The sequence below is a fragment of the Schistocerca gregaria genome, chromosome 2 (assembly GCF_023897955.1).
Source record: "Schistocerca gregaria isolate iqSchGreg1 chromosome 2, iqSchGreg1.2, whole genome shotgun sequence".
Taxonomy (NCBI): Eukaryota; Metazoa; Arthropoda; class Insecta; order Orthoptera; family Acrididae; genus Schistocerca; species Schistocerca gregaria.
The window spans coordinates 906,206,001-906,350,179 of NC_064921.1; the positions used below are offsets into that span (position 1 = coordinate 906,206,001).

At 42.2% G+C, this 144,179-nt stretch overlaps 1 protein-coding gene across 1 annotated transcript; it reads left to right on the forward strand.

Moving 5' to 3' along the window:
- Positions 1 to 1,326: 1,326 nt before the first annotated feature.
- Positions 1,327 to 121,180, forward strand: LOC126336045 (neuroligin-2-like). Its single transcript, XM_049999525.1, has 6 exons — positions 1,327 to 1,519; positions 20,497 to 20,694; positions 42,032 to 42,864; positions 73,563 to 73,714; positions 111,121 to 111,239; positions 118,822 to 121,180. The coding sequence occupies exons 1-6, from the start codon at positions 1,327 to 1,329 to the stop codon at positions 119,826 to 119,828; spliced, it is 2,502 nt and encodes an 833-aa protein (XP_049855482.1). The 3' UTR covers positions 119,829 to 121,180.
- Positions 121,181 to 144,179: the final 22,999 nt, after the last annotated feature.

Here is a 144,179-nt window from a genome sequence, read left to right on the forward strand (position 1 = left end):
CAGCAAACCGTTGCTCTCCTGCAAATGTTTCAGTGGAACATAATCACCCATCCACCCTTAGGCCTGACTTGACGCCCAGTGACTATAATCTGTTTCCTAGGTTAAATGAAAATTTGGCCGGAAAGCGATTCAGCTCTGACGACGAGGTGAATGAAGAGGTTCATAACTTTCTGAACAGCATGGCTGGCCGGTGTGGCCGTGCGGTTCTAGGCGCTTCAGTCTGGAACCGCGTGACCGCTACGGTCGCAGGTTCGAATCCTGCCTCGGGCATGGATGTGTGTGATGTCCTTAGGTTAGTTAGGTTTAAGTAGTTCTAAGTTCTAGGGGACTGATGACCACAGATGTTAAGTCTCATAGTGCTCCGAGCCATTTAAACCATTTGAACAGCATGGCGGCGAGCTGGTATGACATGGACATACAAAAACTGCCACAGCGTCTACAAAAATGCATCGACAGAAATGGTGATTTTGTCGAAAAATAGCTAAATGTTCAATCTGTAAATGGATGTAAACCATTGTAGAAATAAACAGGTTCAAATGGCTCTGAGCACTATGGGGCTTAACATCTGAGGTCATCAGTCCCCTAGAAGTTAGAACTACTTAAACCTAACTAACCTAGGGACATCACATACATCCATGCCCGAGGCAGGATTCGAACCTGCGACCGTATTTTTTCAATAATAATGCTTTATTACCTGAACCGGTTTTCGAGCCCTTTCAGGTTCATCTTCAGATGATTTCGGGAGGATCCGGGAAGTTACATCATTACTGGTAGTAGCAGTAAGTAAGAACTGAACTGACATCCATATCGACAGATAAGCTAGGCCTGGCGATACATTAAAGTTTGACCCATCCATCTGCCATAGAACTAGCACCCAGCATTGTGCTACTACCAGTAATGATGTAACTTCCCGGATCCTCCCGAAATCATCTGAAGATGAACCTGAAAGGGTTCAAAAACCGGTTCATGTAATAAAGCATTAATATTGAAAAAAAAATTGACTGGTGGCAGTTGTGTATAACTTATTTACATTTAATATACAGTCACGGTTCTAAAATATCCGTAATGGATAAGCATAAATAGGAGACCTTACTTTTGGGACTACCCTCGTATTTAACGTTTCTCCTGAAACACTTCGTATGTACCACCAAAAAAGCTGCTTTAAATATTTTGCCGGAAGTATTTTCGAACAATATTATCTGCACCTGACATACGCAAAAGTGGTGATGAAATCGTCAACATTAGATCCATCAAAACCAAGCTTTGCAGTAGCTTTTTGGTGGTGCATGTAGAGACGACATAATTTGTTTGGAAATGCAGCCTGGGATGTCACTCACCTCTCGCCGTCTGTTCGCAGTGGGCGCACGGGAGAGCGGCGGCGCGTCGCGCTACCCCGTCATGGTGTACGTCCACGGCGACTCCTACGAGTGGAGTTCCGGAAACCCTTACGACGGCAGCGTCCTCGCCAGCTACGGCGGCGTCGTCGTCGTCACAATCAACTACCGCCTCGGCGTTCTAGGTCAGTGGCGTACGCAAAGTGGCTCCTTCCCCTCCCGTCAGCGGCACAGATGTCCCATCAGTACTCGAGCGGCCTTCCCCAATGTTGACTCTCACAAGTAGACCACTTATCCGCCCGCCTGCTCGACTAGAGTACTGGCCGGGCTGCCTCGGAAAACGAGGTCGCGAGCCGAACTCGTGCTCTCAGAAGTTTTGACAGCTTGATGTCTTACCACGCTTTTCACCTCAAGTGGTAAAAACTTTCTCGTTCCTCCTAAATTGTTTCGGAACCACGGACGTGGCTGCACCTGTGCCTTTAAAAATAAGACTATTAAAGTAGAAGTTTACGTAAATGGCCTTTCATAGCACTTATATTTAGGGTAACACTATGAGAGATGATTCTGAGTGTATAACACGTTACTCTGAGCTTTTCCATTATCTAATGCTATTTTGTCTAAAACTGACATGGTGAGACCGTGGCTGTGTACAATTAATTTAGGTTAATTCTTACAAAGAAGAAAACAGCAACCAGCCAGTGTTCATACTGCTATTTATTTACGTAAATAGCGCCGTTACCGGTTTCGAACTGGAAAGTTCATCATCAGACGGCTGTTCACATGATTTTCAAGATACACTTTACATTATCGAATAATGAAAGTCGAAAACGGACGATAATGTAAAGCGTATCTTGAAAATCAAGTGAACAGCCGTCTGATGATGAACTTGCCAGTTCGAAACCGGTAACGGCGCTACTTGCCTAAATAAATAGCGGTATTAATAGTGGCTAGTTGCTGTTTCTTCTTTGGAACAATTAACCTACAATAATTCTTCGTTATCTATGAGCTGCCTGGATTTTAATATTATCCAGCTAAACCCCAAGGTCTTGTACACGGTATATTCTAGTGTTCGACCATTATTTTCTATTTTTGTTCTAACGAGTCAATATTGTTTGTTGGAAATCGAGTAAAATGAATATTTGTATTCAAGATAACGGATTCTAACATTGTCTCGAAACACAAATTTAAGCAGCCTCATAATGATGAACTTGCCAGTTCGAAACCGGTAACGGCGCTACTTTCCTAAATAAATAGCGATATTAATGGTGGCTAGTTGCTGTTTCTTCTTTGGAACAATTAACCTACATTAATTCTTCGTTATCTATGAGCTGCCTGGATTTTAATATTATCCGGCTAAATCCCAAAGTCTTGTACATGGTATACTATAGTGTTCGACCATTATTTTCTATTTTTGTTCTAACAAGTCATTATTGTTCGTTGGAAATCGAGTAAATGAATATTTGTGTTCAAGATAACGGATTCTAACATTTTCTTGAAACACAAATTTAAGCAGCCTCATACCATCGTTTTAGGTTTACGATTTCCATGTAAACTGATTTCATCCTCACAGTTAATTTTCACTTTACGTGCGTCTAGACACTCACAGTTTTTGTTTCATCTTCGCACGGCCTCAAAATTTCACAAGCGATTGTTCAGCGCACTTTCGTTTTGTACTTACACATTGCAATTCCCGAAAATTTACTCTGTGTGCGCAGCAACAACTAAGACATTTACAGAAGGTATTTGTAAAACCTTATTCATTGCAGATACATCATTTTTAGTTTTTCGAGATATTATATATCTTTTACGAAAGTCATCTGTTTTACTTGCATTTGATGCTCATTTCTATGATTGTTTCATGTGTGTGTGTGTGTGTGTGTGTGTGTGTGTGTGTGTGTGTGTGTGTTTTTATTTAGGTTTCCATACGACTCGCCAGTTAAAACGTGGATGGTTGATGAGTAAATGCTGTATCGTGACTGCATGGAGTGAAGTGAGTTGGGAAAGGGTTTTTTAAGCCGGCGACAGGTCCAGTGACGAAACTGTCTGAGCCCTGTAAGGGAGCTGACAAGCTGAAAAAAGAAATTTCTGTTAATGGATGTTAGGTCGATGGCGGTAGAGGGCTAGGTGACGAAATGGATCATAGTTGTGTGGAGGAAAGGATTTCGGTATTTATTGCATAGAGAGACGAAATTATATCAAAATGTTTATAAAGATTATTAAATACAGGATGTATTTCTCCGGTGCAGTTTTCAGGCAGTTATTCAATACTTCTGCAATTAATTGTACATCTTCTAGGTATTTTCAACTTTCGAGATGTGTGTGTGTGTGTTTGTGTGTGTGTGTGCGTATGTGTGTGTGTGTGTGTGTGGCACGTGTGCGTGTTTGGGCTGTATTAGGGGAGGCTGGAGAAAAGGGAGTAGTGTCGTACATTGCAATGGGACAAGGGAGGAGTTTGCGTAATGAGAGAGGCAACATGTGGCGTTCGCTGGGTTATTCGGTGGTTTTAATTTAACTAATTTGTAAATGAAAATGATAATCTTATTTTATTACTTTGAGTAATTACTAAATAAATTTTCTGCCGGCTAAAGATTTGATCAAGTTGCTAACGAACTCCAAGTTAACGTCGTGTTAAAGTGTTGTCTGTAAAAGTTGTGTAAGTGTCACTAAATCACAGTTCATATACAATTATGAATTATGATGGAAACAGTTACCTTCAGCAAAATGATCATTAAAACCACCGAATATCAGCCGCGCACAGCACTGACGTATGTTACCTGAAACAATATTCTTCGCAACTCGTGCGTAATTAATTTCGGCTCCATACATCAAAAAAAGGTTCAAATGGCTCTGAGCACTATGGGACTCAACATCTGAGGTCATAAGTCCCCTAGAACTTAGAACTACTTAAACCTAACTAACCTAAGGACAGCACACACACCCATGCCCGAGGCAGGATTCGAACCTGCGACCGTAGCAGCCCCGCGGTTCCGGACTGCAGCGCCAGAACCGCACGGCCACCGCGGCCGGCTTCCATACATCAGCTAGATAAGTTTGTTATAACGATCGTGCTATGAGCACTGTTTTTAAAGGACCAATATGATTCGAATTATTTTCATTAAAATGAGTTCGGAACCACCGATGCATATTTATTTTTACACATTTGTTTTACGTTCGGCATTCATGTCTGCAGAGTTCCGTAATTTGAATTTGCCGCTGAGACAATTGTTAAGATGGCGGCAGACAATTGATAGAGACTTTCTATTGTTAGAGCAAATAAGTATTTTTAATGCTTGTTAAAATTTACAGAAACAATACTTTCGTATTGTGGACTATTTAGACTTCATAAAGCAGACATTTGATTTGTTTCTAAGTAAAACACAGACAAATAGCGGAAAGAAATAATTGACACAGATAATGCTTACTGAGAGAGGAATTAAAGATACAATTAATTATTGACTCATATTTATAATAATAATGAACTCTATTATCAAGTAATAATTAACAAATTATTACAATTTCTTAACAGACCTCAGTCTGATATGCGTCCGCAACTTACAAAAGCCAACCAACAAAAGGTAAAAACAAAGGAAGACAAACGCAGATCATAAAAGGAAATTACAATTATCATTGTCTTTGTATGATACACATCGATATGTCTAATTACATCATAGAATATTATATAAATAATTAATATTTATAAGTTTTCACTGTTTTTTCATACGTCGAATACATAATGTTTGTAACTGTTAGAGGCATAATTTCCTCTCGTCGCACTGTAGCAAAAAATTTATAACCTGAATGTTACAAACAGCATAGTAAGATGGTTACGGTTTGACAGTAAATCGAACTACAATAAAATGAAATTCAAAATGTAAAAAGAGGATATTCCACAAATGATCGAGACTGACGATAATTGGGCTTATAAAAAGTTTAACGCAAGATAGAACTATGAATGATTACTACATCTGTGATTCAGGAAACGAAATATTCTTTACCCCAGGCAAGTACAAAGGAGACCCCTCCAGAAGAATGGCCAAAGTCAAGTCAGTAAAAGTATGGAGAACAGAAGCGGAAGATCTGACTAATATGTAGCTAGGAGCTTATGATTAGAATAACGAATTGCCTCGCACAGACTGTTTTATTTGATATTGAGTTGCTTTTGGAAACTGAAGCACCTAAATCTGCTTCTCAAAAATACGCAGTTGTGGTTTAAAAAAAGAAAAAGAAAAAGTATCTGTGTCAGAAGGTATAGTATAAGTGTTATTAGGAATAGTTGTAAATAGTGAACAGATTTCTGGAACATTAAGTTTACTTCCGCACGCCTGCGTTCATCAACCAGTCGTACTTTTTTAAAAAATAAGTAAAGAAAATATATTAAATAGGAACAGCTACAAATTTTCGTTAAAATTTGGGTACCCAAAGCACCAAATAACATGAAAGACTAACTGTAGAAGAATGGGCGACAGTATACTAATGCGTTAAAATATATAAAAGAAACTTTGGTGTTATGATGATTTCATGTATCAGGAATAGGATCAGTTTATACTAGAAAGCAATGACGAATAAAGTGTCCTGATAACGACGTAAGCTGATAAAACTGATGCGAAGACGTTCTGCTTGTAAAGAATCGCTATTGGTAAACAGTAGGTTTCATTCAGACTCCTTAAAGGCAAGCGATATTACTCTGATACAATGTTTGTATTCGTACATCCCTGCATCCACTCTGTCTCACGGTGATGACGCTGTAAATACATCACCAAACAATAGGTAGGTCACTGTCCAGTGGAAAAGTTATGTATCACAAGTTACAACTGTCCCAGGCAGTTCTTATGTTTCTTACTTTAACCTTAATGAATAAACGTATCATTACAATTCAAAATACTGTGACACAGTGTCTGTTTCGTTGCTATTACAAACATAACATGACAGTATAACCACTGACTTTACTGTTTACTCACTTTAATATTAGCGTAAAAATTTATCTCAGTGGAGAAACTGAATTTTATTTGTTAAGATGCTTCAAATGAAACGCTAACCCACACTTTCGAGTATTTTTTCTATATCTAACTACAAAAAGGAAACATTGAAACAGTACCAGTCTGTAAACTAGCTATTGACGTTACCAAGAAGGTAAAAATACGAACATTATCCATGTGATTATTCCACTCGTTACTGGAATTTAAAAGCTTTTGTCCACCATTTTCAGCACAAAACCTCTATACTTACGCTTAGGGTATTTATTTTGGAATATGGTTTTGTTTACGGTACTCAGTTACAAGGGAACGTAAACATTACTCTAACACTGACGTATGTGGAGCATAGGTTTAACTGCTGTAGCTTTTACATCTTATTTTTTGGTTGTGTCAGTCTACATCGCATGGATAATTTGTTGCTGGAGGAAATAATGAAAAGATTGTTCCATTTTGCAACTTTTCGTATTACTGTCGCAAGCCTGGGCAGGTGGGATAACGGTGGCGTACATGTTGAGACCGTGCGTCTCCCGTAATGTGTAGTCACCTAAATTTTTAAACATTTTCGCAGGAATATGAAATCGCTTGGGATATCCACCGACATTAATACATCCGCTGTATGAATCAACGTATTTCCGTGACGACAGCGGCTCCCTTGCGCTACAAATTACAGAGGGGACGGCCATATTAATTCTCGGCAGCTGATTTATGCGAGGTTCTTTTTGCCTTATTTCCCGTTTCTGTGCCATTGAAACTTGCTACTATCAGTGAATCTCAATTTCCTTCAGCTAAATTAAACGTATACAGGCCAACAGCGGTAGGAGAAAAATGAGTTACCTGAGAGTAAAGTAGGTTATGAGAGCCGCACATAGAGGAACAGCTGGTCAAAAGGTGATATTAATTTCCGGTTTCGTAATGTGATTAGTTTGATGCTACGTACCTGTGTCTTGGTCACTTTATCACATTTTGTCTACTACTAATGTGACATTGCAGTATTGTATAATTACTACTGTGATACGCAAGTTCCCTCCACAACAATGAAATTAAATAATAAACAATCCGGTAGTTTCTCTTGTACGTCGGTTTATTTTCCTTAATATCTTTTAATATCAAGTACTCGCAAAATTTGATATCTGCAATATTTTTGTATCTCTAAAATAAATTTTCCTTGCGAATAATATGTCGTAAACGTGCTGCAGCTACTGCATCTACATCTACCTTCTGCAAGCAGCCTTCATTAGTATGGTGAACGGTACTAATATCATTTCTCCCTTTAATCAAATGAGGCTATATGACAGCAAAAAAGCCTTTTCAAATCAAAAAAACATGTATGATGTATAGACTGATGAGCCAAAGCATTGTGACCACTTTCTTAATAGCGTGTTTGTTCGCCTTTGGAACAAAATACTACGCTGAATCTGCACATCAGGAATCCGACAGTTAGCTGGTAGGTTTGTGGAAGTAAATAGCATTAGCTGTCTACGCACAGCTCGTTAATTGGCGTAAATAACGGGCCGCCGATTTGCGTACGCTATAATGGCACACTATAGCAACCCAGGTGGGTTCCCTAGGATTAACCTAAGGCGACTCTGCTTGTCAAGACATCAACATAGTTTCACCATAATGCTACTCAAGCCATTATAGCGCGGTTCTGTCTCCGAGACAGATAAAACTATACTGCTGAACGACGGCATCGTCGTGTGGGGAAGACACCATGTATGAAGGGATGCAGGTCATTCGCAGCTGTCAGCGTGTCTTCGATTACTACCACAGGTACCATGTAAGCGAGGGAGAACATATCCCTTACTATAATACTGCTCCCAACATCCTGCATCCGTAGCGCAATGCGCGTTCGAGTGTTTGAGGGGACGATCAGCGACCTGGTGTAGCAAGGATGTGATTTATCCAAGAACCGACAAGTTTCCACTGATCGACGATCGAATCCCGATGGTACCGTGCCCACTGCGATCATACCTGACGATGTAACTGGTTCAACAAGTGCGCACGTAGGGGTGGTCTGCAGCAGAGCTCCATATTCAAAAATTTGCGCTGAACGGTGTACTCCGATGACCTGGGCGTGCACCAGCAATGTGCTCTTTCCTTAGAAATGCCACAGATCACCATCTATTCTACTTTACGGAGCAGACAAGCCTTTGAACAACATGTTCTGTCAAGAATCGTGGACGTCCAAACATTCAGCGTCTACTGGTATTTTGTCCTCTTACCGTAGAAGCTCACGACAGTAGCACGTGATCATTCGATGAGCGTCTCCGTTTTCGAGATACTCGTTCACAGGATCCTCGTAATAATAGTCGCTTATCTCAATGGATATCCCCGTTTGTAGCCCATATCTTCGCTAGAGCGATCCCCGGTCCGTGTCTGCTCCGCTTACATATTTCTGTTACCGCGTCACGTTCCTGCAACGCAACCAGAAGGCATCCAATGTCGCAGTAGGTAGAAGTCATAATGGTTTGGCTGATCAGTGTATACCGGGGCTGAAATGACGAAAATTCGTACGAAGGCCGGGATGCGAACCTGGGTCCCCCTGCTCGGTAGCTAGATGCGGCAACCACTAAACCACCCTTACACAGTTGCTTTGCTCAACTGCAAGCACTATCCTAGCTCGCCTCCGCTGTCAATCTAAATTCTCACTCACGCCTCAGCACACTTAGCCTCCCCCTAAATTCGAAGAGTGTTGCAGAGTCTCATCCGCTGAATTGTAATTTTGCCTGAGTATCAAACGAAACGAGGGATCTTCTCTGAAACCCAGGCATAGGTACTTAAATCAAATAAAACTCTATGGTTCCAGAGACATTTGTAAGTTCCAGACGTGAGTGATATGTATTTAAGCAGAATGAAGTGACAAATAAAAACTTGTACCAAGGCCCCGGGAATCATATGCAAGGCTATTGTGCCAGTGTGTCGCAGTGGTTAGTGCATCTGCCTAGTGAACAGGAGATGGTTCAAATGGTTCAAATCGCTCTGAGCACTATGCGACGTAGGTTCTCAGGTCATCAGTCGCCTAGAACGTAGAACTAATTAAACGTAACTACCCTAAGGACATCACACACATCCATGCCCGAGGCAGGATTCGAACCTGCGACCGTAGCGGTCGCTACGCTCCAGACTGTAGCACCTAGAACAGCACGGCCACTCCGGCTGGCAGTGAACAGGAGACATGGATTCAAATCGCGGCCTTGGAACAAATTTTCATTCGTCGCTTCATTCTGCAAGCATACAACCCCCCCCCCCCACCTCCCACACACACACACATACACGCACACGCTTCCCTATTTCATAAATAATCTACAAACTATAACAGTTACTACGTTGTTTCACTTAAATGCACAGTTGTTATTATGTTCTTTCACTAAAACATACAGAAAAAAACCAACTAGTTGCAAGGTTAGGAAACGACTGAAGCAACTCACTAGCGATTGTCAACAATAACATAAATGTTTCTTCTACAATCTTAAAGAAATGTAAATAAATATACTTGAGTAACAATTTATGATTTCCGGATGTTCTGGAAAACTACTACAGATACAAGTCTAGACATGTTTTATTATATTCACCAGATCAATAACAACAAAATAAATGGAAATCGTGCTTTAACGTCTTACAGTTTTGCGATGACTTCATATTAGGGAATTGGCTGAATTTCGGACAAAATCTTTTATTAGCCGCAGCTATGTACCTAAACATTTGTGCACCTATGTTTGTATGAAACTTTTTCTTCAGTTTTTCTTGCAGAATAACATATTAGATTACTTGCGTGTATTGATGACTTATAGATATACTTGTGAGCTGTAGACCCAGGTTCGAATCCTGGTATTATATTAGTAAGCATTCTCCCTTGTCCTGTTCCATTCTCGAATGGTGCCTGAAAAGTGTAACTGAAGGCAATGCTCCGTACCAGTTAGCGCTTTCGTGATTTTGTTGCCACGGTTGCTATGCGACACAGAAATTAAAATTCTGATTTATTTTTTAGGGACGTGCGTTCTGGGATTTTAACAGCAAACGTATTCGTGTCGAGTAACGCCATACTTGTAATGTAGGCTGTTGTCTGACACTGTCCCGCCTGCTCGACACTGTCCCGCCTGCTAATTGAATCTGTGACGAAATACGGCGCTCTTCATAGGAACGTGTTATGTCCTATATTATGCGGAGAACAACTTCATTCCTTTTCAGCTCAGTTGGGAGCTCCAATGTTAGGCGCGTAATGGGGCCCCTTAGGGATATGGCGGCTAAGGAGGGGAAGAAATCCAGTGTGCACTCCGTGTGCATTCCGGGAGGAGTCATTCCTGATGTGGAAAGGGTCCTTCCGGATGCCATGAAGAGCACAGGGTGCAGCGAGCTGCAGGTGGTGGCACATGTCGGCACTAATGACGTGTGTCGCTTTGGATCTGAGGAAATTCTCTCTGGATTCCAGCGGCTATCTGATTTGGTGAAGGCTGCCGGTCTTGCTTACGAGATGAAGGCAGAGCTCACCATCTGCAGCATCGTTGACAGAACCGACTGCGGACCTTTGGTGCAGAGCCGGGTGGAGGGTCTGAATCAGAGGCTCAGACGGTTTTGCGACCGTATTAGCTGCAGATTCCTTGACTTGCGCCATAGGGTGGTGGGGTTTCGGGTTCCGCTGAATAGGTCAGGAGTTCACTACACTCAGCTGGCGGCTACACGGGTAGCGGAGGCTGTGTGGCATGGACTGGGCGGTTTTTTAGGTTAGAAGGCCTCGGGAAAGTGCGGGATGGGCTGCAATGTCAAAGGGTGCTTGGCAATTACAGGACGTGCTTGGTTCAAGGAACAGTCGGAATTATAGTTGTAAACTGTTGTAGTTGCGCTGGAAAAGTCCCTGAGCTTCAAGCGCTAATAGAAAGCACAGAAGCTGATATCGTTATAGGTACAGAAAGCTGGCTAAAGCCTGAAATAAGTTCTGCAGAAATTTTTACGAAGTCTCAGACGGTGTTCAGGAAAGATAGATTAGGCAGAATTGGTGGTGGAGTGTTGGTGTCTGTCAGTAGTGGTTTATCTTGTAGTGAAGTCGAAGTAGATACTCCGTGCGAATTGGTGTGGGTGGAGGCTATACTTAACAGCCGAATTAAGTTAATAATTGGCTCCTTCTACCGACCCCCAGACTCCGATGATATAGTTGCGGAACAGTTCAGAGAAAGTTTGAGTCTCGTAACAAATAAATACCCCACTCATACGGTTATAGTTGGTGGGGACTTCAACCTACCCTCGGTATGTTGGCAAAAATACTTATTCAAAACCGGTGGTAGGCAGAAAACGTCTTCCGAGATTGTCCTAAATGCATTCTCCGAAAATTATTTAGAGCAGTTAGTCCACGAACCCACGCGAATTGTAAATGGTTGCGAAAACACACTTGACCTCTTGGCCACAAACAATCCAGAGCTGATAGAGAGCATCATGACTGATACAGGGATTAGTGATCACAAGGTCATTGTAGCTAGGCTCAATACCATTTCTTCCAAATCCATCAGAAACAAACGCAAAATAATTTTATTTAAAAAAGCGGATAAAGTGCCACTAGAAGCCTTCCTAAAAGACAATTTCCATTCCTTCCGAACTGACTATGCGAATGTAGACGAGATGTGGCTCAAATTCAAAGATATAGTAGCAACAGCAATTGAGATATTCATACCTCATAAATTGGTAAGAGATGGAACGGATCCCCCGTGGTACACAAAAAAGGTCCGAACGCTGTTGCAGAGGCAACGGAAAAAGCATGCGAAGTTCAGAAGAACGCGAAATCCTGAAGATGGGCTAAAATTTACAGACGCGCGAAATTTGGCAAGTACTTCGATGCGAGATGCCTTTAATAGGTTCCACAACGAAACATTGTCTCGAAATTTGGTAGAAAATCCGAAGAAATTCTGGTCGTATGTAAAGTACACAAGCGGCAAGACGCAGTCAATACCTTCGCTGCGCAGTGCCGATGGTACTGTTATCGACGACTGTGCCGCTAAAGCGGAGTTATTGAACGCAGTTTTCCGAAATTCCTTCACCAGGGAAGACGAATGGAATATTCCAGAATTTGAAACACGAACATCTGCTAGCATGAGTTTCTTAGAAGTAGATACCTTAGGGGTTGCGAAGCAACTCAAATCGCTTGATACTGGCAAGTCTTCAGGTCCAGATTGTATACCGATTAGGTTCCTTTCAGATTACGCTGATACTATAGCTCCCTACTTAGCACTCATATACAACCGCTCGCTCACCGATAGATCTGTACCTACAGATTGGAAAATTGCGCAGATCGCACCAGTGTTCAAGAAGGGTAGTAGGAGTAATCCATTTAACTACAGACCTATATCATTGACGTCGGTTTGCAGTAGGGTTTTGGAGCATATACTGTATTCAAACATTATGAATCACCTCGAAGGGAACGATCTATTGACACGTAATCAGCATGGCTTCAGAAAACATCGCTCTTGTGCAACGCAGCTAGCTCTTTATTCGCACGAAGTAATGGCCGCTATCGACAGGGGATCTCAAGTTGATTCCGTATTTCTAGATTTCCGGAAAGCTTTTGACACCGTTCCTCACAAGCGACTTCTAATCAAGCTGCGGAGCTATGGGGTATCGTCTCAGTTGTGCGACTGGATTCGTGATTTCCTGTCAGGAAGGTCGCAGTTCGTAGTAATAGACGGAAAATCATCGAGTAAAACTGAAGTGATATCAGGTGTTCCCCAGGGAAGCGTCCTGGGACCTCTACTGTTCCTGATCTATATAAATGACCTGGGTGACAATCTGAGCAGTTCTCTTAGGTTGTTCGCAGATGATGCTGTAATTTACCGTCTAGTAAGGTCATCCGAAGACCAGTATCAGCTGCAAAGCGATTTAGAAAAGATTGCTGTATGGTGTGTCAGGTGGCAGTTGACGCTAAATAACGAAAAGTGTGAGATGATCCACATGAGTTCCAAAAGAAATCCGTTGGAATTCGATTACTCGATAAATAGTACAATTCTCAAGGCTGTCAATTCAACTAAGTACCTGGGTGTTAAAATTACGAACAACTTCAGTTGGAAGGACCACATAGATAATATTGTCGGGAAGGCGAGCCAAAGGTTGCGTTTCATTGGCAGGACACTTAGAAGATGCAACAAGTCCACTAAAGAGACAGCTTACACTACACTCGTTCGTCCTCTGTTAGAATATTGCTGCGCGGTGTGGGATCCTTACCAGGTGGGATTCACGGAGGACATCGAGAGGGTGCAAAGAAGGGCAGCTCGTTTTGTATTATCGCGTTATAGGGGAGAGAGTGTGGCAGATATGATACACGAGTTGGGATGGAAGTCATTACAGCATAGACGTTTTTCGTCGCGGCGAGAGATTTTTACGAAATTTCAGTCACCAACTTTCTCTTCCGAATGCGAAAATATTTTGTTGAGCCCAACCTACATAGGTAGGAATGATCATCAAAATAAAATAAGAGAAATCAGAGCTCGAACAGAAAGGTTTAGGTGTTCGTTTTTCCCGCTCGCTGTTCGGGAGTGGAATAGTAGAGAGATAATATGATTGTGGTTCGAAGAACCCTCTGCCAAGCACTTAAATGTGAATTGCAGAGTAGTCATGTAGATGTAGATGTAGATTTAATTTTGAACATCGTTTTATAGCACCACGGATTAAACGCTTCAGTTCTCTTCTTCGCCATTTCTCCAACAGCCATACAATGAAGAGCTTGAAACGTACGAGTACTCTCTGAGAGATGTTTGACACAAGTAGAATTCTTCTGGCCAGGAATGCCCTCTTTGCCACTGGTCAGTGTTTCATTTTCTCGTTGCTTCGTCTGTGATGTGTTAATTTGGGTATGAGGTAGACTTACTTACATATCCTCGCCTACTTCCCGATCACCAATTTCGATTTTATGTTTAAGACTAATTTCATTTCTGTTAAAAAAGGTTCAAATGGCTCTGAGCACTATGGGACTTAACATCTGAGGTCATCAGTCCCCTAGAACTTAGAACTACTTAAAGCTAACTAACCTAAGGACATCACACACATCCATGCCCAAGGCAGGATTCGAACCTGCGACCGTACTGGTCACGCGGTTCCAAACTGAAGCGCTTAGAACGACCACAAAGGCTGGCTCATTTCTGTTACTCCTCATTACTTCCGTCATTGTAAGGTTTTCTCTCAGGACAAATTTTCATTAGATTATTAATTCCATACGAGCAGTCTTGCAGTTTTTCCTCATTTTTACAGAGGAGCGCACTGTCATCAGAGAATCTAATTAATTATATTATATCACCCTGAATGTTAAATTCCCCTCTTGAATCCTTCTCTTATATCCGGTTTTGCATCTTCGATGTGTAGATTGAACAGCAGAGTGAAAGACTGCGCCCCTGTCCTACGCCGTCTTTCTTTCGGGCCCTTCGTTCTTCGGTTTATATTCCTTTCCTTCCCTCTTCGCTTCGCACATTGCCACAATTTCTTTATCACTCACTCTTATTTTTCTCTAAAGTTGGAGCATCGAATGCTTTTCCCATGTCGACAAACCTAATGGACTTTTTCTCCTATCTGACGCCGTTACTTATCCTGAAGTGAAATTGATCCTCTGTTTCCTTTCGCATCCTTATTTACATATTTCTTGTTACAATTATGATGAATGAGTTAATAACCAGACTGTGCAATACTCTTCCAACTTACCTGCCCTTGATGTCTACTGGATTTTGTGGATGTTCTGTTTGTGCAAGTCTGATAGTGTTTCTCTAGTTTCAGAGATTTTACACCCAATGAGAATAGTCGCTTGGTTGCCGCTTTTCTCATAGATTTTAGATATTCGGAAGAATATTATCTAACCCTTCAGCTTTGTTTGATCTCAAAGATCAGGTGCATTATAATACAGGGTCCCCTATTTCTCCCACACTCGCTCCTTCTGTCCCATCATCAGACAATTCTCGCGCTGGTAGTGCCCTTCCGTGTACTCTTTCTGCTTATCCACTCTCTCCTCTGCGTATAATAGTGGTACTATCATTGCAACCTTAATGTTGTTGCTTACAGTTTTAATTTCATCGAAGTTGGTTTTGAATATTCTGCATGCTCATCAGTCCTTCCGACGACCAAGTCTCTTTCGATTTCTTTACTCATTTCTTGCAGCCATTTCGCCTTGGCTTTGTTACAGTTCCTGTTTATTTCAATGCTAATAGAATTACTTTGTTGCTTTCTTGGCTTTCCTTAAATATTTCTGTACTTTCATATTTAACTGATAACTTGCGTATTTCTTCTTTTGCCTGTGTTTTATTTGCAGTTACGTTCTTAAGTTTCCACGTTTCAGTTCTGCGACTCCCAAATGGTCAGTCGCCTTCACGTGCATACCGTGGTATTCATTATCGCGGTATCTACCGCCTTAGACAACTTTAAAAGCTTCTCATCATTCCAGAGTACTTCAGTATCCTCCTTCTTTCCCCATTTATTCTTCCGGACGATTCTCTTCAATTTCGGTCTACTACTCTTCGTTAATAAATCGTGATCTAAGATTATATCAGCCCTTAAGTGTGACTTACAGTGAAATGTTGGATTTAGGAACCTCTGTCTGACCATAATGAAATCCGGCTGGCCTCTTCCCCTATCTCCGATCACTGTGAAGGCACCGAGATGTAAAGTTCTCTTCTGGTACAGCGTTATTAGCATTATGCAGATTTTTGGAGCCCTCGAATTTGAGGGCGACATTATGTTGGACTGCGCGGGATCTTAGTAGCACTTTAGTCGTGGTCGAAGTTCCGGCCGTCCACATCTCACCAACACAAATGAGAATCACCGTATCGTGTAATAAGCACGTCGTCATCTGCTCCTACCATCCGAAAACAAGTAATAGGCTCTCAGAAGCATTCTGTTGAGCAATGAACCACGGTTCTGAACTACCCAGGTGACCATGTCGGCACGTGTATATACAGTGTGTCCCTGGGTGAGTGGTCAGGATTCAAGAATGGAACAGGAATAGACATTCGAAACAAAGAAAGAGTAGTAAACATGGATTCTAAAACGTATACCTTAAGAGATATGAGCACTTCTTCATCTACGGTACTGTGAAACAAATCTCTTGTACTGGAAGGTCTTTGCCTTCGATATTATTGAAGAAGCAGTATAGACTAACAGAAGAAAAAAATATCTATTAGACATGGACTCTAAAATGCATACCTTAATAGCTACAATCATTTGTTCAGCAGAGGTGTTGTAGGGTGATTTTTTCCATCGGGTGCAAACTCTGTGGATTCATCAACTAGAGATACGGAACAAAAAAGGTCTAATGAACTGATGTCCGGCAATGCATGCTTCCCATGCTAGAGACAATTTACCCAATCATATTTTGTTGCAGAGACTGCGATCTAATACGCACTGCACCATGAAGTCACAGTTACAGAACGCATGGTTTCCTCCTAGAGCGTGGTACAGTTTCTCATACGTCCTGCCCTAGCGCCCTCTCATGCCATTAGTAACTGGTAATGTTGTGTCCTATTCACTTCTCTTGCTGACTCACGTTGTAGTGGATGTGATATAGCGTTGTGCATAATGGTTCCATATTCAACTCATGAGCCTGCCGAGATGGTGTTTACTTTGGAAAGCCAAATGGCGAGCACTAAGGTTGTATCAGGATACCTATCCCCGCCGACAACAACCACAGCGTTAAACGTTTGTATCAGTGTTTCGCCGTTTGTATGAATAAGGTCGTTTCAGGAAGCAGGAAATCATGAAGGACATACCCAAAATATTTGTACACCAGACTTGGGGGAAAATGTGATTAACGCTGTCGAAGGAAACTGCCATGTCAGTACCATGTAGCTGGTACGTCACAACAACCAGACAACTGTGTGGAACATTCTCCATGACAATTGTTATTACCCTTATCACTTACAGCTTGTTCATGGCTTACTAGTGGCAAAGTGACCACACCAGGAGAAATTTTGAACTGGTTTCTTCACCAGGAAACCACGATTCCGAGATTTGTGTCATACAAAAAATATTTGTGTAATCATATGGGACTTAACTGCTAAGGTCATCAGTCCCTAAGCTTACACACTACTTAACCTAAATTATCCTAAGGACAAACACACACACCCATGCTCGTTGGAGGACTCGAACCCCCGCTTGGACCATGTGTCATACACCCTAGTCACAGATGCGGCCACCTTTACGCGGAGTGGTAACTCACACCTTCATAACAGTCATCTGTGGGATGGTATGTAGAAGTCCTTGTGACAGCGAATAGTTAGCAGCAGTACAGCCGGAATGTGAGGGCCGGGAATATTGGAGACAGTATTTTTTGACCAGTCTTCCTTCCACATCTACTAACAATCCGGAACAATCGGCGTTTCTTCCGGGTGATTGGCCTTCCCTGCTAGGGGAAGTGCCACTGGTAATTCGAAGGGATATGTGGTGGCTACAAGGTGGTGATCTAGTCCACTTCACTGTTAAGGCCCGAACGCATCTCAGTCGTGTCTTTCCGTTCCATTGATCGGATGAGGGGGTCCAATTCACGGCCTTCTATTTCACCGGATCTCATCCCGTGCGATTTCTGATTGTGGGGCAATCTAAAAAATATCGTGTATGCAGAACCTATTCCAGATATGGAGACAATGGATCAGCGCATCCATGCTGCCTTTGACACTGTTCGGATGCGCCCTGGTTGATGTGAACGTGTAAGACAGAACATGCCACGGCGCCTTCACGCATGCGTTGATCACATAGGCACATGGAAACCATTTTCAACACTTGCTGTAAGTATGGCTGCATGGTACAGTGCGTATCAGACAGCAGTCTCAGTAATTATGTATGATTGACTAAGTGGTCTCTAGCATCGAAGCCAAGCATTTCCGGACACAAGTTCATTAGATCTTTTTTGTTCCGTATCCTCTCATCGATCAGAACCTGTCAGGGATTTTCTCTGCCTCGTGATGACTGGGTATTGTGTGATGTCCTTAGGTTAGTTAGGTTTAAGTAGTGTTACGTTCTAGGGGACTGAAGACCATAGATGTTAAGTCCCATAGTGCTCAGAGGCATTTGCACGATTTTTGATCAGAACCTACAGTTTGTATACTGTGGAATATAAATGTGTGTGCGTGTGATAGTGGTGTGTGTGTGTGTGTGTGTGTGTGTGTGTGTGTGTGTGTGTGTGTGTGTGTGTGCATGTATGTAAGGAATATTCACAACATAAATATAAATAAATAAATAAGCAATATTCACTATACACGTAAATGTTTAAATGTAGCAATATGCTTGGCAGTTGCAGAGATTAACAGAGTCGTAACATATTCCACAAGCCGGCCGGAGTGGCTGTGCGGTTCTAGGCGCTACAGTCTGGAACCGCGAGACCGCTACGGTCGCAGGTTCGAATCCTGCCTCGGGCATGGATGTGTGTCATGTCCTTAGGTTAGTTGGGTTTAAGTAGTTCTAAGTTCTAGGTGACTGATGACCTCAGAAGTTGAGTGCCATAGTGCTGAGAGCCATATGAACCATTTTTTATTCCAGAAGTACGATTAATACAGTGAAACATGAACCCAGAAACTATATGTCAAATCTCTGATGTTTACTGCTGAGTAACACGACATGATATCGAAGAATATTCTGTTGATTTATTATAATGCCCGTGCTGTACGTGAGAATAATGAGTTCTCGCTCAGGGCTACGCACCCACATTTCTTGTAAGCCTTCTTTGCTACCACTTATTTCAATCTGTTTTTCTAATTAATATCATTAATGAGCTATTAACAGTTAATTATGTAAAACTTTCATTTCACGCTACGAAGCTAGAATACCTCTCATAGCTGTTTCTCTGACTGGTTCGATGGGGCTCACCATGAATTGCTTCATCTCAGAGTAGGGTTTGCACCCCACATCCTCAGTTATTTGCTGGCTGTGTTCCAAACTCTGTCATCGTCCACAATATTTACGCTTTACAAATCCCTCCGGTAGCATGGAGGTTATTCCTTGATGCCCTAAAACATGTCCTATCATACTCTTCCTTCATCTTGTCAGTGTTTTCCTAATCATTCGCTCTCCTTAGATTCCTAAGAGAATCTTCTCATCCATTATTTTAATAGTTCAGCCCGAGGCGGTATTCGAACTTGCGACGGCAGCAGTTGCGCGGTTCAGGACTGAAGCGCCTGGAACCGCTCGGCCACAACGGCGGGCTCAGGAAGTTTCTCTGCCTATTCTGTCCCAAATATTTCCAGTTGCGACATCATTTGCCTCACAGAAAATGTTTCATCTACCAAGAGCCCTTGGGATGAGAGCCAAATTAATTAATAACCAAATCAATATAAGCAATAACTCGCTGATTATGTTACCACTAAAACAACAACAAATAGAAGTGTAGAATATAACCAGCCTAAATAATTAATTAATTTCCCCCTCCCTCCACCCTCCTGTCTCTGTTTCTGTCTCTGTCTCTCTCTCTCTCTCTCTCACTCTCTCTCTCTCTCTCTCTCTCTCTCTCTCTCTCTCTCACACACACACACACACACACACACACAGACGCACGCGTGCGCCCAAAGCAAAAAATTCACTCATTCGAAGAATAACGTACTCACATACAACAACACACACAAGACACATACGCACACATAACGAATGAACAAATATCAAACCACACATACGCAACACAAACAAAAATATAAAACGCACAGTGACAGTTGGTAACACTACACAGAGCAGAGAAACACAAATTCAATACACGGTCACAAGTACACTTGAAGTGTTGAAAGAAATTTCATCAAAAAAACGCCAAAAATGAGTCATCTGGGGTATGAAGATAGAATAAATACACACCCAGAAGTCAAACATGAATTAACATCATTAGAAATCTCATGTTACACCAAACGAAAGTTCAAACTCACGATAATTGTGCAGCCAAAGTTGTTTCGAACCTGTATAACAAGAGAACAACAGTAGAAAACGTGAAATTTTAATGTACTTTTAACTACTTGTAATATATTTATTATATACATAAAAACAAACGTTTGTTACAGGCCACTGAAGATGCTTCATATACAAAAGAAGTGAAACACTTTCATTTAGTTGTAGTTGCAGAGACGAGATAACTGCATGAATAATAATCCATTTGGTTACGGAGGAAGAGTCTTATCAGCTTTGGTGAATGTCTCTTTTACAATCGTTTCCTTTGGATCATGTAGTACTTTACACGTGCCTGTTTGGTTGTTACACTACAGGCTTCCTGAACGCCAATACGGACGTGTACCTGCGGTCGCCGGCCAACTACGGGCTGATGGACCAGATCGCGGCGCTGCATTGGATCCAGGAGAACATCGCCGTCTTCGGCGGTGACCCCACCAACGTGACGCTGGTGGGGCACGGCACGGGCGCAGCCTGCGTCCACCTGCTCATGACGTCCAGCGCCGTGCCCGACGGTGAGCTGGTGCTGATGATGGTAGTGCTGATGATGGTAGTGATGATGATGATTGTTATAATAAGTTTTGTTGGGATTCGCGATTCGCAATTTTTCACAAACACAACATTTATTGATGTAAGTTCGCAAGGTTGATTACAGGACAACAAATGGTAGGTAACAGTAATTATGCCAGTAAAAGTCTCCTAATTGACGCAAACGGAAGTTCACTTCTAATTTTCCATAAAGGTTCGTGGTAAAACACACAGACACACAAACACTAGAAACAGTCCAATTCAGAGACGAAGACGTTATCTTCAATGGTCGCAGTACACGAGGTAGCCATCCGGAGTGAACTGAACTTCGGGGCTGGTTCTAGCCCCTAAATAGCTGTCTCCAGCCAATAGGGTTTTGGCATAGTGATACTTCCTGCAGGTCGTGTCTCGAGCTCCCCCTGCGGGAGGTAGTGCTCCGAATGTCTGTTTCCTTTATCTTGTATGTAAATAGGCGGTGTTTACCATTGTACTTTTGATACGCCTTGGGAATAGACAACCTCGTCGTCTTCGGTGTATAATGGGTTGCCGACCCTCAGGGGCTAGCTTGGCTCCGCTATAACAAGTACAGTTTTGCGTTTACTGGTCATTGAGAGCCAACGCGGCCATCCCCAAATAATATATATACTAAAATGGGATCTGTTTCTTCGTAACAGGTACCATCGGTGGCGATGCAGCTCTTTAGAATGAAATTACAATGAAAAGAACACTCTTAGCTGGTTACAGGCGTTGACATACGTTGGCGTATGTCAACGCCTGTAACCAGCTAAGAGTGTTCTTTTCATTGTAATTTCATTCTAAAGAGCTGCATGGTCACCGATGGTAATGTGTGCCCCGACCGGGACTCGAACCCGGGATCTCCCGCTTACATGCCAGACGCTCTATTCATCTGAGCCACCGAGGACACAGAGGACAGTGCGACTACAGGGATTTATCTCTGTCACGCCTCCCGCGAAACCCACATACTCAACGTATTCTCACGCACTACATTCCCAGTGCCCCCGCCCATTATACTCATTACTCGCGGTGCGTTGCCGATTCCCGTAAGAGTTCGGGCTCTGTTTGTGCATTCGCACTGAAGAAGAAGATGGTCAAGTGGCCGGTGAGCCTTAACTATATATATATACTGTAAACAGCTAAGGGTGTTCATTTCATTGTAATTTCATTCTAACGAGCTGCATGGTCACCGATGGTATCTGTTCTTTCGGACATGTCCGAAAGAACAGATACCATCTTAGTAAAATATATAGCTAAGGCTCACCGGCCACTTGACCATCTTCTTCATCTGTTCGAATACACAAACAGTGCCTGAACTCTTACGGGAATCGGCAACGCGCCGCGAGTAATGAGTATAATGGGCGGGGGCACTATGAATGTGGTGCGGGAGAATAAGTTGAGAATGTGGGTTTTGCGGGAGGCGTGACAGAGATAAATCCCTGAAGTCGCACTATCCTCTGCGTCGTCAGAGGCTCAGATGGATAGAGTGTCTGCCATGTAAGCAGAAAATCCCAGGTTCGATTCCCGGTCAAGGCACACATCTCCATCTGTCCCCATTGACGTAAGTCAACGCCTCTAATCAACTAAGGGTGTTCATTTCATTGTACTTTCATCATCAAATAAGTTACTTCCAGAAGCTTCATTTTGTTTGTAACGTCAACGTCGAGATGTTCTGCCCATCTTCAGATGGTTAGAGGCGTTGTAATACAGTATAACAATTGTCAGCAGCTTATCATTTGCTTCCACACTGTACGCACGTAAAACGGCGCAAACAGCTTAAAAAATCTTATGCAGTACAGGAGCGGATGACATGCTGGTGACAATTGTGATACTGTATTGAAATAATGCAGTTCTAAATCAGTTGTGACGGTAAAATTAAGCTTGTTCAAAGTATTTGTGGCTCGTGACGTTAGCTTTCAACGACGCCTTTTGGCGCGCTTCATCACGTTCATTAGAAATTCTTCAGTGTCCGTATTTTCTGGAATGTGTGCGGATAAAAGTGGTAATAAAGTAAAAACTTATCAACGATGAATGCACAAAAATAATTTAGACAGCATGGATATGCAAATACTCACACAAATACTAAAATATTATTAAGGTTCAATTATAGCAATTACTACATGCAGAGAAATTCAATAACGTGAACTGCTCTGTCCTGCCATATAAGTCTGACCACCGTCGAAAACGTATATAGGTACATTTTGAAACGCGAACCGCTGCGAGATGTTGAGGAAGAGAGTGAGTGGCAGCTACCGACAGGGATGTGGAGCCATGCCGAGACTAGTGCTGTGGCCAGGTGTTCTAGGTTTCTCGTTTTGAGGACCCACAGCGCGAACAACCCGATCGAGATGGTCGAACATATTTTCGACTAAGTCTAAGACCGGGGACTCTGGTGGCCAGGAGAGAGCCGCAATATCATCCTGGTGCTGAAACTTCCTGCAGATTAAAACAGAGTGCCGGACCGAGACTCGCACTGGGGACCTTTGCCTTTCACGGGCAAGTGCTCTACCATCTGAGCTACCCAAGCACGACTCACGCCCCGTTGTCACAGCTTTACTTCCGCCTCTACCTCATCTCCTGGTGCTGTTCAACCCACGGAATGTGAAACAGTTTGCGTTAAACAAATGAGCAAACTAAAATATGAACAATATTTGATGAGACAACCACAAGGTGTGTTAAAAATGGACAGTAATACAAGTACCAATTAAAAGAAAGACTTAAGTATTGAAACTACAGTATATACGGAATACAAAGACAATTTTAACAAAACAAAAGAACTTTATGAATACAAGAAAATGGGAATATGTAGGAAGAGACAGTGTGGCAAGTAATGATCAAAAGAGATGATTATATTAAGTTTAGGAGAATGGAAGTGTTGAGCTGTGTCTGGTCATTTAGGATTAGATCATTACTGTGAGCAAGATGTTTGTTAATTTCGAGGGCTTCTAGCAGGTTGCGTTTAAGGCCCTTGTTTACTATGTGAAGTACGCAGGACACTGTCTGGTAATTGTGACATTCACTCAGTACATGCTTAGAAAATGCAGAGTCTGAATTCTGGAACCTCCAGCTGCGTTCATGTTCAGCCAGCCTAGTTGCGATGTCTCTGCCTGACTGACCACTGTAAAATTTGTCAGAATCAGAACAGGTGATTTTTTATATCCCACTGTTGGCTAATAACTGGATCTTATATGTGCTATTTAAAATACACGGGCTGTCGTTTTCCTGAGATAATAGGAAAGCCTACACTTGCAGGATTTCAGTGCTTTGGCAACAATCTGTGATACCTCACCTAGAAACGGTATTGTACACTATTTTTTGCAGACAGTGTATGTGGAAGCAGGTGGGGCATAGAGGAGGGGTATAATTTTCCGTTTTCGTTTCCTGTGGAAGAGATTGTAGCCATTGGCTGTAACAATAAATTTTATTGTATCAAACTCTGCTTTAAAATCATCTCGGGACATGTAGAACAAAAGCAAACTGGTAGTTTCCCTATTTTCGGGCAGTTCTGGGTCACGCTGACCAGTCGTAGCGATCGGTCCGAGATGGCCACAGTCGGATAGTTGGACTCACTGATCGCAACTCATGATTCATCACTGCTATCCATTGTTCCTCCCACTTATGCATATCTCCCGGCCTCAATAGAAAGCCGACACTCTGCAGGGGAACGGCACATTGTGTTCTCCGTAAGCTTCTCCAGAAGTTTGAATTGTTTACTCGTTTCCACATAATTCCACATGTCCTGGTGCCCAGCAGAAAGGTTTATGTTTTTCCTCTAAGCGTAGATGTAGAAGGTTTCCCTGCATTTTCTTCTGCTGGAGACATTTGCTGCTATGCCTGTATCGTACTATTGGACCAGAGCCGAGCAGTATCTTCTTCCTATGAAGACACGTCATCTGTTCCCACACCTTCAAGATGTACGCTGGCCAACACTAAGGGAAGTGTATTCATTTTTCAGACGAACACTAATGATAGGTTGCCGAACAAGTGTGAACAGCCACAGAAGCACCTTAGTATTATGCTCTGGTGATACCACATATATAGAAGTATTTAAAAAATCGTATTAAAAACCAAAGAGAGCTATTAATGAACAAACCATTATTCATCTCACTTTTAATCATCGGTGCATACTCTGGTGTAAATGTTATGTCTATATTAATGCGTTAAATCTTGTAGATGGGGCAACCACAGCTGTGACTAGCCATCTTCGAGATTAAGTAGCCGCTTCAGCTGTATTTAATCTGTTTATTTTCAGATTCTCAAGAGGTTTCGAGGCACTAGAAACATCTTCCTCATGTTACACGTAATTTACACATAAGAAATACGTTGTTGGGAACATTGAACCCAACTTCTGCCATCAAGCTTAACTAATAAACTGGTAAATGATGGTACGTCAATGAATCAAAATAAGCCAGACTTAGGGATCCAAATTAAAAAACGTCGGTGGATCCACGGCTCAAGTCTATGTCTATTCCCAGAGCACGGGAAGCGACCACGTGCTGTGGAACAATAATTTAATACCAAAATGAGATTTTCAGTCTGAAGCGGACTGTGCGCTGATATGAAACTTCCTGGCAGAATAAAACTGTGAGCCGCTCAAGATTAGCCGAGCGGTCTGGGAGGCTGCACTCATGGACTGTGCGGCTGGTTCCGGCGGAGGTTCGAGTCCTCCCTCGGGCATGGGTCTGTGTGTTTGTCCTTAGGATAATTTAGGTTAAGTAGTGTGTAAGATTAGGGACTGATGACCTTATCGCCGGCCGCGGTGGTCTAGCGCTTCATTCTCGCTTCGCGCGTCGGTCGACTAGGTCGTGCTCTTAGTTCCGCCTCTACCGTAGCGCAGCGTGTTTTCCTCCTGTCAGTTTAGTGCCGTGTTGGTCTCCGTGCGCGTCGCATCGCTGGTTGTCGGCTGGTGTTTGGTGTTCGTGCGGCCCTTCCTGTCGCGGCGTCGTCTCTCGCCGTGATGTCCACCATGGTTCCCACGAAAGTTCCGCGTACAGGTACAGTCAGTTTTACCTTTGACAAATCCACGCGTCACGTCCAGCCCGGTTCTTTGGAGATACATGACTGGTTAGTCGATACAGTTAAGGTCACTACTGATCAGGTGCATACCGCATATTTCGACAGCGAATTATATGTGTTTTTTGTTAAGTTTCTTGACCCGCTCCAGGTTGATAGGCTACTTTCTCGTCATGGTTCTCAGGTACCCTTTACGCACCGTGATGGTTCCCTAGTATGGTTCTCTTGGCAAATGCAGAAGTGGTATATACGAATGTTCGGGTATTTAACCTTCCACCCGAGGTTGACGACTCTTTTCTGAAGTCCGTTTTGCTTCCTTATGGGGACGTACGCCATATTCGAAAGGAACGCTGGTCTGCTCAGCACCGCTTACAGGTATATAGTGGTATTCGGTCGGTGGAAATGGTGGTCAAAAAACCTATTCCTTCTCACCTACAGGTATGTGGTTATAGGGTCCATATCACGTACAGTGGCCAGGAAGGAACATGTTATTATTGTAATGAAACTGGTCATTTCCGTACTAATTGTCCGCGGCGTGTGGTGGTATTAAAACCTACATACGAACAGCGTAAAAAATTGACTTTAGCTGATCTTCTCCCGCAAGGATCTCGGACTGAATCGCTCACTGTTACTGAGGGACGCAGTGATCCGTTACCCGACAACGGCCGTGATTTTCCCCCTTGTCCTTGAGTAGGGATGTTGCTGCCCATAATTCCGATGTTCCCGCGCTGATTTCTCACAACAAGCGTCGGCGAACACAAGATGATGCGGCTGATGAATCTTCCTTATTGGCTCGCCCTTCCGATGGGCCTCCGGTAAAGGACTCTCTTTCTCAGTCGGAAATCGTGGATGAGGAAGCCACAGGTGCTATCACGCCTTTGCAGAAGCTTCCTGACACCTTATCTGACGTTGTTCCTGCTACCGCGGCAGCCTCTTCGGAGACGCCCGTGACGGAACCTGCTTCTGGTTGCCACGTGTCTTCTCCGGTGCTCTCTGACACTTCTCCTATTGACTCTGTTTCGCATCCCCCTTCTGGAATTTCTGTCGCCCCCTCTGGGTCACAGCCTCCTCCCATCAAACAACTGATTGATTCTCCAGAGCCAGTGGATCCCGTTGTTATTCACCAACTGTCCCACCGTGAACCCATGTCTGCGGACGAGTGGGATGTAGAGGCCTCTCTCTCGCAATCTGACACGGAATGTCTACACGATGCTCCTACGCAGCCGAACGCTGCAGCGTCGGCACCGCGGAGCCGCAGTCGAATCCGTAAACAGCCACGGAGAGCCGCGTCACGGCCGAAGAAAAAGCAGTGGGAAGATGAGGGTTCTGTTTCGTAGTTTTTCTCTCTGTGGTTCAGCGCTTGTTTCTGGTATGATTACTTGTATGCTGCTCCGTCAGCTGACGGCTCTCTACCGATCTTTGTTTTTCTTTGTAGGTTGAAGTTCCATGCAAGCATATACATTTCTTACTCTGAATATTAACAGAATATGTTCTGAGCTTCGGCTCGCCGCTTTGCGACAGTTTATCTATCAGTCTGGGGCAGATGTTGTTTTTTTACAGGAAGTCCTATTCGACCAGTTTTCCATTCCTGGGTTCTCGACGTTTTTTAATGTCGCTTCCGAACTTTCTACGGGCACTGCCTTGTTTTATAGAGAAGGCATTCCGTTGATGAATTTCGAAGTACTTGACAGTGGAAGGGGGATCGGGTGCACGTTTTATGATCTCAGTTTACTCCTTCTTTATGCCCCTTCTGGTTCGGGTTGTACTACCGCACGCTCGAGTTTCTATAAAGAAGAAGTCATTTACCTGCTTCGTAAATCCCCGACAAAGATAATTTTAGGTGGGGACTTCAATTGTGTTCTACGGCCGGTAAATCAGTCTCCTAATTTTAATTTCAGTAAAGAACTCGACGACCTTGTGCGCTCCTTGCACCTGCGTGACGTGTGGGTTTCTCGCTATCCTACACTTGTGCGACATACCTACTTTACTCCCACGTCTAGCAGTCGCCTCGATCGCTTTTACCTTTCCGATTCCTTGTGTGGGCAACTTCTGGCTGTTGGTGTGATACCAGCCTGTTTTACTGATCATTGCGCTGTAGCCGTTACGTTTAATTACGAGCGACAACCGGTAAAATTGTTTCGTCCTCCTTGGATGCTCAATATCGCGTATTTGCAAGATACCTCCCTTGGTATCGTCCTGGAGGACATTTGGACACGTTGTTCTCGTACTATGGACCGGTACCCGTCTATCGTGGCATGGTGGACACTGTATGCAAAACCTCACATCCGTAGGGCTCTCATGCGTTTTGGGGCTGCGAAGGTGGCAGAAGATCGACGAACGCAAGAATTTTACTATTCTGTCTTACGTCAACTGTACGATAGTGCTACGCATGCTCCCCTCCGGGTTACTGATATACAGCGCATCAAAGCCAAATTGCTGCAGCTCAAACGCATTCAAATGGAGGGCCTGCGGACGAGGTCTCAACCACGTTCCCTTCTACAAGAAGAACTGACGTCACTCTACCATCTAGTCCGTTTACGGTCGCGCCGGAAACGTGGGTGCCTTGCCTCCCTCACAACCGCTGACGGCCGCGTGTTCACCTCTCACCGTGACATTTCTGACTTCGTTTACACCTATTTTACTGATCTGTACGATACTCATGTCCCGGCGGAAACCTCTCTTGACGACTTTACCTCCTTGCTGCCTCGCGTCGTCACTCCTCAATTAAACGACGCCTTTCTGCGTCCCTTTCAGAAGGATGACATATATGATGTTGTTGCAGGATCGCAGTCCCGCAAGTCGCCTGGATTAGATGGTATTCCTAAGGAGTTCTATGTTCAATTTTGGCCGCTCATTGGTGACACCTTAACGTCAATGGTAAATGAAGTGATGCGGGGAGTCTCACTTCCTGCTCCTTTTCAGGAAGGCAGAATGGTCCTCCTCCCGAAATCCACAGGTCGACCTGCAATTGATTCCCTCCGTCCTATTACTCTCCTTAACTTTGATTATAAACTTGTCGCTCGAGCAATTAATATCCGTCTCTCTAAGCTGCTCGATACCATTATTGCCGCCCACCAAAGCTGTGTGCCTGGACGCACGATACTGACTTCCGTTCTCGAATGTCGCGATGTAATCTCGGTGGCGGCTGCCGCTAATATCCCAGGGGCTTTGCTTTTTCTTGATTTCCAAAAAGCGTTCGATCGCGTCAGCCATGATTTTTTATCGAGAGTGCTCACCGCTGTCGGCTTTAATAATGATGCTCGACAAGTCTTAACTAATCTTTTTACCGGTATCAGTGTCTCGGTGATTGTGAACGGTCACCCTACCCCCCGGATATCGATCAGACGGGGGTTACCCCAGGGAAGCCCCTTATCCATGTCACTTTTTGTTCTATCCTTAGAGCCCTTACTTCGCCATCTCACCATGCACTTACGTGGCTGGAATATATTGGGGGAAATTTTTGCAGTCCGTGCATACGCCGATGACGTCATGGTTTTAGTACGACATGCCGAGGATATACCGCGGCTTAAGGATACCTTGGATTCATTTTGTGGTCTTGCTGGTGCTCGCATTAATGATCGCAAATGCACGTTCCTGCCGTTGAGAGGCTTTGATCATGTCGTCATTCCTTGGGCGACGGTTGTCGATCGCCATAAGACCTTGGGGATCATAGTGGATCGTAATCCGATCAAAATGGCGGCACTAAATTGGCGTGAGGTTACGAGTCGTGTTCACGGGGCGATCCTTGAACATGACCGCCGTTCCCTTAGCCTCCTTCACAAGGCACGGGTTTTAGAGACCTATGTCTTCAGTAAAATATACTACGTTGCGCAGGTCTTCCCGCTTCCCGCGATGATGGCCCGCAGGCTGAAACAGCTGTCTAGTCGATTTCTGTGGCGCCGCCATGTCTTCCGTGTCCGGTATGAAGTTGTGGCCAGGCCTCGGAAGCTTGGAGGATTGGGTCTTCCAGATATCAAAGTGAAGACGTCCATCTTATTTGCCCGCCGCAATGTTTTAACCTGTACGCGGGCTCCGCATTCAGTCACCTCTCGTTTACTTTCCCGCCTCCGGCCGGCCAGTCTGACCCCTCCTGTTGATGTTGGACGGATTAATCCTAAATTGCGGCACATTCGTGAATACTTTGTACTTGTCGGTATTCTGGGTGCTGATATACTTTCTATGACGCATATAACTACCAACATGCTACAAATCCGTTGGGGTACAGCATGTTTCCCTTCTTCTGTTGAACTTGCTTCCCCGTCAACGTCATGGAAAACGGTCTGGTCTCATCTTAGTCTTCCCATTTTGCCGATGGAGATTGTTTCAACGTGGTATAAGGTCATTTACCGTCTGATACCTACTGGTGATCGTCTTTTTCGTATTGGCCTTCGTCCGACTGATCAGTGTGAGGAATGTCATCAAACTGACACCTTACTTCACAGGCTAGTTGCTTGCGGACGGGATCATTGGCTCTGGGTCCGCCGTCAATTAACTTTTCTTACTAGAGGGCCTGAAACCGCATTCCCAGACGACATCTTCTTACATCCGGACATCTCTTATTTTCCTCAGACGAAAACGAACACGATTGTTTGGCTCTTGGGTTACTATGTCCATTACGTCATTGAAGGCGGTAATGACCCAGATCCCCGCGTTTTTCACCATTATTTGTCAACTGCGCATTGGAAATGGCAGCGGTTACCACAATACCGAACGCTTTTTGCGAATATGCTTTTTCTTGTGTTTAACCGTCAAGGGGTTGGTTAAGTTCCCCTGTGATTCCTGTTTCTTCCCTGAGCTCGAGTCCCCTCCCTTGTTGTATTTTTTCGTATTTTTTTTTCTCTCTCTCTTTTGCATGTATATATATACACCCAAAATTCATACGGGTGGGGTAACGGGTTGGTCTTCCCCTTCAGAAGAAATGTTTTATTTGTGTTTCACCTAATTTGTTGATTTTCTTTTTGCAGCTAATATTAAATGATGATTTGACTATGGTTGTCTGAATTCTCGTGAAATATACCAAGTCAATCTGATAATAAAAAAAAAAAAAAAAGGCGGTTCTAGGCGCGCAGTTCGGAACCGCGCCACTGCTACGGTCGCAGGTTCGAATCCTGCCTCGGGCATGGAAAAGGTCAAGCACTGTCCACATACATGAACATAGTCTGAAGAAAAGAATTTCACTTATAGTGGTGCATTTTCGATCTAAGTTCTAAAATGTAGAATTATATGTGAAATTCTTTTACATATAAAAGAAGCAAGTCATTTTAACATTAGTTTTACCTTACAAACACATTAAATACAATTGTTTCTATTCACATATAGTAGCTAATTACACAAGATGATCCAATGATCGTGCCCGGGCCAAATATCTCACGAAATAAGCGTCAAACGAATAAACTGCAAAGAACGAAACTTGTCTAGCTTGAAGGGGAAAACCAGATGGCGCTATCGTTGGCCCGCTAGATGGCGCTGCCATAGGTGAAACGGATAACAGGTGTGTGTTTTAAAAATAGGAACTCCCATTTTTTATTACATATTCGTGTAGTACGTAAAGACATATAAATATTGTAGTTGGACCGCATTTTTCGCCTTATGAAAGATGGCGCTGTAATAGTCACAATCATATGGCTCACAATTTTAGACAAACAGTTGGTAACAGCTAGGTTTTTTAAAAAAAATACAGAACGTAGGTACGTTCGAACATTTTATTTCGGTTGTTCCAATGTGATACATGTACCTTTGTGAACTTATCATTTCTGAGAACGCATGCTGTTACAGCGTGATTACCTGTAAATACCACATTAATGCAATAAATGCTCAAAATGATGTCCGACAACCTCAATACATTTGGCATACGTGTAACGCCATTCCTCTCAACAGCGAGTAGTTCGCCTTCCGTACTGTTCGCGCATGCATTGACAATGCGCTGACGCATGCTGTCAGCCATTGTCGGTGGATCACGACAGCAAATATCCTTCAACTTTTCGCACACAAAGAAATCCGGGGCCGTCGGATCCGGTGAACGTGCGGGCCATGGTATGGTGCTTGGACGACCAGTCCACCTTTCATGAAATGTCCTATTCAAAACCGCTTCAACCGCACGCGAGCTATGTGCCGAACATCCGTCATGTTGGAAGTACATCGCCATTCTGTCATGCAGTGAAACATCTTGTAGGGACAGCAGCTAAAACACTTGCTTGGGCATCATCATTCTTAGCAGGTCGTGGTTGACGTTTGAAATGTGGCTGAACACTTCCTGCTTTCTTAAATAACGTAACTACCTGGCGAACGGTCCGGACACTTGAATGATGTCGTCCACGATACCGAGCAGCATACATTTCCGTTGGGCATTTCGATCACAATAGCCATGCACCAACACGACTTCGACCTGTTCCACAATTTGTAAACGGTCCATTTTAAAACGAGTAATGTATCACGAGGCAAATACCATCCGCACTGGCGGAATGTTACTTGATACCACGTAGTTACACTTTTGTAACTATTACAGCGCCATCTGTCACAAAGCAAAAAAAGTGGTCCCACTAAAACATTCATATTTATATCCGCTTGACCTATGGCAGCGCCATCTAGCGGGCCAACCATAGCGCCATCAGGTTTCCCCCTTCAAGTTAGACGAGTTTCGTTCTTTGTATTTTTTTTCGTTTGATGCTTATTTCTTGATCTATTTGGCCCGGTCACTATCAATGGACAACGATGTATACTCTAATTTTTGACTCAGTTCTATAATTTTATGTCTCAAATTTCCTTATGCTATTGTAATAAAATTGGAACTATTGAATGAAGTAAAACAATTAAAAGATCAGGATACAAATCAACACGCAAAATAAAATATCTGCATAAATTCCTACAAATAATTAAAATTCACTTCTTGATCGTTGTAAAGAAATGAATTTCGTAACAGACAGGAAAAAAAATTAAGGTAACAATACGAATATCAGAACGTTTCTTGTAATACTGGCTAACGAAGATACGAGTATTTTTCCAACAAGTCATGGTGCAGCAGGACGTGTGTAAACTTCTGTCATCGAGAGAAACTTACTTTTGTTTACAATATTTATAGTAGCCAATGTTTATTGAACGATTGTTTCCACCTAAGTAAGAACTCGTACAAAGTTTTATCACCAAGAAGACGTAAAAAGTATTTTATTTAATTTTGACAAATTTAGTTTCGAAATCATAAAAAATAACTATGATGGGATACTGCGTGAGCAGGATCCGTAGTAGCAATAATAAAAAATATCAAATACAGTAACGATCAGTAACTATTCGTTGTAGGCCTCTAAGTATTTTAGGCTACACATGGTTATGGCTGAATCTGGTTTCCCCTGCGGTACACAATACGTGAAGTACTGCACAATTTTCGTTGAGAAGTAAAAATAAAACTACGTATTCAATTTTTTATAAGGCAGATAACGATTCTCTTTTAGATACATCAGATTCGTGTTCCAAAACACAAACGAAAAGTAGTGGGAACCTTTGCGTGATGCCCGGAACGCGTGCCAGTGAAGTCATATTTCGCTGCCGGCTTATCTGCATCATTTTCTCCCTGAAGCTATTGTTCCATGAGGTTTCCCCATCACTGATGGGGTTCCATTGGGCTCACTGCCACATGGCACGGCATATCTCGGTCGGAAGCAAGTGTTTTCAGTCCTCCATCCACTATCGTCCGCTGGAGTGAAATTTGATGCCTAATTTAGTCTAACAATCACGTTCACCAGTTTACATACAAATGAGCCGCATTATTCTCTTTCTAACAAATGGTATTAAATTTTCTTACGTTGTGGAACACCAAAAGAAACATATGACCCAAATTATCCTCTTTATAACAAATATTATCAAGTTTCTTACGTTACAGAATACAAAAAGTAATCATATTCGTGCCGTTATTGTATTAATATAAGACCTTCTATAAATATGGATAGCAATACGTGTGTATTGCGATACTTAAAATGCTATATAACTTTTAATTACGTTAGTCTACTTTCGTTTGCTTACTTACTGTAAGCGTATTGATTTTCTATAACTACTACCCATCCTCCTTGTTACTGAAGATGTAAAAAGTGACTGAAACTGCTAAGAACATAATTCCGAAAGCATCTTCGTGGCGAACAGGAGAAAACCCTTAGAGTACACAATAATTATTAAGGTGGAAATGAGGCGGAAGTTTTTTGTTTAAATTCATACTGCCAGGACTGCTAATTTAATCATTTGATTTCCGTAACAGGCACCAGGTGGCTGATTCTTTTTTTTTAGCAGACAATGATTGTTAGGGATCTGGAAATGACTCTCTAGAGAGTGAAATGGCACTGTGGTTACGCCATTCGATTAGCATTCGGACGTACCATGATTCAGTTCCCCTTTCGCTGTTCCTAATTAGTCAAAAGTAAATAAATCTCTGAAAACATTTAAAAACCGAATTTTGTCTGTGCATTGTTTCTAAATGTGTAAACCCGAAAAGTGATAAAGTGATATTTCATTATTCTACATTCAGAATAACTCGTTGTTCCACCAAAGTCGGTATAATGGTCACTTTAGAATTTGGTAAAGCAAATCCCAATAGAAATTTAAAATATCTGATGAATACTTTTGAGGATAATGGTGGGACAGCTTGGAATATCGTTGGATGGGATCTACAAAAGCATGAAAGATCATTCAGGCATGTGATGATGCTTTGAGAATGTCCTAGAACGTAAGTAATTTGTTCCCAATAGTCGTGTAACTGTCACGTGCGAAGTTCTAAGAGTGTTTATGTCATGAACCAATAACAAATTAGTTGCTTTATACATACTAGTTGGAGTCCGGAAACTATTGATGGATGGCACAGATCACAGCATAGGAGTACGAAAAACATAATGCGTAAAACTGCACACACATGTACACTGAAATACATCCTCTAAAAGACACACAATGATACATGCAATATCTACCAAAATAAAAGGGTGGAAACACATTTGGCGAATTGTAATGGCAGAGAGATAACACTACAGAAAACATGAGAGCAGGAAATTTTGAATCCACTTTGTATTGTATTACGTTTATTCAGAGTAAACAAAAAGTAATTAAATTACATTCACGTTGAACTCTAGTCTTCACTGAGAGCTTTTTTAGAATTAAATGTGCTTAGGATACGATGCATTTCGATGTTGGTGAAAGCTCGGCGGTAGCGGTGTCCAAATTTCGTAGATACGTCGTAGGTGAATACCGCCTGGTACAGCTTACCGTCTACTGCATGATCCACTGGTTTGTTTATCTGTGAGTAAAGCCTGGTTGCTGGTCGTAAGCTGCTGATACTATTTGAATCAAAGTTCGTATCTGTGGAACGACAACATTTCTGACACACACGATGCAGATGTTAACATCAAGTGTACACTTTTGAACAACTACAAATTCCTTTCAGCTCGCCGATTGTGAAGTTACAGTCTGTCCGTTTTGTTACCCGAGTTTTGAATTCAGTGTCTTGAATACATTTCAAATGTAATAAACTCTTCAGTAGGTTTTATAACGACTGTTGTTGTTTTAACGCGTGTGAAACGTCATTATGTTTCAAATGAAAAATCTTAGAACACATCTGATTTTGCAGCTCATTCCACCACCATCAATTTAGTATAACAGACAACAATGATTGTCATCTCACGTGCGTTTAGTCATTTCAATTTGTAGCACTCCACGAAGCTAGCACCACTCGAGAAAGTCAGACACATTCTTGTCAGAACGTTTACGTCAACATGAACTCCATGATGCAATTGAAACGTAAGAGTTCGAAAATATTTTGCCTAAGTTTTCATCCAGCACGATACCGACCTACTATTATATATGATTATATCCACAGCATACACAGACAATATCGCCATTGAGCTCTGACTCTGTTTCTTTCTCTTATAGTTCGAATAACAGTTATCCTTCACACAATCACATCCATAGGAGTTATGAGTAAGAGTATCGTGGAATTAAAACTGTTACATACTCAGAACCTGAAAATAATCACGATAATAATAGATTCATATCAAAAAATTATAAAAATAAAAACGCAGTTAACATTTTGCTCTGTAGAATAAAATGTCTGAATAACATAGCTACGTATAAAGTGAAATTTGTTTTTGAGAAGTATCATTGACAATAGAAATGTCGTACCACTAAACGAGTCTCTCTAAACTGATGAAAAATTATTGTAACGTCTTTTTTGAAACGGGCACGTGCTATTTCCTTCCGCATCTTCACCAAATCCAAGTTTTGGGCCAACTCTAATCACTTATTCGCCGATTGGATGTTAAACTCTTATCTGGCTTTCCTTTCTTTGATGCAACGATTCCGCAGACATTTTACGAATAACAGAAAACGTCGTAACAACATACATTCCGCTCTCATAAGAAAGATTCAGCCTACTTACCATTTTTGTTAACGCGTCAGTCTCACAATATTAAATGTTTTCACCTATCTCTTCTTCCTTTGGTTAATGTTGAAAGTGATTACCGTTCGTGTAATTTTTGTGGCGCCATGTCTTCGCTCAACGTTGCTCGTTGTGCGACCATTTCCACAAATTAGTGTTTGTTTGCTCAGTCCGGCGGTTTCCCCCCACACTATCAAAAATCATCGTTACTCTTCTATGTGGACGTCTAAACTTTCTCTTACGAATGTGCTGTTGTTGTGCCGTTTGTAACATCTTAACGTAAACGTTTTGTTTTTAATCTTAAATTAATCGACCAGATCTGGAAAAGGAAATTCAACAACAATGCACATTAAAATATTAGTGTTAATACTACAAAATGATGGCTAAAATCAAAGCTTTCAAATAAAATCGATGCGAAATGCCGGAAACCATGGTTTGTAGGCTACAGAAAGCTTAGAATAACATATTTCTTTTAGATAAGTCCATCACTGCACCAAAATAGCCACAAGACATTTAATTTGTATTCCAGTTGGTTGGACTTATTACAGAGTCTTCAGGATATAAAGGATGCTGTCAGAAGTGTATAACCAAGACTGGCTCGAATGAGATGTTGATCGTCCTTGCTTTGAGCTGTTATCGTACGATGAAATAATTGCCAGTGGAATCGACGAAGAGCGAGGACGAGGAAGAGGCTAGTAAAAAAGATATAGGGAGAACGTTCTAATGTGTTACCAGAGTGGCAGACCCAAACGCTTCTTTCCCTAAGGGATCAGCGAGCCACCGACTCCAGAGTTCCTTTCTTTATCCTGTGATATATTTAGAATTTTTATGAGACGTTTAAGCATTGAAAGATTTACAGATTTTACTAACTTCATAAGTATATCGAAATGGAGAACTGGAAGTTCATGAAAACTACAGAGAATTATTGTGTTTAGAAGTGCAAATATTTTTAGGCACGTTATTTAACGAGATTCGTTTCCCACATTTTTATATTAAGGGCACATGTAACCTCGCTGTGTAAAGCCCTAAATCAACAAGAACATACCTGCAACACACACACACACACAGACACACACACACACACACACACACACACACACACACACACACACACACACACACGGCCGAAAAAAGCGATATTTAAAAAAGTCCATCCGCTGAAGATACTTCTCACTTCCTTGAGGTGGCTATGAAGAGGTTAAGGCAAGCATAAGATCTAGTTGTTGCCCAACTGCTATAGTTAGGATGTTTGCGAGTCACAAATCTGAAGCAAAAACAATTCTTGGTTACATTACCTGAGAAAAAAGTGAAGCAGAAACCGCGGTCGGATGATAACGTAACTTTCTGCATGTAGACACCATCGGCGGGTATGTAAACGATTAAAGATTGTAAACTCTGTGACAGGTACAAACCCCTACATGCCTAGTAGGGTATGTTATAGGCATGGACTGCTTCAGATGTTGCTTTACTATAGTGACTGACACAGAGATACCACGTATTCGAGTGGGACAACGTTGACAGTATCTGACAAAACTGGTAAGGTGACCCATTGTATTTCTGCATTCGTCGGGCTGTTCTAATCGTCCAATATCCAAATTTGGGGGACTTTTCGATGTTCTTCGTCAAGGTCTCAGTCGTGCACCAATCACATCGTGACCAGTTCACTTCAGAGAGTAGGTAATGAACTCCCTGCTGCATCGTGCACCATCCCGCACCATTGGTGAGCACTAGCAGGTGCTGGAATAGTGAATTACCGCCCCATGCGTAGGCGTTTTCAGTGGTGCCGTGATTAGGAAGCGTGGACAACTGATGAATGGAGTCACATTGCATTCAGTGGTGATCGCGGTTTTGCACGACCTCGGATGACTTTCGTCAGCAAGTATGGCCACTTGGAGACAGATTTCATTTTTTCAGTGTTTTGGAGAGACACAGCGGTGTAACACCTCGTGTCATGTTGTGGGGTGCCATCGGGTATTATGTCAGCTCTGGGTCAGTAGATATTGAGGGAGATCTGACGGCATAATGGTACCTCATGTGCATCCTGCTTCTACTTCATGGGCATCCTGCTTCCACATGTGTATCTCTCATGTGATAGTATTGTGGTACCAATTTTCAACAGGATGATGCTCGTCATCTCATGGTACTCGTTTCATTAAACTGTTCCCACCATGCTGAAGTACTGTCAGGTCAGAAAGACCCCACATCTCTCCCAGATAAAACATGTGTGAGACTAGCTTGGACGTCAAACCCGTTACAGTGTTCCATTCTGTCATACTCTTTGTAAATCTGTCTCTATTTTGCAAGTATTGCAATAACATCAGCTATCATCTCAATTTGTGAAGTTATAATCCGTTTCCTCCTCTCCTTCTGGGTGCTTCACTTGAATATCAGGCAGGGTATTTTTCCAAACCTTAGGTCTGCTTTAATGATAACTTTGAACTTAAAAGACCAGTACTCTACACAGTCTGACCGCTGTGAGAAAGAAAACAGCAGCTGGCCACTATTGATAAAGTTGTTTGTATACACAAATAGCGAAGTTACGGTTTCAAACTTACACGTTCATCTTCAGGTGGCTGTTCACATTTAGATTCACTGTGGTTGATTGGTACATTAGTTTTCTGTTCTTTATACCCCGTTGTGGCGAAAGCTTCTTGGGGTGGAGGTGCCATACAGCAGAAAACTATATTACCCTTAGTACCGTTTGGAAACCATATAAACAAATCTTTAAAGTTGTCCAAACAGGCTGCATTCTCCATCGCGTGGCCATGTTCACCGTAGCTGCTTTCCAATTCTTGAGGGTATTTTAGTTCTGTCGTTGCCGCTTCAAGAATATGGTAGATGTTTCACCAGGCGCGTTTCGCTTTGTCAAGATAAAGCGTCATCAATTGTGATGATTTGTGCTTGGTATCTCACCTACATCGGGAAATACCATCTGCCAGCACATCTTTGGATGTTTTCTTGGTTTGAGACTCATACTTATAGTCTAATTCTTAGTTGCTCTGCAGAACTATGAATTTCTCACGATTTACACAGCACAAATTTTCGCACACCACTTTTTTCTGTTTATTTTTATATTTCTAAGTTGTATTGTGGTTTGTGTTTCAGAATAAAGGGAATACACAGGTATCAAAATTAACAGAAAGCAGTGATGGGCGGAAAAGTGTGCTATGTGAAATGTGAGAAATGCATAGATTCGCACAGCAATTAAAAATTACACTACAATTATCAGTGTCTAAAGAAGAAAACCTCGAAAGATGTTGTAGCAGACTACATTTCCAGATGGAGACGAGGAAGCAAGCAGAAATCACCATCATGGTGACGCTTTACCTCAACAAAGAGAATCGCGTCTATTGAAAAACGAAACATTTTCTTGTGGTTGCAACGACAGAACGGAAATTCTCTTATGCCATGTCTCCACCGGCTTAGTTCCTCCCTGCCATGTCTCCACACGAAAATGGTAGTTTGGGCCACTCAGTATACCGCAAACCCACGCACAGGGACCGTTATATGCACCGGGATTCGAACCACCACCCACAACACAAGCGGGGTGTTATCAAGACGTTAGCGGAGAGAGCTAGAAATATTTGTGAACCTGAGTTGCTCGACTCTGAGATGGAACATCTCCACAATGTACTAATGAAGAACGGATATTCGTCCGCGAAATAAAACGTGCGTTGTGGCAGCCACCCAGAAACCATAGTAACTTAAAGGCTACTGCTAAATCTAAGGTTTTCCTGCCCTTTGTTAAAAATGTAACGGAAAGAATAGGGAGGATCTTGACGAAGCGGAATATTACCGTAATTTACAAGCCCCCCAGGAAGATAAAGGAATACCTTAAGCCTACCAAGGTCGCTCGCAAATCACTGGATAAAGCTGGAGTGTATAGGATCCCATGCAGCTGTGGAGATGTTTATGTGGGCACCACTTAAAGAACTGTTTCAAAACGTTTGGAAGAGCACAAGGGCAATTGCAGAGGAGGAGAAACGGAACGATCAATTGTTGCGAAGCACGCGTTCCAGCCAGGTAACCACCATATTCGTTTCGAGAAGACGCAAGTACTAGCTACCACAAGCGGATATTACGAAAGGCTCTACAGGGAGGCAATCTAAATCGCCAAACACAGTAATAATATCAGTCGAAAGGAGGAGGTTGTGAAATTAAGCGGCATATGGGTGCCGGTGTTGAAGAAGGTGTGTACCACCCGTCCACCACTGGGTGATGTCAACGGCGATCGACGGCAGCGGACAGCGGCCAATTGCACTGACGTTTTCAAAACACGTGACGTCACACCACGGCGCGGGAGCTCGCGGAGACGGAATTTAGCGGCAGTCAGTAGCGAGCCAGTGGGTGTGTTGGACCTTCCATCGAGCTGCAGACACCCTTGAACATGTCCTCCACAGACGGGGACGAAATGTTGGGAATTGACACAGAATTCATTAACCGACCATGGCATAACAGGCCGGATAATTATAATGGAAATGACATTTCCGGCCATGAAAGTCTACATATTAGTATATGAAAAATCATTTTTCCAAGCACCCCCCCCCCCCCCCCCCATCGACCCAACTGAACAGTTAACCTATAGTTTGTTGTTTTAGGTCTATAACTTTGCTTTTGCTATTTTTTTTTTATTATGAAGAACTTTCAAAAATTTATCAAATATTAACCAGCGTTGGCCACTACTTTTTCCTATCGTTGGGGCGGTTTAGGAATCTCGTGGCGGAAGAACTGCGCGTCTGTTACGGAGAGCCATGATTCATTCCGATTTTGCTCTTGTTCATGGGACCAGAAATGCCCGTCAGCTGGGACGTGTGCCTTTGATCGATAAATGTGGCGGAGGGATCAATCTCTGGAGAATACGGCTGGAGGGGTAGGACTTCCAATTTCAGCGTTTACAGGTAGGTTTAGACGGGTTTTGAGACTTGGAGTTGAGAAATGACAAGCAAAAATTGTCACCTTTTCACGTCTATCGCTATATTATGCCCGTTTTCCCGTCAGAACTCGGATCACAGGTATCAACTGTTTTCGATAAGGATCTCCAATGACAGGGGGTCATCGGTTGATGTAGCTTCGGGAAACTTCTCTCTTCGGCCGCCATGCCGATTTTCGACGTCAAAATCACCCTTCTTATTGCGTTGACCCCATCCTCTGCATTATCTTTCAGGAATAGGTGCCTCATCTTAGGTCTTAGCCAGGATGTTATGAGCCTCAGCCGCAGACTTATTCAAGTTACAGCCGAAAGTTAAAACTTCCCGCAAATGATGAGAATTGGTCTCAGAAGTTGACATATTCAGCAGAGAATAAGTATATGATTTTAGTATTTCAAACATAGCTACACAACAGCAACGGTTCCACGTAATAAAATTATAAACAGCCGACCAGTTGCAATGGATAAAGAATTCCTTACCTAGGTTTCGACAAATAGAAATTTTTCTTCATCAGTAAGTGGCATTTTACATTAGTAAGGACTAATGTACCATCACCGTTTTTACAAATGTCGGCATATAACCATTTGTCGAAAACGACATATAGCCCTAGAATTAGGGTTTTTCACGTAAATATAAATCAGTACATGGATCTTGCAGAGCTCACAACCGACTAATGTAAAATTGCCACCTTCTGAAGAAGACAACTTTATATTTGTCGAAACCAAGGTAAAGAATTCTTTATCCATAGCAACTGGTCGGCTGTTTATAATTTTATTATATGATTTAATCACAAATCGATAAATATTCTAGTGGGGTTCTTTTCTACAAATGTCTTAGCTTGTTGTATGACATTTTAAGCCTACTTACTTACTACCTGCTCAGCGGCCTTCCGCTGCTGCTGTCTGTTGCAAAATAGCAGAAGCAAAGCTGCAGGCCTAACACTTTTACTGCACCTTCCCGCAGGCATGCTGTTCCACCGCGCGGTGCTGATGAGCGGCTCGGCGCTGAGCCCCTGGGCGCTGGTGGAGAGCCCGGCGCGCTACGCGCAGCAGGTGGCGCGCCACGCCAACTGCTCGCCCGAGCTGCCGCACCCCAGCCTGCTCAAGTGCCTGCGCGACCGCCCGCTCGACGTGCTCATGTCGGCGCCCGTCGAGGCGCCGCAGTTCTCCGTCGCCTTCGGCCCCAGCGTCGACGGCGTCGTCGTCGACAGCGGCGACCCTCCCGGGGGCGGCGGGGGTGGCGGCGGCGGCGGCGGCAGTGGCGGCTCCGGCGGCGACGGATCCTCCGGGTCCGGTACCGGAGCCAACGGCGGCGGCGGCGGCTCTTCCGGAGGCGGAGGGCCGTCGGCTAGCGGCGGAGGCGGCCCAGGGGGCTGGAACGGCGCCGGGGGCTCCTTCGTCAACAGCGTGCTGCTGCGCAAGTCGGTAGTCTCCAAGCTGTCGCGTTACGACCTTTTGCTTGGAGTCGTGAAGGCGGAGGCCTACTTCGCCTTCTCCGGCGAGGACGTCCAGTACGGGATAGAGGCGGACCGCCGCGCCAAGATACTGAGGACGTTCGTGCGTAACACGTACCGGTTCCACTTGTCCGAAATCCTAGCGACGATAGTGAACGAGTACACGGACTGGGAGAGGCCGGTGCAGCATCCCATCAACATCCGCGACGAGACTCTGGAAGCGCTCAGTGATGCGCAAGTGGTCGCGCCCGTCGTGCAGACCGCCGATCTGCACTCTGCTGCTCGCAGGAACTCCTACCTCTATGTCTTCGACTACCAGACCAAGTACGGAGACTACCCGCAGGTACTGTAACTGTGGTGTAAGAAATTTAAACGATAATAATGATTAATAAAAACAACTTTAGCCCCATCACAGATTCTATTCAAATAAAGTAACCACCAGTCAAGATCGAAAAAGTTCACCACTGCCAGCGCGGACGTGGAGGTAATGACTCAGTGAGTTTCAAGAGGGCACCGTCCGCAGATCGTGGTCGTGCGGTAGCGTTCTCGCTTCCCACGCCCGGGTTCCCGGGTTCGATTCCCGGAGGGGTCAGAGAGTTTCTCAGCCTCGTGATGACTGGGTGTTGTGTGATGTCCTTAGGCTAGTTAGGTTTAAGTAGTTCTAAGTTCTAGGAGACTGATGACCATAGATGTTAAGTCCTATACTGCTGAGAGCCTCAGAGCCTCAAGGAGGCACCGATGACTCCAGTGCCGTTACCAGCTGCCTTAGTCTCTCGGTTAACAATACACGAATAGCCACGTAGAGGTGATCCCATAGATTCTCATTTTGGTTCAAATCCTGGGGATCTGGTGACAAGGGAAGTATGCTAAATTCACACGAATGATCTTCGAATCACGAACGTACACTGCGAGCTGTGTGACACGTTGCCCTACAATTACATCTACATCCATACTCCTCAAGCAAACTGACGGTGTGTGGCGGAGGGTAACTTGAGTACCTCTATCGGTTCTCCCTTCTATTCCAGTCTCCTGTTGTTCGTGGAAAGACGGATTGTCGGTATCCCTTTGTGTGGGCTCTAACACCTCTGATTTTATCCTCATGGTCTCTTCGCGAGATATACGTAGGAGGGAGCAATATACTGCTTGGCTCCTCGGTGAAGGTATGTTCTCGAAACTTCCACAAAAACCTGTACCGACCTACTGAGCGTCTCTTCTATACAATCTTCCACTGGAGTTTATCTATAATCTCCGTAACGTTTCCGCGGTTACAAAATGATCCTGTAACGAAGCGCGGTGCTCTCCGTTGGATCTTCTCTATCTCTTCCAAAAACTAACCCTATTTGGTACGGATCCCACACTGCTGAGCAGTATTCAAGCAGTGGGCGAACAAGCGTACTGTAACCTACATCCTTTGTTTTCCGATTGCATTTCCTTAACATTCTTCCAATGAATCTCAGTCTGGCATGTGCTTTACCGACGATAATCTTTATATCATCATTTCATTTTAAGTCACTTCCATTGCGTACTCCCAGGTAATTTATGGAATTAACTGCTTCCAGTTGCTGACCTGCTATATAGTAGCTAAATGATAAAGGATATTTCCTTCTGTGTATTCGCAGCACATTACACTTGTCTACATAGACATTCAATTGCCATTCCCAGCACCATGCGTCAATTCGCTGCAGATCCTTCTGCATTTCGGTACAATTTTCCATTGTTACAACCACTCGATATACCACACCATCAACCGCAAAAAGCCTCAGTGAACTTCCGATGTCATCCACGAGGTCATGTATGTATATTGTGTATAGCAACGGTCCTACGATCCTTCCCTGCCGCATACCTGAAATACTCTTACTTCGGGAGACTTCTCTCCATTGAGAATGACATGCTGTGTTCTGTTATCTAGGCTCTCCTGGTTGATGCCATTCTGGAGAGTAAAATCAAACTGCGTCTTGAGGTGCAAATGTTCCCCAAGGATGGGTCCACAAATGCGTCGATCCTGTGCCCTCAACAATCATGAGAAGTCACCAATACATTATTCATACCGTAGCACTCCCTTCGCATTCCGACGGTTGTTGCAGGGCCGCATACGTAACAGTTCAACTGTCCGATGGAGCGTAAAACGTAACTGATCTGAAAAGGCCACCTGTAACCACTCAGTGGACGTTCAGTGGCGTCCAATTTCCAGTCTTCGTCGCTGATGCGCAGCAGTCATCATGGACCCACGAACCACGCTCCTGCCTTTGAGACCCATACAGAGCAACGTTCGCTGAATAGTCGCTGGGGAGACACTGTTGCTAGCCCCTTGGTTCATCTGGGCGGTAAGTTGCTCAACGGATGTCCGTCTATTCTCCCGTTGACATCTCCGCAGCCACTGTTCTCCCCTGTCATATGTGGCCCGTGGCACACCACACTAGCCTTGGCGTTGGTTTTTATTAGAGCCCTTCACGGCACACTTTAACCATGACGGCACGCGAACCGTTTTAAAAAGTTTGCTGTTTCGGAAATGCTTCCACCCGTGGCGCGAAAGCTAATGATAATCCCCATTTCTGCTTTGTGGCAATGACTATAGTATTTTCGCCCCCCCCCCCCCCCCCTCAAGTCAAACTTTATATAAACACCACTGATAGTGCAACCACATGTCGTATGTGGCTGGTTGTTGCACGTTGACTTCGAACGTAGGCGATGCTCACATTAGTGTGACTTGACACTTATTATACAATTATTGTGTTTCATTGTTTCAGCATCATCGTATTGCAGGGGATTGTGCTGCAGTCATGACATAAATGACTAGTTGTAGTAGGTAATGTTAAGGAGCAAATCCAAAACTCTGCTTATATACATCCTGACAACCACTTGTCGGAAATATGGCGAGCTGACAAGGCACGCCAATGGCCTTGTGTCAGTGGTAACACCGGTTCCCGTCAGACCATCGAAGTTAAGCGACGGCGGACTGGGCTAGCACTTGGATGGGTGACCATCCGGTCTGCCGAGCGCTGTTGGCAATAGAGGTGCACTCAGCCCTTGTGAGGCAAACTGAGGAGCTACTTGATTGAGAAGTAGTGGCTCCGGTCTTCGAAACTCGGGAGAGCGGTGTGCTGACCACATGCCCCTTCATATCCGCAACCAGTGAAACCTGTGCGTTGCGGATGACACGGCGGCCGGTCGGTGCCTTTGGGCCTTCATGGTCTGTGCAGGAGGAGTGACAAGGCATGCTGCATACAGTAAACATGATCAAGGTTTCAACTTGTACAAAAATGCTTACTTGTACACTGCATGCCATGTCTGCACGCCATACTTCCGCCTGGCGGTCGTCAGAATGTTTATGTGCAGCGTTTTGGATTTATTCATTAAAATTACCTATGACTACCTGACCCTTCACATCATAACTTAAGAACATCTCATCGGCCTGAAGATGTTCAAAGGATGAAACCGGTCGCAGCACAATAAATGTGTAATAATACAGCTGAGGTGGTTTTTATGAATCGAAAACCTCAGTGTCGGCAGTGGGCTCAACATGATGAAGATAAAATAAAAAAGGTTCATTGTTTTACATCTGACGAGGAAACGTCACCAACCTGATCTCGTGTTTTGAAGAGAAAAAAGACACTATCAAGACATCTGCCGTAGCAATCGATATCACGCGAAACTTTGGACAGTTCTGATAGTGGCAGTAATGACCTTCTGAATGTACAGCTTTTAAACTTCGCGTGAGCTGACTGCTTGTCATTCAATCCACCCAAGTGCAGTCGCTTAATGCCTGCCTCTGAAGTACTGTTTAATGGAGTGAGTAATGGGTTCGTGTTCACGATGTCGTTAAATGAACGAGCGATAGTGCTTTGCTGAATGTGTCAAAGAGTGCGGTTTCCAACCGGTAACCCGTACCAGAGATCTCTTTGCACTGAACACATTTATGCTACGATTCACAAATGCACTGTAGATTAATGAAATGAATGACCATGTCGTGTAAGAAATAGTTCAGCACTATTTAATTATTAATACATTTGATGTGCGTAACTTTCTTTGGATTGGAAAGCTGACATTGTTAAACTATTGTGATTCTCAAGGAGACTGGCATCATTAAATTATAAACCGGAAATTATTTACCATTTTATTATAACTGTTCAGTTACTTTGGTTTCTTCGCTTCGATTTGAGGGGTTAGTAATGAACATACACGTGCGTGACATTCGTATTGCGTATTACTTTCTCCCAAAAGAACGTAACATCGTGTTCTCTAACAAAGTTTTGAAACACGTGCGCCAGACGTCTTCCGCTCCTCCTGAACCCTCTCTCCCCTTAACGTCCCGCGGATAGGAGGATGGAGGTTGTGATTCAGCCGTACATTACATTGTGCTCGGACTTAAGGCTGCTGCCGTGGCGCAGACCAAGTGACAGACAAACTGTACTCGCGAAGTTTAAAAGCTGTACGTTCAGGTCATAATTGCCTACTATCAGAGCTGCGTGGGGTAGCCACTCGGTCTTGGACGCATTGCCACGGTTCGCGTTGTTCCTCCCGTCGGAGGTTCGATCCATCCTCAGGCATGGGTGTGTGTGTTGTCTTTAGCGTAAGTTAATTTAAGTTAGACCAAGTAGTGTGCAAGCATAGGGACTGATGACCGCAGCAGTTTATTCCCAGAGGAACTTACCACAAATTTCCAAAAATTTCCCTCCATCATAATTATGTCGCACATTTCCGCGTAGGATCGAATGTTGGAGCTGATATCTAGCTATTGAAGCTTCTTCTCATCAAAATACGGGGTCAAGTTGGTGAAGTTTCCTTGTCAGTTGCAAATTTCATTGTATAAATAGCGAAGAAACCAGTTGTCAGTTTCTGTGTTATTTATTGTGACATCTCATGACATTTTGTTTTACAGGGACCAAGTAAATAGTATCTACAAGCTTACAATTCACACTGAAGAGTTTGTGAGAGGGTAAGATAACTGCTCTATTTTCCACTCCGGAAATGATTAATATCTAAATCTTCCAGTGCGAACTCTGATTTCTCATATCTTATCACGACTGGCGTTTCGTCCTATCTAGGAGGGAGCCAAAAGATACTCAGGCGTTCGGAGAAGAAATTTAGTGTTTAAAATTTAGTGAGATGATATGTCCGCAACGGTAAACGCCTTTGTTTGAACGTTTACAATAACAGTGATACTTCTACCCCTATCTCGCAATAATACCAAATACTTATATTCCTGACATTGTCAGTTTGGGGGTAAAGCTATGCTTTAAAATTTTTATAACATATTGTCCATTCGAAGAAGTCAGCCAAGCTCCGTGGAAACCGGTCATACAATAAGACGCCTTTTATCGATCTATGCATGTGTAGTGTTCTTCAGGAATAAGACAGGACGGCAATTATTGAATTATACGAAATAAAATCGTCATAACGTCTGAAAGGTTTGCGTTATGGCGTTCAAACTGGACGGTTGGCCGCAGGGCAGGATAGGTATCATGCGAATGCGTTTGCGACGAAGCCCACTTTCATTTGGATGGGTTCGTCAATAAGTAAAACTGACGCATTTGGCGGACTGAGAATCCACATTACGAGATCGAGAAGTTCCTTCAACCTCAACGGGTAACTGTGTGGTGTGCAATGTCTAGTCACGGAATATTCGGTGCGATCCTCCTTGATGGTACGTTAAGTACCGAAGGGGCGTAAAGGTTTTGGAAGAGGATTTTACCCTCATGATCCAAAATGACCCTAATTTCGACAAGATTTGCCTCACGCAGGGCGGAGCTCGACCCCATCGAAGTAGGAGAGTGTTTTAATTTCCTCGAGGACCTCTCTGAGGAGAGCATCCGGGCTCTGGGGTACCCAGAGGTAACTGGCTTGGGTCTCGATCGGCTGCATATTTTCCAGATCTGATCACATGCGTCTCCTTATTATGGGACTACACTAAAGACAAGGTGCTCAGCAATATCTCCCAACCGTTTCTCAGCAGAAAGCAGCCATTCAGGACGTCATTAACTGCGTCGATATTCCGACACACCAGCGGATCATGCAGAAATTCGCTATTCGTCTGTGGCACATCATGGCCAAAGATGACAGACAAGTCGAAAATATCATAACCTAATTCCCAATATCTGTAGTGACGTTTACATGTCGGATACAATATGTGCAAGCCGTAGTTTGTAACTAATTTACGTTTTTTTCATATAGTTCTATAGTTATGCCCCTATAACAAATGAGCTCCGTTTGTCTGCGCGGATAGATGCTCGCGTTAGACAGTGTTTCTGGGATCCGGACGTGTCCGCCGACCCAAGATCGGGTCCGCTCCGGTGAATGACGACGGGGGCCGGTGTGCCGGCTATCCTAGATGTGGATTTTAGTGGTCCAGCTACGTTAATATGAGGCTACTAACCACGTCTCACCTCAGTTACACGACTGACAGACATTTAGAGAACATTCACACATTTCTACACGCAGACTGCAGGGATACACAAATAACATCCGGGATGGTGGGAGGGGCAGTAGAGGGATGGCGACAGGGAAGGCATCCGGCCACACTCGAACACCAAATCCGTTAATAACCTGGCCGACACCGTGTAGGAATGAGAACACAGAATGAATTGATCCCCTTCGAAATTTTTGGTGTCTTCGTCCAGACCTAGATGGCAAGCATCTTATAGCTCTCAGCAATACTTCAGAAGAGAGCGGAAAATGTTAACGAAAGCGTACTGTTATCTGTAAACTTTTTACCTTTTCTCTTGCCAATAAAGCGTTGTCTAAGGGTCGCCTTCTCCACAACACTTACGTGGCATGTTTCCAATTTTAGTTGATCGTCATTGTAACCTTTGTATATTTAGATGAACCGACTTTTATGATGCACCGTCTAACCAAAATTTAACAAACATTTTTTCACTTATTAGGGGGTACTCACACTTTTTATTGTTCGTGGTCAGTTGCCATTTTTCGAATCATGCAGACATCATTTCTAAATCATTTTTCAATTCGTTTTTATCTAATGATGACCTTAGTAGACACTGAATAACGGCATCATCTGCTGACAGTCTAAGAGCACTGTTCAGCCTGTAATATAATTCTTTTCAAAAGATTAATAACAGGTGAGGATCTGTACTAGTTCCCTAGAGAACCCAAGATACAGCTTCGAATACACTAGATGACTTCACATTCGTTAGTGTGAACTGTAACTACTCTGACAGAAGTCACGAATTGAGTCGCACAACTGAGACATCCTCCGTGCACTGGGAACTAAGTACTATTGTAAATTTGAAACACAATTTTACCGTGCAAGACTGCGACAATTTATCAAAGAGGTTGTAAGTAGGCTTTTTATGTTTTCTTATTGGTAACGCCACATAGTGCTCTGTATAAAAATCGCTGGCTGTATGTGTGCAGTCTGTGGCTAGTTTGCATTGTTGTCTGCCATTGTAGTGTTGGGCAGCTGGATGATAACAGCGCGTAGCGTTGCGCAGTTGGAGGTGAGCCGCCAGCAGTGGTGGATGTGGGGAGAGAGATGGCGGAGTTGTGAGAGCGGATGATCTGGACAGAGACAGTAACTTTGTAAGACTGGATGTCATGAACTTATATATATATATATATATATATATATATATATATATATATATATATATATATATGACTTTTGAGCACTATTAAGGTAAATACATAGTTTTTTCTCTATCAAAATCTTTCATTTGCTAACCACGCCTATCAGTAGTTAGTACTTTCAGTAGTTTGAATCCTCCATTCAGCTGGCAGTAGTGGCGCTCGCCGTATTGCAGTAGCTTGAGGAACGAAGATTTTTGTGACGTGATTTGTGAAACGTATAGGTTAATGTTAGTCAGGGCCATTCTTTAGTAGTCAGATTGCGTTGCGCTAAAAATATTGTGTGTCGGTTTAAGCACATTCACGTACAATTTTTGTAAGGGGATGTTTCATATGTCGACCCTTAGCCGAGGGTACCTCACTGGAATCTTCTGATTTTTTCTTGTAGTTTGTGTAGTTAGTGTAGCTTTTCTTTATTACTAGCGCGTGATTATAGAGAGAATCTCCTTTGTAGTTGCAGTCTTTCATTGTTGTACAGTAAAACAGTTGTGGCATGTATGTAGATTTGCACCAAGTGTTTTGCAGCTGCGCTTGCAATTAACTAGATATTATTTTCAGCGCTATGTTAATGTATTCTCTTATTTTTGCTCTTCAAATGGTGCTTTTCTGTGTTATCGTGTGAAATATTGTGACAGTAATGGCGTGTGAAAAACGTAACACTAGGCTCGAAAGTAAACTGAGAAATAATAGTGACGACGAGCGTCGCTTACCAGCACCACTGTGTAATGAATTAACAGACATTCAAAGTAGTAATTTGGTAACTGTGCATAAGGAAATGGAGTGGGCGGCAAATAATGGTGTAGACAGGTAGTTAACACGGAAGCATTATCGATCGATCGGTCGGCCACAGCTCGCCTCAGGAATCGGAAATGACAGAACACAATATTGCAAATACTGTAGACTCAGGTTTTGGGTTCTCACCGTTTTCTCAAACGAGTCAAGACACATTTTCCGCTTGTCAAAATGTGAATGTTGCCGGTGCAAATTCACTGCCGAAAAGCACTTAGGAACATGTTTCAGACACAAGTGCATTGTTATTACAATTATGGAACAAATGGGACGAAAGCTTCAAAAGTTAGACACCTTGGAACAAAATCAGAGACAAACACAGCAAAAGCTTCAAAAGTTAGACACAATGGAACAAAATCTTCGGACGTTAGACACCACGCTTGTACAAACACGTGAAGATTTAACTACCTAGTTACATAACATTGAATAGAAATGTCGAAAAGTCTGTAACGACGTAAAAACACAAATTTGTAAGCGTTTTCAACCTATTTTTTCGCGTCATGAAAATGCATTACAGAATCACTATTGTTCATGAAAATCATGAGACCTTGCAACCTAAAAATGACTCAGTTGCATCAAAGGATTCGGTTACGCAACTTGCAAAAACTCAGGAAAACTTAAAGGACACAGTAGATACTCTAAAAATTGATTCAGAAAGACACATGGAGGAAATTAGTTCATTATCAGAGAAAGTAGTCGAACTTCCGGATCAGCTAAATAATTTATCTACAAAGGTAGATGATGATCTGAATGACACTAGACCTGTAGCCTTCACTGACACTGAAGAGTATGAACAAAGTAGAAAATTCAAACAAAAACAAAATCAAATCAATTCTCAGTACAAAAGAGAAATTCGGGAAGTACAAGATCAGTTGGCACAAGTAATACAAGAATTACATATTTCAGAGGACACACGCGCTCTAGTACAGGAAGAGGGACATAGAAATACGGAACAAACACAAAATAATAACACAGGACACTTCGGAAATTGTGAAAGAAATTGGCAAGGCGCGTTGCATTTTGAGATGGAACCGTCGAAACTAAGTAACAATGAGCGATGTGTGACTCGCAGACACGATGATTTAGACTATCAGCTGTTCATTGCTACACGTAAATTCAAAACATTTAAGAATTCTGGCTACGACGTAACGTCCCCTTAGAAAAAGTTGTACATGACTGTGCTTTAACTGACGCACAATATTTTTAGCGCAACGCAATCTGACTTTCTAAAATCCTTACAAAAGAATGGCCCCGATTAACATTAACCTATACGTTTCACTAATCACCTCACAAAAATCTTCATTCCTCAAGCTACTGCAATACGGCGAGCGCCACTAAGCTAATTGAAAGATTCAAACTACTGAAGGCACTAACTACTAATAGGCATAGTTAGCAAATGAAAGATTTTTATAGAGAAAAAACTATGTATTTACCTTAATATTGTTCAAAAGTCATATTATATTTTTATATATATATATATATATATATATATATATATATATATATATATATATATATATATATATATATATATCAGTTCATGACATCCAATCTTACAAAGTTACTGTCTCTGTCCAGATCATCCGCTCTCAAAACTCCGCCATCTCTCTCCCCACATCCACCACTGCTGGCGGCTCACCTCCAACTACGCGACGCTACGCGCTGTTATCATCCAGCTGACCAACACTACAATGGCAGACAACATTGCAAACTAGCCACAGACTGCACACATACAGCCAGTGATTTTTATACAGAGCGCTACGTGGCGTTACCAATAAGGAAACCTAAACAGCCTACTTACAAGGTCAAAGACTATTCGTGGCCTCACAGCTGTCTGAGTGTGTCTGTTGCCGTAAATCTCTGCAATGTGTCTGTTGGAACGTCAGCATTTCATGGTGCTGTAAGAATTAGAACAATTTAATACATGTAATAAATACATACTTAAGACTGTAACAGTATGACAATTGGTTATATCTTCATGCATTTCATCGATCCCTATGACAGACTTCTCTTTGGGGCATTTACTCTCCATCGTCTGCTTTTCTTTGTTTAATACTAAGCCCTAAACTACGTATTTCGATAAAGATCTTGAGCCTGTTAAAGGTGAATACTTGAAGACTAAGCCCGTTACTTTTGGATGACGCTAAGTTTCGATGTACACAAAAAAAACGATACAAGATCTTCCACTTTCTATAATGGTCTTTTGCGAAAATATGTTTGACCGTGTTCCCGTGTGCCTAACAGAAGTAAAATCTGGCAAAGGTATCGTTTCGAAAGGAAGATGTAACACCTATTTCTGAGGGAAAGGTTATATCTGAGGACAACGTGTACCACTTACTCTAGTTTCAGCAAAATTTAGCTATTGAAAATAGACCTATTATCCATGTATTGTTCTAGTGAAAAGTGTTTACCTTGGGTCTCGGGACACGAAACAATAAACTTTACTAATACTTTTGGAAAAATGAGAACACGCTCGCCAGTCCAACTGGGCACTGTCTGTTCACTAAGTAATAAAGTGCAAGCGGCAATGAGTAAGGAATAATTTGAATATGTGGGCCACCTGCTACACACACGTTTGCAGTAACAAAACACATCACGAAATAATAATGACGAAGAATTTCTGTTATTCCTACACTCATTATTAAATAAAATGCCGTGTGGCTAGGACCTACCGTCGGGTAGACCGTTCACTTGGTGCTAGTCTTTCGATTTGACGCCACTTCGGCAACTTGCGTCTCTATGGGGATGAAATGATGATGATGAGGACAACACAACTCCCAGAGCCTGAGAGGAGAAAATCTCCGACCCAGCCGGGAATCGAACCCGGGCTGTTAGGTAAGACATTCTGTCACGGTGACCGCTCAGCTACCAGGGGCGGACTACTCGTTATTACACACAGTGGAATGAATTTGGAATAAATGAATCTCACGCTGGCTAAGTGGAGGCTGACTACTATTATGTTAAACAGATTAGTAGGCTCACAGTAGCGTCTACTCACTTTGACTAACTCAGGAAATGGCAATGAACTGGCAATAACACGAAAGAGAATTTTATTTGACCTTAGAATATTTAAATAGAAGAACTACCACTTAATATCAACATATTTGCAAACACCGAAATACGAACCAAGCCAACACAAAACAGTAAATGTGAATAAAATTTTTCTTCTAAGTAATATTTTTAGTTTGAAGTGCCAGGATTAATTTACTTTCAGGTAACTGATTTTTCTTTTTGACCTACAAGAATAGCTCCGCCTCTAAACAATATTTATGTCAACAGTGAAGTTGATGAGGCATTTTAAAAATGCTTGTACTTTTGTTTTGAAAATTATCAAATGTGTAGAAGCGAACCGTTACTTAAATTAGTTTTGATATCCTTCTCACCTTTAAGATAAACGACACTCGGTTTGTTTCAGTAACAAGAATGGTTATGGGACTTATTTGGTAATAATGATTTGAGATGATTATTAAATTAAACTTCCTAAGTTTTTGCATTGGAGGGCCGCGTGGAGGGTAAAAATCGTAGAGGGAGACCAAGAAATGAATACACTAAGCAGATTCAGAAGGATGTAGGTTGCGGTAGGTACTGGAAGATGAAGAAGCTTGCACAGGATAGATTAGCATGGAGAGCTGCATCAAACAAATCTCAGGACTGAAGACCACAACAACAACAACAAGTTTTTGCAGTAATTGTCATTAAAATTAACAGTTCACCAATATCACTGGGTAATGTCGTTACAGTTCTACAAAACGTCAAGTAAGTGGAACAGTTTTACAGTCGTTCGTTGTTCAAAGCTTGAAACCGTAGCAGTCGTCGAAAATGCTATAGTAGCTCCAGACAATATTTTGCAAGCGCAGATTCACTCAGCAATGACCACTGACGGAGGGTGACCTTGATGTGAAAAGAGCTGGCCCTTCATCTGTCCACACTCGTCAAATGCTATTGTGCTCCTAATTAAAAAGTCTCGTCATACTGACTCACCAAGCAACTCGCGCTTCCGATCGCACAGTCAGCAGTGAAGTGCCTGTGCAGCGCGCCCATTCTGCAGTAACTCAACTTACGTCCAAAGACACCGCTACACAGCGCGTTTTTGCTCTTTCATTCATGTTCCTAACATTTCTACAGTATTTCCATAACCAGCATTGACCCAGTACAAATTACAGTTATTTACATTGTTATTTACAAAGATCAATAAACATTCTTTACTCATAAAAATATCTTGTGAGGTTTACAAGAAAATAGAAATAATAAATTTAAGTATATACGGGAAACATTTAAGTACATACATCTGTATTAAAGAGGTTAATGGAGTGGGTTCCTGTTGTCATGTCCTAGTTCATGAACCACAGGCAACGTATGAGTGGCCAAGTAAGTGGTTCTGACAGTAGGGATACCAGTTTCTTTGGAATAAGGCTGGGCATCTCGGACATGTTCTGAGTCGTGGTCACCTTTGTGCTCAGACGTTAAAGACTACCAAATCCACTGGTTAGTTCCTAGACCGTTAGGCGTAAGACTCAATGGGACCCAGGGCAAGTAAGGCTAGCAACCTGCTTCCCTAGTACTTTAAATATGATGCTGGCAATAATCAGAACGATCAGAGATCTGTATTAAAGTGTTAGAACGTCATGAGATGATGATGGAGCAAATCCTTATTAATTAGCAGTTTCGACCAACTGACCATCACCAGTTATCATACAGTTATTTTCAACAGCCTACAGGGCAACCGCATTTACTGTACCATCACATAAAATAAAAATCTTGTTTGGTTTCATCAGCCTTCTGACTCGTTTGATGCGGCCCGACATTAATCTCTCTCCTTTGCCAACCTCTTCATCCCAGTGTAGCGCTTGCACCCAACGTCCTATATTTTTCTTATGCCTGTGTCCTATCAATCTGTTCCTTTCCTTGTCACTTTTTCCATATTTTCCTCTCTCCGCACATTCTGCGGAGAGCGTTGGTTTTTCGTAGTTAGTTACTTGCTTCTATATTCTTGGAGATGTGTTTAGACTAGTGCAAGTAAATGGAAGGCTGTTCCTATTGTGTCATACGTGTTTTGCTTCTTATTATAAGTGAAGCATCTGGCTGATAGTAAATATTTCTTTTTCAATGTAACAGATTTGTGTTTTGTAGTTTTCGTGATATTAGATGAGAAAACATTTTGTGGCGCTAGTTCACTGAGATTAACTTAATATTTGTTTCTACTTACTGTTTGTGGTATTAGTACATACGTGGCTGTGGTCTGCATACGCAGGTACATCATAGTCACTGTACACTGTGTTTTGGTTTGGTGTGTTTACAGCAGCAGTACCAGCTCTTGTTCTATGTTTATCGTTCGCGTTTTGGTTCTGCTGTGATGTCTGTATGTAGATAAACACTCTGCGGTTTTGCGTATTTGTAATTCTTTTTTTTTTCCTTTTCTTCTTGGGGTGTCTGTTAGTGCGTATTGGGTTACTTTTTATTCTGGTTACGTTCTCTATCTCCTTTTTGGTTAGCACACTATTGGACTCGCATTTGGGAGGACGCAGGTTCAACCCCACGTACTGTAATCCACATTTAGGTTTCCCACGATTTCCCTAAATCGCTCCAGGCAAATGCTGGTATTTAATTTATGGCCGAGTTGCTTCCCCGTCCTTGACACAGTCCGAGCTTATACTCTGTCTCTAATGACCTATATGTCGGTGGGACTTTATAAACCGAACTTTCCTTACATCTCCGGTATTGTTTTAGTATCTAACCTGGCAACTGGGTTGTCATATATATTGATTTGGTAATTTTTTACCTTTTTATTCATTTTAAAGACTCTGAGGTGTGTGAATGTGCTGCTGTAATGTTACAACTTTACCGTTGTAATGTTTACTTTAACAGTTTTCTTATCCTGTTCTATGTAACATGGTTCATGTACCTGCTTTATTAGAGTTCAGCAAAGGTACAATGAGTACTTTCTTAGTCCGAACTTCTTACGTGCTCCTTATACGAGGGCTGTCCAGAAAGTAAGTTACGATTGATCGCGAAATGGAAACGACTATGAAAATCCGATAAAGCTTTGCACAGTTGTGTTGGGCAGTGTCTTTAGTATGTCCCTAGATAGCATCACGTCGCTCATCTCATTTCTGAGCTCACAGTGAGCGCATAAAGATGTCTAGAAAATAATGTCTCCCGCCAAGTATGAGGGCCTAATAAGAAATTTCGCCTGAAGCTATACAGCCAACATTACATAGCTGTCGTGCTGTTTCTTCTTCGACACAATTCTCAGCCGGTTTCTGTAGGAGCAATGAAGAGCCGCCTTCATCGTTTTCAATTGGAAATGTTTGATTACCCACAGTAAAGCCCGTAATTGTCTCCCTCTGAGTTTCATCTCTGCTCAAATGAACCACAGGCCATGAAGACAACATTTTGAAACAGACAACGAGCTGTAGACCAGCGTAGAGAATTGGCGGAAAGCAATGGCGGCTGCCTTCTATGATGAGGGTATTGGAAAGTTGGTTCAACGCTACGACAAATGTCTAAGTCAGGACGGCGAGTACGTAGAGAAGTAGCTGGAAGGCGTAGCTAACTATTACAAATAAAACATTTCCGATTTTAAATGTGTCTTCCATTTCGCGATCAATCGTAACTTACTTTCTGGACAGCCCTCGTATCTAGTTTTGAAATATCTGTCATACGCAGGTACACTGATTTGAAGTAATGATACGCTCATGTGCTTTTTGTTTCGTTTGTGTATTAATGTTTGTAGATGTGACTGAAGTCAGTTTTTTTGTGTATGCTTTTTGATGGATTACACGTTATTGTACTCAGAAATAAACGTGCATTACAGAGCCACTGAACATGGTTAAGAAATAAAAACAGCGAAACTCGTATGGGACAATACAAACAGCCTCTCATTCATTCGCATAAGCGAGCCACATCTCTAAGAACATAATATAGCCCTTATCCGTAGACTTCGATGCGACTCTGGCGACTTGGTTTCACCGTCGGGAAACTCGAACGCTGCCTAAGCGAAAGCGGTGCGCACGAGTACGTGCGAGTTATTAGTTCCATCAAGCGGCGTCACGTCAGCAACCGCGCTGCTGCAGACTCGGCCGTAATTCTCTTCTCCACGCGGCGCCGTATCGCCCACTCCCCGCCTCGCACAGCCCCTGGGAGCAGTTTGCCCGCAGCACAGCTCAGCACGGCCCGGCGCGGCGCTGCCCCACGGCTGGGGTCCCGCGCCGTATAGAGACTGATGGGGCGCGGCCGGCGGCGGCGAGATAGCGGCACCTGCTGCACGCAGATCCGCCGCGTCTGCCAGGAAAGGCCAGTCGCGCCTGGGCCTGCCCGTAACTCCGGCCTCCCCCCTCCTCCACCAAGCATTACCCCACCCCATTGTGCTCCCAGTTCTCCATCTCCAGCCCAGCATCGGGCCGCCTCGGATAAAACAATATTCTCCGTCGGATAAAGGCTACACGATATATAACGGCGTTACGACCGTTGGAAGGCCGAGTCGGAAAAATGTACGGCTTGTGCTCATCCCCTGTGATCTGCACTGAAGTGTTTGGGGTCCCCCGTGGTGGGGTTGCCAGGACAGGCCTTGCTTCCACAGAGCTGCCATTCTGGACTTTCGAGATCGGAGGCTCTTTCATGAAATGTGAATTTCGCTATCACTGGAGACCATATGTCGCTCGAAATAACATCATTACTTTCTGGGAACTGTATTACAGCAGAATGGAATTTTAGAAACATTTGGCTGGAGAAGATCCTACAGTACTGTACCGCGGCGATCAATACACGTCTTTGTTATGGCTGTATCTTACATGCTGAAAACGACTATATTGTGCTGAGGGCTCCCATTTTACGTAAAGACCATTTTTTATCTGAAGTCCTTGGTTGTAATTGACGTAAGCTATGACAAGGGCCACAACTTCATTTGTTTCCTTGTTCAAATAATTCCTCTCACATAACTAACTAGCAGCAACTTTCGAAATAGATTAGCGTTCATAACATATTTATGGCCCTTATCTGAGTGGCAGCTATCCTCATTGTCCTCAGCTTTGTAAAGCATTTTCCTGGTACGAACACGGCACACGTTATTACTATTGGCGGGCCATGTTTTTTTCACTTACAACTATTTACATACACTTATTCTTACATAGGTGCCATTGGTGATAATCTGAAATTAGAGACAGAGCTGCCACTCCTCGATTTATCGTGGAACCGTCAACTAATATGAATAAAGCGCATCACATAGTATGTTTTACCTTCAAAAACTCTGTTTCTCGCCGACTGTAACTTATCAATGTTTATAGCCGATTTCTTAATTTCTTTTCAGGAAGTAGAAAAAACACCAATACTCGGGCGTACATTTTTATTTTTTATTTTCTCGTGGTATACATATATAGACTTCTACCCGCCAGGTTAGCCGAGAGCACTAATATGCTGCTTCCTGGACTAAGGTAGGCATGCCGGCCTCAGTTCGGATCCGCCTGGAGGATTAACGACGAGGTTTTTAGGTGGTTTTCCACAGCCCACTAGGTGAGTAGCAGGCTGGTCCCAACTTCCCGGCTCAGTCACACGGCTCACAGATATTTGCAACCCGTTCACACTATTTCGTGGCTTACACTGGACGCAGACAGCTGGGGTACAGGGTGGCGATAGGAAGAGCATCCGCCCACTCTCTGTCACTAACATCGCCGAAGTCAGAAACAAGCCCGACCCCATGTTGAAGAGGGACAAAGGCCCAAAGCAAATAAAGTACATACGTAGACCTCTAGTGTGTTTGCAGCTCAAAGAAGTTAATTTTCACAGGTGAATAGAGAAAAATATTCTTGAAATACGATTCATATTTGACTTCTATAATTGGTTTCAAAATCATGCCATAATTATGTAACATTGTGCCAACACAAGGAACGCACATCAATCTCCAGAAGGATCGATATGTGAAGAGAAAAGAAATAGGGTTCTAACTTGCTGGCAACAGGATTTTCAACTCCTGCGATCGTATATATAATACATTGATACTGAATGTGTTTCTAAATTCTGAATTATTCATGTTGTTCCATAACGTATTATCATGAAATTTATGCATTTCTAAGTAATACAGCGCAAACATAAATTTAGAGCACTCAATGGATACTGCATACAAGGGCAAAAGCAACACTGTTGCCAATATCCAGTTGTTCCATTTTCTCTGCTATGAAAATGGAATAATTGAACAATAGCAGTGACAATATGATGAAGCTGGACCTAGGATATATGTAATTTATACCCCTATTACAGACTATACAGAAAACAGGCTGCATTTATAAATGTAGATGGGATATAATAATTGAAGAGAAAGAGACACAGAACATACACTCGCACTAAGAAATGTACAGGAAACTAACAAGAAAACCTGAGAAGTAGTTAAACTGCAAGGAGGAGGGAGAAGATATTAGGGTTTGCCGATGGTAGTATAATTTTGTCAGAGATAGCGAAGAAGTTCAACGAACAGTTGAACATAATGGATAGTATTTTGAAAACAGTACACATCATGTCCATCTGGAAAAATGACCTAACAGTAACTGAATTTAGTTAAGTAAGTCATCCTATACTGAGGGAAGTAGATCAGGAAATGAGACACTAAACATAGATGTTTCATTATTTTGGAACAATGATGACTGACAAAGTAAGAAGTAAAGAAGTTATAAAATGAGGGCTCGAAATAAAAATAGAAAACAAGAGAGATTTGTTAACATCGAGAGTACGCTGATCAACCAGAACATAATGTCCACATGCCTAATATCTCTTATGTCCAACTTTGGCACGGATAACAGTGGCTTCACACAATGGGATGGCAGCATTGAGGCCTTGAGAGGTCTTGGAAGGATCTGACACCACATCTGCAAATACAGGTCCCCTAATTCCCGTAAATTCCGGGAATATGGGCAATGAGCTCTGGCACCACACTCAATTACATACCAGGTGTGCTCGACTGGGTTCAGATCTAGTGAGATGGGAGGGATGCAGATCAACTGGAACTCACCACTGTGTTCCTCAAACCACTATATCATACTCCTGTTGAAAATGCCTCTGCCATTGGGAAAGTTTGTCGTCATAAATGAGTGTATGTGGTCTACAACTAGTGCACGACACACCTTGGCCGTCATGGTGCCTTGCATGAACTGCACTGGGCCTGTGGATACCCTTGTAAATATTCCCCAGAGCCTAATACAGCCGAAGCTAACTTGTCTCCGTCCCATAGTGCAGGTGTCAGAGGGCTGTTCTTCTGGAAGACAACGGCATGGTGATCGAGGTATTGGGATTTATCAGACCATGTAACGCTCTATCCCTTCACCATGGTCCAGTCCCAGTGGTCATGTGCCCATTCCCGTCATAGTTGCAGATGTCATGGTCTGAACATTGACACATGGGTGGGCCGTTGGCTGCGGAGGCCCATCGTTTGTTCAGAGCACTGTATGTTCAGACACACTTGTGACCTGCCCAGCTTAATGTTAGTTCTGGCACTGTTCCCGCCTGTCCTATTTTACCAGTGTGCCCAGCCTACGACGTCCGATATACATAATGAGGGATGGCCCCCCCAGCCCCATGATGTCTGGATGTGGCCTCGCTCTGGCTCTGACTCTTGTTGAAGACACTCACCAAAGCACTCCTCAAACATCCGACAAATCGTGCAGTGTCAGAACTGCTCGTCCAGAGCCTCGAGACCATGACAATCTGCCCTCAGTCAAACTCAGATAGATCTCGCGCCTTCACCATTCTACACATGGACAGCACGCTCGTTGATATCAAATGCACCTTGCTGATGTCTGAGTAATATTCATTTCTCAGCAGGTGCTGCTACCATCTGGACGACTTTATATGGATAATAGGTTGGTGGTCATAATGTTCCAGCTAATCAGTGCATATTTAACTGTGAAAATGTAACAAACGTATGTAATTTTTCAGGAGGGTAGTGTAAAGAGGAACATGGACGATTAACTGTTCACATAAGAGGAAAATAGATGCGATGGGTTAGTACGATGTATCCTGAAAAATCTAACCAAAATATTTCTCCTCTTCCTTTTAAAATCTGAAATATTCAGTCTTTAAAGATTCGCAGGTTGCTCTTCACATTTATTTTATGATTTTTGATCATATAGTTTAGGTGATATTTGAAATAACTTTGGCAACAAAAGCTTTTTCGCGACTTGTCAGTGTGTTGAGGAAATGGGAAAGCGTAGAGTTTTCGATTGGTGACAGGCAAAGGGTCAGGTTAGCACAGCAGAGATACATGAAGTTGGCATTTAGCCGTTGATAATGGCAATATCCCACACCACTGGTCATAGGGTGAACAGTTTCCACAAGACCGTCTTCTGGCTTGTATGGGTGCTTGTATAAGCGATCCACTTGTAGAGGGACAAAGGTAATGGTTTTCCTTAATTTAACTTTAGATGAAGGTTAATTCCATTTACGCCAGTCAGGATGGTTAAGCAAGAGTTTCAAGATCATTTTCATTTGCACATATTCGGTCGACTGCGCGTGTTGGTGTAGACTTGTAATGCTACCCTTCCATATGCTAGTAGAACGACCGAGTGTTTAGTTCTGACCTGTATTGTTAAAGGATCTTTAATGTTGTTGGTGATGATGGGGTTCCATATTTATTACATTTCACATATTGTTTTGCAGGCCGTCATTTTGGATCATTCTGCAATGGGGTAGCATCCGACGGTTAACTTCCCCACGTGCTTGAAAGATATTGTGTGTTATTAAATGGTATTCCTGAAATAGGGGAACAAAAAGGGTAGAATCCAATAATACCTGTACTCTTCATACTATAAGACATGTCATTCTGAGTGAAACGACTGCCTGTAAGTATTGATAGATGCGTATTTTAAGCTCCTTTTTCGCAGGGACTCCGGAGGTAGCTCCCGAAGCCTGATGCATACAGCTGGCACTTTCGTTTGCTATCTGGTCATTTGAATAATAAAAGACTGCACAACAGCCGTTGCTAGGCTTCAGGATGTGATCTTATGTGAGTGATTTGAGTGTTCTCCGTTTTCCTTACTATGCAGTTCCCATTCCCTAAAGTTAGGCTGTGATAGTTTGTGTGTTCTCATTTGTTTTATCGGTTTACATCACCGAAGTGCTTATTAAGGGTCAGTTTGTGGAACATTTGACCTTAGTACTTATAAACTTGTAAAGCAATGTGCTTTCAACACTGGAAATAAAAAATAGTACCGATAAGTAAAAGTGCTTCTAAATATTTGAATTTCACTACATTAATAAAATGGTTATTGAAGCCCTCTGTAGTCATAGAGTACTTCCGTTACACTGAGCCACTTCCTAATCCACCTCTTATGATGCCAAAAACTATTAATATGCATGGTATCTATATGATGTTCTGAAATTTACGAACAGTAGGTGCTTAAGAAAGACCTAAGTATTTGAAAGTAATGCATCACTTGTAGCATCACCCACCTTCCACATCTGTTTCCCAATCAGGGACTAAGATAATTCAATCACTATTACCCGTTGCAGGTAATACTGACAGAATTTTTTGCAATAATAGTGACGACGTGAGATGAGGAAAATGGGCTGAAGGCAGGAATTGAAGTTTGTGTTACAGAGATCACTGGACGTAGCTAGTCTGTGCAGAAGCGGTAGCCACAACGCTACGGTGGTGTAGTGACTAGCACATCTTCATGGAAAGCACGAGACCTGGGCTGAAGTCTCGGCCATGGCACAAATTTTAATTCTTTCCATCAGCAGCGTTCCTTATTTAATTAAGTTTTACTAGCACGTATGGTTATGAATGTGACGTAGAGGAATGTGAACGCAATCACGAAAGACACAAGAAGTTTTGTATAGTTTCAGAAATAACAGTTATTAATGAGCCCACGCTGTAAAGAGAAAGTCAAGTCATTATTTTTAAATCCCGCTTTCAAAGTATGGAGGGTAAAAACTGCAGAGGGAGCCATAAGCAAGTTGATGTGCGTAAGGATTACAACAGACTGTGTGTGCAGAACACCATCAATCTATGTTTCTGACAACCTGTTCACCCACATCTCCTGTTGCTAGAGTCTCAGTTTTCTAACTGATAGTAGTCATGATAACTCTTGGTCTTGAAATTATCCAAACAAATCGTAAACTCTCACTTAAAAGCATTAACACCATACCACATTCAAGCACTCTTAGTTCAGCCTCGGTTGCGATGCATAAATTAAATGAAGCAATATTCTCATATTTATTCTAGTGTTTCATCTTTTCATGCATGTGTACAGAGTTATCGTATCCCCCTGTTACAATGAGCATATAGAATTCTAGAGGTTCGTTAACACATTGCATCGTTAAAAATTAAGCACACTGGAAATAAAACTTCCTTCCTCTGCAGACATGACTCTTAATACCATGGAACACCGCCTCTTGTCTCGGTAACGGCTCCATTTCTGGACGGAGGAGAGTCCATAAGCCTGGAGATGCAGATATTTTGCTTTTGTCAGTGTTTAATAGGTTAGAAGTTCTCGGGAATCTACAGAAAGGGCCGCAGTCTAAAAGGGTGCAGGGTAAACACAGGTAACCTAGCAACAAACGGTACTGTTGGTGCAAGTTGTCGTAGCCAGAGCTGGAAGTCCTAAAAGAAAACACTGAATCGCAAAGCGTTATAGGTATGGAAAGCTGACTAGAGCCGGAAATAGGGTCAGACGAAATTTTTACAGTGGACCTGACCGTGTTCAGAAAGGATGGATTAAATACATGTAGTGAAACTGAAGTAGATAGTTCCTGTGACTTAGTATGGGTAGAGTTTTCACTACCGGAATAAATTAACAAGTAGTTCCTTTTCCTACCCCTGACTCAGTTGATGCAGTTTCTGATACAGTTTAAAGAAAACTTTTGTCCCATTTCAAATGAGTTCCTCACTAATGCAATTATGATTGGTGGTGGCTTCAGTCTACGCTTGAAATATTAGTGAAAATACATGTTTAAAATAGTTTGTATGCACAAAAAATCGTCGGAAATGATACTGAATGCTTTCTCAAAAAACAATTCTCAACAATCAGTTCAGGAGCCCACTCTAAGTTTAAATGGTTGCGAAAACATTTTTGACCTCTTGGCAACAAATAATACTGAGTAAAGAGGGAGCATCATGACCGATACAGAGATTAGTGACCACAAGGTTGTTGTTCCGACAATGAATATCGTAACATACAAACTCACGAATAACAAACACAAAATACATATTTTGAAAACAGGAGAACAAATTTGCCCTCCTAAAAGTCAGTCTTCACTCCATACTTTATAACTACGTGAGCATACACCAGATGTGGTTTGAATTTAGACTTGTGTCGAGAGAGAAATATACTAATAAGTTACGAGAAGAGGGTACTCGTCCCCCATAGTACACAAACCAGGTCAGAACACTGTTCCACATGGAACGAAAAAAGCATGACAAATTTAAATGAACCCAAAATTCAAAATATTGGCGAAATTTTACAGAAACTTGTAATTTAGAGCTATCTTCAATGTGAGATGGTTTTAATAGTTTCCGGAAAGAAACTCTCTCTCCAAATCTGGCAGGATACCCAAAGAGAATGGTCGTATGTAAAGTACACCAACTGCGAGACGCAATCAGTACCTTTACGATGCGGTAACAATGTTGATGTTACTTATGACAGTGCCACTAAAGCAGGGTTACTAAACGCGGTCTTCCGACATTACCTCACGAAAGAAGAGGAGGTAAATATTGCAGGAATCGAACGAAGAAGAGCTGCAGACCTGTGTGACTTATGAGAAAATATCCTCGGTGGGGTGAAGCAGCTTAAGTCATTTAATAAAGGCAAGACCTCCGATCCACACTGTATATCATTTAGATTTTTTCAGAGTATGCTGATATAATAACTCAATATTTAGCAAACATATAAAGGCCACTCAGTCGTACCGAAGAAACAGAATAGGAGTAATCCACGGAATTACACACCCATATCATAACATATACTGTGCCCCGAAATTATAAAGTAACTCGTAGATAACGATTTATTGACTTATACTTAACACGGATTCAGAAACCATCGTGCTTCTGGAACACAGCTTGTTCTTTATTCTGAGAAGTGTTGTGTGTTATCGACAGAGGACGTCGTATTGACTCCAAATCTTAGATTTAGATAACACTTTTGAAATATTCCCGCACTAGCGACTTCTAAGCAAAGTGTGTGCCTCCGATTATCGTCTCAGTTGAGTAATTGGATTTGTGATATCCTGCCTGAAATGTCGCACTTCGTAACAACTGGCGTAAAGACATCGAGTTCATAGAACTAATGTCTGGCGTTTCCCAAGCTAGTATCATAAGCCCCCCGCCGTTCCTGATCTACATAATCGATTTAGGAGACAGCCTGAGTAGCCCTCTTAGACCGTTTGCAGATGATGGAGTTATTTATCGTCTTTTAAAGTTATCAGGTCATCGGAACCAAATGGAATATGAGTTAGAGAAGATATCTGTATGGATCGAAAAGTGATAATTGACTCTAAATAACGAAAAGTGTGAAGTCGTCTACAGGAGTACTAAAGGGTATCCTCTAAATTTCGGTTGCACAACTCTAAAGGCTTGGGCTTTCATTTACTGGCGTATCACAGTCATCAGGGACGAGTACCGCTTCGAATTAAGACGAGTCTGGAGACGGCCCAGCCAGTGCTGGGGGCCCAACCAGACTGTCGCCTGCCGTACGGACCGACAACGAGGAGTGATGGTCAGGGGTGACATTTCATCTCACAGCAGGGCCCCTTTGGTTTTCTTAAGCGGTACCCTTACAGAATAGCGGTACGTCCACGATATTTTACGCGCCGTTTTGTTGCCACTCATGGCAAGCCTTCCTGTACATAGATTTCAGCAAGATAATGACCGCCCGCACATTGCGAGGGTTACTACTACTTTTCTTCATGCTTGCTAAACTTCGCCACCGACGTCGCCGGACGTTGGGAGCATTATGTGGACAACCCGCCAACCGCCTCAGGGTTTTGACAATGTAACGCTACAGCTGGACCGAATTTTACACAGTATTCCTCAGGAGCACACCCAGCTACTCTATCAACTATTTCCAAGCCGAAAACCTGATTGCATAAGGGCCAGACTTGGACCAACGAGTTACTGAATTGCTCAATTCGAGTCCCGGCCGTACCACAAATCTTAATGTATTTCTTCTGCTTCCATCACTTTTCTTCTCATAAATAAAACATCCAGTTTTACTGTAACTGTAATCGTTTGTTTATTTGTAAATATACATCTCATCTACAGGGCGTAATTTATCTGAGGATGTCCATTTTGATATTAGTGTCGGTAACTATGACGCAGTTTAAGTGCAGTGACTGACACGTAACAAAGGGCAACTAAATCAAGGACAGAGATTTACATGATGGAGAAACTAGATAAACATTTCGTAATTTGCATCTGGACCAACAGTTATTCAGGGTGGTCAAGATAAGTGGGGTACCCTGTATACATCAGTATAATACAAACATTCTTTTCTCTCTCTATTTTTTAACCAAAGTATGATAACAGGGGATAACAACCGAAACTCGTGACTTGACTGCGTATTTCTAGGTAGGGAGAAGATCTCAAGGTATCTTGGATGGAGAGTGTATCGACGGAAGCAAAAATAATTTCATGGAGGCCTTAGGGTAGACGTATTTGGGCTCTTGCTGTTTTATTGTATATTAATGATCTGACAAACAGTTTTAGTATGGGCAACAAACTTTTCACGAAAGATGCAGGCATGTATAAAGATGTACCGTCTGAGGGAAGTTCCACAAAGATTCAGAATGTGATGAGGTTTCTAAATAATGCAAAGACGGCCAAGTTGTTTTAATTATCAGAAATGTAAAATTATGAACCTGGCGGAAAACAGATGTTAGGTACCCTATGACTACAGCTTCAACAAATCACAACTAGAGTTAGTGAAATTATACATGTACCTGGGTGTATCAATCTTTGGGGTTACGAAATGGAACGATCACTTAGGCTCAATCACAGGTGACGCTGGGAACAGAATTTCTTTCAGAGGCAGAATGTTGGGAAGATGCGGTTAGTCTTGAGAAGAGGCTGTTTATAAAGCTGTAGTGCAACTCATTCTAGAAAACTGATCAGGTGTGTGAGACATGTTCAAAATCTGGATGGGGAGCGTGAACTTATACAGAGAACGACTGCAAGAATACTCTCATGTTTGTTCCAAATGTGAGGGAGCCTCAAAGAAATGCGCTACATCTGATCTGTGAGATACTTGAAGGTTACAGACCACGGGAATGCGGCTGTGTCACGTTTTCGAAAACCATGGCTGCTTTCTCACGTGTAGTTTGAAACATTTTATGCACTGGGAGAAACTCACTATTCACAGTCCAGGAGTGTACTATAACTCCATGCATACTGCTTCCGTACAGACTGCGAAGACAATATTAGACTAATTAAAGTGGTCACTGAGTCATTTAAACAGTCAGTCATCCTTTTGTTGCTCCATATGTGAGCTGAATGGTAAGAAACTCTAAGAGAGGTAAAATGAGAAGTAATTTCTGAAATGAAATTAAAAATGTTTGACAGTGTATAGCTATGGATGAAGATACTTATCTGTTGAAGCCATATTTCAGCTTTGTTAAATTGTAATTATTTCAGGATGAGGTATCTGTGGAACCGCTACCTGCCACAAGGTTAATGGAATGTTGGTATCACTTTGTTACTCCGTTTAAAAAACTGCAAATACATGTATATGGCTACAGTACACGTATAAGTAGCAGAATGTGTATTTATTCAGTACCATGGTGACCTGCAATGCAAAATTATAAAAATAATACAAACTGAAAATGGATGTATTTGCTACGAGGAAGTAAAATGCGCTAGAAGAAATACATGTCCAGTGCACTTACACTTAATTGATTCCAATTTTTTACAAGTACTGTGCTATCCCATACTTCTATGAAGTAAAACATGAGCTGATTAATTTCTCATTGCTTTTCTTCGCTTTGCCATAACTACAGTTTTTCCAGGTGAAATACATATTATGGAACTGTATATCTGTAAAAACGATCACACGATGTCTGTACACAGCTAGACAGGTTTTATGGTAGTAAAATGTACAATATTCGCAGAAGCCATTAGGTTGCAAGATACAAATGGGTTTCCTACAGTCATTACGAAGTCGACAGTACCATAAGTGATCAGTGTCCACAAATGAACTGCATTCTTCTGAAATTCACCTGCTTTGACGTATTAGTCAGTAATGCTTACCACTAATAATAAATAAATACATTGCACCATAAATTATGTCACTAATTGTTCAAAGTACCTTATAGCTCACCATAGAAACTGGAACACCATCAACAGATCAGCTGTTTACCACATCTCTTATTGTTATTGCATCTGCAATGCTTGAATTCCGAAATGTCTGTTTGCATTTATTTCAAACGACGATCACTCGACATAAAAATTCTTCTCTTGTTTTAGTTTTCAGTTAAAAAATCATGACGCAATTAATATGCCAAATGTGAATTCGTCCTGCATTCTATCTCCTATATAAACTGAAACTGAACTGAACCGAGTCTCATTGAAGCGATAATGAAAACCAGGACTGAGTCATATAATGTAATATATCCACCACGGGCAAAACATCTAACCTCCATGAGCGTGAAATACTTACTTCACTTTGCGTACCTGAATCATAAATTTCCTCTTATGATTTATGCATTTTTTCAATAAGAAATAATCTAAGGTTGCGTGTAAGATGTTCAATCTTAAAATTTATTAGTAAAGTGACCGTTTCGATCGTGGTACGATCATCTTCAGACCATTAACCCTCGGTGATGACGGCTGAGGAGAGTGTGGCGAGGAGAAATTTGCTATGTAGCATCATTAAACACAGTATTTCAATTTTAACCACTTGCGTGGTAATTTAGACTGTTATGTTGTATTTTGATTTTGATAGCTTTTTTCCCAGAAACATTCTCCAAAAGGCACTGAATTTATACCATTAGTCACCACTAACTTCTGGTTTGCACGTATCCGGAAGGAGATACTGTTCTTAAGAAGCTGTGAGATGAAAAAAATAGAATAAAACGACTCTAGTGTTTCACCGACCTTTTTGTGTAACAGACACTGAGAAAACTACTCTAGAAAAGGCAAAATCCATTGCTAATTGTTCTTATACAACCTTTATCTCGGAATGTAAGATGATTTACTTCTCCCAAGAATTTTTTTTCATAATGTCATACTGTAATATACAGGGTGGAGAAAAACTGTGACACGAAATTTTAACCCAGGATAGCTCATGTCAGAGTTAACCAAAATTACCAAAATTACTAATGTGTAGGTCGACAACGCATAATTTTTAAACTACGGAAACTAGGCGCCACGCGCTCCGATTGTTAACGGGATTTCCCTGTTGCCTTATGCTCTGGACAACGCATTACCACGAATACTTTGCCTGCTGCAGATCGCGAAGTATCCAAAACGGCCCGCACGCCCGGTGGTAGCGCGCCAAATTTCCACTCTGCGGGTCTGGGGGCGAATCCAACGGGGTCCAGACACATCCATTGTATTTTCATGGCACTAGGAACAATCCCGTCAACAGCTGTTAGTTCGCATTTTTTCCAAATTGTGTCGGCCATGGAAAAGGCCTTTTTTGTAGCGAGGACATTCTTTACTTACAGCAGGAGCTCCAAATGGTGACCCTCGGACGCGACATAAGCTTGGCAACGTCGAATGGCGTTTTGCCGAACTCTTTCAACGATTTCTGGCGTTGCCCTGATGTGATTGACGGCATGTTGAATGCGATCCATTAATTCCTCTTCATATCTAGGTGGTTAGCGTGCGGGTGTATGAACTAAAACCTTGAAGAATCTCCACAGGAAAAAGTCCGGTGGTATCAGGTCTGGTGATCGCGGAGGCCGTATCCTACGAGCACCTCCGCAAAGAACCCGGACGTCGAAGAGTTAGTTTAAACATTCGCGCACAAGCCGACTGTTATGTGCGGGCGCCCCATCGTGCTGCAACCAAATACATAGCTGTATGTCCAGGGGAACATCTTCCAGCAGGCCGAGTAGAGTTTCTTGCAAAACGTAGAGGTAATTTGCTCCGATAAGTCGAGGAGGTAGACGGACCGGCCCAGTTAGATGGTCACCCACAATGAACGCCAAAATGTTGAACAAAAATCATTCGTGGTGTCCTTGGACGTACGTGACGTGAGAATTTCCCCTTCTCCAGTAATGAATGTTTCGAGTGTTGTACAGGCCATTCCGATGGAAGGTGCACTCGTCGGCAAACAACACAATGGTGGGGAAGTTGGGATCTCATGCAACAAAACGCAAAATCCAACCCTGTGTTCATAGTCCACCACAGGATTTAGGTCTTGGACAGGGTGGAAACTAAATGGCCGCTCGCCGTCATCCCTCAAAACCTCCCAGACTAACCTATGAGTGTTCCCTGTATTGTCTCCAACCGCTCGAGTACTTGTCGTAGGTGCTTCCTCCGAGCGCTCGAGTACAATCTCTTCAAATGCAGCATCCCGTCGTGTTCGAGGTCTTCCAGCATCACAATGATATCCCGCTAAGGAGCATTTTTCGCCAAGTCACCGGTGAATTGCTATAAACTTTTGCGGGTGTGGAACCGCGCGACCGCTACGGTCGCAGGTTCGAATCCTGCCGCGGGCATGGGTGTGTGTGATGTCCTTAGGTTAGTTAGGTTTAAGTAGTTCTAAGTTCTAGTGGACTGATGGCCCCAGCTGTTAAGTCCCACAGTACTCAGAGGCATTTGAACCATTTTTTCTTTGAGGGTGTGTGTGGCAACTTGCTGGGTACCTTTCCTCATTCAGCCGTAGTGCTTCATGCACTTTACCTTCGGTTAGTTGATAAACAGAAACCATATTTCGTTCTTCTTCAAACGAATACTGTGCCCCCATGCTGACTGTATGACTAAATCCCAGGTGACGCATGACGAAGCTTACGTGTGAATGCCTCTCACGTGAGGTGGAGATAAACAGCAAGACCTATTCGACACATGTGAGTAACACGATTTGAGCAGCGACGGGCAAGGGACACTTTTATGTGTGGACCGACAGCCATAGTGCAGCCCGTCAACCGCCGAACGGCAACAGGGCAATCCGACGGCCATTCGGAGCGCATGGCGCCAAGTTTCCGTTGTTTAAAAATGGTGCGTTGTCGACTTAAACGACATTATTAATTTTGGTTCCTCCTTGCATCTGCTAACCACGGTTAAAATTTCTTCACCCATTTTTTCCACCCTGTTGCAAATACATTATCAAATTACGAAGGTAATGAAATACGCTTCCTTGTTGGAAATATGGAAGCGAATTATAATTTAACTCATTTGACAATGAAATGTAATTGCTAAGAAATGGATGTACCCACTGAGCAAGGTAACAACGACATGAAGAGCCTGGTAGATAGTAAGTAAAGTGTTTGTGACTGAAAACGTCGTAAGCAGTCTGAACCATCTGAAGTATGAAATGTAGGAACATTCACCCTAACCACCAGTTTTAGCACCCTTTCACTTGCATTTAATTTCGCAAGAAAAGACTTTTGTAGTTTGAAAAAGCTTGGAATTGTATCGGCTAGTTAATGGAAGACGTAAACGTATATTTTTCTCTATCACCAGCTTCGCAACTCAGAAATGGCATTATGCTGGTGGAGGAAGATTCGGAATGGTGGCAATGAGTTGAATATGAGCCACTTCAGACACTAATTGAATTATCCGCTCGAACAAGCAGACTTCGAGTTCACTTCTCCAGCGTTTCTCTTCATCTTTCTCTTCAGCCTTTGTTTCGCATTGGCACAGGGTCGACATGGTTACTGATGGACCTGACATCAGGGTTTTCCAGATGCTCTTCTTGTCGCCACCCCATTTTCTCTTGGGACGTAGTATGGTACCCCAACTATCTGCGATTACAGTATTTCATGTGAAAATAATCCAATGTTTCCCAAATGTCAGCAAATCGTGTAACTGAGATAGGAATATGGTGCCTGCACAGTATTCACCTCGACAGATGTGGAAAACCGCCTGAAAACTACATCCAGGCTGGGTGGTACACAGACCCTGGTCTTTAGCTAGCTGGTCGCATTCGGTCTATGGCTGACGCACCTTACTGTCCCGGAAGCGGCATTTTAACATACATGGGTACCCAGGTGGCTAACTCAAAATATTTCACTTTGCTATGACGCTCTGTGGAATGTTTTACAGGTAAATTAAGTTGAATCATTAATTAATTCCACATTTTTTTCCATAATTCTCTCAGAATATTCAGAACAGGAGTCGTAAGGTATATTCAGTGTAAATAATAAAACACAATTGTTAAATGATGTGTAGAAATTTTAGTTTCATTAATTACTTTGTGGTGAATAAGGAAAATTCAACATGTATTTTCGAGTATTCCATGGAAATGAGCGTGGTATGGTTCTGCGTAAGAAATGGGATATAGTCGTCGTTGCTGTCTGCTACCAATATCATCTAAAGCTAAATTTTCCATGCATTAGTTATAACCCTTAAGAGCCAATGGAATTTATTCTTTGCTTATTGGTAGTAAATACTGACCATAAGGAATGTTCGTTGCTAATGGCTGCTCACATAATGTAACTGTTAAATAGTAGAGAGTGCTGTGGTCAACAATAGTTTTGTACTACAGCACATACTGCAGCAGGTGTGACAGTGTTGGATGGTGGTGTGCACAGAGGCAGGGCTGCATCCACGGGGAGGAACTGCCGTACGTGTTCGGTGCGCCGCTGGTGGGCGGCCTCGCACACTTCCCCAGGAACTACACCAAGACTGAGGTGCTGCTGGCAGAGGCCGCCATCATCTACTGGAGCAACTTCGCCAGGACCGGGTAAGTAGTCTGCAGCGAAATGCAGCGCTTAATACGAGATGAAAGCAATAAGGGAATCCCAGAGCCGGCCGACGCGGCCGAGCGGTTCTAGGCGTTGCAGTACGCAACCGCGCTGTTGCTACGAATCCTGGCTCGGGCATGGATGTGTGTGATGTCCTTAGGTTGGTTAGGTTTGAGTAGTTCTAAGTGTAGGGGACTGATGACCTCAGATGTGAAGTCCCATAGTGCTCAGAGCCATTTGAACCATTTCTTGAATCCCACAGAGTTAAAATTTAGGTCCACTCCTATTCTTCGAGTGTGCGAATGCCCTTCTACTTAACATTCAAAATGCAGAATTAGTACTTTTTGCTGACAATGCCATTAGAGTAAAACCAATGGAGGAGATGATAAATGACATCCTCCAAAGAATTATAAAGTGGTTCTCTGAAAATGGACTCCCCCTAAATTTTCGAAAAACGCACTATGTTAAGTTCTGTACGACGGACACAGTCATAGAATCAATTCACGTAACACACAAGCACGCATCAGTAAATAGGGTAAAATGCTACAAATTATTGGTATATTACTGAGCTTCTGAAAGGTCTCTTGGTAACCTTGGAAAAACACGAATCGACCTCCTGACATATTTTTCATATTTTTACTCCATAACGTCCTATGCAGTCATTCCTGGCGTGACTCACCACTTACAAAGAACATATTGATTGCACAAAAGGAGTAGTAAGAATAGTTTGTGGTGTTCATGCTGAGACGTCATTTAGATACCTGTTCAAAGAGGTAGACATTGTAACTGCTCCGCCACAACACATACTTTGCTAATGCAATTCCTCACGAGTAACACATAACAATTTGAGAAGAACTGTGATGACCATACCTACAACACGGCTGGGATAAATTACCTTTATTACTCACGATTAAAGTTGTCAGCGGCTCAGAAGTGAGTCCAATACGCGGCAATTGACTAGTTCCACAACATTTCGATAAAACAATCATTCAAACGGAAGAAGAGAGATACTGAAATTAAATGAATGTATGTGAATGAGTGTGATACGATTCTGACTGTGTGAATTATTGTGCGTGTATGAGCGAGGGTGAGTCCTTGTTTTGGAAGAAGACGTTCCAAAGCTACATTGCTTTTATTTTATTTGTTTACCTTTCATTGTTGCTATTTGTTTCGGGGAAGTAGCTGAATTTTGAACTACCTGGATCCAGCATTACCATTGTTCATAACTTAACTGAAATCCCATAGAAAGTGCAGTTTCAGTTCGCATACGAAGTGTGTTCATTCTGGCATTCATCTTCAAGTTTTGGATGGTGACAGCTGTAATTGCTAGAAAATGGAACTACAACCATGAAATTTGTAACAAGGACGAGAGCTAAATAAGTGAAATAAAAGGCATTGCTGTCGAACGTCTGTTTCCGTAATAAAACTTTATCAGTTACGAATACAGAACTTATATTCTACTGAGAAGTGATGGAGAAGATCATGTAATCTGTTTGAGTATCTAGGGAATTTCGTAAGTGTTCTGAGTAAGTTAATATGTAATCAGTGTGCATATACACTGCCCGCCTACAAGATTCCGAGGCTGATTTTATTCCTGGATACAAACGACGTCAATACAGTAAATACTGTCAACAGCTTGAACTGACGACTGTAAACACCTGCATTCAACCAGTTAATTCTCGGCAGCCTGTGTTAAGTAGTGGACATGTGACTGTAGTGTGCCAAAATTGTTGGGTCAAAAGTAGCAATGACGCAACATGTCTATATATAGTGTGCAAGAGATTTCCCACAATGTTTTTGAAGAAGAGAAGATACTGTGCAATGTGTGACCCATAAACCTTACTTCCTAAAAAGATTTATTGAAATTCAAATACCTGAAGCATTAAGCTATCTATCTTAATTATTTTCAGTTTTTATAATAATCCAGTCACAAAAGGTTTAGAATGATGTACATACCAATCATATATATACTCTGTTAGTATTTATGTCGAGCTAATGAGGCTGTAACTTCTTATGTCTATCATTAGGTATGTAATGAAGTTTCCCGATAAAAATGACATTCAGCACACTCACTGGCTTTGAATGCATCATATCATAATGACCTATCCCTCCGCCACTCCCTCTGCTCCCCCCTTCCCTCCCCTCTACGCACAAGTAAATAATTGCCTAGTATTTCAGGACTTTCAAAAGTGGTCCTCAATAAAATTAACTCAATTGTGCCAGTGTGAATTAAAAAAGAAAATCCAAGATCTGGGAGCCAATGCAGCTGTGCTTCATACGAACCAAAGCAGTTAGGCTTCACATACCTCTCCATAACTTCATAACGAAGTATGAAAATGAGGCAACTAATGATACTAAAGCTGCAAGAGTCTCTCTGTTGTGTACACACACACAAACACCCACCCACACCCACACACACACACACACACACACACACACACACACACACACACACACATTCTCACACACATGTATTTGTGAGGATTAATGATGGCCAGTGGTGAAGAATGGTGAATGGAGAATGATGTTTAGTAGAATATGATCATCTATAGACTGTGTTGGTCAATTTAGAAAGGTGGTCAGGGGAAAAAGATGGTCAGTTGAAAAGGTGACTGCTGTCACTCTCTTGATGATATTAAGAGGGGTAGCTTACATCGATCAAGGTCATTGCAATGTTATTGGATGGAGCAACTAATGGACATCATTTGACATGTGCTCTGTCTCTTACATGCACTTATATACCTGAATTTTTCACTGTATTAAAAAAAATGAGTCAAGCTTTTCGGTCATATTCCCCTAGTAGCTTACACCACTAGGAGCTAGCAACCTCAATAGCTGACGTAATCCAGTGCCTGAAAGCGTCCCCTCTGTGGCTGACATCCCCCCTCCCACCCCCCCACCCCCCACCCCCCACAAGTAAGTGATCTTCCAAAATGTTACGCCTTCTGCACTGTAAGAACGATGGTACTGACTCACCATGTTCAGCATGTAAGAATAATTATGTAAGCTGTGACTAGCAAAGTTATTACAGAATAGATTCTGTTAAAAGCGCAAATGATCGCTGTGAGTTTAATGCAAAACATTCTATTTTACGCTCTGTATAGAAGAAAATAATGAGATAAGCAACCGTTACAAAATCAGACCAAGAAGGAATAGATACGCAAACACACACACACACACACACACACACACACACACACACTCACTCACGTATACATGTTGCGGACAACAGCACAGCTACTGACTGTTTGAGAAAGGGAAGGGTTAGTGCTGCGCATATTTCATCACATCTCAGATTTATGATAAAACGCAGTCCATCCCTGTGTGTGTGTGTGTGTGTGTGTGTGTGTGTGTGTGTGTGTGTGTGTGTGTGTCTGTGTATGTGTCTGTCTCTTTCACCACTTAAAACAATTTTTATGTTAAAAAGTGATCGTTTTCGGTCTGTGTGATATCTTCAGACCTGCTACTCCATTATTTCTGTTGGAACTGGTGGCATGGAGCAGATAGAAACCAGTCACATTTTAATATAAAAATAAATTAATTAATGCAGTCAGTATTGTTTTGTAATTAAATTTTTAATACTCATTTTTCACTGCTGCTGTAAACTTCAACAAGATTTAAAAGAATTTTGATTATCGTTGTATTATATAACGAAGGGAATGGAGGAAGGAAAATCCATACAATAATAAACAGATATAAATTTTGTTACACGAAATTTTTCAAACACTGTATCACAGTTAGGTAACTTCCTGGCGGATGAAAACTGTTTGTTGCTCTGGGACTCAACGTCAGTATCTTTACATTTGAAGGGCAATTGCTCTACCAACCTAGCTACCCAAGTATGACTCACAACCCATCTGCACAGCATTACTTCCCCTAGTATCTCGTCTCTTCATATCCCCACCTCCTTCATGTCTCTACATACTCCGCTGCACATTTAAAATTCAATGTAGGAAGTAATTCGCAATGCTGTGGCTAAGCAAAGTCTTAACAGTATACTTTCTTCCAAGAATACTAATCCAGCGGGTTAGGTAGGAGAACTGCTGTGAAGTTTGGAAGTAGGAAATGAGGTAATGGTGGAAGTAAAGTAGTAGGGACGTGTTGTGAGTCGTGCTGAGGTGCATAATTTGGGAGAATACTTGTCTGTAAAAGTCAAAGGTCCTGTGTCCGAGTCACTGTCTAGTAGACAGTTACAATCTGGTAGGAAGTTTATAAGCACCCGCTCTGTAGCAGAGTGAAACTTTCATAGTGTAAACAATCCTCAAGGTCATATCTCCAAATCATCTTCCTTCCAGATGTGCTAGTTCTACAAGTCATGCAGGAGAACTTTTGTGAAGTTTAAACTGCTGTAAATGACGTACTGTGGAAGTAAGACTGTGAGGATAGGTCGCGAATCTTGCTCAGGCAGTTCTGCAGCTAGAGTGCCAGCCTGTGAAAGGCAAAGTTCCTGGTTTGAGTCCCAGTGTGGCACACTAATTTAATCTGCAGGGAAGTATCCCATCACTAGGTGCATACAAAATATACTTCATATATTGATACTCGTGATCCTTGGGTCCAACAACCCTCTTTTATATTATTACGACACAATGTTTACTACATTTTCATTCAGTGAGCTGTTGGCTTTGGTCTCTTAACCTTCGTTTAGTTACACGTCCATTAAACCATTGACAATTATTTTTGTTAGGATTGTCTGTCTCAATTTTTCCAGCTTATTCTTTCACAACTGTTTCAACATACTATGTATGGTCGCTTATCGCATTGTTGTGTTCCATACAGAGTATAAAATGGAATGTTTTACCTTAAACTAATAGAGATCGTTTGCGCTTTTACCATAATTTATCCTGTAGTAAATTTCCTAGTCATAGCTTACATAACTATTCTTACATGATACACTCCCACTAATATTTTTGTTTTGGGACCGATCAGTTCTGCTGCATTAGCATGGGTAATATGTCAGACCCCCGTCAACCCCCTGAATTCTAGAAGGAATTTGTGAAACTCTTGTTTTTAGTTGCTCGACAGGCAGGCCTTCTGGCCTATTTTGAGTTCTCGCCTACTTGCATTTCGGGCTGCTCTGTTTTTGCATATCATGCCCACACATTGAATATTATGTATTGCTTCTTCTATGGCTTGTCTGTGTTGTTGTCTCCGGCTTGTGGGAAATTTAAATATTTCTCTTATTTTACTTGCGGCTATTGCTTGTTTAGAGCAGTCGAGGGTGGTACTTGAGTTGTGATATGAGATTATTCATTTGATGGGTCTTGGAAGTCTCGTAAATGGGTATCCCAAGTGTTGAGTCGTTTGTTACAGTGTAGGCAGCGTGAGGTTCCACATCTTCCACCATGTATTCTGTCAGGTTAGAACTAGGGTGATACTTCCAGCCATACACAGGTTTTATTCTGCTCCTCTTTAGTCTGGCTCGCCATTGAATCGACCTGTAGTGTGGCCCACTGTCCCACAACAGTTTGTCATCCCATTATACGTGTTTCAGAAAATTCTTTGACAGGGCTTTACTGATGTTCCTTCCTGTTGTTTTTTTCATAGGTGTGAGTATTGCATATTTTGAAGTTAGCACTGTAACCACAAAAATGTAGTTGTATCCGTTTGTTGTACGGGGAAGGGGTATCATCAAGTCTGTTGTGGATATCAGTTTCAGTTTAGTGGGTACTATGGGTTATGTGGGTGCTCTTGTTTGGAATGTTACATGTTTAGACCGTTGACAGCCCTTACACTTTGCTACTACCATTCTAATTCACCTTTCCATATTATTGCAGTGGCATAACCGTTTGATTTTGAGACAGCATTTCTTTGATCCAGACTGACCATAACTTAGATCGACGTACCAAATGTGTTTATTAATTAAGTCATTTGGTGGAAAAATGTTCCATAAGGCACCACACACTTCGTCAATATAACAAGATATCATCATGTAACGTATAACGTTGCAAAATCTGTACTTATACTTACCCTTCCATTTGTGTTTGATCTTTATAGTGTGTCTGAAACACTCTCTTATTCTGTTTTGATATTATTTCAAGTGTTAGTAATAAAGTTTTCAAAAGGAATGTTACTCATATAGTAGACTCAGAAATGTTTCTCGTGTGAATCTTGCCTTGTGTCGTCTTTCCTAGACCTTGGCGAACGTGATTAGGTATCTGCTATTACATTTGTTGCTTCAAGTGTACAAATCGCTGTGATATCACATTCTTGTAGACCAAGCACTCACTGGGTGAGTCGTGAATACCTAGGTTCGCCCTCACTAAACGTTCTAACGCCTTGTGATCGAGGTATACTTTGATTTTTGTGCCAAAAAGAAATATATGTAAATTTTTGAAACCCCCCATATTACTGCTAAAGCTTCTGGCTATGTTATGGAGTAGTTTCGTTCACATTTGTACAAAACCCTGCTGCCATATGCAATGGTTTATAAGCTGTTGGCCCTTCTTGCGCAAATCGTTGTACCACTCCCAGTCCTTTTTCGGCTCTCTATTGCCATGCAGAAACGCTGCGTTAGGTCTAGATGTGATAGAAACGGCACTGCTAATAATTGTGCCTTTACTTTCTTAAATTCCGCATCATCTGGTCTGTCCCACCGCTAGGGCGTTTTTCCCCTGTCAGTGTAGTGTGGGCACGTTGTTAATTAATATATTTTTTTTCTAAAAATTGACAATTTCTCAGAATGTTCGCTGTGTTCTACGATTTTAGGATGTGTCGTACTGTCTAGTTACTTCTATTTTGTAAGAGTCCGCTGCAATCTCATTTGATAAAGTGATATGATCGAGAAATTCTACCTGTTTTGTTCCAAAGACAGACTTCGTTATATTTACCGTTGCCCTATGAGCTTTTAACTTTTCAGTGAGTTTACCTAATGTTTCTGACAGAGTCTCTGAGTTACGATCTCACTTGAAGGTCCAGCTATGGATCCCTTGAATTTCCCATTTCTTGTTCCTGGTTTCCAAAATGGCACTTTCTGCTCCACATTACACCGATTAAATAAATATTCTGAAATGGTTGTTTGCTTACTCCAATAGTCGACCATCGCTTTCACCTCTGTGTTATCTATGGATACTTCAACTGTCGAATGTACATTAATTGAAGTCTTTAGTTCCACCTCTTTTGCTAATGCTTCTTCTAGTAATTCATACTCGAGACAATTTATTTCCCTCGTTTCGAATTAGAGAATTTGCATCGCTTGTACGTTGTTGAATGGATCTTCGTTTTTCTCTAGTCTGTCTCATATAAAGTCGTGAGTTTATCTAATGTCAGGTAACATGCTTCCACTGGAGAGGATACAGTGAGTCTCACTTCTTATTTTGCTGCTACTTATGTTCCTACGGGTTCTGCACTATCCTGTGGGATTTCTCTGTCTTCCCCATCCGGTTCAATCATTTGAAATAGGCAATTTAAGCTTGCATCACTTATTTTTTCTATTATCCTCATCAGCATTAGATTACCAGTCTGTTGTGCCCCAACACGAAATTTTTACCTTTTAGCCCCATCTGTGTTCTGTAAGTATCATTTTGTTAACTATGTACACCATAAGGAAGTGTAAGGATTCTCCTGATTCCAGTTTTGAGTTTAGATGAGGGTAACCCACTGTCATCCTGATTTTTCACGTCCACGTCTAGTCATTTCCGACATTGTCCCGGATTAGGTGGTCTTAGCTCCAACTGTTGTGCCCTAATAGTTGTATCAATCTTTTGATTGCCCTGATTCTGTTGTTCCCGAACAAAGCGTAGAATACCATTAAAGATTTGGTAGCGTGGCTGGAAATATTTGGTCTGCCTTGCCCGTTCCAAGGACGCCCATACATATTTGAGTTGCCATTTCAGTTGTTGATTCTGTTATAATGGAACCAGTTACCGGTCCTATCTATGTTATCATTCTGTCTATTCCAGTCTGCCTTTTGCCAAGTGTTTGCTATTCAATATCCGAAGGTACTGCCGCTCCTCTGTCTATCACCGTTACCTTCTCCCGGATACTTTCGTTTGCGTGTTTCTTCTTCACTAAATGTGAATTCCATGAACTCCATCTCTCTCAGAATCCCTTTAAACGCTAGCACATTATCTCCTGTTCTTCCCAATAATGACTGTTGATAGTGAATCGGAATTTTCATCGTATGGAAACATGTCAACTCCCCATCACTGTACAGTGTATCGAGACACAGATTTCTTTTCGCAATATTCTAAAAATATTTCAATGAACTCGCCTCCACACAAAGTTCGAAAACGGTCCTTTGAAGGAACCAATACTTGAAACGATTTTATGCTTCGGTTCAGCAGGACATTCTAAGAAAATATGTTTTAAAATCGTCGAATGACATGCACATCCTTGCCACACTCTACATCGTTACTACTACACCACTTTCCATGTGAGGGCATACAAAGGCCAATTTATACGCTAATGGCCAATTATCCGCTAAGCCAACTTGAAACTGATTTATAAGGGTATGTGGGAACAATGTGTTTCCATTCTCTTTATAATGCTAAAAATTGCTCACCATTAAGAAGTGGTCCTTAGGAAATTTATTAAACCGAATATTTGTTGGTGCTGACTCGACCGTCGTACCCCGTCGTCCACCTGTTATGTTCACATTTTTATCGGGTATTTCAGACTTTTTAGATGCGTATTGCATCGTATTAACGGTCCGCAGTTACTTGTGTCTACTCGCCCTGTAGTTAACATTTTCTCTATTACAGATATGTTTCGAGTCCTTGAATTACGCCTGTCATCAGTCCTGTGTCTTACCATGCCAACAACGTCGAACTGTTATACGTTACAGAGTGTTCTACACTGTGTCTTGATGCACACTGCACTGGTACATGTATACCTGCTACTGCTCTAGCTTGCATGCACTACCGCGTGCACAGGTCAAATCAGATTTCTGTTGCAGCATTATCATTTCTGTTTGCTTTGAACCTAGTTTAACGCCTCGAAATTCGTGTAATGTTGACTACATATTGTCTGTTTCTCTTGTGTACGTTTGATGATTAGTTGTTTCGCCCGATTTACTAAGTGGGGACTTTCGTGCTTCCTACACTAAACTCAGTTTCGGTTATAGATGTCTTTTCGCATTGTTTCCCACTGCATGTACTCCGTCCTTCGGCAGTAGTCTTCGGTCACTCTCCACACATCAGACACTCCATGTCTTACCCATATTTACCCAAGAACAGCTTTACTAAATCTTGTAGGGTTACACCCCCGTATTTGTTTTCGGATTGATTTGTGAGAATTCTATTGTTGAATTTCCTTATCGATGTGCATGTTGCTTTCTGTCGTGCACCCGTTTCTTCTAAAGCTTCTCCCGTTTTGCACGAAGTGCTAGTCGAAATTATTTTTACGTCTTTCTTCGCTCTCTGGACACTCTTTTGAGTGACGTCGCGGATTTTCGTAGCCGCTTTCTGTACGTCGCAGATATTTTTCTCCTTGTGTTCTTATTGCGATGTCAGTTTTTCAATAGCATCGTGGGCCTGGCTTCGCGTCCTGTCTTTTACGATCTAACTGTTCACTTAGTGCCTTTTTTATCTCTCGAATCTCTTGTGGGTTTTCTCGAAACTCTTGATTTTTTTTTACTATCTAATACATCTTGACAGGCTGTTGATTTTTACTGACAGGTTGGTTTTTGACTTACGGTAATTTTCCGTGTCAAATTCGTCGTCGTGTTTACTGTCCCTCTTCCCTGTTACCATTGCATGCAACCTTTCTCTGTTTCATTTGTGAACTTCCGATTTTTTGTCCCATGTACACAGTGCTGGTGCGCTAACGTATAACCCTTCTGTATTACGATCGTTACGATCTTGTGAGCTTCGATCCGCTATGATTACGTCTGCTGCTTCCAGAAGTCTGTCACTTTTAGGATGTGACTCTCATTGTTCACTTAGTACCTCCGCTTCATTTTTAGTCATCGTGCTGAATACGGTCAGCGCGAGGCTGATCACCCAGCTCCGTCTGGTCTACCTCACCCCCCCCCCCCCCCCCCCCCCCCTCCCTCCGCCTCACTACCTGGCCCTCTGTGTAGCGACCTATCCATATTTGTGATGTCGAACCGGACTGACGCTCTTTGTCTTTCTAAATGTTAATGCGGTTGGCTCCTTGTCAACATGTAATTGTAGGAATTTAGTCTTTTCAGGAAAATAATTCTTGTTTGTATCTGACGTCTCTGATAAAGTTCTTGAGACGGCATTAATTTTGCAAAAAAAACTGCTCTGCTTTCCCTGACAATACAACGCTCTTCTCATGTAGAACCGAATTAAAAAAAGAAAAAGAAATTAAAATTAAAATTAAAGAAACCTGAAACGAGCAAGCAGCAAGTACGCTAAGTATCGTAAATTTCCTGAATCTTGAAGTGTCACACATTTACTTTATTCTCCTGAATCAGTGAGTTTTCTTGCAGTGAAAGTGATTTCAATCTTCTGAATTCTTTCGACCAAAATATTTGGTCTAGAAAGTGTGCCAAAATAATTGCTGTAGTCATCTAATGACATTTTCTAATCAGAATCAATACCGATTTCCGTGTCCTGGCAGATTCATTTAATTACTATTCTTGTCATAATCACTACCATTTTCGTCAATCATGGCATGTTCATCTAATTATAATTGCTCATCAGAACTGCTACCATTTTCACAATCCTGGCAGGTTCATTTAATTGTATTGCTTATTCAGTACCTTCTTCTAATATCTAGTGTCCTGGTAGGTTTATCTAAATAGAACTGCTTATCAGAATTACTACAAGTTAGTCAGAATCAATACAATTTTCGCTATCCTGGCAGCGTCAAAGAGAGGTTGTTCTGCGAGAGGCCCAGCACTATAGTAGAATTCCTATAAATATATTTCACGTACTCTTAATTTGAGTGCCATGTACGGTTTTCACCTCTGAAAATGCGGCCAATCTAATTAGTGTGAACCGCACAGCCGCCTCTCCCTTGGGATACCTGCGACTGTAAACGCACCGTTGGCCCTCCTTTGCAAGCTGTGTGACTCTGTCGAGACCCACGCTGCGCCCTTTGATCCCTTACAGCCGTGATAATTACGACAAACCCCATCCTCCGACATAGGTCTACAAGATGGCTCTTGAACAAAAATGTTGTATCGTGGCTAGTTACCTTCTCTCCGTTCCAGGTCTCCGTTGCTGTCTAAATGTATATACATGCAAATGGGAAAAGTATCGTATCCTGTTCAGTCAAGTACACTTTCATTATCATTTGAGGCGAAAATTAAGTCGGTTAATCCCAAAGTATGGCGTGTGACATATCATTCGAATCGCCTCGTCGAGGAGCTGCCCGGTGGAATTCACTGTCATCGTATCTGTTGCCCATGGAAGGTCATAAAAATGGAATGCCAACTTATAGAATTACAGTTATTTACTGCTAAATCTACTGTTGGATATAGGAATGACCCCATGCAACAATGCTCACTTGATCGTCACGTATAAAACACCATCCGCAGCTAAAAGAACTAATTAGCATTGCGGTATGGTCCTAACTGAGGTAGGTAGGTGGTTAGTGTTTATCGTCCCGTCGACAACGAGGTCATTAGAGACGGAGCGCAAGCTCGGCTTAGGGAAGGATTGGGAGGGAAATAGGCCGTGCCCTTTCAAAGGAACCATCCCGGAATTTACCTGAAACGATTTAGGGAAATCACGGAAAACCTAAATCAGGATGGTTGGAGACGGGATTGAAACGTCGTCCTCCCGAATGGGAGTCCAGTGTGATCTTAACTGAGTGGAGCTTACAACGAATTATATACGGGAATGTTGATTTGTAGCCAGTATGTAACACGCATTCCCAGTTTTCTTCAATGCTAAGGTCTTTTGCCGTTAAATATTTCAGACCTTTCATTCTGCGCCTTACAGGGTGCCCTCAAGTGTCAAAGAAGTACACTTTAGCTCACAGTCGTACGAATTCTGTAATAATGGATCCTGACAATTTATCTTTTGTTAAACTTACTTGCTTTTTGTTCACATGTCGGATAATTTAAAAGTTATTACCAGGGTAAGCCAAAGTGTCAGACCACCGTAGCCCACTGCTTCTCATAGCATCAGAAATTTTTGCGGTAGTGACATGATATATTAAGCTCTCCATGCCAGTGTCACACATTTTGGCTCAAATTTCTTCAGTGTCGGGCCATAATGAAAACCTATAAGCAGCTTCTTGGAAATATCTAGGATATCGATTCCTATAGCTATATGTTTATCGGAAACAACATTAAGTCTGCTCGTTTTGAATGTAACCAAATTTTCGTTAAATACTATACCGCCATTAGAAAATTGCTTCTTGCAATCAGAGGAGCAGCTCCGTATCTACCTTCCCAAATCGGTACTAGCTTGACGTCTTCAATATTCCGCAGATTATAAATAGTTTTCCCGAAAAAGTTTTTATTTGTGAGTGTGAAGAAATTTATTCTGACGTCTTTCTTGGTATTCACATGTTTCTCACCATCAATATAAATATACATTTTTATCCGTGGAACGTTATGGAATAACGTTACCTTGGCTATAAATTTCTGTCGTGAATTATACAGTTTTTCGTATCTCTTATGTTGTGAAAATGAGCCTCTCTGGATCACCATACTTGCTGATGCTACGCAGTGGTACAATGTGCTCAGCACATGGTAGATCAGAGTGATGCTCCTTAAACTTTCCGAATACTGAAGACCCACTTCTAAAGTGTACCCTATTTCCGAGTTATTAGGTACACTCATTGTATCAAATCTGTCCACAGACTTGCCACATCATATAGTGGTAACACTGAGACCTTACTTAGTCGTACAGACTGTTAACGTCGAAGTTTATGAAATATAACTCATCTTTCCTTTCATCATAGTCAGCCATGGGAGTCTGCTGCTTGCAACTGCATATACTATGTGAGCAGATAAAAACAGAACCTCTACAGTTGCGCTATAACGAACTGTAATCGGTCTGTGTCCGTAATGTTGCAATTTTACTTCTGTAGTTATCAGCAACGCGTCCCATATCTAGGCAGATCACGCTACATAATAGGTAAGATCTAGTTTGTCTATTTTAACACAGAGTGTGCAGAAGTTTACAAACACAGCCGAAATCTGCAATGCGTCGGTTTTCAAATCTAAGTTTGAGTACTCTCATAAAGTCTTGCATTTAAATAAAGTGTACACACTGCATGGTCTTTGGTATTCCTGTTTTTCGATTGTTTTTTCACTGGTCAGCAAGATTTGTAACGCCTCAGTCAGCTGTAACTGGTCCTCTAACAAAACGGATTTGTCAGTTACATGTTTGTAAGCCACACTTATCTAGACTCTATAAACCAAGTCTTAGGTCTAGATAGGCCCCTGCTATGGGTTTATCAAACTCGTTTTTTAAAATCCCAAAAACAGAACCTGAAATTATTTTAGTCGTTTCCTGCTCTTACTTGTAGAGGTTCATGATTATAGACTGTGAATCGTAATTCGATAGATCGTAGAACACAACAGGCACACTACAAAATTACGTTTATAATTTAAACTATAGTTATCATGCCCAGCATCACTAAATCTGCTACTAAAATGGCGGTGATCTGAAGTCAGTCTGCTTGAAGCGTCCTTTGCAAATGTGGCTGATTTGTGCTGTGCTGACTCTTCTTCCTTTTCTATATTAACAATCCGAATCTTGTTTTGCAGTATTTAATTTCTTATTCATTGAGCAATGGGTTACAGCCTTTTCCTAAACCATTACAGGCAACCTGCACCTAGAAGCAGTTGAAACTTTGAATAGCCGTCGCTGTACCTGTTTTGGAAGTAGAAAGGTATATGTGCACATGAATCTCGTTATTAACTGCTAGTTGCAGCAAGAAACCGACATCTGCGTACTCGACGAATGCTGGATTTAATTCTTTGTTGTACGACTCATACCTTACGAATTCATTATCTGTTTAAATGTGGTACTTTTGACTGATTTCAGTAGCGAATATTAATCTAAATATGCCTCTAACTTCTCTTTAGAATCAAATTAACAAGCTACTCACATATGTGATTGTGAGTAGCAGTAGCACAACGCTCTAGTTTTGGAAGGTTTTTTATGTAGCAGAAATGGTATATGTCTTTGTTTGCAACAGGTAGCATTGAAGTATTCAGATGTTTCTAGCGTTTCTAATGTTTCGAAATATACAATGGAACCACCTGAAACTTTTTCCTTCGTGGTCCTCTTCTGCCATTCCTTTAACCATTGACCTCATTTCAGAGCACTAAATTCAGTATGCATCAACGGATACATTTATTTTGTCATTCCAAATACACTCCTGGAATTGGAAAAAAGAACACATTGACACCGGTGTGTCAGACCCACCATACTTGCTCCGGACACTGCGAGAGGGCTGTACAAGCAATGATCACACGCACGCCACAGAGGACACACCAGGAACCGCGGTGTTGGCCGTCGAATGGCGCTAGCTGCGCAGCATTTGTGCACCGCCGCCGTCAGTGTCAGCCAGTTTGCCGTGGCATACGGAGCTCCATCGCAGTCTTTAACACTGGTAGCATGCCGCGACAGCGTGGACGTGAACCGTATGTGCAGTTGACGGACTTTGAGCGAGGGCGTATAGTGGGCATGCGGGAGGCCGGGTGGACGTACCGCCGAATTGCTCAACACGTGGGGCGTGAGGTCTCCACAGTACATCGATGTTGTCGCCAGTGGTCGGCGGAAGGTGCACGTGCCCGTCGACCTGGGACCGGACCGCATCGACGCACGGATGCACGCCACTTCCCAGCAAATTAGGGACACTGTTGCTACTGGGGTATCGGCGAGGACCATTCGAAACCGTCTCCATGAAGCTGGGCTACTGTCCCGCACACCGTTAGGCCGTCTTCCGCTCACGCCCCAACATCGTGCAGCCCGCCTCCAATGGTGGTGCGACAGGCGTGAATGGAGGGACGAATGGAGACGTGTCGTCTTCAGTGATGAGAGTCGCTTCTGCTTTGGTGCCAATGATGGTCGTATGCGTGTTTGGCGCCGTGCAGGTGAGCGCCACAATCAGGACTGCATACGACCGAGGCACACAGGGCCAACACCCGGTGTGGGGAGCGATCTCCTACACTGGCCGTACACCTCTGGTGATCGTCGAGGGGACACTGAATAGTGCACGGTACATTCAAACCGTCATCGAACCCATCGTTCTACCATTCCTAGACCGGCAAGGGAACTTGCTGTTCCAACAGGACAATGCACGTCCGCATGTATCCCGTGCCACCCAACGTGCTCTAGAAGGTGTATGTCAACTACCCTGGCCCATTGAGCATGTTTGGGACTGGATGAAGCGTCGTCTCACGCGGTCTGCACGTCCAGCACGAACGCTGGTCCAGGTGGAAATGGCATGGCAAGCCGTTCCACAGGACTACATCCAGCATCTCTACGATCGTCTCCATGGGAGAATATCAGCCTGCATTGCTGCGAAAGGTGGATATACACTGTACTAGTGCCGACATTGTGCATGCTCTGTTGCCTGTGTCTATGTGCCTGTGGTTCTGTCAGTGTGATCATGTGATGTATCTGACCCCAGGAATGTGTCAATAAAGTTTCCCCCTCCTGGGACAATGAATTCACGGTGTTCTTATTTCAATTTCCAGGAGTGTATATCCACACGATTCAGTTCAGTAAGTTATGAAATACTCGCAATGTTCAATGGTTGTAAATATGAACATGATTTAGACATGTGGCTCACATAGCTATTTTGTGGGTACAAATTGGCTATATTCGACCATTTGAAGCAAAAAGCATCAGTGTTATAATCAACGTTTGCCAGAGTTTTCCTCTGTAATCATTTTTGACAAATTTCTAGGTATTCCCAAGTAAAATCCTTTATCTAAATTACCGTTAACGCCAAGTTTAACAATTTTAAAGCCCAACTGAAATCGTAAATTTGGAATGTTCCCCATTTTTTAAAGTCGGTCTGAGATCCTTAAACCGATCACAATTAGATATTTTGCTAGTACTTATCAGGTTATTAAAATCATTATAGACAATCATAACGGATTTCAACACATTTTTTAGATGGCAAACGCATTATTTGTAATTACTTATATGCAGAATAAAACTGGAAGCAACCGTCTCGATTACTAAGGGACTCAGACAGTCGTATCTCCACTGCTTCATTTATGATGGCGCTTCAAAAGTTTGGAGTTGGGCCATAAACTTCATGTGGTTGTGTTGCATCAAAGACCAGGACAAAAAACAGTGGTCGGCGTCGTGCGCGTCGTTTGTGCGATGTAAGATTTGTCGTATTACACGCAATTTTTAACACCTGCCTGGCGCCACTTCTAAGTCGTATTGAACAGACCCCAACAGCGCCGAGATTTTTGAAGGAGGACGAAAAACTGCTTTAACTTGATGTTTTCTTAACATTCTTCTTGTTATAGCTGAACTATTTCTGATATAGGATACATAAGCAGTCATCCATGTCCTGTTGTTTGTCTTGTCTATTGTATGTGTGTAGTGTACTTGCTTGGACGAATATCCTTTGTTCTGCAACACAGTTTGGTCCAGCTCCGTTTACACAGTAGCGGCTTCCGAAATAGTGTTAGCTTGGTGGATTAAGGTCTTAAGAACGTCCATCGTTTGTGCCGGATTGTGGCCACTTGTAACTTGCAGATCTGAATGAATTGGTTTCCTGAAAACCGAATGTTCTAGTGTGCCATCGCTCTTACATCGCACCAATAAGTCTACAACCGGCAAGCAACCTCGCATCTCCATTTCCATACTAAATTTTACGTTGCCTTGTACGGAGCTCAGACGGTGAAGGAACTCTTGAATACTGTCCAAAGCATGAGGCCAAATTATAAAAGTGCCATCAACGTACCACCAAAATAGGTTGTTTTCAAAACTTTTGAGGCGAAAATTCGGTCCTCAAAATCTTGCATAAAAGACTGGTCACCAGGGTAGACAAAGGGCTCTCCATGGCGACACTGTTAAAAAAAGTCGTTGTTAAACAAAAGGTATGTCGAGGAGACAGTGTATTCAAGCAAAGCAATTGTCGATGATATGAAGTGACTCAACCAGAGGCACATATGTAAAAAGCGAAGCGACATCGAAACTGACCAATAAGTCGTTGCTTCCCAGCTTAAGATACTGTAGCCTCCTGATAAAATCACTAGAATGTCTGATGTGTAATGGAACTTGCCTACAATGTAATTTAGTAAAGACGCCAAGTATTTGGCCAAATCATAGGCGGCTGCCCCAATATTGCTTACTGTAGGACGTAAAGGCACACCCCCTTATGGACCTTGAACGCTCCATACGGCCTAGGTAGGATTGAACTATCTGGTATCAGTCTCTTAATGACCTCCTTTGGTAGAGAACTGTTAGAAAGAAATTCTGCAGTTTTTTTGCATCAATGGGTTAGTATGACTATCGACATTGCCTTCGGCCGTGGTGGATGGTGTTCCATGGGCCAAAGGGAACTGGATTCATGGCAAAGTTACGACGAGGCCGAGTGGAAAGGCTGAACGACTATCAACGCGGTTGCCGCAGGAAGTTCCTACTCAATGATCTGTTATCAACTTAACGGAGAAATCTATAGAAGACGCGACTGTCTCCGTGTTGGAAAGAGGTCTTAATTTTCTTCCTACACATATTTCACCACTACTAGTGGACTTTGTCAGTTTCAGCGAAGAAGCTATCCGCCCCCCGTGGCTGAGTGATCAGTGCGAAAGATTGTCAGTCATAAGAGCCCGGGTTCGATTCCCGGCTGGGTAGGAGATTTTCTCTGTTCAGGTACTGGTTGTTGTGTAGTCCGAATCATCGTCATTTCATCCACATCGACGCGCAAGTCCCCAAATTGGCGTCAAATCTAAAGACTTGCACCCTGCGAACGGTCTACCCGACGGGAAGCTGTGCGCCGTCTTCCAGTAGGCTCAGCAAAAGGAAATTCGTAGGGCGTCCTCCCGTATGTTGACGAGAGCGGGACCACCGAAGGGCAACATCTGTCGTATAGAGAGAGCAGCTCTCCGTAACTTACCAGGAGACGTGGATAAGGTAGTACTCAAGACGGATAAAGGTAATGCTACTTTTCTCATGCCAAATGAGGGCTAAATTAATAAGAACAATGTTTTTTTGAGCGATACAACGTATCCGAAATCGATAAGCATCTTACTAATCGAGTGATGCGAAAATCAGCAGAACTTATATATAATAGTTCTCTATCAAAGGAGATCATTCAGAGACTGAGACCAAACAGTTCAGTTCCATCAAGGCTGTATGGACAGTTCAAGGCCCACGAAGGAGGTGTTCATTTACGTCCTATAGAAAACAATATAGGAGTATCCGCCTATGATTTGGCCAAATACTTTACTTGTAGGCAAATTTGCATATCACATAAGATATTCTAATGCTTTTTTTTTCAGCAGATTACAGGCACTTAAGCTGGAAAGCAACAAAGTGTTAGTCAGTTCCGATGACGGTTCACAGTTTACGAATGTGCCTCTGGTCGGCTCTATGAATCTCATCGGCAACAGTTTTGTTCGATAGCATTGTGTCCTCGACATACTTTTTATTGAACGACGAGTTTTTTGGACAGAGTTACAGTGTCACCATGACTATTTCTTTGTCTACCCTGGTGATGAATCTACTTATGCCAGATTTAGAGGAACGAACAGTTGCCTCAGCTGTTTTGAAAACAATCGTATTTTGGCGGTACGCTATTGACACTTTTGTAGTTTGGCCTTATGGTTTGGACAGTCTCCAAGAATTCCTTCAACCTCTGAACACCATATATTGAAACATGATATTTACTAAGGAGATGGGCAAAGATGGTTGTATGCCGGATTTAGACTTGGTGCGAAGTAAGATCGATGACACACTTGAGCATTCGCTGTTCCGAAACCCTTTTCATTCAGACCTGTATCGGGAAACTACTAGTTGCCACCATCCGGCAAAAGCAACTTCCGTTCGACAAACCCTTAATCCACCGAGCTTATACCATCTCGGATGACGATAATCTGCAAACAGAACTGGCGCACCTGAAAACTGTTTACAGAGAAATGGATGTCCGTCTCAGCAAGTACAGAGAGTGCTACAGACATGCAAACGACAATGCAAGCAAGAGGACGAGGATGACTGTTTATTTACTATATATTGCTAATATTTCAGCCAAAACAGGCAGAGTGTTAATAAGACTTCTAGTTAGAGCAGTTTTTCATCCTCCTTCTAAAATCTCGGTGGTATTGTTAATCTCTTCAAGACGACTTAAAGTCGAGCAGGGCAGGTATTTGCACAATTCCGTGTGATGAGGCGAATCTTACATAGGGTAAGCGACGCGCACAGTGCAGGAACGTATCGTAGAACATCAGTGGCATAGATCGTTAAAGACAATAAGTCCGCTATCGCCCAACATTGTATTTCCACTGCTCTATTCATAAAATAGAACCAAACGAATATTATGATCCGTAAGACAAACTTTTGTAGGTCCATGATCAATGAATCAGTGGTGACACGACTGCCTGAACCTCTTGTTGATGGAGACGGCGGTTTCCAGTGAAATTCTCCATGGACTACCGTCATAGAAAAACTTCGTGCTCTGCGTAGCCGGCCTCGTTTACCATACGAAGACAATCGATGTGATACAGCCCAAGCCGGATTTTACAGCGGTTGTCGCGCTACAACAGAGATCGTGTTTTCACTTAGGATATTTTGCAAATGGTAGATGTAGGCCAAAAATCAGATTCTGTCTTCCTAGATTTCTGAAAATCATACTAACTTTCTTGTCCATCTAAAAGTTTTATCAGACAGTGTTTGCAGATATTTCGCTGTTGCCTACTGGCTAATTTTAAGGACTACAAAAGGACTTGTGGAACTGTGCGCTATTATATACAAAACAACTCGATATTATCAGCTTATAGAAATCGGTGGTAAGCGAAATAAACTATAGGTAATTAGTAGCAGATTTTGAGTTTCATATTGATCATCCGATGACTTTAGTGGACGGTAAACGAAGACTCTTTACGATTTTCCATTTACCGTTTAACCATTTAAGTATTTCACTCGTTAACTATTTACCTTCTTAACCGTTCAACAATTTCAGCTGTTTCACTGGTTAACCCTTCTACCTTTTAATTGCATAACTGTTAAAATTTTATTGTTTACCCTTAGATCACCTGTTGATAACTCTCAGAACTTCGTGTGAATAAAAGGCCAGTTGTGTTTCTCAAGAACAATATTTTCTGAATCCGTACTGAGAACGTATCGTTTTCTTCGAAGTGTTTAGATATTATGCAGCGTTGTGTATTCGTACAGTAGAGGAGGCGATGATTGTTTGCACCAACATCACAATACACCGTGTCCTGAAACAGCTCCTGTGAAGTAATGATTTGTGGACAATAATATTCCCGAAATGGATTGGAGCAGCACAGCTGGCTCCAAGGTCTTGCATGAATAAGATAGAACACATTTTGTATCACTTACAATACTGACAGACCTGAGCATCCACTACTTCTACCATCTCTGCTTTCCGTCATTGAATAACACGATTGGTTGGCTACTTGGTTGGTTTGAAAGGACGTAGGCCGTGCCCTGTCAAAGGAACCACCCCGGCATTTGTCTGAAGCGATTTAGGGAAATCATGTTAAACCTATATCAGGATGGCCGAACACGGGTTTGACCCGTCGTCATCTGAATGCAAGTCAGTGTGCTAACAACTGCGCCATCTTTCTCGGTGGTCATTGAATAAAAATGGGTTTCATCAGGCATTCAGATGTCTCATTGAAAGTGTGGCAGCATATTTCAAGCTGATATTAACGACAAAGAGTGGACACATCCCGTATTAATTTTACGATGTGGCGATTATTGGCACAATTTGCTGTAGTTTCTTGATTTAATGCGTTACGTTTGAGACAGTGCTTCTCTGTAACCTTGAGGGGCCACGAAAGTGCAGTTCTGAGCCTTCCGTCATGATTCTAATTATATAATGTTTGCAATTATTTGCATAAAAATGAATAATGTAGCATTCGTAAGCCACGTAGATGTTCTTTTCCCTTCCCTCTATGGTAAATGCTTCTACAAATGAATGGTAATGAGCACTGGTGAAATGTCCACTCGTCTGCTGAATCTTCAGAGGAAGGATTGATATTTCTTCAAGTTTGCAGTGTTGCGGAAAATAAAGCGGAAGACTGAGTAGCAGAATGGGAATTTGCACATGACAACATTCTATCGGTTGAGATACGTCCACGAAAACCGCTTTTCGCTGATTTGAAAACTGTTAACATGAGGGACTGTAATTAAGTCCACAGAAGAATTGAAAATATAGGCCGAGTCATAGAGCAAGTATTACGTTTGTAAAGTGCAATGAGCAAGTTAACGTCCCCTGGTGGGCACTGTCGTATCACAGAGCTTCCTCTCAATCGCTCAATGATATTGTGTTGTCTTAAATTGCGTGTTGTGTTGGATTATAACATGTTTATTTTACAGCAAGACTTTTGCACTGCCACGTTGTGGCACGGAAATTCAAAGTTCCGCTTATCTGTTCTTTGTTTCAGGGACTGAGTTTTGTATATCTTAGAGCTTCGCTCACAGACCTTACGAATGTAAGAAACCAGAAATATGATGCTGCAACAGCAAGGCAGTGTACTTACTGATTAATGCGTAGTAATCACATTTTTTTCTGCTGTCTCATCATGGTGCCGGCTTTTAAAAGAATGCAAACTCGCTGCCTTAGCTTTGCCGTTGATGGGAATGCCGTCACCATCATAACCAGTCAACCTGTAAACCGCCCACCCATTAACATGCAGGTTAATGCTAGTCAGTCAGTACAATGAACATTTTTGTTCCACTCAGTGCTATCCAGTCAACTGACCAACAATGCCCTCACCCACTAGCTTGTGTGTGTGTGTGTGTGTGTGTGTGTGTGTGTGTGTGTGTGTGTGTGTGTGTATGTGTGTATGTGTGTGTGTGTGTGTGTGCAATTCAGACACAAATATCTTACGACATTTTATGCATATGTATTATTTGATTTTTAAGTGAAGTTTATGGAAACAGTGCATATCATTGAACTTCACACCGTCATTATGGAACTGTCTGCATCATTTTAATATTAAGCTTATTACACAGCGGCATACATAGTTATTCATAAATATGGCTTTCAAAAGAAGGTTACGTAATTTTTCTTTATATCTCTGATCTTGACAATACCTTTTGCTCAACCGACAGCACGATTTCAACATTACACTCTTTATAAACAGAGGAATATATGCAGAAAAAGTTTATGGAACTTGAATTCGGCACGAGAAGGCTCTTGTACTTTCTGACCGGCTGCCACATTTTCATATTTTGCTGTGTTTAGGTTCAGAGGCGGAGGGGAGAAGGTATGAGGTACAACATGGCTGGTACCACAATTACTTTTTACAAATTTTCCATTAACACAGTTGGGTCAGTTCTACCGTATTGGGTTTCAATTGGCTATTTCATTTTAATGTCTCCTAAGATATGAGGCTCTGATTGACTGGAGTGGAGATGGGAGAGGGAGGTGGTAGGAGGAGGAGAGGAGTTTAGGGGATGATGAAATGATGCATTCAAGGTTAAGGACAGTATTATAATTTACTTTGTATCCATAATTCCCACTGCTTATCTACGAGCATCTGGTGAGCAAGATGTATGAAACAGGCGAAATACCCTCAGACTTCAAGAAGAATATAATAATTCCAATCCCAAAGAAAGTAGGTGTTGACAGTTGCGAAAATTACCGAACAATCAGTTTAATAAGCCACAGCTGCAAAATACTAACACGAATTCCTTACAGACGAATGGAAAAACTAGTAGAAGCCGACCTAGGGGAAGATCAGTTTGGATTGCGTAGAAATACTGGTACACGTGAGGCAATACTGACCTTACGACTTATCTTAGAAGAAAGGTTAACGAAAGGCAAACCTACGTTTCTAGCCTTTCTAGACTCAGAGAAAGCTTTTGACAATGTTGACTGGAATACTCTCTTTCAAATTCTAAAGGTGGCAGGGAGCGAAAGGCTATTTACAATTTGTACAGAAACCAGATGGCAGATAAAAGAGTCGAGGGACATGAAAGGAAGCAGTGGTTGGGAAGGGAGTAAGACAGGGTTGTAGCCTCTCCCCGATGTTATTAAATCAGTATATTAAGAAAGCAGTAAAGGAAACAAAAGAAAATTTCGGAGTAGGTATTAAAATCCATGGAGAGGAAATAAAAACTTTGAGGTTCGCCGATGACATTGTAATCCTGTCAGAGACAGCACAGGACTTGGAAGAGCAGTTGAATGGAATGGACAGTGTGTTGAAATGAAGATATAAGATGAACATCAACAAAAGCAAGACGAGGCTATTGGAATGTAGTCGAATTAAGTCGGGTGATGCTGAGGGAATTAGATTAGGAAATGAGGCACTAAAAGTAGTAAAGGAGTTTTGCTATTTGGGGTGCTAAATAACTGATGATAGTCGAAGTAGAGAGGATATAAAATGTAGACTGGCAATGGCAAGGAAAACGTTTCTGAAGAAGAGAAATTTGTTAACATCGAGTATAGATTTCAGTGTCAGGAAGTCATCTCTGAAAGTATTTGTATGGAGTGTAGCCATGTATGCAAGTGAAACATGGAAGAAAAATAGTTTGGACAAGAAGAGAATAGAAGCTTTGAAATGTGGTGCTACAGAAGAATGCTAAAGATTAGATGGGTTGATCACACAACTAAGGATGAGGGATTTAATAGGATTGGGGAGAAGAGAAGTTTGTGGCACAACTTGACCAGAAGAAAGTATCGGTTGGTAGAACATTTTCTGAGGCATCAAAGGATCACCAATTTAGTATTGGAGGGCAGCGTGGAGGGTAAAAATCATAGAGGGAGACCAAGAGATGAATACACTAAGCAGATTCAGAAGGATGTAGGTTGCAGTAGGTACTGGGAGATGAAGAAACTTGCACAGGATAGAGTAGCATGGAGAGCTGCATCAAACCAGTCTCACGACTGAAGATCACAACAACAACAAACATTTACGACTATCCTGTACTATCTAAGTCTACTACTGCACTCTGTATGCTTATCTTTCGGTAACCCTTGTATGCCAGCCGCGGTGGTCTCGCGGTTCTAGGCGCGCAGTCCGGAACCGTGCGACTGCTACAGTCGCAGGTTCGAATCCTGCCTCGGGCATGGATGTCTGAGATGTCCTTAGATTAGTTAGGTTTAAGTAGCTCTAAGTTCTAGGGGACTGATGACCACAGCAGTTGAGTCCCATAGTGCTCAGAGCCATTTCAACTGGTAACCCTTGTTGACTTACTTCAAGGAATGATAAGGTAACCTTCGCTTTATTTGGGAAACTAAAAGTGAGAAATGGTTATTTTTTTCCCCAGAACCTAAATATGCGGATGCAAATTGGACCGTCAATGATACGGATTACATTTGTAATATGAGTGGCTCACCACTGTCACCTTCAGCAGTAACAGAAAATGTATCTGTTGTAATCGGTATGTTCATTCCTGCAGAGGTTCTTAAAATTTATTTTGCATTTTCAAATCCGACTGAAGTACATGTGACTACTTCTTCCAGTGCGTCCACAGATTTGGAAAATAGTAAATTTTTCCTGTTACCCCAAAGGCAGTAACCCGCAATTGAAAAGTCTGGTGATAATGGTGAACAGACAGTTGAATTCCCTGCAGCAACGGGTAAATTTTTCTCGAAACATTCTCCCTGCCGGCCGAGGTGGCCGAGCGGTTTTAGGCGCAACAGTCCGGAACAGCTACGGTCGCAGATTCGAATCGTGCTTCGGGCATGGATGTGTGTGATGTCCTTAGGTTACTTAGGTTTAAGTAGTTCTAAGTTCTAGGGAACTGATGACTCAAGAATTTAAGTCCCATAGTGCTCAGAGCCATTTGAACCAGCCATTCTCCCTTCCTAAATGAGACTGCATTGGTTAACTCTTACACCCCTCAATACTTCGAAAAATAGTTTCACTGCAGATCACAGACTTTTTCTTGCATTAATATTCTTCCAGTCTTTACCATTACTGCTACCTCAAAACGTATCTTCACACAATCAACAATAAACTTTAATCGTAACACAGCTTGTAATAGAATTACGACTGTCACTACAGGTAGTTATATGTTTCTTGATCATAACTAACTAACATTAATAGCGGTGCTTAGCGACTTATGTGATTGTTTTGGTTGTTGTTATGTATTTCACTCTGATTTGATGCAGCTCTACATGATGGTCTGCTATTTGCAGGTGTCTTCATCACTGCATAATTACTTCAGTCTTCGAGTACATGTATCTGAACCTGCTTGTGTTCGAGCCTCGGCCACCTTCTACAATTTTTACCCACCACACATCCAGCCATTAATACTGACGATCGTTTGTGCATCAGGATATGTCACACGAACCGAATCCTTCTTTTCATCAGGTTACGCCGTAAATTTTGTTTTTCGCCATATTGAATAATTACCTCCTCATTAGTTACTCGAACTATTCATCTACTCATTATTACTCATTTGTAGCAGTACATTTCAGAAACTTCTTTCCTCTTCTTGTTTGAACTATTTATCCTAGACGTCTCATTTTCGTACAAAAGCCTTCGAAGAAGACTGACTAATACCTATTTCTGTATTACATTTTAATAAATTCCTCCTTTTCAGAATACCTTTCTTTTTACTGGCAGTTTGCATTCCATTTCCTTCAGCTGTCATCAGTTACTTTACAGCCCCAATAGCTGAACGCATCTACTGATTTTAGTGCCTCATTTCCTGTTTTAATCTCATCACATTCCATCAAAATTATTTTACTTTTTGGCGTTCAGCTTATAACCTCTTTTAGTGACACTATCCATACCTTTCAACAGTTCTTTTAAGTCGTTTGCTCCTCTGGCAGGATTCTACTGCCATCAGAAAACCTAAAGGGGTTTCTTCTCGCTCAATGTTAATTCGCTTTACAAAATTCTCCTTTATCCACTTCACAGCCTTCACAATGTACAGACTAAATAACATTAGGAACACCCTATCTCACTCCTTTCTCAACTGCTGCATCTCTTTCATCTCCGAGCCTTACGGCTGTTGTTCTCATACAAGTTGTAGATATCCTTTCACCCCCTGTTTGTTATTCCTGCTGTGTTGAGAATGACAACAATTTCAAAAGCTTTCTTTCAATCTACGTGTTGTGCAGCGTGAGTAATTTTAGAGCATTCAATGTTTAATCGCATACTGTTATGCTCTGCATTCTCTGCTTACAAAAACTTACCGCGTACTGGCCACTTATGAAGATTAACGAATTTCAGTATTCCTGTGAAATTAGGACTCTTAAAACCTTGCTTTGTCCCTGAGACCTGCCACGGCAGTCTCTGACCGTGATATTAACGTATAATGTAATCAGTGAAATGCGCTGTGGAGGATCGTTCATGGAGCTGTCATATCCTCTGCGAGTATCTCCAGTACGCACAGTGGAAGCACCTACGAATCCTGTACATTAAAATACCGCCCAACAATTGCCTAAACGCTGCATGTATCATATCTGACTTACCGTGTTAGTCACGAAGCAGGGCACGTTTTTGCTCACAAATAATTGTTCCTGCCTGGAAGCTAGTGTGCCACTGAAACATAAATAAAAGTTTGTTTAAAAACGGTAGGGCTAATGTTACCCAAAAAGTATCGTCTATCGACCTACGCCGTTGCGACAAAAATTGTGCTTTTCAGTTATACTGCACCTTCCGCGTGACAGATGTCTTCTAAGGACGTTATATGTGTAGTAAGTGAAAACGCTCTTACATTCAAAGACATTTTATTATGTTGCTATTTTCCGGTGCCATAACCTTATTTCGAATCCGTTGCTATTTTCAAGCTATCTGCTAACATACTGAGCTGTTAGTGCATACTGCTTATCTGTGTCTATTGATAACTTGCTGAAGATTAGATGGGTAGATCGCATAACTAATGAGGAGGTACTGAAAAGAACTGAGGAGAAGAGAAATTTATGGCACAAGTTGAGTAGAAGAAGGAATCTGTTGGTAGAACATGTTCTGAGGCATCAAGGAATTACAAATTTAGTATTGGAGTGCACGTGGGCGGTAAAAATCGTAGAGGGACACCAAGATATGAATACAATAAGTAGATTCAGAAGGATTTAGGTTGCGGTAGGTACTTGGAGATGAAGAAGCTAGCACAGGATGGAGTAGTATGGAGAGCTGCATCAAACCAGTCTCTGGACTGTAGACCGCAACAACAAGAATTTTGCATATGTCCAATCGTAGTATCTGCTGTCAAAAACATCGTTAACTCTGTTGCTGTCTAATACCTTGTACTGCGACGTATCGTAGGTGTAGCGCAGACGAAATTTCATCTATGTAATTTCTCAGCAGTGACTTTTCTTTTTACTGAGGTATATTCGTGAAGACGTAAGTTGACAGCTTCATTTGACAGTTAAGTCAGTGGTGTTATAAGGTTACGTAATTAGCTTATTCACCTATGGAGTTGTGTGTGGTAGTAGTAAATTTCTTACTAATATTTGCTTGTGTTACCGATGTCTATAATTTAAATAAAGGTTCTATCATAATTTTTATGTTTTAAATCGAGTTGTTCGTTAAGAAATTCGTCTGGAAATTTGCGTGTGTGTTTCTTCTAAAATGTTTGTGAGAATCGCCGCACAAAGAACAGATCGCACACAGTATATTTTATGTGTTTGAAACGGACGCTGTTATGTTCACTCTTTGGAATTGGACATTGCTCTTAGATTTCTTTAGTTCACACAGTTCGTAATAACGAGTTTTGTAGAAATAAAAAATTTCGTTGTACCATCATCAAGAGTGCTTTCAGTGTCAGAAAATGATGAACACACAGGATCGCTACTAACTGGTGACTCCGGAAACCCAGAAAAAGTCACAGATAGCAGAGACTATACAGAGTCATACGTTATCGTCGTATCAAAAAGTCGATCAAGTTCAAGCCGCATTGTAGCTGTTAAAGGTACAAGACGACAGACAGAAACAGTTTAACGATCTTTAAGACTCAATAGAAAAGCAAGATAGAGGAGAGACTTGCCCACAATCGTTGAGAGAAGACAAAGATTCAATAGACAGGCAGGCCGACAAATACGACCTGCGAGTTATGCCTAGAATGTAAGCGCATACTCCATGGCTCTTGACTGTGAAACCGGAATTACAGTTTGCATTGTTAAACCTAGCATTTGTCCAGAAGGAAGTGACACGATGACACAAAATTCGCGGCGGTAGTAAACAGTCTGGACGCCAGAGCTGCCTCTATGGTCGCGGACGTCATACTGAAACCACCGCGAAAACAACAGTATACACACCTAACTAAACGCTAATTGATCGGTTGTGTACGTCAGTTGGGCAACGAATCCAGCAAGCGTTGTGATCCAGCAAGTGTTGTGCGACGAGCAGATGAGCGACAGAACACCAGCAGAATTCTGGCGATGTTTATGAAGTGTCGTTAGTGAAGAGGAGTTATCGACGCCACGGTGCGACACTTCGTATGGCGCAGCTGCCAGTTATGGCGCAAGCATCTGTTGTTACCTGCGGGAGTATTGACGCGCAGTTAAATTGCATGAGGAAAGCAAGACGCAAGAGACTGCGGCTACACGAAAGGAGCGACATACAGATGTTAAGAGACAGTATGAACACCTGAGAAAGCAGATAGAAGCGCTGCAGAAACAGGTAGCGGCATTGGTAGAAGATACAAAGGAGATACAGCGACAACACTCTGACACTAAGAATAAACAAGATTATAAGAAGAGGCAAGATTTAATATGTATGTATCATCTGCGTATGGGGGAGCGAGCCCCGCAGTGAACTACTTCGTGTTCATACCCAAACGGCGCCAGCGGTCACCGGAGCTTAACAAAAGCGCCCTACTACGACAGTCGACTGCCTAACAGAATCCCAGCGAATGAACAAATGGCTCAAATGTCTCTAAGCCCTTGCGACTTAACGTCTGAGGTCATCAGCCCCCTAGACTCAGAACTATTTAAACCTAACTAACCTACTGACATCACACACGACCATGCCCGAAGCAGGATTCGAACCTGCGACCCTAGCACCAGCGCGGTTCCGGACTGAAGCGCCTAGAACCGCTCGGCCACAGTGGCCGTTGCGAACGAACAACCAAGCCATTCTACTAACATTGTCACGTAGATTGCATGTAAGAGAAGTTAAGGCGGGTTGATACTATCTAGTCAGTTAGGTCTCTGACGTTGCACATTACCAGTAGGCACAGAAAAAAAGAATGTCAGTCAAGCCTACTCGGCTCATGGCTGCAAAAAATTCGTCCAAAGCGGCCAATAAATATCGCGAAATAGAAGTGGATCTCAGATTTTGGAAGGAATTTATGTAAAATTTCGTGCTGGAAGATTTCTAAGAGCTTGTCTTAGGAGCGGATTTTATTTGTCAACAGAGGATAAACATAAACGTCAATGCAGCACAGTGAAAAATGGGTGGCGAGTTGGTCACAGGGCCTCTGGGCCGAAGTGCTGTGTATAACGTGGGTAGTGGAGAACAAGTAAACGCGGTGTTGCATAACACAGTTCACCACATTAAAACCATAACAAGACAACCGGTCTCACGATGGCCGAGAAGATTGGCTTTCGATCGTTTCGCGAGAGCAAAGGCGGTGTTCTAAGATATGCTACAAACGGGCGTCATCCACAGGTTAAATAACCTCTTGGTGTCCCCACTACACCTAGCAAAGAAGAGGGGATTACCGGGCGCAGAACATACGCGCAAGCTCAGAGTATACAAACTTACTAGCAAGATCCACGATATTCAGCGTAATCGATTGCAATAAGGCATATAACCACCTACCAGAGGGGAATGAAGACTTACCTAATACTGCTGTGATAACTCTCTTTGGATTGTTCGAGTTTTTACGAATGCCCTTCGGATTGAAAAATGCTGCACAGACATGGTCACGTTGTGTGCACAAAGTCCTTAGAGGACAGAACTTTTGCTTTGCGTGCCTGGACGACTTCTTGGTGTTTTCCAGAACTTCCGCAGAACACGATGAATACCTCAAAGCAGTGTTTGACCGAATAGCAGCTATGGTGTAGTAGTCAACGAAGCAGTGTGTGCTCTGCGTCAGACGCAGGTAAATTTCCTTGGCTACGTCGTTGCAGCGTTTGGAAACAGACTTTGGAAAGACAAGTTTGAAATCATGCAGGACACTCCTCGCCCGATAGACTTTCATCAGCTGAGATGAGTCCTAGGAGTCGTAAACGTCTGCCAGGAGCAGACGAAGTACGAGCACTTCTGACAGTAGCTCCGGCAGCTAATGACGCTACAGGTCGGTGGCCACTCCAGCGGACACCGGACAGCGCACTTTTAACCAGATGAAAACCAGCTTGCAGAAAGCAATTTTGTTAGCGCATCCTTTACGTGGCGAACCTTCAACAGTATTTGTAGGCTCCAGCCAGCAAGAAATTAGAGCCGGGCTCTATCATTGTGTTGATGAGTGTTGGTGGCACTTCAGATTTTCTCCCCAAAGCTCACGGCAACCCAAGTCAAACAGCGCGCTTTTGATCGCGAACTATTAGCCGCATATGAAGCAGTGCGGTACTTTCGTTCGTACTTGGAAACCAGACCGTTCATCATGTATACGGACTACAAACCTATAACATTCGCCTTTAGCACACATATAAGGACAACTTGTCCTTAAGACAATTTCGGTAGCCGCGCGGGATTAGCCGAACTGTCTGGGCGCTGCAGTCATGGATTGTGCGGCTGGTCCCGGCGGAGGTTCGAGTCTTCCCTCGGGCATAGGTGTGTGTTTGTCCTTAGGATAATTTAGGTTAAGTGGTGTGTAAGCTTAGGGACTGATGACCTTAGCAGTTAAGTCCCATAAGATTCCACACACATTTAAAAATGTTTTGAACAATTTCGGCCACTACGAGTTGTTGGGAAATTCAGCACATGTATTAGGCGCATAAAGCGGCCGAAAATGTAGAGATTGATTTTCAAAGCACGCATCAACAAATATTAGCAAAGAATTTACTATTACAGCACACAGCTCCATAGATGAACAATCTAATTTATATAACCTTGTAACATCGTTGACCGAAATGTCAAATGAAACTGTCGAATTTACGTCTTAAGGAATACGGCTCAGCATGAGAATTGCAGTGCTGAAATATAACATATACGCGGTTTGGTTTGCGCAACACCCAAACTACGCAGATGTACAAGGTGTTAGAAGGGGACAGCGTTAATTATGTGTTTTGAAAGTACTACGAGGGATTTATACAAAATTATTAGTTACGATTAGATGCAGATGTGCAGTTGCACACTAACAACATATGTTAGCAGGTAGCTTGACAATGTCCGTGGAGCCTAAAATGCTTACAGCACCAAAAAAATACAATTTTAAAAAGAGTATTTGAGTTTCATAGTATTTTAGCTTACTGAACATATAATTATTTTCTTCGTTGTGAAGATCATAGCACAAATATTTTCCAGTCGTCAATTTTAACGAATTTACCATCAGATGCAGCTCCGGAGTATCGTACTCATTCGTTTGACGGAACGACATAAGGCTTAATGTGAATGTATTACTCGGGGAAGTGGCACTAATTGGTATTCATTTCCTGCAGGTAATGTCAGATTTGATTAACGACACGTCACGGATCTCTGATTATGGCGTAATCAGTGGCAGCCTGACAGATATCAGCATAAACAGATTTGCGGTCCCCGCCAGGAATTCAGTATCAGTCTGTAACAACGTCGGTTCAGAAAAGTGTAGACCTGTATCATTAGCGAATAAGTCGTGGCAATGGTCACTTCTCTGTTAAGTTCATTTGTGTTCGATACTGTTATCCCAAATTACAACTTAGAATTATGATTCTGCGTAAGTAAATTCGAAACAGCCAGGTCAGTTACAGTATGGAGTAAATTCCTGATTATATCGAGTTTTCTCAGGAATATATGTTGTAACACAATGTGTTTCCATTATAATGGAACAAATGTCCCGAGATGATAGAGGAGTAGATACGTGGCAAAATAATAAGAGAAAAAAGGTTGTGACGTTACAGCGGGGAATAATTTCCGTCAGACGATAAGACGCAATATAAAACGGTTCCAATGCCTCATTGTGCCAATGTAGATTGCTAGTCCGTATCAGAACTGTTTTTGCTGGAAAGCGCGTCTACTCTAATTTCTACAGCGCATTAGTATACTCGTGAAAATGAGAATTAATTGTTGCTTTCAGTTTGTGCTATTGCTCCGCATGTAATCGAGGTCACATCAAGGTTTCCTGGGTATCACTGACTGGTTTAGATATTACTCTAAGAAACTCTTTAAGCTTTCAATAACCCAGTAATGTGTTTATAATTCAGGGTTTTTGATATTGCCCCTCTGGCTTTATTTTCACTCGAAGTGTATTTTATCAGTATTGCAACTCAGTGACCAGGGTAAATTTCATTCGCGTGGACAAAAATACGAAAGACGTATCTTAGTTCAGCAATCGTTACGGGACGGAACTTTACAAAATTCATCTTAAATTCTTCAGTATCTGCTATCGACCACTGCTTCCCATTTTACAACGTAAAATATGATTAAACATTAAATAGTAGTTTACTCTGTTTGCACATGTTAATTATAATTTTTATGTTGTCGAAAGTATGACGAACATTTTATCTGGACTAACCAAAAGAGTGAGTAACGGCCTTGCTGCAGTGGATACTACGGTTCCCGTCAGAACACCGACGTTAAGCGAAGTCTGGAGTGGCTGGCAGTTGGGTGGGTGACCATCCGGGCCGCCAATGCACTGTTGCTATTTTTCTTGGTGCACTCAGCTTCCTGATGCGAACTGAGGAGCTACGTGACCGAACAGTAACGGCTCCGTTGACAGAAAACCGTCATAACGACCGGGAGAGCGGTATGCTGACCATACGCCCCTCCTATACGCATCCTCATTTGAGGATGACACGGCGGTCGGATGGTCCGCATAGGGGACTTGTGGTCTGAAGACGGAGTGCGTAACGAAAGAGTATAATATTATTGCCTATATTTGCTTAAATTTTGAGGAACCTCCATTTTGAGAAACACTCTTCACTCTTCGCCTGACTTTCTAAGTAAAGCCTGTGGAAAATATAAGGGCAACAACTTCGTTTTGCTGTTTCTATCCCATTTCGTAACTTACAACATAGCTTTCAGCATATTACGCTATTCGAAGATTGCCTGTTCACTTAAATGTAGCGTAAAGAGCGCATGTTAAAAACATTATTTTGAAATGACATACGAGTATAACAGAACTGTGTATGACTCAGCGTTCAGTCAGCGATGCTTTGAGATTAACGGCAACGTACTTCAGCAACAAAAATTTTCTCGTTAATAATGTGTAGGAAATTTTGATAAAGCACTCACATTAAACCAAGCACTCATGATGCAGCACTCACACTAAACAAGCTTTCTTCACAAGCGAGGTATTGCAAATCAGACATTCAGGTGAGTAGGTAGTTTTCGTAGTCACACATATTCAAAAGGAGTTGAACGCTATCGCAAACTATAATTTGTTAAGGGTGGTACTACATATATCTCCACAAATGTTGGTCCTCCACGAAGAGTTGTGGAGAGATGGAAGCTAGTACGGAAGCCTCGATGGATAGTATTAATCAGTAATAATAATTTTAGGGATTGCCGTAGAGGCGTGATCGGAGTAACGGTAACCCATACGTATGGTCAAACTTATGGCAACTTTAATTTTTTTTTAGCACTCCGTCTTCAGGCCAGGAGTGGCCTACCGGGACCATCCGACCGCCGTGTCATCCTTTGAGGAAGATGGGGATATGAAGGGCGTGGGGTCAGCACACCGCTCTCCCGGTCGTTATGACGGTATTCTTGACCGAAGCCGCTACTATTCGGTCGAGTAGCTCCTCAGTTGGCATCACGAGGCTGAGTGCACCCCGAAAAATGACAACAGCGCATGACGGCCTGGACGGTTGCCCATCCAAGTGCCAACCACATCCGACAGCGCTTAACCTCGGTGATCGCACGGGAACCCTTGTAACCACTGCGGTAAGGCCGTTGCCAGCTTTAATTTAATTTGGATAAATACGTGACAGTGCACATAATTAAGATGAAATTTCCTCTAGGTTTTCTTAAATGTGATAACGTCTAATTGATGGGTAAGCGTAACGTTGTGAGACGACGTGAAACATCACCGACCACATGACATCTATCTTGAAATAGGCATGCGAAGTTGTCGGTACGCTGGGAGAGCTCTGGGAGAAACCATAATACGAGTAACGGCAACCACTTATAAAAAACATATGCAGCGTACACATGTGAACTCGATTCAATGGAACGCCAGTGAGGTCAGATTAAGGGAGAACATTGCTGGAATTCAAGTGTGCACTGCTAGACAGTGGTAAAAAATCTATGGAATTACGGTGCAGGAACACGTCGACATTCAAAACCGCTTCAAGTCGTATGGGAATGAATAAATTCAGGTCCTGTATTGTTTTCAAGTGAATCGTATACCATTCTTCCTGCATAATAGAGTCAAATTCATATAACGACGACTGAGCTGGATAGCGATCATGCACCCTTCTCTCTAGACCGCAACGGATAAATAGTATTGAAACTTGGTGACTGTGTTGGCCGAGGACATGTAACAATTCATCCTAGTGCTCATAAAATCAGTGCAGGATAAAGCGAGCAGTGTGAACAGGGGCCCTAATATCTCCGAACACAGCAACATCATCAAGGGACAAACACTGCACCACAGGATGGACCTGATCAGCCAAATTGGTGACATAAATCTCTGGTAGTTAGGTGATCTTGCAGGGTAACTACAACTGCCAAAATAATAACCGAATACCCACCTTATTTCACTTTTGAACGTTAACTTGGCCTGAAGTTGGGAACAGAGTGAAACAAGACTCATCCGATCAAATTACTCCCTCCTGTTGATCGATAGTTCAGGTTTTATTGCTTCTACACCATGTTTTCCTTTTATGAGCTTTGCGATACTGACGAGTGATTTTGGAATTCCACCTCGCCCTGCAGTTCCCTGCTTATAGAGCTACTTTCGTATTGTTTTGCTGCTAACAGCGTCCGCGATTACGACATTCAGTTCTGAAGTTTTCGTCCTCTAGTGTTTTGTCAGAATCCTCTTCAGTGACCGCTTCTCACGTTCACTAAACACATACTTCGACCGCGTTGTGGCCTAGGTGTTGATGTCTCATCGGTTTCCCTGTATGCGGTATAAATGGTAGATGCGGTGCCTCTTGAAACACCAAATACTTCGGCTATCTTGCTTATGGCGACACCCACCATCGAGTGCTAACAAGTATCCCTTTGATTTCACATAGCTTCGACTTCATGCACTGGTATCTACAATGAGCACAGTTGTGGCAACGGCTGACCCTTGAAGCGTTTTCAGGATATTCCACAGGTACCACTGATGGTCAAATACAACAGCGCAATCTGCAGGCTTGGCTAGTGTCTGAATCTACGTTCAAGCACGTATTTCTCTCGGTGATCCCATATTTATGCCCAACCACAGTATCTGTCAGTACTACAGGTATACAACGATTCTGAGGTGTCCTTCACAGGAGCTACTGGAAGAAAGGCAACTGATATAGCTCCCATCATGAGCTATTGCTAGAGTGTAGGGAATCAAAATTTAAGGCAGAGCCGTGTCTTCTGAGTTGTGAGTACAGCTAAAACTTTGGTTTTGACTAGGTATCTGGATAGTTCCCAGGCACATAACACCTTAAGTACCTTTTAACGTGGTGAGAATTAAATCCAGGGACTTTCACCCAAATATGAATTGTCTTCGTGAACGTGTCTGTATTAATTTATTCCAACACTGAAAAATACGTAAATGAAACAAGTAACCAGCGAGATCATTTATTGTAAGAAGTTAAACGTTGATAAAAATATTCATCATATTTTCCCTTTTATGTCTTTCATTTTTCTTCGCAGAAACCTTGCGCTTATTCTTCAATTTCCACGGTCCTCTATCATTGACTTCGATAGCTGCATTTAAAATGTCTTCGTGATCTTCCTGACTTTTGTCTGTACTTCCAGCGAATGTTACCTTAGTTCTACATGAAATTAATAGTACCGGATTTCTATGAAATTCCAGATCTTGACATCGTATAACAATTCATTTTCATAGTTCTTGGCTTCATATAACATTTCTTTGTGCTAGTTTTCCTAAACGTGCTTTCCTGCGAACTAAATTCTCACACCCTGTGTTTGTGTTTGGATTTGTTTCGTACTAGAGGTATCGATTTCCTTGCTTATGTCCTTAGCATATTGAGCAACAGGGAAATATCTTATTTATATGCCTTCGCACACGCCCTGTTCTCCCTTATTTTATTCTCACAGTCTTCGAAATTTTTTTTTTAAATTAACCAATAGATGTTCACTATAAATATATCGCCTTCCATCCAAAGATTGCTAGTTACGTTCCTTTAGCGTATCTGTTACATTTCCATATCGACTAAACCGACTACTTAACGAACCTAGAAGTGCGTCTCCGAATGCCGCCTTTGTAAGGAATCTAAACACAGTAAAAGAAGCCTACAAGTGGTCATACTTGTGTCTCGTATGCGAATTCGTTTACAAATGCATTACCATTTCTGAAATCTCTTTTGCCTTCTCTAATACTGATCTTATGTGACCGTCCGATTTAATGCCGCTTCTTAATGTTACACCTAATACTTATATGACTTGGCGAGCTGCCGGCCGTAGTGGCCGTGCCGTTCTAGGCGCTACAGTCTGGAGCCGAGCGACCGCTACGGTCTCAGGTTCGAATCCTGCCTCGGGCATGGATGTGTGTGATGTCTTTAGGTTGGTTAGGCTTAATTAGTTCTGAGTTCTAGGGAACTGATGACCTCAGAAGTTACGTCCCATAGCGCTCAGAGACATTTGAACCAATTGAACTGCAGTAATCTTGTAACCTGTACTGTTATTCCCTTTACCCCTTTCTTATAGGTACTATGTTACGTTTACTTACACTTAAGAAGAATTGCTGTTCGTTATACCAAGTGCAAATTTGAACAGTTTCTCTATTAGATCTAACTAGGTGTTGCACAGTGTCAGTGTCTTACGAGATGTCAACACTATTTGGTGAGTAAACTGCTGAAGTGGAGTTCAGCACGAATTCGTGCTTCACTGAGTATCAGAAACTAATAAATAAAGCAGATAATGTTTTCCCTTTTCATCATTTTACATGTAGCCGGCCTCAAGTTGCATCAAATTTTACCTGACGTTTCTGTTTCGCATTGCTGTGCCAACATTTGTGTACTGCGTTCTTCGTTAAAAAGCATGTCAAAGTAACATGTTCCTCTACATTTTCATGCGCAAACTAAAAGAATCTCTATTGACTCAGAGATGAAATTATTTATTTAACAAAGACCGAAGATCTTCTTTTTTCTCACTGACTAGCATTGTAATAATTCTGTACTAGTTCAACAAGGGTGGTGTTTCACTAGAATGGTTGTTCTGCTTCAGGAATCCGAACGAACCGCAGGAGCCGGACCTGGTGCACGGGGCCCGCCAGGAGAGGAACCGCTTCAAGAACATCGAGTGGACGGCCTACGAGGCAGTCCACAAGAAGTACCTCAACCTCGGTACTTGTCCATCCCTACATTACACCACTCACATAATAATAAGCCGCTACTGGCGTTGTTGGCTACTGTCGCTGCCACAATCGCCCTAACTGATACCTTACTTCAACTGGTACTTCTAATTTCATATACAATAACCCATTCGTCACTTCTCTCTGCCGGGGTGGCCGAGCGGTTCTAGGCGCTACAGTCTGGAACCGGGCGACCGCTACGGTCGCAGGTTCGAATCCTGCCTCGGGCATGGATGTGTGTGATGTCCTTAGCTTAGTTAGGTTTAAGTAGTTCTAAGTTCTAGGGGACTGATGACCTCAGACGTTGCGTCCCATAGTGCTCAGAGCCATTTGAACCATTTGAACTTCTCTCTACTTGTTTTTTGATCAACGAAAAGACTAAACATTTTAATCGTTGCCGATCTTTTTGTGATGTTAACGAAGGCAATGCAGTTCCTGGTCATTTACTATAAGCAATAAACAAAAACCTGTCCAAGTACAAATCTTATGAAGAAATATTTCCATGAAGAAACATGAATGAATTCGCTATTAGATTACTGTGCTAATTAAACTGTGTGATATAATGATGTCTCTATCATCTCGGAGTGCAATTCGTCTGCTTGGTTATTATTGAAAACAAGATATGTTGCGGATTCTCTAGTATCTTTCTCAGGTACGTATTCTTAAGCCCGATCTACTATTTACGTCATAAGTATTGCAAAGTAATAGATAGATAGATATTCAGCGATCACAGGCCCTGCAGACCACGCGCTGCTTCCACAAACTGCATCCATTCCTACCTGTTTTGTGCCCAGTTCCTCCAGGTGTCTTCGGTTCCCAGGGCTGCTAGGTCCTTCGCCAAGTCGTCCATCCAGCGCTGTCTTGGTCGTCCAATGGGCCGTTTGGTGTTTGGTTCCCCCGCTAGTGCCATCTTCGCCTGTCTTCCATCTGGCATACGGGCTACATGGCCCACCCATTGTATTCTTTTGTTCTTTACTTCTGTAGGATAGTTGGTTGTCGCATCAGAAGGTAGATTTCTTCGTTTTTCCTCCTCCTCCATTCTCCGTTATCTAAAACTGGTCTCCATATCTTCCTCATTACCCGTCTTTCAAATATTAATAGTTTGTCCCTTTCTTGCTTAGTCATGCTCCATGTTTCAGAAAGGTACATTACTACTGGGCATTTCACTGTGCCGTAGATTTTCATCTTTGTGTTCACTGAGATCGATTTAGAACCTAGCGTCTCTCTGAAGGAATACATTCATTTCGTTCCCACTGCTATTCTTTCCTTGATGTAAATTTTTATGTTGTTGTCCGTGGTAAACCAAGATCCCAAATATTTGAACTGGTCCACTTTCTTTAACCTCTTCCCATTTATCTCAAGAAATTCTACTTGCTCTTGTGTTCTTCAAATTGCATGAACTCTGTTTTTTCTCGATTGCAAAGTCAATATTCCGTAAATATATTTTACTATTTAACAATTTTGAATCGCATATTACACAGTCGTCAGTCTTCTTCCCCCACAGTCTTTAATCTCCTACTGTTCCCTCTAGTTCTATGGATGTTATTCCCAGATGTCAAAACAGATATATTGTAAGTCTTTTCCTCCGCCTTGTTAATGATTCCCACATGTTCCTCCCTTCGTAGATAATGTGGAAACCCCTTTACTCTCTTCTACACTGTCTCCAGATGTTCAGCCTCCTTCTATAGCAGAACATCATTAACGCCTTGCTTCTCCTACTTTCCAATTTCCCCTTCGTCAATGATTCACTTCCACACCATTCTATGCTGCAGATGTATATCCTCAAAAGTTTATTCCTGTCATAAAGACCGATATTTGATACTCCTAGAAAAGCTTTGGACAGGAATATCCTCTTTACGTGTTCCCCCTGTTCCAGTCTCCATTTTATGTCGTTCATACCTTGTTCCTCATGCGCTATTTTGTTTCCAAGGTAGAAAAATTACTTCATTTCGTTTTCTTTGTGGTCCTCTATTTTGATATTAAGTTTATCGCTAATTTCACTTCGGTTAATACTTGTTACTCGCCTTTCTTCAGTTTACTCTCAGTCCTAATTACGTGCTCTTAAGACACTCAGTGCCATTCAGCAGGTTCCGTATAGAATAGCAACTATCAACAACGAATATCATCAGTGGTATAAATTCACTCCAAATTTCAATCCCAGTCCCAAGCTTTCTTCCTTCTTCGTCATTGCTTCTTTGATATACAGATTGAATAGTGGGAGTGAGACAATGCATCTGTGTTTAACACCTGTTTTGACGCCGGTCTTTATTTCTCGGTTTTCCATTTGTATTGCTCCTTTGGTTTTTGAGCGTATTGTTTACTACTTGTTTTTCCCTACAGCTTATACCTACTTGTCCGAGAATTTCGAACACCTTACACCATTTTACACTATCAAATTTATTTCATGCTTCTACACATAATTAAGTAATGTTAAAAATAAATTAGCCATTCGCAACATCTCGATCTAAATAACTTTTTTACGTTAGGTTTTACGTCGTTGAAAATACCTAACTGTGAAAGGAACACAGCCGAAAGTAAATCATAGGATGGCCATAGTAAGTGATAACAAGGCAAGTATAAAAATCAAGTCTGTTTTCAAATTTGTGAACATTTCTTTATAAACTCCAATTTTTTATGTACGTGTAGTGAAGAACTTTCGCTGCTATTTACTAGAAAGAAACTTAAAAAAATAAATATAAAGAAACGCTGAAATGTCTGGGCAAAGGAAAAAGAAGATTTTCGTTTGCTCAAGGTGGATCACATCCAGAAGCATATTTATAGTAGTTACACCTGTTCAGCCTCATCGAGAGAAGTTCAATATACCAGCCACCTTAGTAACAAAAATATCACTACTTAAACGAATATTGTCTCAGCTGCACACTGCATAATGAGCAGTTGAAGTAGCTCGCCAACAAATCCAACCATTTGACAAGACATAATGTTTGATGTAATTTAAGTTCTACCTTCTACGACAAGAAAAATAACTTCAGAAATTATTCTAGCTGAGGTCCTGCAGTAGTGGAGACACTGGGTCCGTTTCTAGCAAGAGCGTATCTCAAATTCTAGTCTCGCAGTTTCCATTAATAGCTTCGTTGAATTGCATCATACAAGTGGATATATTGTTGTAGCATTAGGTTAATGACAGTTTTCTTTCTCCACAGTCAGTCATCCGAGTTAATCTTGTCTAAATGACACGTATATCATCAGGACCCTTAAGTCTCAAGACACTTAGGATGCGCGTAATACGTCAACCCCTTAATAAAAGAAAGTTTCTACTGGAGTCGAGACACATTACACACATTAAAAAACGTTTTACATCACCCCAGTCCCAGAACTCCTGAAGATAGACGTTTACTGTGGATACTGTATCACTGACATAGTCCCTTTTCACTGTTCAGAGACGTCACTAAACCCGCCCAAAGATGTAAGCAGCCATGCATGAGCAGCGCCTATTAGACGGAGGGGGTCCGACAGCCAATCAGTTCCAGTCATTCCACCATGAAGGAGGTACACGGCTTCTGTTGTCTGTAGTTCAAACATGCCTAGACGGTCAATACCGCGGTTCTATCGTGTTTGCACTGTTACGTTGTACTGGGAAGGGCTCTCATCAATGGAGGTGTCCAGGCATCTCTGAGTGAACCAAAGCGATGTCGTTCGGGCATGGAGGAGGTACAGAGAGGCAGGAACTGGCGATTTCCCATGGGCTACTACTGAGTTGGATGACCACTACTTAACGGATTATGGCTCGAAGGAACCGTGACAGCGACACCACCATGTTGAATAACGCTTCTCGTGCAGTCACAGGACATCGTGTTACGACTCAAACTATGCGCAATACGCTACATGATGCGCAACTTCACTCCCGACGTCCATGGCGAGATCCATCTTTGCAACCATCTTTGCAGCGCGGTACAGATGGGCCCAACCAAATGCCGAATGGACCGCTCAGGATTGGTATCACGTCCTCTTCACCGACAAGTGAATCATCGGAGACGTGTTTGGAGGCAACTTGGTTAGGCTGAACGACTTAGACACGCTGTTCAGCGAGTGCAGCAAGGGTGAGGATCCCTGCTGTATTGGAGTGACATTATGTCGGGCCGATGTGCCCCGCTGGTGGTCCTGGAGGGCGCCGTAACGGTTGTACGATACTTGAATGCCATCCTCCGAGCGATAGTGCAACCACATGGGCAGCATATTGGCGAGGCATTTGTCTTCATGGACGACAACTGGCAACTCCGTCCTGCACATCTTGTGAATGAATTCCTTCCGGATAACGAAATCGCTCGACTACTGTGGCCAGCGTGTTCTCCAGACAGGAACCCTATCGGACATTCCTGGGATAGATTTAAATGGCTGTTTATGGAAGACGTGAGCCACCAATCACTGTAAGGGATCTTCGCCGAATCGCCGTTGAGGAGTAGGACAACCTGGGCCGACAGTGTCTTGATGAACTTCGGGATAGTATGCAACGACGAATACAGGCAAGAAGGCGTGGCACTAGGAATTAGAGTTACCGGTGTGTACAGCAACCTGGACCACACCACCTCTGAAGGCCTCGCTGTATGGTGTTGCAATATGCATGTGAGGTTTTCATAAGCAATAAAAAGGGTATTAATTATGTTTATGTTGATGTCTATTCCAATATTCGGTACATGTCCCGAAAGTCTCGGTACTGAGATGATGCAAAGCATTTTTTGATGTGCGAATTAAACAACAAAAATTTACAAAGTAGCACCTAAATTTAGACTCGCCCATTTTCCAGAACACAGATACTGGTGCACTACAGTTCTGTACTCCACGCTGCACCACGGACTTTGCTGTCAAAAATTATGAGTAAAACACGTTTTTCTCCTTTTTTTGGATTGTTAGTTCACGGCACCTTGAGACATTACTAAGTCTCCACCGACACTGCGTATCTTACTCTCCTACATGTAAGGATCTTGAGACTGATGTCATGGTCTCAGAACACCATTTCTGCTATTATCTTAAGCTCTTCTTCTCACTACTTGTGGGAGGAAAACAGAAACGCACAATCGTTGTACCTTTTTTAGGAATCTGGAGGGAAGTAAAAGTAGGGTTTCACTCTCAGTCGATGACAAAACCACTGCAGAAAAGAATCATTTCTCTTTCTTTTTCAAGAGCAAAATTTGATAGGTTTGTTGCATCACGTCTCCAATTTCTCTCCTGTGGCGACATCTTCATCTCAGAGTAGCACATGCACCTTATGTCCTGAATTATTCTCAGGTGTATTCACACATTTTCTATCATCTTGTCCCTAATTCCTGTTGTTTTTCGACATATGTTAGTCTTTTCGCTGGTAGCGCGGAGGATCTACTTCATGTCTTATCTGAGAAGCACATCTGTTTTTCAATATCCTTGTATAGCACTATGCCTTAAACGCTATTTTTTGATTTCCAGTTTTATCAAAGTCCGTCATTCGATTCCATACGATGCTGTGTTCCAAACGCTCATTCTCGGAAATAACTCGAAATACAGCTTACGCTTGAAACATGGTGACTTATATTTGCGAGGAATACCCCTCTTTGCTTGTGATGGTCTGATACCTATATCGTCCTTGCTTCGTCCGCCGTGCACAGTTTAGCTTCCAAGGTACCAGAATTCCCTCGTCTAGTTTTTGTTATTTAGTTCTGATACTAAGTTTATCGCTAAACAGATTTCTCCTACTCCTCATTACCTTCGTCTTTATTCAGCTTGCTCTCAGTCCACATTCTGTACTCATTATGCTGTTCATTGCATTCAACGGGTTATGTAATTCTTCACATTCACTAACGACAGAAATTTCATCAGCGAGTTTCATCAGCGCTTATTAGCATTGATATTCTTTCAGCCTGAATTTTAATCCGAATCATGAACCTGTCTTTTATTACAAATTGTTGGTGGTGTACTGCATTAAGCAGCTGCAGTTGATTTTTGGTTAATGTATGGAAAATAATTTGAAACCCGTTATCGATTTAATAATACTCACCACCAGACAGCTTTCAGTGTTTCACATGATACATTCGTTTGCAGGTGATTTGCCCTGGGATAAACAAAAATTCAATATTACGAAAGCGTAATAATGACGGCCGCGTTACAGACTTGTTTTGCAGTGTTCTTATCAAGTGACCGCTTGAAACTCCTCTGTTTATCATTTTTCTCCAGCGACTTATATTAATATTCTTCGTATTTTTACTCTTCCGTATTTAACACATTATACTTAACGTAAAAAGCGCTTTCAGTTTCATGACACATTATCCCGAAATGCCGCGTTTTTGTAAAGAATCAGTCTGACACAACATCGTCGACGCTCATGTACTGTGTAACCAATCTGTACTCGTTTGGATGTGTTTCAAGTGGATTATAATATGTAATGCGTATTAGTAAATAGTTTTGTGGCCCAACGAATGTGTATAAAACGAAAAAAGCGTGTGTGTAAAAATACGAACAACATTATTCGAATCGTTGAGAAAAAAAATGGAAACAGTAAAAACAAACGACACAGTCAGAAATATAACGAAACTTTTATTCTATGTCTTTAGCGCCACCATCATTATTACACCGTTGTAACTGCGAATCATAGGTTATCCTACGGCAAGCCACCTGTAATCCAACGTAACACGAATTTCGGTGGAAACGTGAAAGCTGCCTGATGATGAGTACTATCAGTTCGAAACAGATAACGGTACGCCCGCATCTCGTGGTCGTGCGGTAGCGTTCTCGCTTCCCAAGCCCGGGTTCCCGGGTTCTATTCCCGGCGGGGTCAGGGATTTTCTCTGCCTCGTGATGGCTGGGTATTGTGTGCTGTCTTTAGGTTAGTTAGGTTTAAGTAGTTCTAAGTTCTAGGGGACTGATAACCATAGATGTTAAGTCCCATATTGCTCAGAGCCATTAGAACCAGATAACGGTACTTCTTCAAAACAGTATCCATAAACCGATATGTGGCTATTTACTGCTATACACCATCAATAATCTGCATTACATTACAGCCAGGGTCTGCAATCATTTGTTGCATATGTGTTTTATTTCCGCCATCGCCTTTTCGACGAGAATTTCGAACATTTTGTTCCAACTTACATCGTCGAAATATTTTCTATGCCGACAAATCCCGTACACCTGTCTTCATTTTCCTTGTCTTGATTCTGTTATCCTACAGAAAGAAAAGGGCCTGCTATACCGTTGCTTGGAAATATGTCGGGTGACGTGTTATTCATTTATTGAACGTCCCCCTTTGCTATGTAATCGTTACGTGTTTGAATGTCAGTGCCACACGTTTTCTATAGAATTTTAGATCTACGAAGATAATACAACCAATGAGGTTACATCAAGTGCCTTACTTTTCCTTATCAAAATTAGAGTGTATTCAAACGTAATATCAAATTAAGTGTCACATTTATATCAACATTTACAAATACGTGCCTTTCTGATTTTTGCGATTTACATGAATACTGAAGTAAGGAGGTGTGAACTTTGTCCTTGTATCGTTAAAAATCTGTTGGTTTCTAGCGTACATCCAGGTTTTTCAGGGTTGTTTTGAGACCTTCGTTCGTTGATTCGTTTACATGTTGTTCACGCAGATACGAAGCCGAAGGTGAAGACGCACTACCGCGCGCACCGGCTCTCCTTCTGGCTGAACCTGGTGCCCGACCTGCACCGTCCCGGCGGCGACGACGTGCCCGCCTCCCACCACCGGCTGCCCGACGACGACGGCGCACCGCCCCCGCTGCCGCCACTCGTCACGAGCCGCCCACTCGCGCCTGCCGCCCCCGACTCCGCCGTCGGTGGAGGCGCTGCCGCGACGCCCACGCCGCCCGCGACGCCCGGCGGCGATAACGCGACGGCGCCGAGCCAGCCTCCGGCCGCCGCCAACGAGGACTCCGCGTCCGCCATTTCAGCCTCGGCCGCCGCGCCGCCACAGCAGCCGGAGGACGGCTTCGCAGCCTACTCCACGGCACTCAGCGTCACCATCGCCATCGGCTGCTCGCTGCTCATCCTCAACGTGCTCATCTTCGCGGGCGTCTACTACCAGCGCGACAAGACGCGGCTGCAGGGTGGCAGCGGCGGAGGAGGTCCCGGAGGCGGCGGGGGCGGTGTCGGAGGCGGGGCGGCGGCCGTCGTCGGTAAGAAGCGGTCCGAGAACGGCCAGATGCCCAACAGCATCTGCGGCGACCTGCTGGTGGCGGACAGCGGCAAAGGGGACCCGCACGGCCCTCACCACCACCACGCACACCACCACCAGATGCCTCCTCCAGAGTTCGCCGACTTGCCGTCCGCTACGGGCAACGGCGGGAGCGGCGGGGGCGGGGTACCAGGGAGCGGAGGCGGCGGAGCACCTGGAGGAGTCTCAGTGCCGAGGCCTCCGCCCCCACCGAAGACGCCGAAGCCGGCGGCCATCCCCGCTCTGTCCGCGACGGCGCAGCCCGAGTCCCAACCCCTGCTGCCGCCGCACGCCATCCCACTGCTAGCCGGGGGCGGTTCCGGGACGCTCACCAAGAAGAAGGGGGCTGCTGCCGCCGCCGCGGGGGCGGCAGCGGCGGCGGCAGCCGCGAGTGCCGCCAACAAAATGGAGGAGCTGCGTGTGTGACAGCAGGACTACATGACGACGGATGTGTGAACCAGCCTATACGCTGCAGGGTGGCCACACGAGGCACTGGTCCGTGAAATATTGACGGGGACAGTAGGCAATACGGTTGCACCCTTTTAGGCTGGGTCGTGGTGGACTGAAGCCATCGTAAAGGCACTTGAGCTACGTCGTCCGTCGCATAATCCTCCACACAGCGACACTCCTTAACTCTGCAGTAATGTTTACGAATTCCTTTCATTAACGTCTGCCGCACCAAGAGGGTACACGAATAATATAATCGGATATTTCTCCCCTCTTTACAGTCACAGTGAGCTGACAATGCGTGACACAAATATTCACTATTTATCGAAACCTATATTGGTTTCTGCCAAAGTCTATTTACCAAAAGTCCCTAAAAATCCAAAGTACCTTCTGTCCTTTGGTTATGTCTGTCCATTCTCGTAAAATAACGTCATATTATTGTTGATTAAAACATTGAGTGAAAGAAACGTCATTTATCCATTAAGAAGTCAGTAACTCGCAAGAACAATACGAATATCTACGTCCCTTCTCAGTCACAATATATCTTTATGCACTTGTGCTTTCAGCCTTGTTTGCTAATCTGCAGACGTTCCTCGATAACACATCGCTTTGCTCAGATCTCGAGAAGAAAACCAACATATACAGTTCGGACTTACGCCTCTATAAAATCATTTCCCATAAGCTCCGTGCCATCTGTTATACTCACATGTGGTCTGCTCATGTGAGCATCACTTAACGTGACTCCAAATTATGTATCGTATTTATGAATATTTATGCTTATCACGATATCCATTGGTTACCCTCCGTCTGCGTCTGAACCATCAGTTGCCACATCACAAGGTAATAAACAAGTACGATAGTCACTGGTGTAACATTTTATAATACATGTCAGGAAACGAACTTCATTTGAGTTTCATTTAACCACGGTTTCATAATCTGAAGTTGCGTGTTCATGTCTGCGTGTTTCCTTACCGGATTTCAGTATCCGTACGGGTGTGCCATTTTTTATGTTCGTGCTGGACTGATGGAAGACGGGAAAGGCCTTTCTAAAAAAATTATATGAGTGACGAAGTGAGTGATGGAAACGTGTGTGTTCATACGTCTTGTTCATACGTCAGAATTTCGAATATATGGCTCAACGGCTCAATAAGTGTGGTACTGGCGTGTGCAGAAAGTTGTTAACATAAATATTTATGTACCCATAGAACTAATAACTACGTGGAGAACGAAGTTATACACAGTACAGCTGAAACAATTGTCTTATTCAGTTGAATTGTAAGAAAAATATCTGAAACTTTGAGAACGTTAAAAATAAAGTATTTTTGAAAATATTAAGAATGATAAACATTACGAATGATAAAGTTTCTGTCTGTCCTTCTGACCTTCCCTGACTTTTCAGGTGAGAGCCTGCACAAGAAATCACGGTCATAGTTCCTCAACGTAAAATCTGCATTTTGTTACAAAAGAAAATAGCGTTGACAGGAGAGGATTTATATTGATTTAATATTATACAATTAATAAATAGTTATCGTTGTTCAAATGTTCATTGCAAGACTTTATAGTGTTTTCTCCATCCATAACGTTACGGACAGCATCGTACTAACACAAAGAAACCTATAGACTTTATTCAATCCTATATTAAATTGCAAAAATATAAATTCATTTTTATCGCTACTTACTACAAAGCTGATAACCAGTGGGTAACATATCACTTCGTAGTAGCTTGTGAATGTCATCTTTCGTAAGACGTAAAACTAAATCACTCCCGACTATCGCTAGTAGTTTCTTGTAAATTTTCTAATCGACATGGCATATCAATAATCCATATATATCATTTGACAGTTTCACACAAGGCTAAAATATATACATCATGCAACAGTCTAAAGAAGACATCATTAAATATTTATAAGGAACCGGTTTCACATATTAACATGCAACATAATCTTATAGTTACTGTTGCATTAGGCAAATCTCTCATTAAGTGACTGTCATCAGACTAAATTCTCCAGTTACGGTACTTATGTTTTTGTCCAGTCTTTGGCTAGTAGCCCGCTAGAAAACACGTGAACAAGAAAATCTTAATTTGTTAACATCTAACGCATTGCTCTGCTTACATTTATTAAATTACGGCTGCATAATTCCACAGATTTCACCTCAGAATATTTACTCACAAAGTGAGATACATATCGCTGCCGCCATCGTTGCACCTAACTCGGCAGTTCCTCACTAAGTACATAAAAAAAAAACATACGGATCATATCCATCCTCCTGAAGAGAGTTATTAAGTTTCATTATTCCTCGTGCTTTAAAACTTGAAACTTTTGGGGAATTCTCTGTCCACTAACTCTGAATGCACGACACTGAAAGGCATTTCTGCAAGTCCCACCTTCCCCAAGTCTTCTTTTCAGCACGTCGGTATGTCAAGATTCCTTAGAGTCTTTACTGTATAGTTCCGTGAATACTTCTAAAAGTTAACGTACTTACGTTAGTGTAAATTAATGACACAAACAAATTCCACGAGATCAGTCACGTTCTGCTGACATAAGTTTGACACATGAGAAAAAGTATTATGACTTTGTCTTTCGAAAAACATTGTTTGATAATCGGCTCGTACTCTCTGATTCTCCACATCTGTAACCATGAATGATTTTCTATCAAACAATATTAAATCTGTATAAATGATCACCAGGCCATGCACGCTGTAATAAGAACAAATGTAAGGGAAGAACTATGTAATGAGGAATACCTGTTCTTTTATATACAATTATATAAAATGTATTCAAATCCTGGTGATATTAAATGTAAGACAGTGTCACTTTAAACCTATTGTACATCTCTTTCAGTAAGACGTCGCTGTCTTAAGGGTTTCCTTGTGCCAGTACTGGAACACTCCTAGAAATTACAGTATTAGCGCTTGACGATATTGGCCACTAAATACCGATTGTATTAATGAACACTTGAAAAAATCGTATGGATGATGTTGAGTGTTATAATCTGTAATTTACACATACATCTACATCTTTACACTTTAGTTGTGTGGAGGAGCGTACGTTGTTTACCACCTGTACTTTTCTTCTTCTGTCGCGAATGGTTTGCCGGAAGATCGGCTGATGGTAAGTCTCCATGTGGTCTCAAATCTCTCTTTTATCTCCAGGCTCTTTTCGCGGGGTATGCTTACAAGGAATCAATATATAGATTGTCGGTTGCAGGAACGGACACTCTTGGAATTTTAACAAGAGAAAAATTTGGAAATTTGATGTAAGGTCTTATGGGAGTAAACTGCTGAGGTCATCGGTCCATAGGCTTACAAACTACTTTAACTTACTCTAAGGGCAACCATCACACCCATGCCCGAGGGACAACTTGAGCCTCCGACGGGCCTAACAGCAGATCGCTTGATGATGCAGAAAACCTTTCTTGCAGCGAGCAGGGTCTGCCACTGGAGCTGAGCATCCCCGTATCGCTCTTATACTTGCTAAATGAAAATGTGACGAAACGCGTGGCTCTTCTTTGGAGTTTTTTCTATTTCCTCTGTCAGTCCTAAAATGGTACGGATCCTATACTAATGAGTAATAGTCAAATACTGGTCGAACGAATGATTAGTTAGCCACTTCCTTTGTTGACGGAATACTTGTGGATCTGTACGTCTGAAGACTTATCTTCGTTCAGGATAACATGCTGTGTTCCGTTTGCTAGAAATCTTAGATCCAACCACACAGTTGATCGGATATTTAGTATGCTCGTATTTTGTTCCATGGCCTCATTACGAAGCTGTAGCGAACGTCTTGCGCGGGTGTTAAGGAACACAGCCCACATGCCGGTATCTGCTGTTTTCTTGGTCTCGTGGTCGAACAGTGCGAGCTAGGCTTCACAGGATCGTTGTTTTCGGAACTCAAGTTCATACCTTGTGAGGAGATTTTAAGCCACCAGAAATTTTATAATACGCTAGAGTAAAACATGTTCCACATTTCTACAACAGACCGACGTCAGATGATGATTATGATGATGATGTTTTATTAGTGGGGAGCTCAGCTGCGCGGTCATCAGCGCCCGTACAATGTCCCAATCTTTACACAGTCCAATTTTAGCCACCTTCACTAATGATGATGATGAAATGATGGGGACAACACAAACAACCAGTCCCCGGGCAGAGAAAATACCCAACCCGAGCGGGAATCGAACCCCTGACCCCGGGACCCGGAGCAACCGACCACAGAGATATACGCATGTAGTTACGTGCGTGTGTTCGACGACCAGTATTGGGAATATAGTGTTACTGAAAAGATTGCGATAAACGTTGCGTTCCGCATGTAGTCAATTGAACGCCATACCGTCTGAAATCGTCATTGGCTTCAGGAACTTTACGTAAGCCCTCTTTCCCTGTCTAACTGAATGATTAAAATGTTCGTTGCTCGTTATAAAATGACAGTAGTCTGTTATCACACACGTCATTTGCATGACTTTCCACACTTCGTCTCATTGATGATACATCCTTTTTGCTTCACATTGTGTGCCACCTGAGAGAAGCTGTAATTTATTTAAGTGTTTGTTTACGTACGACCCAAAGCTACTAGCGTAACTGTGTGAAAGTTCCAAACATGACATGTTATCTCCACTGTCATACTACTCACGCTCTGGTGAATATCTTCGTGTTCTCGTTTGGCTACTGCATCATTTCCTTACCAACGTAGCTCGGGAGTAACCTCAGCTGAATTTTCTCATTTTGTGAAACAGTGTTTTCTTACCTAAAGCCAGCTAATTATTGTATGAAACAGAACTACTGTCACTAGGTGCACAGCCATACTCAGTAATGAAAAAGAAACTGAACTTCGTAATGGTAGTCTAACATGGAGTTATATCGCAGAAACTAAAACGAAAGGTTAGATACACTGGTGTTAAAAAACGCTTTGCCCACAAGCGAAGACCTAAAATAGCGTCGCATCTCATCCATCAAACACAAAGAAAAATTATCAGTTCAGGCGTACGTGACGTAGCACGAATTCATTTGAAAGAACTCTATACAGACGGAAAAAGATTCCAACTGAAAGTCCTGGAGGGATTGTAAATGTGTATCGACAGCCATAAATGGAATAATTTAACAGCTGATGAAATGACAGAATTCTAGGCTACACGTATATTTATTGGTATTGATTCAGTCTTGTTAAAGTATAATCTATACCACACATAGCAACTGGATTTATTTTTTATAATAACGCGACGGTACTGGAAGCTATGACAGTTTACACTTTTTTCATATAAATTGCAACTTCTCTATCACCATCCGTGCGCCTGTCACCGAAGATGCTTTCATTGACTATGCCTAAGACGGTGAGACCGAGTAGACATTTAGTGTGGTCCAACATTTTAGGATTAGAGTGCAATAAATATTGCCGCAATGACTAGAGACTTGTCAGCAAATTACACAAGATCGTACAGACCAGCGGAATACAGCCAACAGAGCTGACGGAAAACTGAAATTGTGAAATTGTCTATGTGTTCCAAGTATTTGCTTTTCTTTTAATTTCGCCTCAGGTTGTGTAGTGGATATGGCATTCAGAAATCGTATCGAAATGTTGTTTAGTTGTGAGAAAGTGGTTTTATACCTCATGTAAAAAGCTGAAACAACTGCCAGCACGTGTAGGAGTTCTATCACGGGAAGATCGTAGTCAGCCGAGACAGCAGTTTGGCGATATTGGTGCCCACATATTATTGGTACAGCCATGCAGATATCTAGACTGTCCGATCATAAGCACACGGACACTGTTATGTAACGCGGAAATGACCACTAGGTGTGACGAGAGGCGAACAGGCCAATATAAAAGGAGGCGAGGAGTAGTGATGTGTTGTCGACGAGAAGCAGTAATAGCAGAATGGATGGGGGAGCTCACTGACTTAGAACATGAACTAGTTATCGAATCTAACCTATGTAATAAATCCATCAAGAATATTTCTACCCTTGTAAAGCTGGTGGTAGTAGCAAGACTCTGGGTAATCTGGGCCACTCTAAATTACTACCATATTTGTCTCCTTCTCCTGCTCCTGCCGCGCTCCCTATGTCATCGATGACGTTGTGCATTTTTGTCCGTCCTCCTCCATTCTGACACCTTTGTTTCCCACCAGTCTTATGATGTCACTGTGATAGTAGTATCGTTGTCCCAAGTCTAAGTTAGAGGGTAATTCAAACGGTCAAGATTTGCATTTGTCCCATTCATTGAAAATCCAAGATTTCAGACACTGTGATATTAAGATAACCTGCAAGGTGGTGCGATTTTCCTTACCCTATGATGTCAGAATCCTAGAGGTCGGACTCTGGGATACTGGGTGAGCCTGCAGGGTTATAAAGCCACTTTTATTATGCATAGAACTCAGTAATGTGGACTCTGGGATACTGAGTCAGCCTACATGGTTGTCAGATCATTTGTGTTTGGCATTCAGGATGGCAGAACCTGGTATACTGGACCAACCTGCTTGTTTACAAGTCACTTGTGCTACATATGGGCTCCAAGATGGCTGACGTAGTAATACTGGTGCAGCGTGCATGGTTTTCAGATTTCTCCCGCCGTGTGACATCAGAATCCAAGATAGTGAGTGGGTCATGGGATACGGATCTAGAGTGCATCGTAGTCAGATTTTCCCCAGGCCTGTTACCTCAGAATATTAGATAGCAGTCGATGGGATACTGTGTCAGCCCGGATAGTTGCCAGGTCACATTTGCTAACTACAGTACGCCTAATTAGGTTTCAAATGGTGGGAAATTAAAAAGTCGTCGATTTTCTCCTCTCCTATGACGTTACATTTCACTTGCCCGAAGTTTAAAATAATGAGGCAACCACTTAGTCAAAGTTCAAAATGGCACGAACCCAGAACCAGACAACCTGTCATCATTTTACAACATGTATGAACATTAATCACTGTTTGTGTGGTAAGGTAAGACTGGTAGAGTTATGCACGTGCAGCATTATTTACACAGTGTGTTGTAGCTTATCGGATAGTCATGAGTGTTGGCCTGAACTAAATCACTTTAGCCACCAACGTCAGAATCCAAGGCCGTCATCCTGCTGTCGATTAATCCTGGTGTCAAACGTTGCAGAATGCACCAGGGGGAGATGGCTTTTACCTGCGCGTTAGAGCTTCCAAGGTGTTTCTCTCACTATGCTGCGTCATTAGTTTAGAATGTTAGTAGTTCTCTGTCCTCTATTGTTTGCTAAGGCAGTGCACCATCATAATAGATGATGAGATTAGATCCAAGTCACACGTCTTAGACACATTTCTAAGACTACGCAATTCTACACCCACAGTTTAATTTCATTACTGAACGTTTCCTGGCATCTTAGTTCTCTTGAATACCTCCACCAACGAAATATTATTAATATGCCTGCGTCCTGAAATACTACCTCTAGAAAAGTAAACTTCAAGAGGATGAAATTCATGTTCAGTAACTGCATACCGTTTGCTATAATCATACACATTTTTATTATATACGACAATATTATTTTTTAGTAACGTTGATTTTTCTGTCGTACTTAGCCTTTGGTGTGAACGAAATTTTAGCAGTAGCTTTAACTAGAGAGAGTTGGCGAGTATGGACTAAGCAAGTGAAGATCTGCACAGAATGCAGTGATCACTTTGTATGGCAAAAAACCCATTGTTGGTTTCCAGAGATATGTTGACCCAAATGTTTACGAAATTCGCTGTCTAACAGTGTAACAGATGTGTTCTGAGCAGATGAAATTAATGGATAAGAAGTAGGCATGCTGTTTGAACCATATTTCGGTTCCATCCAGCTACCCAATTTGAAGATTACCATCTCAAGACAGGTGTAGCTCATTGTAAGTACGAGACTTATAGTATTTATACAGTTACTACTGTGCGTCTGTTGTACGACAGGAATGCTGTGCTGGATAAGAAGGTTGCTTCACCATCAGCGCTAGCTACCACGAAGTCACGCCTCACATTTGGAGCTGTTTTGTGTCTTTCGTGGTAGGATAGGAGAGATTTTATTTATTTAAACAACTGTAGGAAGTTCGGAGGCAGGTAAGGCAAAAATGTGAAGAAAATTAACAAATGACTGTCAGAAGGACGGACGCGACACATAGATAATTTGATGAAATTAAAAGCGAGGGCGTTACATAAGGATTGGCATGGTAATTCCACTGTTAAAATCAGAGGAGAGAGCAGATATGTGGACAGAGCACATTGAAGGCCTCTGCGAGAGGAACGACTTGTCCAGTGACGTGACAGAAGAAACGGCAGTAGACACGGAAAGAATAGGGGATACAGTATTACTCGTAGAATCGGAATTTAAAACAGCTTTGGACGATTTAAGATAAAGTAAGGCAGCAGGAATAGATAACGTTCCTTACGAACTTCTAAAATCGTTGCAGAAAGGGGCAGCAAAACGACTATTTACATTGGTGTAGAGAATGTCTCAGAATGGCGTCATACCATCAGACCTTCGGTAAAACGGCATCCCCACAATTCTCAAGACTACAAGAGACAACAAGTGCGAGAATTATGCGAGAACTATCGCATAACCAGCTTAACAGCTAATACATCTTTTAATAAACTCTCGTCGCCTGTTTTGTAAAGGCCTGGTCGCTACTGCTGTATAAGCCGAGTTGCCACTGCTGTTACGGTATGCCGAGTTCGTGAGTTCTTGAAACGGCTTCTGGTGCAGTACACCGCCAAGACAATCCTGCCACGATTACGCAGCTACGCCCAAGGGGCAGGTAACAGGATAGGAGAACGAAGGTTCTACAACACTCCAACAAATATCGACAAAGTCACACAAATAAGTTTAAAAGGTTTACTTGCCTTTGTGACTAGTCTGCAACACTGCTTGTAACGTAATACAAAAAGCCACTCAGTGGCTAAGTAGTACATAGCAAATGCAATTCACAAAAACTATCTGTTCGCTCACTACACGAGCTCACTACACGACGTTCCCTGTCTGTCAGTCCTGGACGAGGATCTGTAACCAAGTGGGCGAGAGTTGCTCTTTTAACTTTCATGTAGGCTTCCGTCCATTGTCATCCGGTCACTGGAGGATTGTACACGGCAGACAATTGGCAGAGGCAAAGTCGATACCTTCATCCTCACCACCGCCCGGGCGGCTGGTGGAACTCTTGCAAGTGGCGAGTCTCTATGGTGCTGCCACCAGCTCGCATCTTTGCATCTGTGGTGCTTTTTCTCTGGCTGTGTCTTGTTAGGACGACACAGCAGCATCCACGTTACTGGTGAGAATAACATACAGGTGAATGGAAAAGGAAACTGAGGGCTCGTTAGGTAACAAACAGTTTGGCTTTAGAAAAGCTAAAGGCAGAAGTCGTTGCAGTTGATAATGGAAGCAGAACTGAAAAAAAAAAAAAACAAGACACGTTCTTAGGACTCGTCGACTAGGGAAAAGCGTTTGCTAATGTGAAAAGGTGCAAGATGTTCGAAATTCTGAGAAAAATAGGGGAAAGCTGTAGGGAAAGATACATAATATACGACGAGACAGAAGGAGAGGGAAAAATAAGATTGAAAACCAATAACAGAGTGTTCGGATTAAAAAGGCAGTGAGTTCCCCTATCGTTCAGTCTATACGCCAAAGAAGCATTGAGTGAAATAAAAAAAAAGTTCAAGAGCATGATTAAGAATTCAGAGTGAAAGGATATCAAGGAAAACATTCGTTGATGACTATGCTATTCTCGGTGAAAGTGAAGAAGGATAACAGCATCTGTTTAATGGAATGAACAGTCTAATGAGTACATAATATGGTTTGAGAGTAAGTCGTAGAAAGACGAAAGAAACGGGAAGTAGGAAAAATGAGAGCAGCGAAAAACTTAATGTCAGGTGTGGCAACCACGAATCAGTTGAAGTTAACGAATTCTGCTTCCTAGGCAGCAAATTAACCCATGACGGACGGAGCGAGGAGAACATAGAAAGCAGAAGACCTCCGGCAAAAAGTGCAATCCTAGCAAAGGGAAGTCTACTAATATCGAACATACACCTCAATTAAAATAAGAAATATCAGAAAATGTACGACTGGAGCACAGCTTTGTACGTACTGAGACATGTACTCTGAAAAACCGGAACAAAAGGGAGTCGAAGCCTTTCATATGTGGCATTGCTGAAGAATGTTCAAAATTAGGTGTAGTTATAAGGTAAGGAATCAGGAGGTTCCCCGCAGAATCGGCGAAGACAGGAATATTCCGGAAACAAATGACAGGAAGAAGGGACAGGATGATAGGACATACGTTAAGACATCACGAAAAAACTACCTTGGTGCTAAGTGGACCTGTACTGGTGAAAACAGTAGAGGAAGACAGATATCGAGAGAACGTCTCTCTTACGTCGCAATCTGAAACACCAAATTGCCAGTATAGTTTTTTGCATACTGCTAAAATGACGTGCTTTTAACGAGCTTAAGGTTTCCACACGATTTCGAAGTCAATCTGACGAAATGTGCAAATGGAAGACGTATAGTAGCGCCCCAGCTGTACTCAGGTCAGACAAGTCTAATGGCTATGAAATTGTGACTCTACAACAAAGTCACTGCAGATTAAAACCCGTGTCAGTGTGAGCTGGCGATTTTTCTGCAATGATATTGATTTATAAAATACATTAAATTCTAATAATCCTTCCTATAAACAGAAACCAATGCAGCATTCAGGCTATCATTGTATTTTTAAGTGGTTCTTAAGCGATTCCTCATATAGACTATAAGCGTGTCACATTGAATATACGACTTCTAACATTTCCGCCTGTTTTCTAACGATACAGTCTTCTGAAGTTGAACATCAGGGGGGACTACACGTCCATATAAACTATGATATTTCACGAATAGACCTCGCAGGAGTAGATTTGTGGTACTGTCTTGGTTACGACAGTGGACTAGGTAAGAGAGCGCAAGGACAAGATAAGAGCGATCAAGGCCACGGACTGTTTACAAATATCACGTAATAAGCTGCAACATCCGACGAGGCCAATGCTCTCAGAATGTACAGGATACTGTGTTGAGAACCCAGGGGCCGAGAGACGCTACAATAGATAATAAATCACTTCTCTGGTTTTGGCAAGATCGATGTGTTATTTTATTAGCCATTATTATTCAATTACAGTAATAAAATGCTACATCACCAACAATCTTAATAATCTTACAACTTAAATAAACTTTACACCAAACTTAACCTCCCCCTGACTCACTTATCTTACTCTGATGCCTAGTCCTCAAAACGGAAGGCATGATATAAACGAAATACTATTCATATATTTCTTATATACCTCTGCAAACTGAAACAGTCGATAAGCAATCACATCACGGCTTTTAAAACTCTCGAGACCAGGAATCTTTTTAGCATCAGAACAACACACTATAGCAGCTATTGTCAAACCATAACGACGGTGGGCGCCATCACTTTTAGTCACAGTAAACTTCATACACAACCGACAAACAATGTCGGTCCCTGCAAAATAACTTGCTCACCAATTTCAGACGATGTAGGCACGCCCATACTATCAATAGATTTGTGAAGAGGAGCCCGATGGATACGACGTCTATAGTAACGACAATGAGGCATCATGAACGCAACAGCGTTTCTCGTAAACACTCTGTCATATGATAGTCAGTCGCATTGTGGCCCTAAAGAGTACTTGAAAATTTTAGTCCTTGGTCGGCGGGGCGCTATCCCATATGCCCGCGCAAGTAATAGTAGTGTATGCGTGACACGCGCGGTCAGATAAGCTAGTGCAAGGGCCACCTAAGAGCTATCAAGGTCATGTACTGTTTACAAACATTACGTAACATGCTGTAACAACCTCCGAGACCTATGCTCACAGCATGTACAGCAAGAATTCACCAACCACACCATCCACTAACAAAATCACCTTAACACATGTGTCAACAGATACACTACGTCATCAGGACAGGAACGATAAGGGAGCCCAAGGACATATGTCAACAGATGCACTATATGTTCAGTAAAACCCAGTGCTCTCAACACTGTATCCTGATGAGATAGTGTATCAGTTAACATATATGTACAGGTGATTTGTTTACGGGGTGGTGTGGGTGGCGAATATATGCTGTATATCCTGTGGTCTCGGAGGGTTTTGTAGCAAGGAAATCTGCTGTTTATATCTAAGATCACAGTTTGTAGCTAGACAGAAGTAGTGTGAAGGTCTCGTGTCCGAAACTGTTGTAAGTAGTTCTAGACATGATGAAGTAGCCTTTTTGGTTGGTAAAAGCCTTTCTTGCTACACACTAGGTGAATGCTGACAAGTATCACCGGTTTTTAATCGAACATACATATGGTGGGTGCCAAACTATAAGCGCGATATTGACAGCAAATCATCCCACAGGACTTCTAAATCATTTTAGATAAATAGAGACTTGGTTATTTAAATACGAGTGTTAGTGAGATAGCCCTTTTGTTGAAAAAGTTTGCTAACGCTCGCGATAGTGAGGGTTTGCTGTTACGGCATACACTATACTCCACATGAATTTTTAGCATTATAGGCGAATAAAAACATGACAGATCATTTTCTTCCAGATCTGCAGAGGTATCACACATGACAAATTTACACAATCCTTGTAAAGAGTCGATGTACAACTGACATTCTACAGCGTCATGACAGAATTCAACAGGAATAAATTTGCAATGTCGATTTCTCAAATGCTGCCAGTGGTATTGAATTACCATACAATATGTGTGGCGGTTCCATACGAACAGTGCGAAATGTATGTCTACCTCGTAACGCACTCAGTTTTAGAAATTCTTGTTCGGAAACGTGATAGAAAGCCATCGAGTGAGTGATATCCTTAAGTCTACAGATTTTATAGAATTGTTTTATGAAGGCTTATAGAGCAAATCCTTCATAACACTTCAGAAGATGTCTTTTCTATGAATTTGCATATTCTTCACTCACTAGGAACGTTGCATTCCAACGTAGTAAGCCACTTGCACGAAACATGCTACTTCTGGTCTACATTCCCCTACTCCATTACCCTGCTGGTAGTAACCAGCATTGGTATGTGTAGCCCATGAACATATACCTTCACTTATTGATAGCTATCCAACCTCTCCCCATACTATTCAATGTCTGCAAAGATACAACAGGATGGTTAAGGGTAATACCTCTAAAATTTTTATACGATTTTTTTTTCTCATCAGCCTTCTGTTGCAACCTACGTCTTCAATACTCCACTGGATGTTGTCCATTCTATGTCGTCCCCTACAGTTTTACAATTTTTACATTCCACAGCTCCCTCTAATACAAAGGACGTTATTTATCCTCTGATGTCTTCACAAATGTCGTATCGTTCTGTCCCTTCTTTATGTGAGATTTTTCTATGTGTTCCTTTCTTAGCTAATTCTGTGGAAAAATTCTTCATCCCTTGTCTCATTAGTCTACCAAATATTCAACATTCTTCGTATCTAAAATGATTCAAGTCTCCTCTCTTCTGGTTTTACCACTGCCAGATTCATTATCACACAATGCTAAGCTCCAAGTGTGCATTCCTAGAAATTCTGCCTCAAATTAAGGCCTGTATTTCATAACAGCAAATTTCTCTACGCCACAATTGTCTTTCCTCCAAATGATAATCTGCTTTTATGTCCTCCACGCTACGTCTGTCATGGCTTTTTTTGCTGCCTACATAGCAGAATTCCTTGACTTTGTGTGTTACGTGATACCCAGTTCTGACGTTAAGCTTCTCGCTCTTCTTATTTCCTTTACTTTTCATTACATTTGTCATTCTTCGATTTACTCTCAAAACGTATTGTGTACCCATTAGACTGGTCGTTCCATTCAATTTTATTTTCTTATTTTGCTACTGCCTTTATCCCACATTGCGCAGTGTAGGCAGAGTTAAGAAAGGATTTTGCATGGTTAATTTTTTTTAAGGGGTGGCCAGAAGCCCTTCCTGCCGCCACCCCATACCCCCCCCCCCCCCCTCCAGGACGGAATGAGTGTACCCCAGCTGTCTGGGACTAATGTAAATCGTGAAATAGTGTGAATGCATGTCAAATGTCTGCGAGTCGTGTAACTTTGGCGGGACGTAGGGGCCAGCTTGGTTTCACCTAGGGGGAAGTGGAAAACCGCCTAAAAACCACATCCAGGTTGGGCAGTACACCAGCCGTCGCCGTTAATCCGCCTGGCGGATTCGATCCGGGGCCGGAGCGCCTACCTGAGTCCAGGAAGCAGCGCATTAGCGCTCTGGGCTATCCTGGCCTGTGGTCGGGCCATTCAATAAATTCTGCAATTCTTCTTCGCTTTCATTGAAAACGGCAATGGCATCAAAGGTCTTGTCATTGATACATTTTCACTTTCCTTTCAATTTTAATCCTTTACGTGAATCTTTATTTTATTTCCGTATAGACTGAGCAGTAAGGGCGAAAGATTCTTTCCCTTTCTTACAACCTTTTTAATCCGATCACTTCGTTCTTGGTCTTTCTGTCTTATTGTTTCCTCCATTTCCTTGTAAATATTATTTATTACAAACCCTCCCCCATAGCTTACCCCTAATTTGCGCTGAATTTCATGTATCTTGCAGCATTTTACACTCACGAATGTTCTTTCCTGGTCGGCAGCTCCTATGAATGTGTCGATTTTTCTTCAGTCTTGCTTCCATTATCAATCACAACGTCAGAACTGCCTCTCTGGTACCTTCACCTTTCCTAAAGCGGAACTGATAATCATCTAACATGTCGTCATTTCTCTTTTCCGTTCTTCTGTATATTTTTCTTGTCTTCAGCTTGGATGCATGAGATTTGAAGCTGATTGTGCGATATTTCTGTCTCTTGTCGGCTCTTCCCATACTTCGGTACTGTGTTGAGAATTTTTTTTTTTCGAAAGTGTGATGGTACATCATTCATTCATACATTCTACAAGCCAATGTGAATTTTTTTCTCAAATTCCCCCAATGATTTTAGAAACTCCGATGGAATGTTGTCTATCCTTTCTGCTTTATTTGGTCCTCCAAAGCTTTTTTAAACTCTTACTCTAATACTGGATCCCCGATCTCCTCCCTTTAGAATCCTATTCTTCTTTTATCACGTGATCAGACAAGTCTTCCCCTCATAGCGGCTTTCAGTGTACTCCTTCCAGGTATCCGCTGTCTCCTCTGCACTTAAAAGTGGAATTTCTGTGGCTCTATTAATGTTACCATCCTTGCTTTCAATTTCAATGAATGTTGTTTGGAGGTTCCTGTATTGTGAGGCAGTCCCTGCGACATTTGATTCTTTTTCGATTCCTTTACATTTTTCATGCAACCATTTGCCTTAGCCTCCCTGAGCTTCCTATTGATTTCATTTCTAAGTAACTTGTATCTCGGTATCTCTGAGTACCTTTCTTGTACCTACACTTTAGTTACAACTTCTGTGATTACCGTTTATAGATATGTTCAGTCCTCTTCAACTGACCTGCCTACTGAAATGCAGAACTTGAAACGTTTCTCTTCATTCTGTAGTACTTCCGTACCCACTTCTTTGTGCACTAATTTTATATAATAAGTCTCTTGAACTTCAGACTACTCCTCATGATTGCTAAGTTGAGATCTGTTGGTACTCCTTTCAAGCCAATATCTGAATTCGAAATGCCTACCAGACCTACATGTAATCCAAGTGAAATCTTCTCATATCTCCCGACCCTTTCCAAGTATCCTTCCCAGTCTTGTGAGTCTTGAACACATTGTGCGCTACTACTATCTGAAATGTACTGCAGAACTCTGTTAGTAGTTCACCTCAAATGCTTCGGTTCTACTCTGCTCCAGTTTTCTCTCTGTCAGATTCATAGCTACAAAATGCTGTGCAACAAGTGTGCGTTCTTGGAAACACTTCCCTTTCTGATTGTGCTAGTCTGCTATTTATGTCCTCCCATCACAGGTCATCATGGATTATTTTACTAACAGATTAGCAGATTTTCTTAATTTCATCCGCTTCAAGTTCACCAATCATCATTGTAAGTTTCCCACTATTTTCTTTTCTGCTATTTCTCACAACTTTTCTCTTTCTGTGTTTGATTCTCAGTCCATATTAAGTATTCAGTAGAATGTTTATACACTTCAACAGATTCTGTAATTTTTCTGCAGCTTCACTTAGGATAGCATCGACGAATCTTATCATTTTTATCAATCACCCTTTTTTTAACCCCACCCTTAAACCTTTCATTTATTTCCATCATTCCTTCTGCTGTAGGTAGACTGAACAGAAAGGTTAAGAGGTGGCATCCCTGTCTTGCTCCCTTTTTAATCCAGCCACTTCGTTTTGGGTCATTCACTAATGTTCCCTCTTAGTTGTTACACAAACTGCATATTGCCAATCTCCCTCTTATCTTGCACCAATTTTCTACGACGACATATCCAAAGAAATTGTTTTCGTTTCTCTTCATTTTCCCTTCCATCATTAATCCAAATTTCAGGAGTGCCCGTCTGATACCTTTTCCTTTCATGAAGCACACCTGATAGTAATCTAGCAGCTCCGCAGTTTTATTTTCCATTCCTACACGTATTATCACTGTCAGGAGCTTGGATCCATGGGTTGTTAAGCTTATTGTGGAATAATGTTCGTAGTTATCTAGCCTTGAGATCTTCGGATTTGAGTGGTTGTTTGTCAGTCTTCCGAAAGGCTGATGGTGTGTCACCAATCTCACAGATTCTACACAACAGTCTGAGTAGTTGTTTCCTTGACACTTTAGAAATTCCAATGTAATACTCTCTGTCCCTCCTGCCTTATTCGGTGCCTACCCTTCCAGAGCCCTCTGAAATTGTGGCTGTAACACTGGATCCACTATGTAATCCACATAGGCACTAATTTCTTTTCCTGTCATGACAATGGCCAAATCTTCTCACTCATAGAGGACTTCAACGCACTCGTTTCACCTATCTTCTATCTCCTTTACATAGGCCACATATGACACAAAAATCGATGGTAATTAGAGATTAATACTGTTACGCAAATAAAAAATTATTGTTTGGGCTTTGCGCCCCCATACACTTATGGCACATACAGTTTCTTCTTTCAACATCTTATAATTTCTCGTCAGTGTGTCTGTGTGAGTGTGTGTGTGTGTGTGTGTGTGTGTGTGTGTGTGTGTGTGTGTGTGAGAGAGAGAGAGAGAGAGAGAGAGAGAGAGAGAGAGAGAGAGAGAGAGTGCTATGTTGGGCTGTCGGCACGTTAGTAACGACTCTCCTGATGAGTAAGTGGCCAGGAAAAGCACAGATGAAAAGTTACACTGTATTTTGGTGTACAATTGTGCTGTTTTAGGAGTGCATCTGAAAGCAGTGTCTTGTGTCTTAATGCATCAGTTGTGATGGATGCTCACTCCCTTAGCCAACCTTAGAGGACAGACAACAGTCCACGTACCTAACTAATCACGCGGAGTAGCGATACAATGAACTCAAAAGCTCCGACATGTTCCAGTGCGTTGTGCGTCAGGTAAAGGATTCTCTGACGGTCAGGCACTAGGGCCTATCGACAGTTGGATGATGACTTTGATGGACGGAATTACACTGTGTGGCCTTTGGTAGTGGTGATGGAGCAAGTACTGCATGACGTGGGTGAAGTAGCCACAGCAGCAAGTCGGTGCCGCCCAACACCTGCAATGTTCCAGTACTGTGCATCTCAATGTTTAAATAAAGACAAGTGTTATACTTCTCCCGCACCTAACTATTGCAAAATTTAAAACTGGGACAAGTGTTCCGGTTCCGACCACCAGAGGGCTTCCCACCATTTTAAACTCGTGGTAAGTGATTTTATCACCTGTTTTAACGTAAAGAAAATCAGCTCTTGAGTTTCAAACATGGGGTGACATTTACTTAACTGTAATGTCAGAAGGATGTGTAAAATATTTAAACTGTAATTTTAGACGGAAAATTGCATAAACAATGGACAACTGGGCTAACAACGCATTACACTTAGGGCAGGGGAGCCGATACGTCATAGGAGTAGGGAAAAGGTGTGGTACCCACCATTTTAAATTTAGTTCTAATGATATTGTAACCATATCTCAGGGTCCTTCATCTTGGAATACGACAATATCGGTCTGGTGAGAACCTGACAATGCAGGATATAGGTTGAAGCACTGCTGCAAATCACTCGTTCCTAGTCATCCTCAGTCCAGTACTGTACCTCTTTACACCACTTCAGGTAATATCAACAGGCCAGAAATCTTTGATTCTGTACTTAGTAGAAGTCATGTGGCATGATGAAGGTTGGCTGTGTCAGTAATTCAGGGTCGGCCATTTTCGATTCTACAGGTATACTTGGCACAAGTGATCTGACAATTATACAAGCTAGCTCAATAACGATATCCGTCATCTGGGATTCTGATGCAATGGGCAAGGGAAATCTGACAACATGCAGGTTGGCCCTAGCGCCCGTCATCTTGTATTCAATACTCAGAACAAGTGATTTCAGAAACATACAGTCTGTCCCCATATTCCAGGATCTACTATCCTTAATTTTCAGCCAACAGGACACTTCCTCTTTTCGGCTATTTGAATTTTCTGTCAATTTACCCACCCTACTAGAAGAGCGACATAACAGGAGTGGGAGAAAGTTCTCGCTATATCGAATTTCCAACCAGTTTTTTTAATTTCTCGCTTGTTTACACATGTGACAATTGGTCAGTTTCTGAAGGGTGGGCTAAGGGGGACGTCTGGTAACAATTCATCAATCATCGATGTTGTCATAGTGGGAAGGCATAGGGATGTGGGGAATGGGGTAACAATGCAAAGTGAAAGTGAACCCCCACGCCCAACACGTGAACCGTTGTGCAGTGGGAATACAAAGGAGCAACAACAGGTAAACCAAAACTAGGCAGACCTCATGTTCCGGCAGACAGGGACCATCGAGCTTTACAGTCATTGTAACAGTAACATGAAATCAGCGAAAGGAGTTACTCGTGAGTTCCAGAGTGCTACCAGTAGTTCAGCTAGCTCAGTGACTGTATTGGAAGTTGGAAAGAATGCGGTACAATGGTCAAGCAACTTCCCATTAGCCACACATTTTAGTTGTCAGTGGTCATCAATATTTGAGGTGGTGTAAAGAGTGAAAATAATGGACCAAGTATGACTGGAAACGATTGATCTGGAGTAATGGTTGACGCTGAAAAAAGAATTTTGGTTCGCTGAATACGAGGAGAACATTTCCTACTATCACCTGTAGTGGTAATAGTGAAGTAGGTAGAAGGTGGTATAGGGGTGTTTTTCATAGCTGGATAGAAAGCAGAACCTGTGACACATTTACTTGTACACAATAACATAATGAAGACAAGGTCGTAGGTTCCGTTGTCCCAGAGTAGCCGTTACACAATGTAAAATGAGGTCCTCCGCAGATCGGATTGGAAATAACAAGTAGGAAACTCTTACAGAAAGAAGGTACCAGATGATACGGCGTTTGGTAAGACATCCGGCAATAATTAACGTCGTAGCAGAGGGAGCTGTCGAGGATGTAAATTACGGAGCAAGAAAGAGATTGCAACACGATCAGCAAATAATTGGGAAATGTTGGGTGCAAGTACTGTGCTGAAACGATGAGGAGGGGATGTCTTTGTGAGCCTCATTAAAAGTGTAGGAAAACTGATGATTAGACCAACACGTTTGCTGCTTAACGTTACGACAAATACAAATGACACGAGATAATTTTAGATATTCTCCGTGCTTTCTCACATATGTGATCTAGCATGGTGCTCTAAACAGATCCAGAACTCGTTTGAAAACGTGGTGAGGTGTCATTCCTCGGTCTTGATTCGTCGTTGGGGGCACTGTTCAGGACTCTCTTCTCTCTTGTGCCGCTGTAATGTCTCTTTATACTCTACTAATTATCCCTGCACAATTCTATGAGTGAATTACGTTTCCTACTTGACGATTTATATACTCGCAGAATCGATGGACAAAGTAGTACAGTACTATTACTAGTTCATGAGCGCATAATTACTCTTTCTAATATTATCTCTGGTGTGTGTTGAGAGGATTTCTAGGATCTTCGTCGTGCCGAATAGCCGCATTGAATAATTGTTATTTGGCTATGGAGATTACTGGAAGAAAGAGATTGAAAATATATTGTATGCTACTCAAGAAAATATATACTGAGCATTTACATCAAAGGTGTGTAAGGAATTACATTATATATGTATTCTCTAATTGGAAATTTGCATGGAGGTGTCGTTTCGTTGGTAACCAGAAGGAAACTTCCGATGAATTGGAAACGACCTTGCAATTATTATATACAAGAATTCCATTACTTCATCGGATAATTAAACTCTATCAAAGCAAACTTTCCGCTTGATCCGAGGTTTCCCGACTTACTACGCAACGCAAGAAAACCTAGACATTTTATTTACACAGGATTGCAGATCGCTTCGAATCATCGAGACTGCGGCCAAGGAGAGTCATCGTCCGATTCCGATTAAACAAGTAAAGCTTAATTATAACTATCTGGAGCGACTGTGATAACTGTGATATGGCTGCTTATGGATTAGATCATTAATAAAATACTAATAACTAACTTTCCTCCTCACCAGCAACCAGTATAAACACAATATTAATTAAAATTATACCGCGTCTAGGGAGGCGGCCACAATGCAAACAGTTGATGGAGGAATAGATGACGTCGCACTGTCCGCTTGGATACTTACTTGTGTCGCTGCTGACAAGGCCATATCCTCGCCGAAGGTACGTGATGTAGTTCTACAGTACCCGGAAACCTGTTAGTGGACATTAAATAGGGTGTGTCCACACTTCGCTTTTTCGGTGGCTTGAGCTCTGCTAGGGCCACATCCAGTGAGGTGTCTTAATGTCTGTGGAGGAATGGCAGCCCATTCTACCTTCCAAAACCAGAGAAGGTAGTGATGTTGGACGTTCGGGTCTGGAACGAGGTTAGCGTTCTAAGGTATCCCAAAGGATTTCCCTTGGGTTCAGGAGGAGACTCAATTCCCACTCCTTCGCTAACTCCATTATCTCCGAACAGCACCTACAACCTACGTCCTTCATTATCTGTCAGATGAATCAGTATCTCTGCCTTCTATCCTCAACAATTCGCTCTGGTACTGTGGAAACTATTTCCTAAGGGCTTAACACATGTCCTGTCATCCTGCCCCTTCTTTTCATAAATGTTCTTTCCTCCGGCGATTCTGCAGAGAGATTCCTCGTTCCATTTCTTATAAGTAAGCATAGTTTCGACATTCTTCCGTAGCACCATGAATTTCTTCTGTTCTGTTTTTTTTTCCACTGCCTATGATTTACTACCATACAGTGCTATCCTCCTTAAGTAGATGCCGAGAAATTTATTCCTTAAATTAAGGCCAATTTTTCCATACTAGCTGACTTTCTTTTGGCTTGGAATGTGCCCTCTTTGCCTTTGTTAGTATGCTTCTTATGTCCTCATTGCTCCGTCCGTCATGGGTTATTGTGGTTCGAAGGTAGCAGGATTCTTAATTTCATCTTCTTCATGATCACCACTTTTGGTATCAAGCTTCTCGCAATTCTGACTTACCTGCTTCTTCTCATTAATTTTGTCTCTTGCCCGTTTCTCTAAATTCATTTACTACCCTCACTGTACCGATTGCTCCAGCCAACAGATCCTGTAACTTACACTGAAGACAGAAATGTCATCAGCGAAACTAATTTCTTCATCCTGAATTTTAATCCTACTTTTGAACCTTTTCTTCCGTCATCGGTTTATCGATATTCTGATTGAAATGCACGAGTTATCCAAATACTTCGTACCTGCTCTGACAGTCTTACCGTTCCTTCTTGGCTGTTGTACACATTTCACATTAACTGTCTTCCAACGTTTAGAATGCATTGAATTTCCTTTCAACCCCTTCAGAAAAGTGGACTGGACAATATTCTCTTCTGTACTCAACGCCATGCTCCAAAACATTAAACGATTTCCCAGAGCTTATGGTCATTTACGAAGAGTGTCCTGAAGGGTTCTGCAGACGTTAAACCATCTACATCAAGGGTCGCTTTTAAGATGTGATCTCGGAAATATGAGACTTCTCTACCCTATTCGAACAAACCCAATGGGCGAGGGTACCTACAAAGCGGCATGTACCCTATCATCTAAAACACTCTCGTCAAGGAGAAGAGGTCGGTATGACACAGTATAGGCAGGACGTCTGTAGACGGAAGAAACTCAACAGAAAATCAGCTACAAACAATACCCATTTAGATGTAACAGCCGATTTCATTGCCCATAAACTTTTCATGAACATAAAAATAACAGAAGAAGCTAATACCTGGCAAAAATGTGGATCCTAACAGCATCTAGAATGTAGAAACCGCAGAACTCATAAAAAATATTAACACTACTGAATTGGAGAATCCAATAATTCATTGAAAATTAGTTGATGCTACTGGTTTGGATGACACTGCATATCGATAAGTGAAGAAATTCAGGAGGACTTCCAATGAATGGTTACCACAGTTTAATAATAAAACCCTAAGCATCTGATAATTACCAAAATAATGGTGATGAGCTCACAAATTTTCTTTTATTAAGTCTGAAAAGGGCAGCAGAGACTCCAGGAACTGCTGCCCATTACCTCTCCTGTGTCACCCATCTAAGGTTTTCGAAAAAATCCTCCTCAGCAGACCCATCCAGGTTATGGGTAACACCTCATTCCACTGCAGGGTTCAGACCAGGTGAAAGTACTGTCTCACTAGCTCTCAACCTCACACAGCAAATTGAGAGTGGATTTGAAAATCGACAAATCAGAGGAAGAGCTTTGACTGATCTCAGTTCAGCATGTGAGACCGTGAGCCGCAGTATACTACTATTGTAGAGCTTTGTATTTACAGAGGACTCCAAACGTAATAAACTGCTGTCAGTCTTGCTACAGAATGCAAGGTTTCCTGTCGATCTTCAAGGTCAAGGCTCTGTTATTATGCAATATCTTCACTACTGACCAACAACACCCCAATACCACAAGAAATTTTATCATTGCTGCCTCCCTTCCACTAATTTGCCAGTGTGACACTTTCTAAGAGGTGGAGATCACCCAAGGCAGTGCTCTGAAGGATTGTCGTTATGCCTCTGTGTGGGCTCTAATCTCTCTGATTTTATCCTCATGGCCTCTTCGCGAGATATACGTAGGAGGGAGCAATATACTGCTTTACTCCTCGGTGAAGGTATGTTCTCGAAACTTCAACTAAAGCCCCTACCGAGCTACTGAGCGTCGCTCCTGCAGAGTCTTCCACTGGAGATTATCTACCATCTCCGTAACTCTTTCGCGATTACTATATGATCCTGTAAAGAGGCGCGCTGATCTCCGTTATATCTTCTCTATCTCTTCTATCAACCCTATCTGGTACGTATCCTACACTGCTGAGCAGTATTCAAGCAGTGGGCGAACAAGCGTACTGTAACATATTTCCTTTGTTTTCGGGTTGCATTTCTTTGGAATTCTTCCAATGAATCTCAGTCTGGCATCTGCTTTACCGAAGATCAACTTTATATGATGATTCCATTTTAAATCACTCCTAATGCGTTCTCCCAGATAATTTATTGAATTAACTGCTTCCAGTTGCTGACCTGCTGTATTGTAGCTAAATGATAAGGGATCTTTCTTTCTATGTATTCGCAGCACATTGCACTTGTCTACATTGAGATTCAAATGTCATTCCCTACACCGTGCATCAATTCGCTGCAGATCTTCCTGCATTTCAGTACTATTTTCCATTTTTACAACCTCTCGATATATGATAGCATCACCCGCAAAAAGCCTCAGTGAACTTCCGATGTCATCCACAAGGTCATTTTTATATATTGTGAATAGCAACGGTACTACGACACTCCCCTGTGGCACACCTGAAATCACTCTTATTTCGGAAGACTTCTCTCCATTGAGAATGACATGCTGCATACAACGTAACTGTTCTAAAAATCGGGAAGAGGTCTTAATTTTGAATGAAAGGTGGAAATACTGGCAAAGGTTCGGTATATTCTGACGTTTAGAATTACAAGTTCATTGCCAAACCCGTGAAAATCCTAACCTATTTATACGCAAACATTGTCATTCACATTAGCAGGTTTCTGGTAACGTATTTCCCGAAATCTGAACAGCTGCTAAGCACAGATTGTTCTGAAATGAAAATATTCACCTCACTATTAAAATTATCGGTGTCCAATGCACTAATGTTCTTAGTCACCGATCTGCTAAGTATGCCACGAGGAATTACTGTCTTTTCTCATACAAAACATTACTTTAAAAATTTGTACATTCTAAAAAAACACACCGGAATAAATATTCCTTCACTTGAAAGCACGTTAGAGGTATGTAGCTCAGCTAAAACCAGCAAACTGAAACTTCCTTCAGAATTCATACTACACACGACCGTTCTGT

Coding starts and splice junctions, on each gene's coding strand:
- LOC126336045 (XM_049999525.1), top strand. CDS start 1,327: ATGTCACTCACCTCTCGCCGTCTGTTCGCAGTGGGCGCACGGGAGAGC. Junction 1,520..20,496: donor CTACCGCCTCGGCGTTCTAG/GTCAGTGGCGTA, acceptor GTTACACTACAG/GCTTCCTGAACGCCAATACG. Junction 20,695..42,031: donor GTCCAGCGCCGTGCCCGACG/GTGAGCTGGTGC, acceptor ACCTTCCCGCAG/GCATGCTGTTCCACCGCGCG.